Source organism: Sphaerodactylus townsendi, linkage group LG01 (genome assembly GCF_021028975.2).
Source record: "Sphaerodactylus townsendi isolate TG3544 linkage group LG01, MPM_Stown_v2.3, whole genome shotgun sequence".
Lineage (NCBI taxonomy): Eukaryota > Metazoa > Chordata > Lepidosauria > Squamata > Sphaerodactylidae > Sphaerodactylus > Sphaerodactylus townsendi.
The window spans coordinates 50,453,611-50,575,506 of NC_059425.1; the positions used below are offsets into that span (position 1 = coordinate 50,453,611).

General features: G+C 47.7%; 2 protein-coding genes across 5 annotated transcripts; one reads left to right on the plus strand and one right to left on the minus strand.

Annotated features, from left to right (window-relative positions):
• Window positions 1–2,319: 2,319 nt before the first annotated feature.
• Window positions 2,320–3,429, plus strand: LOC125424673 (basic proline-rich protein-like; the record flags this gene model as incomplete). Its single annotated transcript, XM_048482091.1, has 1 exon — window positions 2,320–3,429. A coding segment is annotated over one exon (1,110 nt), but the record flags the coding sequence as incomplete, so codon positions are not given.
• A 30,189-nt stretch (window positions 3,430–33,618) lies between these two features.
• On the minus strand, window positions 33,619–120,122 carry PPM1B (protein phosphatase, Mg2+/Mn2+ dependent 1B). 4 transcript variants are annotated; one of them, XM_048482985.1, is made up of 7 exons: window positions 119,438–119,640; window positions 74,580–74,698; window positions 61,681–62,549; window positions 59,347–59,464; window positions 43,923–44,034; window positions 42,231–42,288; window positions 33,619–35,474 (listed from the first exon to the last, which is right to left on the minus strand). In XM_048482985.1, exons 3-7 carry the CDS (start codon window positions 62,524–62,526, stop codon window positions 35,445–35,447), a joined length of 1,164 nt encoding a protein of 387 aa, XP_048338942.1. In that variant the 5' UTR covers window positions 62,527–62,549; window positions 74,580–74,698; window positions 119,438–119,640; the 3' UTR covers window positions 33,619–35,444. The 4 variants fall into 4 exon arrangements, with proteins under 4 accessions (XP_048338942.1, XP_048338937.1, XP_048338922.1 ...); XM_048482980.1 differs by lacking the exons at window positions 33,619–35,474; window positions 119,438–119,640 and adding exons at window positions 36,176–37,136; window positions 120,015–120,122; XM_048482965.1 differs by lacking the exon at window positions 33,619–35,474 and adding an exon at window positions 36,176–37,136 and having other exon boundaries at window positions 119,438–119,642.
• Between the last annotated feature and the right edge of the window lie 1,774 nt (window positions 120,123–121,896).

The following is a 121,896-nucleotide window of genomic DNA, read 5'->3' on the forward strand; positions in this document are numbered from 1 at the left end:
CGGGCCGGGTTGGTGGCGGTGGCATCAAGGGTCGGTGGCAGTGACTTCACTACTCGGCCGGGACCTGGGTTCCCGCTGATGCCTGGTAGGGAGTCGCATAGAAATGATGAACACTGGGCGCCAACCACGCCTCTAGATCCGCTGTGAAGTGAATACAAATGGGCAGGGGCCTCAAAATGGAATCCAGTTGTGTGTGGCCTTGGTTTGCTGCAAGTGCACTTTGTCTGTTACGACAGTGGGTGAGCGATTGCAGAGGACGTTGCAAACGAGCCCAGGGACCGGCCGGTTGCACGATGAGCGACTAGGACTGTTTTTCAGATTAGCTAGGTCATTGAGAGCTGGAAGTCTCCGGGTGCCTGGCAGCAATATTTTGCCTGGATATGAGGAGCCGTGCGAGCCTTATACCAGAGGACAATTTCCGGGCACAGAGCGACGCGATTTAGATCTGCCTGGGGTGGCTAGTGGCAGGAGTCCCCTGGGTGTTGCCCCGTTTGCCCGTGACTGTGCGGCCTGCACCTTTGGACTTCCTTTTGGCCTGGCAATTCGCCAGTTAACAACTGGTCCTGGTGGTGAGAGTCCTGTGCCTGCCGCCTATATACGAACCATCCTGTTTATCTACTGCAGACTTATAGATCTGTTGGTAGTAGTTTTACCCACTAACTGACACCCTCTTCTGGCTCACTAGTGAATTTCAGCTAATCAGTGAAATCTATCTGTCTGTTAACTGATTATTTTTGTTTATGACAGTTAGTTAAATGTTATAAAATTGTATTAAGCATTTTAACGATAAGATTAGTGGAGCTCAGTTGGTCTATTATTGGCTTAGGTATAGCTGGTTGCTGATAGCCCCCAGCCTGTATGAATAGTAATTAGTAGGTAGGTTAGTCTAGAATAGTTTTTGCTACCTAGTAATAGGATGGGGTCCGCTTATTGTGGAAGTGATTAGTGAGGCTACAGGGGTTTGGGAGGACAGTTGAGCAATGGGGGCACCTATATGGGGGCCAGGGATCCCAGTGTTGATGGGACAGGGTAGATATAGCGGTAGGCGGTGGCCATATGATAGAAGGCGAGTGAGATATGGTTATGCCAGCTCGCCTTCTGACCTCCGACCTATCCCTAGGGATGGCGGTGGCAGGGCTCAGGGTTACTCTGCTTCGTCTCTGGTGTTGATCAATGCCAGGTCCATTAATAATAAAACCGCTGTGCTCCGGGACTATCTCGGAGCCCAGCAGATGGACCTGTCCTGTGTCACCGAAACCTGGGTGCGCGAGGGTGAGACCGTCGCCTTAGGTGAGGTCACGCCACCAGGTTTCGCGTGCCTCCAGCAGTCATGAACACAGGGTCGGGGGGGGGGCGGTGTGGCAATGATCATCCAAGATTCCATTCCCTTCAGGGCTGCCCCCATTCCAGAGATCGCTGGCGTGGAATGTGTCGGCCTGGAGTGGTTGGCCTCGGAGAGGATGGCTGTCCTCTTGGTGTACCGGTCGCCTAGCGCACCGAGGGACAGTACCCCCCCCCCCCCCCACCCCCCCCCCCCCCCACCCCCCCCCCCCCCCACCCCCCCCCCCCCCCACCCCCCCCCCCCCCCACCCCCCCCCCCCCCCACCCCCCCCCCCCCCCACCCCCCCCCCCCCCCACCCCCCCCCCCCCCCACCCCCCCCCCCCCCCACCCCCCCCCCCCCCCACCCCCCCCCCCCCCCACCCCCCCCCCCCCCCACCCCCCCCCCCCCCCACCCCCCCCCCCCCCCACCCCCCCCCCCCCCCACCCCCCCCCCCCCCCACCCCCCCCCCCCCCCACCCCCCCCCCCCCCCACCCCCCCCCCCCCCCACCCCCCCCCCCCCCCACCCCCCCCCCCCCCCACCCCCCCCCCCCCCCACCCCCCCCCCCCCCCACCCCCCCCCCCCCCCACCCCCCCCCCCCCCCACCCCCCCCCCCCCCCACCCCCCCCCCCCCCCACCCCCCCCCCCCCCCACCCCCCCCCCCCCCCACCCCCCCCCCCCCCCACCCCCCCCCCCCCCCACCCCCCCCCCCCCCCACCCCCCCCCCCCCCCACCCCCCCCCCCCCCCACCCCCCCCCCCCCCCACCCCCCCCCCCCCCCACCCCCCCCCCCCCCCACCCCCCCCCCCCCCCACCCCCCCCCCCCCCCACCCCCCCCCCCCCCCACCCCCCCCCCCCCCCACCCCCCCCCCCCCCCACCCCCCCCCCCCCCCACCCCCCCCCCCCCCCACCCCCCCCCCCCCCCACCCCCCCCCCCCCCCACCCCCCCCCCCCCCCACCCCCCCCCCCCCCCACCCCCCCCCCCCCCCACCCCCCCCCCCCCCCACCCCCCCCCCCCCCCACCCCCCCCCCCCCCCACCCCCCCCCCCCCCCACCCCCCCCCCCCCCCACCCCCCCCCCCCCCCACCCCCCCCCCCCCCCACCCCCCCCCCCCCCCACCCCCCCCCCCCCCCACCCCCCCCCCCCCCCACCCCCCCCCCCCCCCACCCCCCCCCCCCCCCACCCCCCCCCCCCCCCACCCCCCCCCCCCCCCACCCCCCCCCCCCCCCACCCCCCCCCCCCCCCACCCCCCCCCCCCCCCACCCCCCCCCCCCCCCACCCCCCCCCCCCCCCACCCCCCCCCCCCCCCACCCCCCCCCCCCCCCACCCCCCCCCCCCCCCACCCCCCCCCCCCCCCACCCCCCCCCCCCCCCACCCCCCCCCCCCCCCACCCCCCCCCCCCCCCACCCCCCCCCCCCCCCACCCCCCCCCCCCCCCACCCCCCCCCCCCCCCACCCCCCCCCCCCCCCACCCCCCCCCCCCCCCACCCCCCCCCCCCCCCACCCCCCCCCCCCCCCACCCCCCCCCCCCCCCACCCCCCCCCCCCCCCACCCCCCCCCCCCCCCACCCCCCCCCCCCCCCACCCCCCCCCCCCCCCACCCCCCCCCCCCCCCACCCCCCCCCCCCCCCACCCCCCCCCCCCCCCACCCCCCCCCCCCCCCACCCCCCCCCCCCCCCACCCCCCCCCCCCCCCACCCCCCCCCCCCCCCACCCCCCCCCCCCCCCACCCCCCCCCCCCCCCACCCCCCCCCCCCCCCACCCCCCCCCCCCCCCACCCCCCCCCCCCCCCACCCCCCCCCCCCCCCACCCCCCCCCCCCCCCACCCCCCCCCCCCCCCACCCCCCCCCCCCCCCACCCCCCCCCCCCCCCACCCCCCCCCCCCCCCACCCCCCCCCCCCCCCACCCCCCCCCCCCCCCACCCCCCCCCCCCCCCACCCCCCCCCCCCCCCACCCCCCCCCCCCCCCACCCCCCCCCCCCCCCACCCCCCCCCCCCCCCACCCCCCCCCCCCCCCACCCCCCCCCCCCCCCACCCCCCCCCCCCCCCACCCCCCCCCCCCCCCACCCCCCCCCCCCCCCACCCCCCCCCCCCCCCACCCCCCCCCCCCCCCACCCCCCCCCCCCCCCACCCCCCCCCCCCCCCACCCCCCCCCCCCCCCACCCCCCCCCCCCCCCACCCCCCCCCCCCCCCACCCCCCCCCCCCCCCACCCCCCCCCCCCCCCACCCCCCCCCCCCCCCACCCCCCCCCCCCCCCACCCCCCCCCCCCCCCACCCCCCCCCCCCCCCACCCCCCCCCCCCCCCACCCCCCCCCCCCCCCACCCCCCCCCCCCCCCACCCCCCCCCCCCCCCACCCCCCCCCCCCCCCACCCCCCCCCCCCCCCACCCCCCCCCCCCCCCACCCCCCCCCCCCCCCACCCCCCCCCCCCCCCACCCCCCCCCCCCCCCACCCCCCCCCCCCCCCACCCCCCCCCCCCCCCACCCCCCCCCCCCCCCACCCCCCCCCCCCCCCACCCCCCCCCCCCCCCACCCCCCCCCCCCCCCACCCCCCCCCCCCCCCACCCCCCCCCCCCCCCACCCCCCCCCCCCCCCACCCCCCCCCCCCCCCACCCCCCCCCCCCCCCACCCCCCCCCCCCCCCACCCCCCCCCCCCCCCACCCCCCCCCCCCCCCACCCCCCCCCCCCCCCACCCCCCCCCCCCCCCACCCCCCCCCCCCCCCACCCCCCCCCCCCCCCACCCCCCCCCCCCCCCACCCCCCCCCCCCCCCACCCCCCCCCCCCCCCACCCCCCCCCCCCCCCACCCCCCCCCCCCCCCACCCCCCCCCCCCCCCACCCCCCCCCCCCCCCACCCCCCCCCCCCCCCACCCCCCCCCCCCCCCACCCCCCCCCCCCCCCACCCCCCCCCCCCCCCACCCCCCCCCCCCCCCACCCCCCCCCCCCCCCACCCCCCCCCCCCCCCACCCCCCCCCCCCCCCACCCCCCCCCCCCCCCACCCCCCCCCCCCCCCACCCCCCCCCCCCCCCACCCCCCCCCCCCCCCACCCCCCCCCCCCCCCACCCCCCCCCCCCCCCACCCCCCCCCCCCCCCACCCCCCCCCCCCCCCACCCCCCCCCCCCCCCACCCCCCCCCCCCCCCACCCCCCCCCCCCCCCACCCCCCCCCCCCCCCACCCCCCCCCCCCCCCACCCCCCCCCCCCCCCACCCCCCCCCCCCCCCACCCCCCCCCCCCCCCACCCCCCCCCCCCCCCACCCCCCCCCCCCCCCACCCCCCCCCCCCCCCACCCCCCCCCCCCCCCACCCCCCCCCCCCCCCACCCCCCCCCCCCCCCACCCCCCCCCCCCCCCACCCCCCCCCCCCCCCACCCCCCCCCCCCCCCACCCCCCCCCCCCCCCACCCCCCCCCCCCCCCACCCCCCCCCCCCCCCACCCCCCCCCCCCCCCACCCCCCCCCCCCCCCACCCCCCCCCCCCCCCACCCCCCCCCCCCCCCACCCCCCCCCCCCCCCACCCCCCCCCCCCCCCACCCCCCCCCCCCCCCACCCCCCCCCCCCCCCACCCCCCCCCCCCCCCACCCCCCCCCCCCCCCACCCCCCCCCCCCCCCACCCCCCCCCCCCCCCACCCCCCCCCCCCCCCACCCCCCCCCCCCCCCACCCCCCCCCCCCCCCACCCCCCCCCCCCCCCACCCCCCCCCCCCCCCACCCCCCCCCCCCCCCACCCCCCCCCCCCCCCACCCCCCCCCCCCCCCACCCCCCCCCCCCCCCACCCCCCCCCCCCCCCACCCCCCCCCCCCCCCACCCCCCCCCCCCCCCACCCCCCCCCCCCCCCACCCCCCCCCCCCCCCACCCCCCCCCCCCCCCACCCCCCCCCCCCCCCACCCCCCCCCCCCCCCACCCCCCCCCCCCCCCACCCCCCCCCCCCCCCACCCCCCCCCCCCCCCACCCCCCCCCCCCCCCACCCCCCCCCCCCCCCACCCCCCCCCCCCCCCACCCCCCCCCCCCCCCACCCCCCCCCCCCCCCACCCCCCCCCCCCCCCACCCCCCCCCCCCCCCACCCCCCCCCCCCCCCACCCCCCCCCCCCCCCACCCCCCCCCCCCCCCACCCCCCCCCCCCCCCACCCCCCCCCCCCCCCACCCCCCCCCCCCCCCACCCCCCCCCCCCCCCACCCCCCCCCCCCCCCACCCCCCCCCCCCCCCACCCCCCCCCCCCCCCACCCCCCCCCCCCCCCACCCCCCCCCCCCCCCACCCCCCCCCCCCCCCACCCCCCCCCCCCCCCACCCCCCCCCCCCCCCACCCCCCCCCCCCCCCACCCCCCCCCCCCCCCACCCCCCCCCCCCCCCACCCCCCCCCCCCCCCACCCCCCCCCCCCCCCACCCCCCCCCCCCCCCACCCCCCCCCCCCCCCACCCCCCCCCCCCCCCACCCCCCCCCCCCCCCACCCCCCCCCCCCCCCACCCCCCCCCCCCCCCACCCCCCCCCCCCCCCACCCCCCCCCCCCCCCACCCCCCCCCCCCCCCACCCCCCCCCCCCCCCACCCCCCCCCCCCCCCACCCCCCCCCCCCCCCACCCCCCCCCCCCCCCACCCCCCCCCCCCCCCACCCCCCCCCCCCCCCACCCCCCCCCCCCCCCACCCCCCCCCCCCCCCACCCCCCCCCCCCCCCACCCCCCCCCCCCCCCACCCCCCCCCCCCCCCACCCCCCCCCCCCCCCACCCCCCCCCCCCCCCACCCCCCCCCCCCCCCACCCCCCCCCCCCCCCACCCCCCCCCCCCCCCACCCCCCCCCCCCCCCACCCCCCCCCCCCCCCACCCCCCCCCCCCCCCACCCCCCCCCCCCCCCACCCCCCCCCCCCCCCACCCCCCCCCCCCCCCACCCCCCCCCCCCCCCACCCCCCCCCCCCCCCACCCCCCCCCCCCCCCACCCCCCCCCCCCCCCACCCCCCCCCCCCCCCACCCCCCCCCCCCCCCACCCCCCCCCCCCCCCACCCCCCCCCCCCCCCACCCCCCCCCCCCCCCACCCCCCCCCCCCCCCACCCCCCCCCCCCCCCACCCCCCCCCCCCCCCACCCCCCCCCCCCCCCACCCCCCCCCCCCCCCACCCCCCCCCCCCCCCACCCCCCCCCCCCCCCACCCCCCCCCCCCCCCACCCCCCCCCCCCCCCACCCCCCCCCCCCCCCACCCCCCCCCCCCCCCACCCCCCCCCCCCCCCACCCCCCCCCCCCCCCACCCCCCCCCCCCCCCACCCCCCCCCCCCCCCACCCCCCCCCCCCCCCACCCCCCCCCCCCCCCACCCCCCCCCCCCCCCACCCCCCCCCCCCCCCACCCCCCCCCCCCCCCACCCCCCCCCCCCCCCACCCCCCCCCCCCCCCACCCCCCCCCCCCCCCACCCCCCCCCCCCCCCACCCCCCCCCCCCCCCACCCCCCCCCCCCCCCACCCCCCCCCCCCCCCACCCCCCCCCCCCCCCACCCCCCCCCCCCCCCACCCCCCCCCCCCCCCACCCCCCCCCCCCCCCACCCCCCCCCCCCCCCACCCCCCCCCCCCCCCACCCCCCCCCCCCCCCACCCCCCCCCCCCCCCACCCCCCCCCCCCCCCACCCCCCCCCCCCCCCACCCCCCCCCCCCCCCACCCCCCCCCCCCCCCACCCCCCCCCCCCCCCACCCCCCCCCCCCCCCACCCCCCCCCCCCCCCACCCCCCCCCCCCCCCACCCCCCCCCCCCCCCACCCCCCCCCCCCCCCACCCCCCCCCCCCCCCACCCCCCCCCCCCCCCACCCCCCCCCCCCCCCACCCCCCCCCCCCCCCACCCCCCCCCCCCCCCACCCCCCCCCCCCCCCACCCCCCCCCCCCCCCACCCCCCCCCCCCCCCACCCCCCCCCCCCCCCACCCCCCCCCCCCCCCACCCCCCCCCCCCCCCACCCCCCCCCCCCCCCACCCCCCCCCCCCCCCACCCCCCCCCCCCCCCACCCCCCCCCCCCCCCACCCCCCCCCCCCCCCACCCCCCCCCCCCCCCACCCCCCCCCCCCCCCACCCCCCCCCCCCCCCACCCCCCCCCCCCCCCACCCCCCCCCCCCCCCACCCCCCCCCCCCCCCACCCCCCCCCCCCCCCACCCCCCCCCCCCCCCACCCCCCCCCCCCCCCACCCCCCCCCCCCCCCACCCCCCCCCCCCCCCACCCCCCCCCCCCCCCACCCCCCCCCCCCCCCACCCCCCCCCCCCCCCACCCCCCCCCCCCCCCACCCCCCCCCCCCCCCACCCCCCCCCCCCCCCACCCCCCCCCCCCCCCACCCCCCCCCCCCCCCACCCCCCCCCCCCCCCACCCCCCCCCCCCCCCACCCCCCCCCCCCCCCACCCCCCCCCCCCCCCACCCCCCCCCCCCCCCACCCCCCCCCCCCCCCACCCCCCCCCCCCCCCACCCCCCCCCCCCCCCACCCCCCCCCCCCCCCACCCCCCCCCCCCCCCACCCCCCCCCCCCCCCACCCCCCCCCCCCCCCACCCCCCCCCCCCCCCACCCCCCCCCCCCCCCACCCCCCCCCCCCCCCACCCCCCCCCCCCCCCACCCCCCCCCCCCCCCACCCCCCCCCCCCCCCACCCCCCCCCCCCCCCACCCCCCCCCCCCCCCACCCCCCCCCCCCCCCACCCCCCCCCCCCCCCACCCCCCCCCCCCCCCACCCCCCCCCCCCCCCACCCCCCCCCCCCCCCACCCCCCCCCCCCCCCACCCCCCCCCCCCCCCACCCCCCCCCCCCCCCACCCCCCCCCCCCCCCACCCCCCCCCCCCCCCACCCCCCCCCCCCCCCACCCCCCCCCCCCCCCACCCCCCCCCCCCCCCACCCCCCCCCCCCCCCACCCCCCCCCCCCCCCACCCCCCCCCCCCCCCACCCCCCCCCCCCCCCACCCCCCCCCCCCCCCACCCCCCCCCCCCCCCACCCCCCCCCCCCCCCACCCCCCCCCCCCCCCACCCCCCCCCCCCCCCACCCCCCCCCCCCCCCACCCCCCCCCCCCCCCACCCCCCCCCCCCCCCACCCCCCCCCCCCCCCACCCCCCCCCCCCCCCACCCCCCCCCCCCCCCACCCCCCCCCCCCCCCACCCCCCCCCCCCCCCACCCCCCCCCCCCCCCACCCCCCCCCCCCCCCACCCCCCCCCCCCCCCACCCCCCCCCCCCCCCACCCCCCCCCCCCCCCACCCCCCCCCCCCCCCACCCCCCCCCCCCCCCACCCCCCCCCCCCCCCACCCCCCCCCCCCCCCACCCCCCCCCCCCCCCACCCCCCCCCCCCCCCACCCCCCCCCCCCCCCACCCCCCCCCCCCCCCACCCCCCCCCCCCCCCACCCCCCCCCCCCCCCACCCCCCCCCCCCCCCACCCCCCCCCCCCCCCACCCCCCCCCCCCCCCACCCCCCCCCCCCCCCACCCCCCCCCCCCCCCACCCCCCCCCCCCCCCACCCCCCCCCCCCCCCACCCCCCCCCCCCCCCACCCCCCCCCCCCCCCACCCCCCCCCCCCCCCACCCCCCCCCCCCCCCACCCCCCCCCCCCCCCACCCCCCCCCCCCCCCACCCCCCCCCCCCCCCACCCCCCCCCCCCCCCACCCCCCCCCCCCCCCACCCCCCCCCCCCCCCACCCCCCCCCCCCCCCACCCCCCCCCCCCCCCACCCCCCCCCCCCCCCACCCCCCCCCCCCCCCACCCCCCCCCCCCCCCACCCCCCCCCCCCCCCACCCCCCCCCCCCCCCACCCCCCCCCCCCCCCACCCCCCCCCCCCCCCACCCCCCCCCCCCCCCACCCCCCCCCCCCCCCACCCCCCCCCCCCCCCACCCCCCCCCCCCCCCACCCCCCCCCCCCCCCACCCCCCCCCCCCCCCACCCCCCCCCCCCCCCACCCCCCCCCCCCCCCACCCCCCCCCCCCCCCACCCCCCCCCCCCCCCACCCCCCCCCCCCCCCACCCCCCCCCCCCCCCACCCCCCCCCCCCCCCACCCCCCCCCCCCCCCACCCCCCCCCCCCCCCACCCCCCCCCCCCCCCACCCCCCCCCCCCCCCACCCCCCCCCCCCCCCACCCCCCCCCCCCCCCACCCCCCCCCCCCCCCACCCCCCCCCCCCCCCACCCCCCCCCCCCCCCACCCCCCCCCCCCCCCACCCCCCCCCCCCCCCACCCCCCCCCCCCCCCACCCCCCCCCCCCCCCACCCCCCCCCCCCCCCACCCCCCCCCCCCCCCACCCCCCCCCCCCCCCACCCCCCCCCCCCCCCACCCCCCCCCCCCCCCACCCCCCCCCCCCCCCACCCCCCCCCCCCCCCACCCCCCCCCCCCCCCACCCCCCCCCCCCCCCACCCCCCCCCCCCCCCACCCCCCCCCCCCCCCACCCCCCCCCCCCCCCACCCCCCCCCCCCCCCACCCCCCCCCCCCCCCACCCCCCCCCCCCCCCACCCCCCCCCCCCCCCACCCCCCCCCCCCCCCACCCCCCCCCCCCCCCACCCCCCCCCCCCCCCACCCCCCCCCCCCCCCACCCCCCCCCCCCCCCACCCCCCCCCCCCCCCACCCCCCCCCCCCCCCACCCCCCCCCCCCCCCACCCCCCCCCCCCCCCACCCCCCCCCCCCCCCACCCCCCCCCCCCCCCACCCCCCCCCCCCCCCACCCCCCCCCCCCCCCACCCCCCCCCCCCCCCACCCCCCCCCCCCCCCACCCCCCCCCCCCCCCACCCCCCCCCCCCCCCACCCCCCCCCCCCCCCACCCCCCCCCCCCCCCACCCCCCCCCCCCCCCACCCCCCCCCCCCCCCACCCCCCCCCCCCCCCACCCCCCCCCCCCCCCACCCCCCCCCCCCCCCACCCCCCCCCCCCCCCACCCCCCCCCCCCCCCACCCCCCCCCCCCCCCACCCCCCCCCCCCCCCACCCCCCCCCCCCCCCACCCCCCCCCCCCCCCACCCCCCCCCCCCCCCACCCCCCCCCCCCCCCACCCCCCCCCCCCCCCACCCCCCCCCCCCCCCACCCCCCCCCCCCCCCACCCCCCCCCCCCCCCACCCCCCCCCCCCCCCACCCCCCCCCCCCCCCACCCCCCCCCCCCCCCACCCCCCCCCCCCCCCACCCCCCCCCCCCCCCACCCCCCCCCCCCCCCACCCCCCCCCCCCCCCACCCCCCCCCCCCCCCACCCCCCCCCCCCCCCACCCCCCCCCCCCCCCACCCCCCCCCCCCCCCACCCCCCCCCCCCCCCACCCCCCCCCCCCCCCACCCCCCCCCCCCCCCACCCCCCCCCCCCCCCACCCCCCCCCCCCCCCACCCCCCCCCCCCCCCACCCCCCCCCCCCCCCACCCCCCCCCCCCCCCACCCCCCCCCCCCCCCACCCCCCCCCCCCCCCACCCCCCCCCCCCCCCACCCCCCCCCCCCCCCACCCCCCCCCCCCCCCACCCCCCCCCCCCCCCACCCCCCCCCCCCCCCACCCCCCCCCCCCCCCACCCCCCCCCCCCCCCACCCCCCCCCCCCCCCACCCCCCCCCCCCCCCACCCCCCCCCCCCCCCACCCCCCCCCCCCCCCACCCCCCCCCCCCCCCACCCCCCCCCCCCCCCACCCCCCCCCCCCCCCACCCCCCCCCCCCCCCACCCCCCCCCCCCCCCACCCCCCCCCCCCCCCACCCCCCCCCCCCCCCACCCCCCCCCCCCCCCACCCCCCCCCCCCCCCACCCCCCCCCCCCCCCACCCCCCCCCCCCCCCACCCCCCCCCCCCCCCACCCCCCCCCCCCCCCACCCCCCCCCCCCCCCACCCCCCCCCCCCCCCACCCCCCCCCCCCCCCACCCCCCCCCCCCCCCACCCCCCCCCCCCCCCACCCCCCCCCCCCCCCACCCCCCCCCCCCCCCACCCCCCCCCCCCCCCACCCCCCCCCCCCCCCACCCCCCCCCCCCCCCACCCCCCCCCCCCCCCACCCCCCCCCCCCCCCACCCCCCCCCCCCCCCACCCCCCCCCCCCCCCACCCCCCCCCCCCCCCCCCCCCCCCCCCCCCCCCCCCCCCCCCCCCCCACCCACACCCCCCCCCCCCCCCCCCCCCCCACACCCCACACACCCCCCACCCCCCCACACCCCCCACACCCCCCCACACCCACCCCCCACACCCCCCCCACAACCCACACCCCCCCACACCCCCCCACCCCCCCCCCCACCCCCCCCCCCCACCCCCCCCCCCCCCCACCCCCCCCCCCCCCCACCCCCCCCCCCCTCCACCCCCCCCCCCCCCACATGCAGTGACAGCCTAAGAAAATGGGAGCATCTAAACATTTCACTCTCAGGATGAATATCCTTAATTAAAATGATGGTACTTCCAAAACTCTTATATTTATTTCAAAATATGCCCATAGTAACATCCCCAAAGGTTTTCACAACATGGCGTCAAGAGATCTCTAAATTTATATGGAAAAATAAAAAAACAAGAATTAAATATCTAACACTCATTGACGCCAAAGAAAGGGGAGGATGGGCCCTACCTGACTTGAGACTGTACCACAATGCAAGTGCATTTATGTGGTTGAGAGAATGGATTTTACTAGAGAATAAAGAGATTCTAGGACTAGAAGGAAGAGACAATAGATGGGGATGGCATGAATATCTTTGGCCAAAGAGCAAAAAGTCAATAGAGAATTTTAAAGACCACACAATGACCCCTTCCGCACACACAAAATAATGCATTTTCAAACCACTTTCACAACTGTTTGCAAGTGGATTTTGCCATTCCGCACAGCTTCAAAGAGCACTGAAAGCAGTTTGAAAGTGCATTATTCTGCATGTGCGGAAGGAGCCAATAAGGCGTTGATAAACATTTGGGAAAAATAGAAGTACAAGCTCTATCAAAGAGTACCCATTTGGATCTCTCGATTAGAATCGGTACAAAACATCCAATGCCAGAATGCCAATGTGTGGCCAAGCTACAAAGACACAATTATGTGGAATAATGGCCGACCGGTACTGAGACTGCGTGAACAAATGGACAATGGAGACTCCAAATACCATTGGTTCACTTATTTCCAGATAAGAGAAGCATTCGAAAAAGATATGCAGGAAAAAGGGATTGAACATTAAATAATTTTGATTTAATTATAAGAGACTCAAAGAAAAAAATAAGCAAAATTTACAAATTTCTCTTACAATTGGAACTGGAAAATGAAGTGATTGAAGATGCCATGATAAAATGGGCCCAAGATCTAGGTAAAAATATCTACTATGAGAAATGGGAGGAATCATGGAAGAGGCAACAAAAATTCACTTTGAGTATGGATCTAAGAGAAAATTGTCAAAAAGTATTCCACAGATGGTACCTGACACCGTTGAAGTTAGCCCAAATATCTTCATGTATCTGGTAACTTCCCTTTTTGTAAAATCCCATTCATTGTTGTCAGGAGTGGTTCCATGAATACATTTGCAAATACTTTGTAATAAGATGCTGGTAGTCCATCTGGTTCTGGAGATTTATTCAACTTTATTTGCTTTATAGCTCCTACTATTTTCAATGGTGAAATTGTGCTATTCATTATATCCTTTTGCACTTGAGACAACTGCGGCAAATTTTGTTTAAATACTCTTCTGTGTCTTTCTCCCTTGGTGTGTTGCTTTCAAACAATTTCAAATAGTACTTTAAAAAAGCATTCCTAATAATTTTCTCATCTGACATAATGTTACCTTTCCATTGTATTTTAGTAATGTAGCTGCTCTCTTTTGACTTTCTTAATTTTGCTGCTACCATTTTCCCTGGTTTGTTAGCCCATTCAAAGGTCTTTTGTTTAGAAAATTCAAATTGGATTCCATTTTTAATGTCAGCATTGATACTTGTTCTAAAATCTTAATACTGTGCAATTTCCTTTATATGTGGATATTTTCTTGTTTGTTTTTCAATGTCAGGTCCAATACATTTCGCATCTTCTGTTGTGCCAGTTTCTTATTTAATGTATTGTCATATTAAAAAATCACTCATAAATGCTTTGCTGGCATCTCCGTTACATTTAAATCTGTTTCTTTAGATTTAATTTATATAAATTCTGTAGCTTCTGATTTCCTTTTTTCACAATCTCTACTTTTTTCCGTAGGGTCTCATTTAGTCTTCGCCTAAATGCAGACTTTTTCCTTTTCCATGTGAATATTACCGAGTTATGGTCTGAAAAGGTTCTAGGGTAAACATTAATCTTTTGTATGTTTAGCCCTACTGGGTTTGTAGTCCAAACCATATCTATTCTTGAGTGGGATTTGTGTCTTTCAGAGTAAAAAGTATGTTCTTTTAGCATTACCATTTTAAAGCCCCCATAGAGCCTGCAAATGTCGGTTTTCCACCAAATTAAAAAAAAAAGCTTTCAGGCAGCTTCCCTTCTGAGGTTCTGGTAACATTTTCAGATTTTCTGTTCAGCTGTGTTGAAATCACTCTGCTAAAATCTCCCATTAATATAATGTTTTCACACCTAAGTTCTAATAATCTTTGTTCAATTTCTTTACAAAATGGTATTTTTTTAAATTTGGGACATACATGCTTACTAAGATTGTTTTATGTCCCAGAATTGTAATCTCCACCAACAACATGCCCATGTCATCTCTGATTGTCAATTTTGGGTCAAATTGTTTTTTTTTAATAAACCACTCCTCCTCCCCACCTCTTTCTCTCTCACTCTCTCTCAATATCAGCAGCAATAAATTTTTGGCCTCAAATGTGCTAATCAAGTATTTCCTGTTGTTTTTTTAAAAAATGTATCTCTCTTGTAGGCATTATTATATCTAGGGTTTTTTTTTTATTAAAAAATCTTTCTTCTTTTTACTGAGTTGTCTATTTACATTCCAAGACAAAATGTTGTAATCCAATATTTTTATTTTTCTTATGATATGTCAAGTACTTTTTATACTTACAAAGGAACTCCTCACCTTTTAAAACTTCCAAAATCCTGTGTCTTTTGCCCTTGCAAGCAAATGAAACCGTCTCAAGGTTTTTCCATCTATAGGTAATGCCACCTTTTTCAGTCAGTCAGAGGTCTGCAATCTCTCCTTTTCCTCAAGGATTGGGACAGTATCTCCTTTAATATTATGATCTATTTTTCTTCAATTTTCAAATTATTTGCAAAGTGGGCCTGTAGAACCTGGTCTCTTGTAGATCTAGAATTAAACTGGACAAGGCATTCTCCTATTAGTTTATTTTGTTTAGCATATAAGGAATTTATATGGGAAACCTTGTCTATCTCTCCCTCCATTATTTCTTCTTTTACTGCTATTAATTGGGCTAATTCTGTTATAAGTAGTTGTTTAATATCCTGACCCTAACTTGCAGGGATTCCTCTAAAATGCAGGGAATCATCTCTTTGTCTATACTCCAACTTAGGAAGCTGGTTTTGAAATTTCTCATTTTCTTCCTCAAGGTTTAACAACTCTTGGTCAACACAATTTAACTTATTCTACACATATCCCCTTCAATTCCTCTTCTAACCTTTTCATAATAGCATTAACAGCTTGAATTTTATTTGTTTTCTTATCCACTTCTTGTAATATTGCTGAATTTGCCTCTGTTTTTCACTCAAATATTCTAATGTGGTTTGAAGTTTACTAAGTATCTGCACCATACCTGCAACACTAGGTTTTTCAGGAATCTGCATCATCTCCTTTTGGGCATGATGTAACACAGTCTCTCCTCACTGCCTGTTCGGGATCTTTAGGTCTCATTGGATCCTGCTTACTAACCATGGTCTGAATCTTTAAATTACAATTAATAAATCTTCACCCCAGGCATAGACACATAGAACCACAATCCCAGAGCATTCGGCTCTCTATTTATCTTACCTGACTGTGTTTCTACTGCTATCAGCTGTTTTCCACAGAGGCTCTGATGTAAATAAACTTACAGATCCTTTTGTCTCTCAATTGCGTATTTCTTGTTTTCTCAGAGGATTTACATCACAAGGTCACAAACTATTGCCCTATTGTAATGTCGAAGGCTTTCATGGCCAGATTCAACTGGTTCTGGTGGGTTTTCTGGGCTATGTGGCCGTGGTCTGGTGGATCTTGTTCCTAATGTTTCGCCTGCATCTGTGGCTGGCATCTTCAGAAGTATATCACAGAGGGAAGTCTGTTACACACTGTGTCCAGAGAGAAGGAAATGTTTGGGGTATATATTGTCCATGTCCCAGGGTGGGGAACCAATCAGTAAGTGTTTGTGTGGAACTTGTTATGCAAAGATGTGGTTGATAATATTGTATTGCGGGTGGGGCTTATTAGTCCAGGGAGTGATTCACATTTTCATGCCCTGCAGCAGCAATAGTATTGGTGAATGCAAATCCTGTGCTTGGGTGGAGTCCATGCTAAGTTCATGAAGTTGGCTTGGCCAGTCTACCACAACCAAAGAGTTGTTTTGGAACAAGCTATAATTGTTTCTTTTGGTGGAGAGGCTGTTCAGCCCAGGGTGTTTTTTTTGCTTCTATTCACACATGAATTAGCTTCTTCAGTAGGACTATTTCCCTGCTATTAGGCTTGCTGGGAAGATCAGCTTCACAGAAGATTGACCCTTCTCATGGTAGATATTATGTGGGCAACTGGATTTGGGAAATAATTAAATGTTGAACAGTCAAATGGCATTGGGAGGGGGGCTGGCTGAAATTTCCTTAAAGTGTTTTTCATGGGACTGGAGCATGGCAGGGTACTGGTGTGTGTGTGTGTGCATATGCCTGGAGGTTTTGCTGTCATCAGGGAGCCAGGAGTTCAGCAAGTAGAGAACACCAGCCCTTCTACCCAGTGGTTTCAAGAATATGCCTTTGGCTAGATGGGATTGAGGATTCTTACCTCTAATCCCATAGGCAAGCCAGAACAGCTCAGTTCAGAAGAGCTCATTATCCTGCACATTCCTTAATGTAAGTTCTTGCCCAATTCAAAATCTTTACTTCAAGATGAAGCATATATTTTACTCAGCATGAGTAAAAACTGGCTATAGATCTTGTGTAAAGAAATTGTTTCTGGTCAAGTTTTGCTGAATAACTCATTAATGTATCTTTATTTAAAGCATTTCATAAAAACTTTGATAGTTTTAGTTGCTTTTTCAGTATTTTTCCTAAATATAGCAATAGATTTAAGTTCAGCATCACCTTAGAGACCATGTTTTAAGCAGCAAATAGAATATCTGCCCCATCACTACCCAATGAACCTATCTGGAATGACCATTTGACACTTACAGTGAAGGGTCCTTCTCCTCTGAGCAAAAGAGGACGTCTCCTGATTGTGGGTGTTTCCCATCAGCTTGCTGGAGAGGCAGGAAGTACACTTCAGCTTCCTGTTTCCCTTGGGAGACCCCTCCTCCTTCTTAGTTTTGGATACTTCTGAAGAGCAGTGCAGAAGAAATAGTACCCCCTCAGGGCACCCTCAGAAATCAAGTATGGAAAGAAATTAGAGGTTGAGGGGAAAGTAACGGATCCCCCACCAGGCCGTAACCTAACAGAAAACTAAACAAGGTAACTGTCCCTAGCCCAACATCTCCCCATAACTAATGACTAAGCCTCCTCTCTTTACCTTTCTTTGCAATGGGTGGGCAAGATGTCCTCCTTCGCTAAGAGGAGAAGGACACTTCGTGGTAAGTGTCCAATGGTCATTCTCCCCTGAGCAGGACGATAGCTCATTGTGGGACCTTCTAAAACACTGTCCCTTAAATGGGTGGGTCAGGTTGCAAACCAGCATGTGCTGCAAGACTCTGCAGTCGAAGACAGCATCTGCTGCACTGCATTTGTCCACCTTGTAATGTCTAGAGAAGGTAGATATCGAGGACTACGTGGCCCCCTGCATACGTCTTAACATATTACTAGTGAAGGCTGAGCTGATTGCCGCCACACACATCAAGTGGGCCATGCTGCCCCCTGGTGGAGTTAGCCCTGAAGCCCTGTATACCTCTACTATACAATCCCTCAGGCACCGTCCAATGGCCCAGCTGGATATCCCTTTCCCCTTGTTGGGAGGAATCAGGGAAATTAACATGATGTCTGTATATTTTATTGGCTCAGTGCACATGATGTAAGCTGTAAGGGCCCTCCTAACATCTAAAGTGTGCCAGAACCTCTCTTTAGGGTGCTGGAGGTTAGGGGAAAAGGTGGACAGGTAAATCTCCTCCCGCCTATGCAACCTAGAGTCTACCTTGGGGCGGAAAAGTGGATTTGTGTGAAGAATCACCTTATCCTTGTGGAAAATGCAGAGAGAGTCATCCACTGAGTGGGTTCCCAGCTAGGAACTGTGGCAGGCTGATGTGACTGCTACTAAGAAAATGGTCTTTTTCCCTGAGGTGTTTGAGAGAGCAATCTCTAATGGGCTCGAAGGGCGGCTTGATTAGGGCCATGAGGATCGTGTTCAGCTTCCAGGTGGGGAACCTCTGACACAGGCTTCGTGGTTGCTCCCTTGAGGAATCTGATGATATAAGGATGCTTGGAGGTGGGCCAATGACCATTGCCATTGCCGAGGAAATGACCATTGCCATTGCCGCGACCTGGCATCATAAGATGGAGGCAATTAGGTTTGTCTTTATGCCATCCTGGAGAAAATGTAGGAGGTTGGGGACTCCAGGCTTCTGTGAGTCGACCACCTTCCTGTGACATCACCTTTCATGGGGCATCATAAATTTTATTGGTTGACCCCCTATGGAAGGACAAGATAGTGACAACACTACAAGCAAAAGGGATCTGGGAGTCTTAGCAAAACACAAACTGAACATGAGTCAGCAGTGTGATGCGGCTGCAAAGAAAGTCAATGTGAATCTGGGATGTATCAATAGCAGTATAGTGTCTAGATTGGTGATGTAATTGTACCTCTGTATTCTGCATTGGTTTGACCTCACCTGGAATACTGTGTACAGTTCTGGGCACCGCAATCCAAAAAGGATATTTATTTATTTATTTATTCAATTTAATAGACCGCCCTACCCCCGAAGGGCTCAGGGTGGTTCACAAAACAATAGAACACAATACATCATATGATTTCAATTAAAACAATAAATAAATTAAAACATTAAAACATTAGCAGCAATAATCTTCTATAATTAAAATAAGTAGATGATGTCCGGCGTTAACCCCTGGGAGGGGACTGGCCGATAGTCAATCAGCAGATGACATATGGAGCGACAGAAACAGCAAAGAGGGGGCGGATTCAGCGGCCAGCCTTACCAAAGGCCCAGTGGAACAGCTCGGTTTTACAGGCCCTGCGGAACTCCTCAAGGTCCCGCAAGGCCCTAACAGATGGAGGAAGAGCGTTCCACCAGGCAGGGGCCAGGGCCGTAAAAGCCCTGGCCGGGGTGGAGGCTAGCTGAATCATGGAGGGACAAGGGACCACCAGTAAATTCGCCTCTGTCGAGCGGAGAGGTCGATTAGGGACATATGGGGTAAGGCGGTCTTGCAGGTATGAGGGCCCCAGGCCGTAAAGGGCAATATTGACAAGTTTGAATGGGTCCAGAGGGCAACCAAAATGGTAAAAGGTCTGGAATCCATGGCCTATGAAGAGAGACTAGGAAGCTGGATATGTTTAGTTTGGTGAAGAGAAGGTTAAGACGTGACATGATAGCCATGCTTAGATATTTGAAGGGATGTCATGTTGCTGAGGGAGCAAGCTTGTTTTCTGCTGTTCCAGAGACTACGACCAGGAGCAATAGCTACAAGGTGAAGGAAAAGAGATTCCACCTAAACTTCAGGGAAAACTTCCTGACAGTGGTGATGGAGTCTCCTTCTTTGGAGGTTTTTAAAGAGAGGCTGGATGACCATCTGTCAAGAATGCTTTGGTTCTGTGTTCCTGCATTGTAGGGGGTTGGACTTGATGGCCCTTGGGGTCTCTTCCAACTCTAAGATTCTATTATTCTAATGTCTGTATACCCTCCCCCATGGTATAAAATCCAATCCAATAATAAATAAAATAAATAAATTATAGAACATCCCCCAACTCACAAATCAGAACACAGCAATGGGCCATGCCACGTAGCAGAAATAATTTTTGGAAAACATTTTCAAAATGCTTTCAAAATGTTTTATTACTGCTATGAAAACATTTTATGGCGTTGTATCCAGTCCCGCCAATTGGGGGAAACAGCATCACTTTCAATGTTATTTAAACTGGGGACCCCAGATTCTCCCTTTAAGGTGGATTTAAAAGGAGAATCTGGGCTCCCTAGTTTAAACAAGTGATGCTGGAATCTACCCCCAAACAGCATCATTTTCAATGGCTTTTAAACTAGGGAGCTCAGATTCTCCTTTTAAATCCACCTTAAAGGAAGAATTTGGGGTCCCCGGTTTAAACAACATTGAAAGTGATGCTATTTTGGGATGGATTCTCCCCCACCCTGAAACAGCATCCCTTTCAATGTTAAAACTGGGGACCTCAGATTCTCAGTGCCGAAGGGGGTGGATTATAATAATAAGAACATAAGAACATAAGAACAAGCCAGCTGGATCAGACCAAAGTCCATCTAGTCCAGCTCTCTGCTACTCGCAGTGGCCCACCAGGTGCCTTTGGGAGCTCACATGTAGGATGTGAATGCAATGGCCTTCTGCGGCTGTTGCTCCCGATCACCTGGTCTGTTAAGGCATTTGCAATCTCAGATCAAGGAGGATTAAGATTGGTAGCCATAAATCGACTTCTCCTCCATAAATCTGTCCAAGCCCCTTTTAAAGCTATCCAGGTTAGTGGCCATCACCACCTCCTGTGGCAGCATATTCCAAACACCAATCACACGTTGCGTGAAGTGTTTCCTTTTATTAATCCTAATTTCCCCCCCCAGCATTTTCAATGAATGCCCCCTGGTTCTAGTATTGTGAGAAAGAGAGAAAAATTTCTCTCTGTCAACATTTTCTACCCCATGCATAATTTTGTAGACTTCAATCATATCCCCCCTCAGCCGCCTCCTCTCCAAACTAAAGAGTCCCAGCCTCTCCTCATAGGGAAGGTGCTCCAGTCCCTCAATCATCCTTGTTGCCCTTCTCTGCACTTTTTCTATCTCCTCAATATCCTTTTTGAGATGCGGCGACCAGAACTGGACACAGTACTCCAAGTGTGGTCGCACCACTGCTTTATATAAGGGCATGACAATCTTTGCAGTTTTATTATCAACTCCTTTTCTAATGATCCCCAGCATAGAGTTTGCCTTTTTCACAGCTGCCATGCATTGCGTTGACATTCCCATGGAACTATCAACTAAGACGCCTAAATCCCTTTCCTGGTCTGTGACTGATAGCACTGACCCCTGTAGCGTGTATGTGAAGTTTGGATTTTTTGCCCCTATGTGCATCACTTTACATTTTGCTACATTGAACTGCATAATAATAATAATAATAATAATAATAATAATAATAATAATAATAATAATAATAATAATAATAATAATAATAATAATAATACACCAGACATCACCGTGATCGAGGACAAGAAAGTGACCATCATCGACATAACAGTCCCCGGTGACAGCAGGGTCATTGAAAAAGAACACAAGAAGGTCAATAGATACCGCGATTGGAAAATCGAGCTTCAGCGTCTATGGCACAAACCAGCTGAGGTCATCCCAGTGGTAATCGACACGCTAGGCGCCATCCCCAAAACACTAGAGCAGCACTTGAAACATCTTCGAATTGACAAAATTAACATCTGTCAAATTCAGAAGGCAGCCCTGCTGGGATCTGCACGAATACTACGCCGATACATTACAACTTCCTAGGCTTCTGGGTGAGGCTCGAATTGTAATGAAGGCCAACAACCAGCTAAAGATCTGGCAGCTATGAAATATACAACAACAACAACAACAACAACAACAACAACAACAACAACAACAACAACAACAAGAAGCATTGGCGGGGAGTGGATTTAAAAAGAGAATCTGGGGAAATTTAGGGGGTGCCTGTTGTCAGGGGTGTAATTATTAAGATAGCAGCACCAAAATTTCAGAGTATTTTCGTGAGACCCTACTGATGATCCCACCCAGGTTTGGTGAAGTTCGGTTCAGAGGGTCCAAAGTTATGGACCCTTAAAGGTGTAGCCCCCATCTCCTATTAGCTCCCATTGGAAACAATGGGGGATGAGGGCACTCCCTTTGGGAGTCCATAACTTTGGACCCCCTAAACCAAACCTCACCAAAACTGGGTGGGATCATCAGTAGGGTCCCGTGAAGATACTCAGAAATTTTGGTGCTGCTAGCCCAGGGGTAGGGAACCTGCGGCTCTCCAGATGTTCAGGAACTACAATTCCCATCAGCCCCTGCCAGCATGCCCAATTGGCTAGCCTAAAATCTGCGCCCCCTGCAGGCCAAAAACAGAAAAAACACTGAAAATACAAAATCCCCCACAAACGAACCTGCAATTTTGTCGCCCACCACAAGGTGGTGCCCTGGGCAGCTGCCCACTTTGCCTAATGGGAGGAACGCCTCTGCTTAAAACTACAGGTCTATAAGTTTGCTCTCTGTTCCTGGGAAACTACATGTGAGTCACCTTCGTGAGAAACTTCTCAAATGTGCTGAGCCCCTTTTGGGTCCTGAACAAATCGACTTCATTAAAGGTCATTCAACTTATGACTACTGTGTGGTCTTAAGACATCTCACTGAGAAATATAGTGAAGTTCAGCTATACGTTGTCTTCCTCAATTTAAATAGCGCCTTCGATTCCATCTCTAGGAAGCTCTTATGGGACAAGTTGAAGAGGATGGGTATGGGCACACACCTTCTTTACGTAATAAAAAACTTTATTCTTCATCATCATGTAAAATCTATTGTACCTCCTCTAGTCTTTACTCCAATGAAATCATTTTGAATAAAGGTGTTAAGCAGGGCTGTGTCCTTGCTCTCCTTCTCTTAAATCTATTTCTGAGTGATCTCGTAAATTTTCTACTGGTCATGCAGGCTCACCTTCCCATATTAGGCAAAACACCTTCAGCAGCACTGTTATATGCTGATGATGCAGTCTTATTTTCTCATTCTGAAGTGGGACTGAAATATTTACTCCAAGCTTTTGCCCCGTACTGTGATCTCAACCATCTCACTTTCAACTATGAGAAAACCAAAATTATGGTCTTCTCCAAGTCGTGGAAGCCATCGTCCTGGATTATCAACAGGAACCATATGGAGCAAGTAAAAAACTTCAATTAACTAGGCATTTGCTACCAATTCAATCTGAAATGAACCACACACTATAAACATATCTTTTCCTCAGCTAAGTAGAGTGCAGCGGCAATTAAGACGCTTTTTCTATACAAAAGATTGACAATACGTTCCAGCAGCCAAAAAAGTCTTTGTTCTGCCCCCCAAGTGAATCTGTTTTTGGTGCCCTGTACTTGGCTAGGACAGAATGGGGGAGACACAAACCAGGCTCAACAGTTCAACAATAGGTTTATTACTTAGGAGAATCAAGACCCTAACTCCTCCCTCGGGTCTATCTAAATCAGAGTACTTGCTTGTCTTGAGCAGGTTTGAAGCTGTAGACTGTGTCTTCTCTTGGCTGCTTTCAAGAAAGTCCACTGTGTCTTGCTTCCTTTTAGTTATTTTAGTCTTTGTCTGGGTCTAATTGCTGTTAACCTTAACTTGTGCTCTATATATCACCATATATGTCATGAATATTCCAGTCTCCAACTACCCTTGGCACCTTGCTCTGACTGACTGGCTAGAGCTAAAACAGGGGATTGCTGGGTAAAGAGGGAAAGTACCTATTGGAAATGTCTTAAAGGGACAGGGGCTAACTAAAATACTCTCCCTTAGAAGACTTAACAATGAACTAAAACCATGCTGACTATGGGAAAACTAAGGCTTAATGGGGAAGTAACAAAAGCCTCTGTGGGGGCATGACAGTCTTCAAATCTAGACCAATGTCACAGGTTCAATATGGAGCACCCATCTGGCTAAATGGCTCACTAAAACCCCTTGAGAGAACCCAGTCATGTTTTCTCCATAATCTACTTGGTGTCTCCAATTGTGTATCTCATTATGCCCTATGCTCCAAAACTGGCTCGAGCTTGCTCAAGATTCAGATCTGGTTATGCTCACTAAGATACTGGCTACATTTTCGATCTAAGCCTGGCAGCCTAACCAATCTGATGTTATCCAATCCATCCGATAAATTCCCTGGGCTTCTCGGTGGACTTCTTTGCCAGTATGGAAGAATTGCACATTGTCAGTCTTCTGACACAAAGATTAATTGACATGGAAACTCAAAACTTATCACCTCACTACCTGAAAGTCATTCATCCTATGGGACTCATAACTCTTCCTCCCAATAGAACCCTGCCATCATACTTTTTAAATTTATCCTCACCCCAATTAAGAGTTTATGCTGGTTCGTTTGAATGCTCTTCCTTCTGCTTACCTGTGGGGCAGATTCCTATGGATTCCTCACCATAAAAAAACATGCCCCTTTTCCCTGAGGTCAATCAAGTCAGTTGAACATACTTTACTAGTCTGATAATATATACCTCACTTAGAAGACTCTTCATCAAACCTCACATCCAGAATTGCCACTTATTTTCTAATAAGGTGAAGATTTATTTTTTGCTGTGTGATCAGTGTCCACACAGGACTGTGGATGTGGCAAAATGTTTGGCATTGGCTCAGCAAACCCACTCCAGTTATATTGTTTAACTACCTTTTTATCGACTGCCTTGGTTTTATTTATCTTAATCTATTTTCTTTTTTTAATCTACCTATTTATACTTTTATTAACTTCTTTGTTCATGCCAATAAAGTTATTGAATTGAAGAATCTGGGAAATGGAAAACCTTTCTCTTTGGGGGTTACTTGGAAAAATAATTCTTGGTCCCCTGTATGAGTGCACAATAGGTCTGGGTCTTGCACCACTTGTGTCTCACTGGAAGAGGATTTCAAATTCAAGGCCGTGAGGGACTTGTTAAGCAAACATTGCAAATAATCAAGTTTTAAAAAATTGGAAATTGTTCTGCCACCTGGATTTCCTCCTCCACCTTGTCTTATGATAACAATTCTCCCTCTTCTCTGGAATCAGAGTCACTATCGGAGGGGGAGAAATCCAGCCTTAAAGTGTTAACCTTGGCCCTTTTCCTGGCTACCTTAGTTGCCCAGAGGACTTTTGCCTTATGCCTCACCCCCCCCCCCCCTTTGGCATGATGGCTGCGCATATCCAGAGGGCACCACCACTTTTTCTCTAACAGGGAGACTATATCATCCCTCATTTTGTCCCTGAAAACTTCCAACAGCTGGAGCACTGTTGGATCTATGCCTGAGAACCGGGGAGGGGGTTACCTTAGGTCTCGGCTTCGTACTTCCATTTGGGGCTGTTGTAGAGCCTGTGGCATAGACTCACGGCTAACCAGTGCTTCCGGAGCTGCCACCATTTTGTTTCTGTGCCCTTTAATGCCTTTTTCGCAGCTTTTGCTGTGGCGCATGAAATGGCTACCTCCAAGTGGTCAGTCAGGGCTGGAGCACCTTTCTCAGGGGACCTGCTCGTTCCCGTGGTTAGGTGTGGCTCCATGGGCAGCCCTGCAGCTCCAGGCTCCTCTTCTGAGAGGAAAGTCTCCTCAGAGCCACTGTGAGTCATCAGAATTCCCTCCCCCACATCCAGGAAAAGCCTGCCAGGCACGCTCCTTGGTTTGAAGCCAAGATTGAGCCATATCAAATTTTCCAGGAGGCTAAAAAGCAGCGGGCAGCTAGAGTCGGGGGGAGGGGGGGTTTGCTGGCTGCTAGCTAAACAGGAGAGAAGGGAGAAAGATAGAAAGAGAATTGAAAAGATTGCTTCTCCCTCAGAGGCAGGAAAGAAATTGAGGAGGGATCTTCCAAAGGAAGTAGGAAGCTGAGGTTTACTTCCTGCCTCTCCAGCAAGCTGATGGGAAACACCCACAATCAGGAGATGTCCTCCTGCTCAGGGGAGAAAACCCTTTTGGAAACTGAATAAACCAACCCAAATAATTTAGTATCTTGTGAAAAGTTGCTAACTGCTTGTTCATGCTAAATTCTAGAATGTCTAGGAACAAATCCAGGATGACAATCCACATTTTTCATCACAGTCATCTAAGAGGTAGGTTTCCATGGTAGTGAAGATTCAAAACTGAAGTATCCCAAATACAAAACATTTGCCCCTGTATCAAGAAGTTATGAAACAAGCTCGTAGACACCTTCACATGATGTCCAAGCAACTGCAGCCAGTTTCTTCAAATGGAAGCTAGACCACAGGTGCTTGATTACCAAAGATGTGAGAGGTTTTACAAACATAAGACATATTTCCTCTCAAGGAATAGAGCAAGCAATCTTTAAATGTTCTCAGTGGACTTATAATCACCATCTCATCTTACCCTGTTGGTCCAGCTTCTGGAGAAGTAGTTTAATAAACTCTTGTAAAATGTGGAAATAAGTGCACACTCCTTGAGAAACCAAAGTGTATGGATCTTCAGTATCACTCATAAGAGCTCTGCCATACTTGATTGTCCCAAGTGAATGGTAGGTGCTTGAGAAAAGTTCAAGCATTGTTAAATAAGGAATATTTCAACAGATGAAAAAAGTGCCAAGGCAGTAATAAATATAATATAAGATAAAACTCAGGATTTAAAACAATGCTAACATTGGACATCATAGATTTCAGCACCTTAATTATAAGGCTGAGAGTTCAGTTCAGATCTTATTGGCTGCTCACGCACACAGTGACATCATATATGTTACATAATGATGCTCAATGGATAAAAGATAATTTTATCTGCCCCTGAATGCAGGGCTAGCCAACTAGAGTGGCTGATAGAAACAAGCCCAGGGGACTGAGTAAAGTTTACAGGACAGGACATAATGTGGAAGGTCTTCCAATTCCAGGGCTCCACATATACACACTTCTTGAGAAACTGGGTGTAGACTGATTTACACAAACTGATGTACACTGATGTACACAACAGCCCACAAACAGGGCTGTTGTCAATGTTTGACGTCTGAGAGCTATAAAAGGTGTCTACATTTATGGAAATTGATGCTGGACAAATAAGAAGCTGTGGTGTTATTCCATTTTATACCAGTATAAACCATGAGAGAAATCTGGAGCCAATAATGATACCCCTATCTAAGTTGGCATCTATATTATGATCCCAGGTTTCAAACCCATCCAGAGGACAGCCCTGTGTTCAACAGGTATTGGGTAGTGGCAGAAGAGTCTGTGATAACTGGCAAACCCAAAGGTGTTTTTCTGGAGCTGGATAAACTACAGATTACACAGATGACCAGAGGGAGAATCCTTCAGCTTTCCCCTGTAACTAATTAAGGCAACGTGGACACAGGCCCTGGTAGAAGGCAAGCAAGTTTTGGCTTGCAGCAGGGAAGCTGGAATGTCCTTAGGCAAGATCAAAATTCTTAAAAAGGAAAATTGTATTATCTCCAGGCTTGATACCATGTTTCATCCCACATCCTATATAGCCACTGGGCAATGCCTTTATTCTGGAACAGTTTCAATCCAGGAAAAATCAAGAAGCCACCTTTGGAGTTATAGAACTTAAGGATAGCCCCTTAAGGATAGTTGATCTTACTACTGAGGACTCTGTTATCTCCACATGAGCTTTCCAAGGCTGTTTATTCATGGCCAAATTTCCCCTTAATAGATCCCGGATCTTATGTGCCATGGTGCTTTTTCCATTACTGATTCTGCACGGCTCTCCGGTTCTTCCAGGGAGTTGAGGCAGGGCCGGTGGATTATGCCCCAGCTGTTTCCGTATGAGCCCAGGGCTTTTCCATTTGCACCGCAAGCTCTTCCACAATCTCTTCCACTCATGCATGGACAACCTCTGTATCCTGCGTTCTCATTGGCTGATTCTCCCCCCCCCTTCCCTCACTCACTTTCACTATGCGGAAAAACCCACATAAATTGTGGAAAAGTGGGGTGTGCGGGTGCCAACGGCAGGGCGCCGATTCTCTCTCTCACACAAGCATCTCTGTCAGGAAAGTGGGATGTGCGGGCGCCGGGAACAACAGGGTACTGATTCTCTCACGCACACAAGGATCTCTGTCAGAAAAGCGGGGTGTGCAGCGCTGGGAACAGCAAGCCAATTCTCTATCACACAAGGATTTCAGTCAGAAAAGCAGGGTGTGCCTGTTGATTGGTGGAGCGGGCCAGAGTAGTGAGGCGGGAAAAATGGCCTCGGTTCTGCTGCCACAGTGTTTTCACAGCAGTGGAAGCACAGAGAGGCAAGTGGAGTCACACTGAAGAACCTCCAGTCTGGCAGTTTTTAAAAGCCACGGGGAAAAGGGAAAATGGCGGTGCAAATCAGGGGCAGATCCAATGCAGCTTCGAGGACCGTGAAGAATTCCAGGCTGCATGGGGATATTCCCCGTGCTAACTAAGGTACTATCTGGTTGTGAAAAAAATGGCACAAGAAAGATTTTCCAAGAATGTTACCCCAAGGTATTTGCAGGCAGCAATCTGAAGCTTGTCTACATGCCACCAAAACTTGCAGGTCTTTTTTTTAAAAACCGTCACCTTAGCCTCAGAGTGACTGATACATAAAGATTCTTCTGTACAGAAGTCATTAAGCCTGAGCATCCTCACAAGGTCAACTCAAGTAAGAGACAGTAGAACCATATCACCAGCATACAGTAGAATACTTTCTGTTGGTCAAGTGTGGGTGAAATAAACTCTGGGCCTGCCAAACTCGCCACTGTATCATTGAGATATAGATTGAAAAGCAGGGGAGCTAAAACACATTAATTTCACCCATACTTCGACAGGCAAAACAAAAATTCTTGAGACAAAGAATGTTCTTAAAATGTGTTCTGCAGATACTTCTGTAAGTTTAACACTAATTGGTCAACTACACATAACTATGCTTCTCCCTCACCCAAAGATGTATCCCTTGTCTCATTGCTCAACATGAACAGTCCCAATTGGTGGTTTTCTTGTTAATTCGTTAAGAAGTCTAGGAATAAACTGTTCACAGTTAGGAATACTACTACTTAATTATTCTTCTCATAAGATTTACAAGAGCAGGGGCTAGAACAGGGGTCGGGAACCTTTTAGACTCAAAGAGCCATTTGGGCCCATTTTCCCCGGAAAAGAAAATTCATGGAGCCGCAGGGGGGGGGGATTCCGCTTTCTTCTCTCCCCCCCCGCCTCTGTGGGGGGGCGGACGGAGGTGCGGAGGCCGCTTTCTTCTCGGGGGGGCGGGGCGGTGCAGAGGCCACCTTCGGGCAGGTTTCACTTTCACCGGCCGGACAGCTGTTGCGGCTGCTGCTTCTGCTCCCCCTCCTTCTCCTTGCTCCTTCCCCCTCCCTTCTTCGACCTTGGCGGTGTTCGACTTCTGATAAGCGAAACCCATCAAAAAATCCCCTGCGTTGCCAACTCCAGGGCTGAGCTGGGGGATTCTGGACTGTTTCGGGGATTTTTGGGCGAACGGGGCTTTTTTCTCTTCCACGGCCCCCCTGCAAGAGAAAAAAGCCAGCACCAGCCGTTCGCCCAAAATCCCGAAACAGTCCAGAATCCCCAGCTCAGCCCTGGAGTTGGCAACGCCAGGGGATTTTTTGATGAGTTTCGCTTTATCAGAAGTGTTCAAAACTGGAGCTTCGCCGGGCAGTGGTCGCGGAGGCCGCTTTTTCTCTTCCCCCAGCCGGCGGAGGCCTTTCTTCTCTCTGGGGGGGCAGCTTTCTTCTCTCGGTGGCAGCATGGAGGCTGCTTTTCTCTTAAGGCGGCGGAGCATCTTTCTTCTCTGGGGGGGGGTGGCCTTGTGTGGAGGGGGCTTTCTTCTCTGGGGGGGGGCGGCGGCGCGGAGCCGCTTTCTTCTCTGGGGGGGTGGTGGTGGTGGCGGCGGCGCGGAGGCCGCTTTCTTCTCTGGGGGGGGTGGCGGCGGCGGAGCGGAGCCGCTTTCTTCTCTGGGGGGGCGGCGGTGGCACGGATGCCGCTTTCTTCTGGGGGGGCGGCGGCGGCGCGGAGGCCGCTTTCTTCTCTCCCCCCGGTCGGGATGGCGGCACGGCGGCAGTCTCTGCGCGGGGGAAGGGGGCGGAATCCCACGCTGCCCAGGAAGGGGCGTGGAGCCGCACCACAGGCTCTAAAGAGCCGTTTGCGGCTCGCGAGCCGCAGGTTCCCGACCCCTGGGCTAGAACAAATGTTACACGTCTTATTTTACTTTTCAGGTTTGTGTGTCCTTAATATGAATTCCTGCTAGGATGTTTCGGAGACAGAATGGCATTTGATTCTCCAGTGTCATGACCAAAGTGGAAAAACAACAACACAGGAAGCATAATACTCCCCACATGTACTAGTTTACCTTAAAATTACATTTTGTGCAGAATTCAAGACTTGAAACCAGATTATCTCAGATAAAGTTATTCTGACCTGAAGCCTTTGATGCTAGCAACACAAGAGGGTGTTACAGCTTCAAATGAGTAAAATACAGGATTTGAGCCACTGGAAAAGAATGAGACCCAAGAATGCTGGGTTCAGGTGGTACTGATTGGCCACAAAGATAATATGGAAAACCAATTAAAACACCACATGATTGTTAAATTATGCTGGAACAGATACAATACCACTACGAACACTAGTTTCCCACAAGTGAAAGCTGCCTCTGCTGCAAGAATAGTACAGAGAAACTTTTTAAAGTCAATTTCTCATTGTTTTTCAGTCAATTACAAAATTTCAAGGCTAATAACCAAGTCAAAATATTTCTTGCAACTATGCTGATTTGTTCTTCCTGCACGATTCACTGCTGATATTTTAGCGGAACAGAGATCAAGCAGCGATCATCTGGAGTTAGCCAATACTTTAAGGAGAGACTTGACCCTAGTCAGCAGTACAGTGGCTACCTAAAGCTAAGTCACTTGCGAACCACTCCACCAGTGGAAACCAAGTGCGTGCTGCCATTCATTACATGAATTTAGCTATCAAACCACAGAAAACCTGTAGAGAAAGCTTTGCAGCAGTAAAGGTGGGGGAAACTTCCATTTACATCATATATGCCCTCATACTAACAGCTCAACACAAAGCAGCCTCCACAGAATTTCTATTTCAAGATTTCAGAATTTGTATTTCAAGTACTCAGCAGCCAATTGGGTCTTTCAATTCTAATGTTGATACTGGACACAGTGAAATTTATGAGACAACATACAGAGAGTTCAACTACATATCAACTTATTATTCTTGCTCTTGCACCAAATTATTGATAGTTTGAAACCAGAACACAGAAAGCAGAGGTAATAGAGTTTGCATAAAGGAGAGGATTGATTTGGGAGTAAGTCTTCAATTAAGATCATGTTTAATTTAAAATGCCACCAAAAACATATTGAATGCCACACTGCGGATACAAATAACCTTTCCCATATATGTAAAGCTCACCTTTGCTCTTCCATAAGCTGACTGTAGTGCCTTGGTTACATCTATATTAGATTCCGGCAAAACCCTCCATATGAAGTTGCCTTTGTAAACTGTGTAGAAACTTCAATTGGTGAAGAATGCTACAGTCAAGAGGTTGATTGGAGTAGTTCATAGGGACCATTTCGTTCCAGTCATATCACTGGTACTGGCTCGCAGTTATTGTTTCCAGGCACAACTCAAGGTGCTCTGTTGACCTTTAAAACCACATGGAGGCTGGAACCTGCATAACCAAAGGACCACCTACTCCCTCACAAACCTACCCAACTGCTGTTAACCCCTTGCAAAGCTCTGGGTTGGGTGTCTCTGCCATCTGATATTAGCTGGCAACCCAGAGGGCTTTCTCAGTCATGGTACCAAAACTCTGCAACTTTCTCCCCAGAGAGAATTGCCTGTCTGTTATTGTTTTCTGCAAAGTAGGTGAAGACTTGTTTTGCACAGCATTCCCTCAGTAATCCCTACTAACAGATCTGTTTTAATTAGGTTTGTTTGTGTGTGTTTTATTTCACTCCTAGTTTTAATGTAATATATATTAAAATATAAACTATATTTTTATTATTAGCTTTTTGTCTACCCAGATGAGGCAGAAAGGATGGCAATTTGTGTAGGGTCTCTCACCATCAAGCATCAAACCAGGATGCTTTTGGCATCCAGTAAAACAAATTCAACATGACTATAGGGGAACTTCCATTCTAAACCACAATGGAAATTGATTGTGAATACTTCTGTCAGTTAGCCCAACCAAAGGAGGGCATTTTCCAAACCACAGAAATACATGGGAAAAGAATCTGTGTTATCTTCAGAATCTTCATTTCTACCACAACAATCTGAATGTAAAATTGGTCTCACACTCTGGTACTGAATACCAGTACCGAGAGACAGCATCAAAGAAAGGCCTCTCAGGCCCCTATACCTTGTGACTGGACCTCCAAAGTAACTAGCTGGCCACTGTGTGACACAGGATGCTGGACTAAATGAATCACTGCTCTGATATTTTATTGGGGCAATTTGTACCAACTCTATTCAAGTTCTGGTGCTGTGTGGTTTCCGTGTTCTAGCAGTATTCTAGCAGTATGGCCATGTTCTAGCAGTATTCTCTCCTGATGTTTCGCCTGCACCTATGGCTGGCATCTTCAGAAGACCTTTGATCTTTCAAGCAACAGAACTGTGGCAAGTTTGGGAGAGAAAACTATTTTACTCAGAACCACAGGAAATGAAAAAAAAAAAACATTTCACAGCCGTTCTGTCATGTTTGGCTAATGGAACTAAGCTGCAGCATGTCATTATTTTTAAAAGAAAGACCTTTCCTAAAAAGTTCAAATTCCCACCACAAATTACAGTGCACGCACATATTAAAGGCTGGATGGCTGAAGATGGAACAAAAAAATGGCTGGAAGAAATTTGGAACGGATGACCAGGAGCAGCCTTAAAGAAAAAACCATCATTGCCAATTTGGGATATGTTCAGTGCCCACACATGTGCTGACATAAAAAAAATGACAGTCTTCTCAAGTTTACTTTGGCCGTTATTCCAGGTGGGCTTACATCTGTATTTCAGCCCCTAGATGTGTGTTTAAATAAACCGTTCAAAGACCGTGTGCGAAAGATGGCATGAATGGATGTCATCTGGTCAAGCCCGATTGACAAAAGTTGGAAATCTGATGAAGCCCAACATAGAATTGATAGCAAAGTGGGTTTGTGATGCATGGGAAGAGATTCCAGAGGGCATGGTGCAACGCGCCTTCAAGAAATGTAGCATTAGTAATGGCAGTGAAGACAGCGCCTTGTATGAGTATGACAGCAGTGATGGTGATGACTGCGAACTCAGTGATGATGACAATGTCTATGCTGATAACCTCACACCAGCTAAAGCTCTGTTTGGGCATATAGATGATGATGAGGAATCCAGTTTTGAAGGATTTTAACTCTTGTGTTTTAGCTTGGTTGCTGATTGAGCTAAGGTTTTTGTACTTTTAAAGTTACTGTTGATACCATATTGTTTTTGTTGACCCTCTTTTCCACTTACAAAGCTAGTTCACTGTTTTTCTTTGAAATAAATATTCAAAAACATTTAACCTACTGATGCCTCAATTAATGTAATTTTATTATCTATTTTATTTTTGAAATTTACCAGTAGCTGCTGCATTTCCCACCCTAGGCTTATACTCGAGTCAATAAGTTTTTTGTGGTAAAATTAGGTGCCTCGGCTTATATTCGGGTCGGCTTATACTCGAGTATATACGGTACTTTAGAACAATGGGAAAATCTGTGGCGGTCTGGCGTAAAATTTACTCAAAGCAATTATATCAAAGAGAACTTTAACAAACTTTGGTATAGATGGTACTTCACACCAATCGAACTTGCCAAGATAACACATAAATCTAATTTATGTTGGAAATGTAGGAAGGAACCAGGATCTTTTTTTCATCAGTGGTGGAATTATAAAAAAGTGAAATCTTTCGGGATACACATTCATAAAGAAATACAAACATTTATGAAATGGAAAATGAAATGTATGCCAGAGATGTACCTTTTAGGTTTTTGTAATATTAAAACAGATAATAATAAAATAATATTATTCCAATATCTTGCAACTGCAGCCAGAATTGTACTGGCCAAATGCTGGAAAAAAATCAAACATACCATCAAAAATTGATTGGCAACGGAAAGTTATGGAGCTTATCAATCTAGCAAATTAACTGATTATGAAAATTTAGAAAAGATAGATAAATTTAGAGAACAATGGAAACAATGGATTATATATCTGGAAGAGAGATGTAACAAGAACTACATAACTTTAGATGCTTTATGATATACTATTATATGGAAATATATGAATTCTTTAATCTTACCTTTGAGAGTATATATTTATGTACTGAAATTTGAAACTTGAAATGAAATGTGTCTTTCTTCCTTTTTTGTTTTATACTTTGTAACTGCTACTAAGTTTGTACATTCAGAAGTTATTATATTGTGTTCTATATGGTTGCAATAAAATGGTTAAAAAAACTAAATCCTTTCCCATAAAATAGCACCTTTCACTGTTTTAGCAATCCTTTATTGAAGATAACAAGTTGGTTATGTTCACTGTATTGTATGAAACATCACAATATCATACTGGGAAGGTACTATCAGTACAGGATTGGACCAGAGCAGACAGTCTGAACAATAAACCATTTTGCACTCTTCGTTCCCTAGCTTTAACAACCCAAAAAAAAACCCCAGTAGGGACAAATACCTGTTAACATCATCATTTAGAACACTTTAACTTACAAGGCTAAAATCTAATGAATAAATAAAATATATTGTGGCAATAATCCTCTTCAGACCCCCTCCCCCCACCCTCCCCTCCCCCAAATCAGATACACAATGAACCAAATGATTGGGGAAGATGCCTATAGGCACCAGGTTATAAAGAGTGTAACATGGATCTACACTCAAGTGTGTCTGTGTGGGAAGTTACAGAAAAATACCATGAATTTCATTTCACACAAAACCAGTTGATGACTGTCGTTAGCTTAAATTACACACAAGGGCAATTACATCCTGGTTGAAACACAGTTTAAACAAATAGGAAAATGTTTACAAGGCATCCACAGCATGTAAATCATGTACAGATGGATACATTCATTGTTTCCCCTCCCCAATAGCTTTTATTTATTTATTTTTTTAGATAAATACTTTACTCTTCTCCACTTTCAGCATTAACTGGACTCAATACATGCACAACTCAAAAGAATTAAGAAAAAAATAAGGTTATTGCAAAAATAGAATTAAACTAAGAATTTTCAAGTACCTTACATGACGGCCACTCTGTACCATGCCCATTGCTTATAAAATGAAAGGTCACTGAACCCATGAAAATATCTCTAATATTTTCTTAGATTTAAAATAGATAATTTTAGTTGTATTTATAGTAATCTCAAAGTGATAATTTGAACTTTGTAAATAATGCAAACAATTAAAAATTATACCCATATTACATAAGACCTCTCTTCTCTTAAGCAGATAGAAATAAAAGGAAAAAACCTATAGAAAACCACATTTAGAACAAAATCACAATTTACATTATAATAAAGGCAAATATTCAGCATTAAAAAAACTTGCATCAATGAGTGAGATGTCAAAGCAAATTACCACTAACCATAAATTAAGTTGTTTGGTTTAAAAAGATTTCTTCTAGCAAGAGTTTAAGGATGTGTTATACACATGCGTAAAATTCTTATTGGTTTTAGATGCCTAAAATCTCCTTATATTATTGCCAAATACAATTTTTCTTAAGCAAGCAGTAGGCAACATATCACTTTTTGGACATTGTAGGGAAAAACCTAACAGTCTGGTAATATAGGTAAAACTGGAAAACTTAAAAAAAATACACATCCTATAGCATATTGCCCAACTGAAATGACTTCCAAGCCCCAAGCTTCAAAAGCCTTCCATCTTGGTAATGTGAAGTAAGTAACTGTCTCATTACAATTATTTGCACTCTGTTGTGTTCATATTGTTAATCTGTTAAATCATAGTGTGTCTTCAGAGTACAACTACAATCCCATGGTACGTTATGTACATTTAGTGATGTGCTCCCAGAATTATCCTTCCTTGGTTTTTAAGGGCTCAGGCTTCATAAAAGATGTAACCAATACGCCCAAGGCCGGAAAAATACTGTAGTACAGGCAATGCTAAGAGTGGCAATATCAGAAAACACAAATGTGAACAAATGATGGAAAATCCTAATGATTTCTCTGCCCATTTCACAAAAGTGTTGGAAATCCACCAGAATTTCTCCCTTGTATTGAAGAAAACTGATTAAAAGTTTTTCCCCCATTTTTCATATTCAAAAGCATTTTAGTAGATCTGTAAGGCTACCATGGATCTTCTAGATCGCCAGCACCCTACAGGAAAAGAAGAGGGAAATTGTTAATAGTACTCAACTGACTTCAAAAACATAAAATCCACACTGACCTGAACCCTAATGTAAGGTATCTTGTACACAAGAACATTCTTGTTCACATATTCAAGCCAGGCTCTTACACGTTTCACCATCTGGTCTCTTTCCCACCACCACTCCAAGTATAATATCGCTGGGAATAAAATAATGCACTATCATGAATCCAAAAACCATCAAAAGACTTACCAAGTAAGTTTGCCTATCTTTTAGTCAGCTAAAACTTTAAGAGCACCAGACTGGAGCTGGTTCAAATAAGTACATTTGAGTGAGCATTCTGTGAGTGCAACACTGATCACATTTAAAGAGGCAAATATGGGCTTAAAACAACAAACGTGACAAAAGCTAACTACATTTTTATAGCTATCAACTCTTCTCACTGTAAACATACTGACCCACATATGCAATAGCATTCGCTAAATGAGACCCCAAAATTAAACAGCATTGTTAACTTCATTGGTGCTGATTACTTCCAATAGAAAATGATCAGTTAATGGAATTAAAAATTTAGTTAACATCAATTAAATCCCCATTTAAGTTGTGAAACTCAGTAAATTATGCCTAGATATTCCATCAATCTATCATTGCTCTGTTGGATGATAGTTTCTATTAGCAAAATTGCTTAAATGAAGTCAATATACATTCAAATTATTCCACACATTCTTTATTTAATCTGAAACATTAACTGTAACTAAACACTAATTACATTTAACCATTGGATACATAGTGCTATAAATTCACCCTGAATACAGTGTTAGAAAATTGCATACAGATTATATAGTTCAAATCACAGCCTGATATTACACCATTTATTTCAATTATTAGAGCAACATGCCTGAAAAATAGAATGACTAAGGTCAAATACAAACATGCAATATCTCCACCATCAAGGCAATCAAAGAATATAGAATATGCAAAGTAAAATTTCTGAATGGCAATTTTAGGCTCCACCAAACTGTAACTAAAATCTAAAAGTGATCTTTTACCAAAATGCGTTTACACTATGACATTCTTATGGGGAAAAAATTGCAGCCCAGTACCATGAAATGTAAATCCACACAACTCTTGACCTATTTCTACAAGCACAGGTGCTCTCTTTCCTCCTGTGTGGAGGACCTGCAGTGACAAATTACTCTATAAACTACGGTTCATGTTCATGATTCTCAGATAGAACATCCCTGCTCCACCCCCGCCAGTGTGACTTTTGTGTAGGTTTATATATAAAATAAAACGAGATTTCTAGGATGCATAACAAACACTGTGAGGGGATTAATGTAAGAATTAGTTAACAGTATGGAAAGTGAATATATCACATTTTTTCATCACACTGTTCATCATTCATCTCTGAATCTTCATTAGCATTCTGCATTTCAGGAAGGGGATGCTCACATCCTTCTCGAGAGTTACCGGATCCATCACCGTTATCTGAAGTTGATGCTGTAGCCAATTCGTCAGCGGTGCATTCTTCTCCCTGCATTTTAGCTAGCCTGTAACTAATCAGCATGTCTTCCAGAAGGTGGCGGTAGTTCCCCCTATGAGCAATTCTCATTTCTCTGAGAGCTTCCACCAACTTTCCCTGTGTTCCACCTTCAGCAGCTACGTCAGGGTCCTTATTTAAGATTCAAGACCCCAGAATCAGTAGAGAAACTAGGACATTTCAAAGTATTTCATACATTAGACAGGCTACAAAAATGTTTGATGCCCCAGGATCAAGCTTTCAAACAATCTCAAGGTATTGTGTCAAAGTTTCATTTACTGAAGTTATTTGAATGTCCCACTGGTTAGTTTCTAGCTTATGAAATTCATGGAAAAGACCTACTAGATCCAGGCCACAGACTTCAGAAAGCCAACCAGAACTACAGAGAATTAACAAATATTACTTTGTTTTATAGTGTCTAGTAATCTCTCAGCACAAACAGAATGCAACAACATACAAGGTATACATTAAGTTGAAACAAATAAGACGACAAATAAAACACATGCAAGGTGGAAGCAGGTAAGTCACAGGTAAGTAGATGGGAAATTCTGAATGTCACCCATTTTGCTGCAAATTGCTTCATCAGCAATATGTTTGTCTCAAGAGCTTGCCCATAAAAGGGATAATGGAATCAAGCCAATAGCGTTATAAACATGTGTGTGTAAGGATTATATGTTAATATATAATATTAATGCAATTAATATAATATATTGTGCAGATAGCGCTATTGATTTGATTCCATTATTCTTTTTATGAACAAACTCTTGAAACAAACATATTGGTGACCAAACAATTTGTAGAGAAAAAGCTGAGATCCGGAATTTCCCATCTACTTACCTGCTTCCACTTTGCATTATTTATCTGTGAGTTATCTGCTTGCACATGATGAAGCATGTTCTGAATTGAGACTACATATACCAGGACTTTGTTGCATTTTCCTATTTTAAGGACTTTCCTGTGCTTGTTGGTTGGGCTTGCCCAAGCGTATTTTATTTGTTGTTTCTGTTTAATGTAGCCTTTTATGTTGTTGCACTCTGCACGAGACACTATTAAAGCACTTTTTGTTAATACCAGTGTGTAGTTGGCTTTCTGTAGCCTGTAGTCCAGGTGTAGGTCTTTTCCGTGTATTTGCTTTCTGCTACATCCCCCCTTTTTTGTACTTTAGTTTCTAATTTGTGACATGGAAGGCTATAACAACATGAAAAACCACACTGTCATATTATACTCTTTGATGTACATGATGTTCGCTCAACTTCATAATAGACTGAAGGATACCATTTATCATTTAGATCTTTCAAAGTCACACTGCACTGATATTTTGAAACCAGCAAACAACAAATCTGTGAACAGCCTAACTAAAATTCTTTATCTGTTAGGGAAAAGGCAGCCTTGATCCAATATTTATCCCATGAACCTTTGTTTATCCAGATGAAATTGCGAATGGAACTTGATTCTTTCAGGGAGGCACAATGAACTACTTTTTGAATGAATTTTAAACTACATTTACTCAAGGACAGATCTTATCCTGAGACACACAACAGGGATTACTAAACAGTATTTTTGGTTTTACAAATTCTTCAGCAGACATCTTCAAAACTTAAACACCAGAAGGCTAAGAAAATCCTGCATTGAACTACTTTAAGCCTTCTTAAACATTGGGCTGAATTCAAAGCTTTTTCACACTGAAGCGTTCTTCTACCTATGGGGGGAGGGAGTGATTTTTTCCAATTATCCACCCACTTTTGACAGCCCTATCATGCCCAAAATTGTTCTTGGGAGTCCTCTGATCCCAAAAGGATGTCAGGGATGGGTTGTTCCACTTGTAATATCTTAAATCCAGCGAGAACCCAGAATAAAATATTACCCTATTTCAGCAATCCTAATGCTATGTTGGTCTTATCACCAGACTTTATTTTGAATAGGCTTATGCTGATTACACTGTGACTGTACCATAAATAAATATAAAACCAAGCAAGTTCATACAAAATGAGTGAGTGTTTACAAGACTAGCACTTGCTTTCATCAAGAAAATTGTGTTCCATGAATTAGTACTTGTTTTGGAAGTCCAAAATGCTCGATGCTGCATAAAGTAACAATTCAATGTTAAACTACAGATGCCCATTAGGGAATACAAATATTGTTAACCATTAGCAGCTTCTCACATCAATAACTGGAATTATCAATCTCATGGAACCAAAGCTTCTTCCAGAATTCTGGCAACTCAGAAAACCCTATTTTCTGCTTTCACTCATTTGCTACTTAGTGACTTTTAGTCATATTGCGCTAAGTAGGTAGATCTTAGGTTATAAAGTCTTAACTGAATGAAAAGTCTGAAAAAGATGAATACAGGAAGACACGGTGAAATAAGATGCCAAAACAGGAACTCCAGAGATTGGGGTTTAACACATCATTTTGGGAATAAGTATGGCAGTGGCGTTCTGAACCAGAATTCACTAGCAATCCTAGTGAACATACACAGACAAGTAACTGTGGCAAAAATACTCACAAAACACAATGCCTGTTAATATTAACTGATTCCATATTTCATTTTGCACACTGTCATAAGTTAAGGAAATGATTTACATCTGGAAAACGTTAGGGCAATTCTGCAAAATGAGTAAACATTTTAAACACTGGAAATCTAAACGTGCAAGCAAATTCAAATGGAAGAACACATTAAGATCAGAGTCATAGGCACTGCTTAGTGAGCAGCTTTTACTGAAGCAAGGGGGGGCATGAGGGACTGGGACTTCCTGCAGTTTCACCATATGTGGAGATCTCCTCCCTGACACCATATGTATTGTGACTTTTTTGTTCACTTTTAAGCACCTCATAAAAATTATTCTACTAAGCTTAATGATTATTCGGCTTAGTTATGTGTGTTTTCTTCTTCAATTAGTTACTTTCTTCACTGCAGAACTAATATTATATTTACATGCACCTTATAATTTTTATCTGTTGGGTTTTTCACTCAGAGAATTTTTTTATTCTGATTTTCCCCTCTGCTGTTATACAAAAGTTACATTTTTGTTGCTTTGGATTCAAAGTTATTCTGCTGCTAACATTGAGTTCTACTTAAAACTGACTGTGAAAAGGGTATACTAAAAGATTTAAATCTGTAAATGTTCTTGAAGAGATTATAAGTTGGACATGTATTCTTCTAACTGTGATTACATATTTAAGGTATCATTCCTAGCTTAAGTAGTTGGGATTTGCTGAATTAGAGAACATGTTAGCTCAGCGAAAATCCACATAACACACTAAATTTTAAAATCTTTATATACGAATGGAAAACTTCGACCCTCTCCAGGTTTCTATCAGATCTGTTGCATACACCTTGCCCCCTTCCTATCAAGTCTAGCAAATCAAAATTCAACTGTTTTCTAACATAATATTCAAAAACCATCAGGAGCTGCTAGACAAAGCCAACATGCACCTTACAGCTTGCATTAATAGAAAACAAATCTTGCAGTTTCTGAAAGTAACAGCTCTTGTTCCATTTGCTACGCTTTTATAATCTACAAGGGTAAAGAGAAGTAGCATCCAATATCTTCCACAATGGCTCTTAGGATTCTTAAGCTTCGCTTCACGTGTGATTCTTCACGACCAAGCCTAAGCATCTTGTGGTGCTCCCCCATCCTGGCTTAAAAGCAAACCAGAGCTCGCACCTTCACTGGGTTAAGAAAACCATGGCTTGTCCTCCAAGCCAAAACTCCAATCCATAGTTAAACTGCAGTTCTGTTCTGGAGGCCAACGGCAAGTCTTACATTGATGGTTCAGGGTAATGACCCTACAGGGGAAGAGGGCATTACAGTGTCTGATGGAAGAAGGCAGCGCAAGAACTTGAGTCTTGTTCATGCATTGACAAGCTAGTTTGCATTACATCCAGAACTATTTCTCAGTATTCAAGAATGCTTTCCATGGCAAAGGATAGATCACTTCTGCTGAGTGCAGAGTTTTATACTGGTGGAAACTATTACAAGGCTAAGGCTGAGACTGCCATTACATTCAATTGGAAATCAATTGAACCAAATCAGAGGTTGTTTTTCAGCCAACACTTTTAAAACCAAGATACAAGGGGAGGGGCAATTAAAAATTTAATTAAACATTGCTTGATTCATCAGATTAAAGAATATATTCAACACATTTTAATTAAGCTGTTCACACACCACAACACATTTTAACAAGCTGATAATTAAAAAATCATCTAAACAGTGCTTTTACTATGCAGTCTCATTTCAGGTCAGTTTATCTACTATTATTCTTTCCCCTAATATAGGCATTTACAATAAATCTGTACATAAAGGCTTTAATGGGAAAAAAACACACTGTCAATTAAAAATAGAACACAACACACCGAGTTGCCTTTGCTGGAGCCCTGAATTACTTATGGCACAGTATCAGCCCACTCTACACCACATGGTAGAAGTACTGTTTTCTGATAGCACAGCATCATATAATGTAGGTGGAGAAAGCTGAGCTTCAGAAATTAATGGACACAAATACTGAGACAGATCTGGACAAAAACTGAAGAAAGGTAGCCCAAAAAATTGCCCAAAACAAATGTTATGTAATTCAAAATAAAAATATAGATTGGGAGATGTTGCAAACTGCCGCAGACTACAATTAACTGTTCACTAGTGATATAGCAATTATAAAGTTCTGTCTTCGCTTTAAATAACAGTGATATTCCAATTATTTGCAAAGCAGGGTCATGTCCTGTTATGTCCTAGCATGTTTAGAGAAGGATGCTAGTAATGCTGTCAAAATCCAGGAGGGATGCTTTTAACATTTTCTTGCCTTCCTTTCTGCTGCAATGCAAAATGCTCCCCAAACTGCTGCTCCTTGGAATGCTCTGCCTCCTCAGGGGGCATTTTGGGTTGCAGCAGGAGGGAGGTGACAAATTCACACTCTGCAGTCAGAGATGATTCCAGCCACAGAATGACTCTGGTGGATGCCAACCCATAACAGGCAGGTTTTTTAACATGCTGCATGTTTCTGACTTCAGACACCACTGCAAGCAGTCTTCAGGGAATACTTAAATTGTTGACCCTTAAAGCAACAGCAGTCATTTACATTAAAAATATCTTCAGAACAAGATGCCCAGGGAAACCTATTAACCCTTTTAACCGTAGGTATTTCAAGAGGGACTGGAAAAGTTCAGCATACATATAATAGCCCCTTACATTGTTTGCATCAATGAAAGCCAGTAAAAGTGGAACTTACCCCATCATTTTCTCTGTGTGGATTCAGCCTGTTATAAACGGCTTCAATAATGTTTCGCCTGAATGAAGGTAAATATTTTAAAGTTACGTTTGAGGTCCTTTTTCATATACTAACACAAATGTTTCATATGTTAAACTTGCATCATGTACTACATTGGGGGAATCAGCTAAATCTGCAGTCAACTGAATGTGTCTTCTGCTGAAGAAAGCAAGGCTTGCAAGCAAATGTATTTTGAAAGTGCACAAGCTAAGGATTGATTTGATAACAGTGCCACTGAGAAGGTGAGTAACAGCTGAACATCAGAAGTCACTAATGGTTTAATTCAGCAGAAGTTTGTGACATAAATATACGTTTAAATGTATTTAAATACATGGGCAAGACAAGGAACACCTACTTGAAGGGTGGTATATAGCTATGAATTTCACGTTTGGTGGAAATCAATACATAGAAACATCACAGATTTTGAGAATTTTTAACGCTGCAGGATTCGTGCATGAAACCAATTACAAATGTGGTATAATTTTGTAGTATATAGGTTCTGAGAGTAGATTTTCCTTCCTGGTTATGATGAAGCAGACATTTTAGAAGTGTCATTCCCTTCTTTACCAAAGAGAAGGAAGAATTTCTCTTAGGTACAACATGCTACCCATCGTTTTTGTACAGATCTTTTTTTAAAAAAAAAAGAAAATCTGTTGTGCAGTTAAAGATATTTTGATCTAATGTAAGCAACCAAACTGTAGCCCTACAAATCACAATTTAATAAGCAAAATTAAGCAACCTGCAAAGTACAAGGCTATAAACTGTGCTAAAACCAGCCTATTGAATAGCCAAGCAAAGCACACTACACACATACACGCACCAAAAAAACCCCCTGGGTGACTCAAAGCAACCTTTTGCATCATGTCTCGTCTCAGAGTCACTCATGATTCACGAAATGCCCGTGAAATTAAAGTTCTGGATTTCATATCAGCTCTTTTATTCTTTGTTAGTTTCTCCCCAAACATTTTTACTCAGTAGATGCTGAACTTCATAATAACAGAGTACTGTATAACCAGATTTAGAAAATAAGCTGCTTTAAACCCCTTCAAAAACTATATGGCTAAATGTCCTCAAAAGAAAAGCAAGTGATGTCTGTAGCCAAACCTGGACCTCTTCCAACATGCTAGCCTTTTATATGCAGGAAACTAGTTAAATGATAGAGGGGATATTCAACCATGTTACCTTCCCCAACACTACCACTTTACTGAATGCCTTTTCTTGAACAAATAGATAGGCTTTCAGGTTCCGAAGTCAACATTAACCAAGTGCTTAGAATGGAAAGATAGTTAAACTAAAACTATCCCTGAAATTATCTCTGAAACTAAACTTGCTCCTGGTGGAAGGATAAGATAAAATGAACTGAAAATACATCATTGGCGCTGCAAGTAACACATTTAAAAGATTCAGAAATAAATATAAGCCCATATTACATTAATATACTACATGCAATACAAGGCTTGCATACATGACCATTTTTCTCCCTTTATGTATACACTGGAATCATAAACTTTTGCTGAAATGAAAAGCATGTTATCAGCCAAAAAGCTGAACAATATTTGTTTGCAAGTACTGTTCCAGCAAGGACTTTACCTAAAATTGAGACACATTTGTTTACAGTAATAATTCAAAGGTGAATTTACATTCAGCACTTACTTGCCAGCTAGACCACCTCCTGGTGGTAAATTTGGGATATTCTCTGCAGACAAAATGCGCATTACATGAGCAAGATCAGGCATTCCTTCCTCACCCGACTTCTCCATAATTTCTAGTTAAAAAAGAATCCTCAAATTATTAAAAATAAGAGGTAGACAAAAAAAATCCACATGTGTACCTGTAAGCATCCAGAACAAGTACATTTGCAAGTCAAAACAGAAAGTCATACTTCAGTTCCTCACACACAGAAAGAAGTGATAGTTTTGTAAAAGAAAAAGAGCACAAACACACAAAATCGCAGTGAGTTCTACTGCAGTTTTGCAGCTTGTGTAGAAACATTAATTTCTTTCAGAGAGGCAACCAATATCATAAAGGACATCTAAAATTCTTTTCTTGTACCAAATCACAGAAACTACTGAAAGGCATCAACCAATCATGCAAGATTATATGCAACCATTATTTGCTTTCAGGCACGAGCACCTGATAGAATGATGTGCAAAGACCAAAAAAACTCAAAACATTAAAAGATTCTCAGAAATGGAAACATGTTTTCATTATCAGACATTCTCTAGAATAATGCAAGCAATATCACGCTTGGGGCTTATAGGAAACTGAGTAACTATTGCACAGAAAAACAGATTTCAGTAAGAGACAAAAAAGAATACTCTGGTTTTAATACTAGTGCTCAGGTCAACAGCCTGAAAAAAGCTGAGACATAGGGACTGAATGATCCCAAGCTGACACTTAAGAGGGTTTTGTCAGTTTATGCTCCATCTGGAGAACGTGATTTTATAATACAATGTACTTGATTGTAATACAGCTATGTATCCCAATGCTTGACAGTGATTGTCAATGATTTTTTTTTAAATTCTGGACTATATTATCTATATTTTTGTTCAAACACCTGAACAGAAAGTGTATAGTGAAGTAAGAAAAGCCGTTCCAATCCATAATTACTGTTGTCTAATAGCATGAATGGGGAATGTGTGTTAATGTTGCTGAGTTACTGAATGGTTCCTCATGGAACTTTTACTTAAATGGAGGTTAGAATTACTACACACACTCAAACATGCATTGTTCAAGTATGGAATTCATAGCTTCTATTCTTCAGTAGTTCAGGAGCTAGCTCCAACAGATACCTTACTCCTGAGTTATATAAACGTCTGCATCTTTACATACTATATGTTGAGATTTTTCAAATGTTTCCAATGTGATATTTTATAACATCCTGAAAGCAGCCTTGCAATGGTTTCCCCCAGCTGCCACTGTATCCAATGACCATTTTTTTAACCATCAGGAGGATACTTCTGCTGAATGATGACAATTTCTGCTGATATCCCCCCCTCCTTCTATACCTTGACCAATGCAGTTTCAGGAGTCCCACTGTGCCCCAGGGTACACATTTTGGTGCCAATGGAAGACCACAAAAGGAAGGCATAGTTCCATATGGCTCTCTTCTTCCACCTTCTTTCAGAACTTAAAAAAATTAATGCCTCAAAATGCGTAACTCTTCTTTCCTACATTTATGTTATATATATGTGTGTACAACCACTGTTATATCACCATACTAGATCGTATTCCATCAACTGCCAGAATAGAACACTGCCAGATACAGATATTCCCTACATTTCCCTGTCCTTGCTGCCCTTTTTGATCCATCAAATGCTGATGCTAGAGAGTAAAATATTTACATGGACGAAGAGCCTGGCAAAATTGTCCTTTCCATCTTTTCACTCTACGTCCCACATCCTGGCCTTTTGGCTGTCAGCATTAGTGGGGGGGGGGGGGGGGGGATTGGAATGGGAATGTGGGAAAGCACCTTAAGATGCAACCCAGTATTTCTATACTATCCTTCTAAATATTATTATTCCCAAATATGTCAAACGCTTACCATTCAAAACTCTTAAAATTCTCACAAGGAGATATTGACTGTGCTCCTGCTTCACATGATCAGTAGTCTGAAGGAATAAACTTTCAGCAAAAGACTTTTTAGAATAAGTTTTCTGGCACCACCTTTTTTTCTGTATCATCTTTAATAGTCTCTGCATCACATGAGACTTCCTATGTAATACCTGTAGTCATTTTATTTGTAATCAGTCATTTAAGCCCAATGACATATGATGGAACAGCCTCAAACAAAAAACCAGGATTTGGGGGAGGGGGGCACAGCTACCGTAATGAAGTCAGACATGGCACAAATTTGTATGCTTGTGGGGATTATCTCTAGGACCACAATTCTAAATCTGGGAAAGCAACTATGATGCATGAATTGATATTTGTTTATTCAATAGGGAAAAATCAGAAATGAAACTGTAAATTAAAAGCAGGTCAGACCTGCTTTCATAAGAATTTATTTCCTCTACTGATTAAAATGTTTATGTTTGATGTCTACAATTTAAGAATGCCCCTTAGACTAAAACTAAGGCACACAATTCACACTACCTTCACCCCAAAAATATGCAAACTGTGGTATGAACAGTTAATGTATTCAAAGTGTTCATGCCTTTAAACACAAAATTGTTAATACCTATTCCTGACTGAACATGATAAGAGTCAGAATCTCAATGGAAACCAAAGGCCTAGACTGAATAAATAAAAATCAATGCTATTAAGTTCTATATTCTTCTCCAATGTGATACAAAACCTCTTTGTCCAAACATTTAACTGTTTAATTAAGGAAGTAACAGACATTTGCCAGCAGGCTACTGAGTTAACAGTATTTATTGAAAGAAAGGGGAAATTTGGAAGCAAAGAGTAATGGAAAATAAGTCTGTGCTCTTCTGTATTCTCTTCTGTTTTCTTTACATTCTTCAATAAAATGCCTTCAATACGCTAATGTTCATTCTCTGTCAAGTACATGTCACTTAAAGTTCTTATAATTCATCCAACGCACAGAACATTGAATGACTGGGGAAATTCCTGCAGAAAAAAAAATCAAAAGCGATACAAGTAGGACTGAAAAAAGATGGGCATCTTACTCTGCTGAACAGTTTGCCTTAACACTATAGATCAGCTGGTCTATTTAAAAAACTGAGCGTGGCCATTAGGTATCTGTACATATATTTTTTGAATCACGATCCCACAGTACATTTGATACTTCTGGGTAATCTTAAAGTCTTGTCAGTTGAGCAAAACCACTACAAATTTCCCAAGTTCACATGGTTACACCCACATGAACAAGCCTGTTGTTTGAACATGATCTGCAAAATAGGATTTTAAACTGTAGTTTAATTTACATATTAAATTTAAACCAAAACACTGCATCTAACAACTTGGCAGGATGTATTTAAGCTTACCTTTAGATATATTTCCAGATTTCTTCTTTGGTGTCTCCAAATCCACACAAATAATCTTCAAGTGTATATTTGTTTAATTGTGGCCAACATTAGTCATATTATGGTATGTTGTAGCCTGAGGACTGTCTGCTTAACTGTGTGTTATGTGCTGATCTGTTTTTAAAGACTGATTTTTAAAGCCCATATGGTTTACTGTATTTGTGAGCCACTTCAAGCAGCGCTCTGTAGAGCAGACATAATTTTTTTTTGTGTAAATAAAATACTACATTGGGCACAATACACTACTGGATTGTTCAATGGTTTCACTTTAACACACATGTGCTATTAGTCTATTATAACATATGAGAATATCTGTTAAAATTACACATTTTCTGTTCTTTGCCAGGAAATCTTTAACTTTCTTCCTATCTTTCAAGATATATGTTCTAAGGTACATGGGGTGAAGTCGTTCACAGCTGTGGCTCTCCTTCAGTATTGGTTTATTTACAAGTAAGTTTGTAGATAGTTGTATTCTTCTACATTTCATAAATATGCCATATAGTAAAATTTATATGCTAAAATTTATACGCATTTTATGTTGTTAAAATAGCAATATATGTTAAGGGATGATGTGGAAATACTGCATATATTTGAGTTTCCCCCCAAAAAACAGAACAGATGAATTCTTCCACTGGTTTCAAAACATCCACAGATTTTATAACCCCAAGGAGCTGTGGTCTACTGACATGAAGGAAACAGAAAGGAAAGAACTGTGTTTCAAAGAAACATATGGGATGCAAAATGTCACCCTGACTTGAACCAAGCAGTCTTGACTTCGGTTGTAGATCTCTAGAACTGTCCATTGGTCACTTACCGTGAAGGGGCCTTCTCTTGGTAGGCAGGAGGCCATCTTGGTGGTGGGTGATTTCCACCCCAACTCAGGGGCAGGAAAAAGAATCCGTCATTTCCTGTCTTAGTTTGGACTCCATTTTCCCCAATATACTCCTGACTGAGCAGTAGCAAAGAGGTGAAAAATATATAGCAGATTAAAAGAACATCAACAACAGTAACCTCCAGATGGATAGAAACAGCACGAACAGTAACGTTAAGTTTAACTGGAAGTGACATACATCACAACTATTGGATGGAGAAGTCCGCAGTCCACTCCGAACGCTAATGATGCCATGGGAGGGACAAGATGGCTTCCTGCCTACCAAGAGAAGACCCCTTCATGGTAAGTGACCAATGGACCATTCTCTTGGAGGTGGAGGCCATCTTGATGGAACCTCCCCAAGCAGTGTCCCCCAATTAGGGTGGGCTATTGTTGAGCATCCAGTATGTTCTCCAGCACCCTCTGTCCGATGACGGTCTCTGCAGCTCCACAAGACTGCAGCTTGTAGTGCCTCACAAAGGAGGCTGGACTGGACCATATGGCTGCCTTACAGATTTGCTTGACTGAGGATTGTGACGGAAGACTGCATTGGTGGCTATGCTGCAGATCAAGTGAGACATGATGCCTGCGGGAACTGGAAGGTTTTGCGCCTTGTGAGCTTCTACGATGCATGTTTTCTATGTTGCACTGATGGCTGCAGTGTTCATCTGTAGACCTAATTTCAGGGCAGATGTGTTGATGAGGGCCTTGAGGGCCGTACGGACGTCAGGATTGTGCCACATTCGTTCTCTGGGATGGGAATGTTGTGGGCAGAAGGTGGACAGTACAATGTCCTGATGCAAATGAAAACTGGAGTCGGCCTTAGGCTTGAAAGTTGGGTATGGTGAAAGCACGACTCTTGTAGAACACATAGGTTGGAGTTGTCAGACAAGGCCCTGAGTTCCGAAACCTTTCGCACAGATGTAATGGCGACATGAAATAGTGTCTTCATACGTAGCCAATGAAGGTGAATTGTTTGGACAGGCTCAAATGGTGATTTGGTCAGGACCGCCAGTACCTTATGAGGCCTCCATGAAAGAAATCTGTGATTCATTGGAGGTTGACGTTGTTGTACCCCTTTCAGAAATCTGACCACATCTGGATGTTGAGTGGCTGGGATGCCCTGGAAGGCACTCCAGACAGTGGTCAGAGCTGCAACCTGTCTCCTAAGAGTGGGGCTTCTAAACCCAGCATGAAAATCCCTCTTGTAGGAATTCTAGGACTGAGGGGAGAGAGGGGTTTTTTGGATCTACCTGCTTCCTTCTGGATCATCGGACAAAGGCCTTCTACATGGAATTGTATATCCTCACGGTCAGCCGGTTGCCTTGAGGTCAGGAGCCTTGAGGTCTAGCCTTTAGCCTTTGCCGTTCAACATCTAGGTTGGTCAGGCTGAGCCAGCCTGGGTTGGGGTGCCAAAGAGGACACTGGGAGAGAAGATACGCCGTCATCATTAGATGGAGCAGTAGCGTCACCACGAGTTCCTAGATGATGGCCAGTAAGAAGCGCCTAGGATCACTTGCACTCGTTCTGTTGAAATGCTTCTCAGCAAGTTGGGAATCACCAGAGTTGGCAAAAAGGCATATAGTAGAATGTTGGGCCAAGGGGAGATCAGGGTATCCACCGCTAGAGCCTTGGGATGGAGAAATCTGGAGAACAACGCTGGGACCTGCGCAATCTCTGCCGTGGCGAATAAGTCTACTGCTGGGTTCCCGAAGGTGGAAGCGATTAGGTTGAAAACTGGCTTGTTGAGGGACTGCTCTGTTGGTTATACCATCTGGCGACTTAGCCAGTCCGCGCTCAGGTTGTTTCCCTCTGATGTGCTTGGTCTGTAGGCTCAGAAGATGTCCTTCGGCCCAAGAAAGGATCTTGGCAGCTTTCCTATGCAGGCAAGAGGATCTGGAGCCGCCCTGCTGGTTTAAGTAGGTTTTGGTTGCAAAGATGTCTGTACAAATGAACACATGTTTGTGTTAAATGGAGGTGTGGAACCTTTGAAGGGTCATGAAGATTGCTCTGACTTCCAGAATATTTATGGGAGCTTGAACTGTTGCTCTGTCCACTTCCCCTAAGCAAACTCTTCTTCCAGGGTGGTGCCTCACCCATGGAGGCTTGTGTCGGTGAAGACCTGAACCCTATGACTGGCCAGGAACGACTTGCCTTGTACCATGTTGCGTCTGACCGTCCACCTGCGAAGATTGACCTTGAGGGACACTGGAATACTCAAGGATTGATCCTTCTTGTTGAACAGGTCCCACTGATATGGACGAAGAAACAGCTGGAGACTTTGGGAATGAAATCTGCCCCACTGGAGAAGATCTATGGTGGCGAGTAGTATACCGAGTAGTTTGTCTAGGAAGAGAAGTGAGGTAGTTCTGGCTTTGAGCACCACCACCACCATCTGTTGGACCTTCTGAATGTTGTCCTCTGGGATGTACAGAGTGTTCCTGGTGGTGTTGATCATGGCCTCCAGGTGAGTCAGTTGTTGAGAGGGAACAAGATTGCCCTTTTCCTTATTTATCAAGAATCTATGATTCTCGATGACCCACATCGTGAGGGCTAGATCTCGCTGAGCCGTCTCTCTGGACTTCGACCTGACAAGGATGTCATCCAGGTATGGGTAAATGTGCATGCTCTGCTGGTGCAGGAGCGTGACCGGTGCTAGAAGTAGTTTGGAAAACACACGGGAAGCGATTGCCAGACCGAAAGGTAGTGCCTTGAACTGATAATGATGTTCTCCCATCGTGAACCGTAGGAACCAACGGTGGGCCTCCCAGATTGGAACGTGCAAGTAGGCCTCGGTAAGATCTAAGGATGTAAAAAAATCTCCCGGGAGTAGGGCTTCTGTGATGGACCTCAGAGATTCCATTTTGAACTTGCACAGTTTGATGTATGAGTTCACTGTCCGCAGGTTCAGGATTGCACGGCACGACAGGATTGCACGGCACAAGGACTTCTCTTGTGCGGGAACTGGTTCAATGGCTTGAATGGATAACAGATGATGTATTGCAGACAGAGTTCGAGAAGCCTTCTCTAATCTGGAGCTGACTGGGGAGGGAAGAAAGTGGGAAGGTGGGAGACTGAGGAACTGTATTGCATATCCTAGTGACACCACCTCTTGGTACCAAGCGTCAACGTGGTCTCCCCTCCATTGATCCCGAAAATGGAGAAGGCGGGGCCCCACTGGAACATTTCCAGAGTCACAATCTAGGCCCTCCACCCTAGGCGCTTTATCGAATTTGGATTGGGGCCAAAAGCCACTGTGCTGGCAGAAAGAGCCTCTGGGTTGCCAGCTGGAGGTTCTGTTGTCTCTAGCGGCTCAAGGGCAAAATATCTGGGGACGAAAAGTTGGTCTAGACCAGGAGAGAGGTAAAGGATAAATGACAGAAAAGTCAGGCTGAGGAGTCCTAAAGAATCCGTGCACTCCCTGTCGAGGCAGGAAAAATACTGGGGAAAACGGAGTCCAAACCAAGACAGGAAGTAACGGATTCTTTTTCCTGCCTCCCTGAGATGGGATGGAAAGTACCCACCCCCAAGATGGCCTCCACCTTCAAAAGAATGACCCATTTTACTAGTTTAAATAGTTTTCTATTTAAGTTACATTATATTCCAAAGGTATTTATTCATCATGAAATAATGATTAATTCTTAATTATGTAGCATGAGACTGTATATTCATGCAATGTTTAATTTGTTGGGTAAATGAATTCCATTAATCCATTCACAATGCCCTTCCAGAGGTTTCTGCAAGATTATTTTGGGCAATTTTTCCATCTAGAAGGCATTACAGATGCTTGGTTTTGCAGTTCTCAAAACTGAATTTGTGTCTGAAGAGATAACATACCTCTTCATCACATGTGAAATGTTATAAACAGTTGCAAAAATGACCTTAATCCTATTGTTACTTTGCAAATCTATGTACTCAAAATCAACCCCTTACCTCTGAATTGCTAAGTTTCTTTTTTCATCATTTTTAATAATTGTTATAAATTTTGTAACTACACGAAACAACCTCAAAACTAACAAAAAGGTACACAAAAGTTTTCCAGTCAGTCTGCTAATTAAACATAGGTAAATACTACAAATAACTATTTTGATTTTCTGCCCATGAGTCACTGCAGAAGCTATCTGTCAGACCCACCATGAACCAACAATTGAAACATTTGTGATGAACAATGATTTCTTTATTGTAGATAAGAGGAATCCTGAACACAGTCCAAGATGTTACTGGCTTGGTCAGCCAGAACGGCTCGATCATAAGCACCCAGACAATACTCCCTCCACCCCCCATACAGTTTCCCAGCGGTATTACTAAGAACCAAACCGTTAGGCTGTCTGGCCTTGACTAGGAGCGAGAAGAGATAATCAGAGGCTGAGAGAAGAGGCCGAGAGTAGTGCCATCCTGACACTATCAATATTATAATAACTTTCCATTAATATCAAAAACCATAACGTTTCAAAATACTTTAACCCAAATTTCATTTCTAAGAACCACAAGACAAATACAAACATATCTAGTAACCTTATTTTCCTAACTTAATTGAAGAATTAAAAACATACACATAAAAATTCTTCATCTCTCTCCTAACAATGTAGATGGTTAAAACTGACATCTGACGCTTCTCTATCACAATAATATTTAACGTTTTCATCTATTTCATCTACTTTCACCAAATAATTTGATACTTCAACAGCTAGTTTTTAAATAAGATCCTTACTGTTCTTTAAAAAAATCCTCAACATTGTAGAGGTGATTCTCTGTCATTGACCTTTATACGTATAAAGAAGGCCCTTCCATCTAACCCAAGCAAATCTTATCTATTTCTTCTTTAGAGCATCAACTAAAAAGGTATATGGAACGTTGCTTACTTAATGACCTACAGATCAATTTGGACAAATTTTAAATCTTAGTTTTCACTCATAAATGGAAACCTACAAAATGGGTGATAACACATAACCACTTTGAACAGGTCCAATCAAATAAATATCTAGATCAGTGATGGCGAACCTTTTTGAGACCGAGTGCCCAAATTGAAACCCAAACCCCACTTATTTATCGCAAAGCGCCAACCCGGCAATTTAACCTGAATGCGGAGGTTTTAGTTTAGGGGGAAAAAAACGGTCGGTTCCCTCTTCCTCCGCCCCACCCGCTCAAGCAGGGGCCAGTCTGCTCTAGCCTCCAGCAAGTCTCACATGCACCGCTCTGTGCCTCTCTAGCATCTCTGCCTCCTCTGTGCCACCCCCCTCGAGCAGCAGCTACCTGGAGCACAGGCACCAGGCTCGCCAGCCGAGTCCTCCCTGCTCACTGTAGTGCGTGCGTGCCGTGCTCAGTGGCCCAGGCCAGCCTAGATGTGTGTGTGGGGGAGTGATTTTCCGCCTCCCATATGACAAACTCTGTGGGCGCGTGCCCACAGAGAGAGCTCCGAGTGCCACCTCTGGCACCCGTGCCGTAGGTTCACCATCACTGATCTAGATCTTACTTTCCACCACCAGGTCTCCTGAACTCTTCATAGGAATCGGGCTATCTCCACCAGTAAATTAAGTGCCTCAGCCATTGTATGCTTCCTTTATGGGAAAGGTTGGGAATACATTCCTGTGGCGTTGAGAGCATTTAACGCTAAGGTATGCCAGCAAATGCTCTATGGGGTTCCTATTTGGATTGGGGCATGGAATAGAGAGGTTGAACGAGTCTAGTCACATTTTCTTTATAAAATCCTTGGTATGCCTCACTCTATTCCCTACCCAGCCTTGTGCCTCAAAACTGGCCAACACTGGTTGGAAACACTGGCCTGGTGTTGTACATTCAAATGTTGGGCCACAATATGTTTCAATCGTGAAGAATCTAACCTTATGTTCCAGGCTCTCTCTACTCTCCATTCTGCCAAGTGGTGGTCCAGAATTGAAACCAAGCTCAATGACCTGGGGATTCTCATTGATGATTTGTCAATGTTAACAGAGTAAGAGGTCTTCAGCATCATTAAGAAAAGACTTTTCAACAAAGAATTCCAACAGATGTTGGAGGCAGCCAACAAATCCTGTTCCCCTGTGTTTCTGGAAATCCCCTTTATTAGATTAACAGTTGCCAGATATCTTTATCTATTGAGGCTCAGTGGCGTAGAGCACTTGCCAGGTATAATGTTCTATCTTCCTCCCTCCAACAAGGACGCTGTCTCGGGATCCCATATAAAGATAGGAAATGCCCATGTGACCTGGACTGTGTGGAATCTGTATCCCATATGTTGTTATACTGTCCCTTCTAGATAGGGAGAAGTATATAACCCCCCTCTTGAGTGAAAGGGAAGGGACAACTGACAAACGGAAGGTTATATTTCTCTTAAACAGTCATTGAAACGAGGTGCTGGAAGCTGTGGCCAAATTCTTAAACAGTGTAATTTTAAGTCATTCTAAACAGTGTTAACTGGAAGATTGTGATGTTATCTTTTTCCTTTCTATTTATATGCCATTAAAGGTATTTGATTTGATTAGAATGGTGATTTTCAATGAGTCACTAGGATTTGATCAGCAGTTTAGAAGAAGCCGACAGTATTTCTGCAAAGTCCCAGTGATTTTGGATTCTTTGAATTAACTCTGTATTTTTCAATTTTTGCCACCATCTTTTCTTCTTCCACCTTCAAAAAATCAGCCAAAACTGAGGGAACTGTCTCTTTAAGAATCTCTTTTGAAGGATACTGTTCTTCTATTACCCACCTTAGCCTTAAGGCTTTTTCCCTTGTCTGGCATTCGAGACTAAGTATGGCCTGGTAATGAAGCTTAAGCTCCATTTGTATAGAGTTAGTATTTTTTTTCAAATCTTTTAACCTCCTCCTTTGTTGTTTTATGTCTACTTCCAGCTGTACAACTTTTAAAAAATCAGTCTTGATCTCTGTAAACTCTTTTAATAATTCATCCATTGTAGCTGGTATATTTCTAAATTATTTGCTTGGAATATTTCCAATACTAGTTTAAAGGGAGTCTATTTCAGATATTGAAGTGTGTATCTACATTTCCAGATGGCCCAATTAACTCCACAGAAGCCGAACCTTTCTTGGTTGAGTCCACTGTGTCTCTAATGTGTTCTTATGACTCTTGTACCTCTTATGTCTCTAGTATCTCCCTGAACATTTATTGGCAGCAAAAATATCTTCAATATCTCTAGTTGCCACTAGATGTCACTGTGCAACAGTCACCTACAAACAGCAGTAAATTCTCTCTGGAACCACTCTTGCCTTCCTCTTCTATGGAATAATGTTTGTAAAAATGGCTTTTCTTATACCGTGTTATTCTGGCAATTAGCCACAGTTTTCTTACACAGCACCAAACAGCAATTTCTCTCCAACATCTCCAACATCTCCAATTCAGCAATTCTCTCTTTTGCATTTGTTTATATTTTATAGGTTTTAAGTTTTCAGCATCTTCCATACTTTTTTTAAAAAGGCATCAAATTCTTTCTGGCAATATCTGCAATGGGTTTGGAGCTTCTCTTTTTAAGAAGAAGAGTTTGGATTTATATCCCCCCTTTCTCTCCTGCAGGAGACCCAAAGGGGCTTACAATCTCCTTGCCCTTCCCCCCTCACAACAAACACCCTGTGAGGTGGGCGGGGCTGAGCTCCGAGAAGCTGTGACTGGCCCAAGGTCACCCAGCTGGCGTGTGTGGGAGTGTACAGGCTGATCTGAATTCCCCAGATAAGCCTCCACAGCTCAGGCGGCAGAGCTGGGAATCAAACCCGGTTCCTCCAGATTAGATACACGAGTTCTTAACCTCCTACGCCACTTTCTTTTTCACTTCATTAGAGAGCAGCTTGGATGTAATCCTCCCCAAATTGGGTGGAGCAGGCGGCTATAGCTGAGAATGGTGGCAATGCTGCTAGCTCTGACTTCTCTAGCTCTGTTGGACTTTGCCGTTTGAGTTTCAATGTAGTCTTGACTTTCCACCCATGCTGCGATCCTGCCTCCTTTAATTGGTGAGGCTGACAATTTGCCGGAGAAGAACGCCAATCAGGTGGAGCTAATTGTGGTTTGTGAGTTACAGTCCGGAACTTTTCCACCAGCTGCTCATGCAACATTGCAGAATCGCAGCGTGGGTGGAAAGTCAAGAATATGTTAACGGACTAAAAGACACTATAATTTAACTGATACCACAGCGATTACACTTCTATTCGCATTGGATGTTTATAACTTACCTGTAGGAGAAGTAGGAAAGCATAGATAGCAGGAAAGACTATGTCTATATCCTCAAAGATGCATGAACTTTTTAAACAAATATTCATTCACACTTAGTATAAGGATATTATTGTACATGCACCTGATGATGGGTAGATTGTATTGTGATTTATATGTATTTATGGTTTAGAAAAGTACAAATATACAGGCCAATTATGCAGCTCTAGTGTGCTACGTTTTGCTTTTTGTTTCGTCATATACCCTGAGGAGTTGTTAGTGGGGACAGTTGAGAGTTGAAGAATTGATGAAAACCATGGTCGTCTTGGCCACCATGATGCTACTAGAATAACCTCTCTACGTTCCAAAGCCACTTTCTTCAGAAACTTGGGAATGACCGGAATGGGCAGAAAGGCAATACAGCAGAGCCTTGGGCCAAGGTGCCACCAGAGCATCCGTCGCATATGCCTGTGGATGGTGGTACCTGGAAATGAATCTTGGTAGTTGATTATTGGCTTCTGACGTGAACAGATCCACTGTTGGCTTTCCGAACTCCTGAACGATTTGTTGGAAGATACTGGTGTTGAGCTTACATTCGGTTTCCGCTATCTGCTGTCTGCTGAGCCAATCCGCCTCTATGTTGAGGTGATTGCCAGGTACTGGAGGTGTTGTTCTGCCCAAGACAAGATTTTGATCGCTTCCCGGTGTAGTCTGTTTAGATAAGCCTTGGCTGTCACATTGTCCGTCCTGATCAGGACGTGTCGAAGAAGAAGCCTGGACTGAAAATGTTGAAGGGCCAGGTAGATAGCCTTGGTTTCCAGAATGTTGATGGGTAGGGTTGCCTGTTCGGACGACCACTGTCCCTGAGTGAAATTGTCTTGCAGAGACATACACACACACACCCCAACCACAGAGGCTGGCATCTGTAAACAGTTGGATTCTGTCCTGGTGGAGGTAGACCTTCCCTACCAAGAGACTGTCGTGGTGGGTCCACCAACGGAGGCTGTCGTTCAGAGTTATGGAGAGTGATCTGCCCTGTCCACTGAAGGATCCTTGCACCCCTCTCCATTTAAGGGGAAGCGCATCTGGTATGGCCAGGAATGCCATCAGTTAAAGTCCTCTGGAAACTATGAGCACTTGAAATAGTTACTTCAGCTGAAGGACAATTACAACTATTTACAGCCAAACATTTTTTGTGACCAGGAATCACCAGTAAGCTGCTATCTGCGGAGCATAAAGCTCTCTAGGGATGGGGGCATATTGAGAGGGGCAGTCCCACAGGCATGATGGTGCCAGGCAGTCTAGGGCTTTAAAAGTTAATACTAAAACCTTGATTCTAATTCATTACTCCACCTCAATGGGTCTCAATGCAGTTGACTTGAGTGTGAGCTCTTCAATGCATACCCGAAAGGATAGCTTTTTGTACCAGCTGAAGCTTGCAAGTCCATCTCAAGGGTAGCCCTGTGTAGAGCAAGTTATAGTAGTCTAGTCTGGAGGCAAGAATTGCATGGATCACTGTGGCTAGGTTGGGGCACAGTAGTGTGGGTTTTAATCTTCAGTTGTTGATTAAAAATTCTCTTGGTCTTCCTTTACAGCATTCTAAATTGTCAGCTTTACTTCTTGTCTACCTAGTTCTGCGACCTAAGTTTACTTGTATTTGACTTGTTTTTATGTCTAATGTTTGGAAGCTGTCTCCACAGCAAGAATTCAGAATTACTAGTGTAAATGTTTTCAATAAATAAAAAGTCAGATGGAGGCAATATAGAATCAAGTCATTTCTGCTTTCAGGGGCCTATATATTCTTACAGGTTTACCAAGATACAGCATTAAAAGGATAATTTTCTAAAACCCAACCCCTTCACTTCAGGACATCTCCCAAATCTTGTATTCAGAGTGAAGTCCAACATGACAGGAAGCCCAGCCAGCTTATAGGATGGCTTTATCACAACCCCTCCTATACTTAATAGAGATTCCTTTACACCCCAATTCGCGGGGGGGGGGGGGAGCTTCGTAGAGACTGGGTTGTAGTAGCCATACTGCCTCCAAACAGGAATGGAAAAGCGGGGGGGGGGGGGGGGAAGAAGAGACAGAAAACTCACATGTGGCCTGGAATTCATCTTTGTAAGTTAATGGCTATACCTGCATTTTTCCAAGCAAAGTCACTGGCAGCAAAAGAGGGCACTCCAGGGCCAAAAGCTGACTAAAGTCAGCTCCATCCCGCACTGGCGCCAGTGTGGACTCCTGTGGCAGACGGGTGCTGGTGAAGTGACAGCATTTGCACCTGGGCACCCCAGAACCGCAGCCTCCTGCCACAGGCATTCAGACCCTTCTTGGAAAAATAGGTGCCACTGAAGGCATCTGGAATAGCAATGATGCTGGGGGTGGGAAATGCTGGCTCCACAGCCCCCCACCCCACCCCCACCAGACTGCACTGGAAGAAACAGACTTGAATGGAGGACAAAAAAAGCAACCTTTTTAAAATGTTGATGTCATACACTACAAGAACAGCTAAGAAAACCAATTCAGTTTGTTCTCCTCACTTTCCATTTAAACTAAGGATTCATTTAAGGCATTAGATACACAGTATTCTCAGGGTTTAAAAGATATTACTAAGCATCAGCTTAAGTTCCAGAGTGCCTTCTACATGCACCAAAGTGACCAATCTGACCAAGGATGCCAACAATTATTGTTCAGTCTGTCTATTCACAGGGAGACAAAATGTGTAAGACATTAATCTTGCAGCTATTTCAGCTTATCTAGGCACATACTGCCTGTTTTTAATTATTCAACTTCTACTATTATTGATCAACAAGCAAGTGTGTCTGTCCATCAATAGGGCTTGCTTTACATCGTGAGATTACTTTCATCAAGAGGAGCAACCAAGCCTAGCTTTAAAAACCAGTTATGTGGCTCAGATGTACATCTGACTCTCAAACACTGCATCTTCAATTTGTATGAGGCCTGCACCATGGTCTAATTTTGCCTAAAACTTCTTCAATTGTTTGTTACATGTATGGATTTCACTAAAATGGTAATAAAAAGGTCTAATGCAGAATGTGATTGCTTACCTTCCACCCGTGATTCCAAGTGCTTATCCAACTCTGCATCTCTTTTTACTGCCTCATCTGAGACCTTAGGAGCATTTGAAAAGCAAACTAGTACAATACTCATATTATCACGACTTCCCTATATTTGGAAAGGGGAAAAAACAGTATATATTTGAAATATTTGCCTTATATTTTCCAACTTAAAAAAACATGCTTATTCACAGTTGACATTTTTGCAAGGAGAAATTTGAACTAAGAACATGAAAACATAGCAATAGCCTGCTGGATCATAGATGTGGTCAGCTAGTCAGTTGCACCAGAGGGCCAAACAAACAGGGCAAAGAAGCTGACAGCCTCCCCTGCTATTGCCTCCGAGGACTGGCATTCAAAGGTTTGCTCTCTTTGGATACGGAAGCTTCCTGCCAGTAACAGACCTCTCCTTCTATGAAACTGTGTAAGCCCTATCTTTGCTCATGGCCATCATTACCTCCACCGGCAGTGAATTTCACAGTTTAATTATCTGTTTAGCACTTCCTTTTTTCTGTCCTGAATCTATTTCTCAACAAACGCAATGGGTCCCCCACCCGCAATTCCAAAACTATGGATAAAGGAGAAAAAGGTCCCACAATCCACTTATCTGCCTCATGCATAATTTTATAAACATTTAACACATTTCTAGACTGAAGGCCTTGATTCTCCAGCCTTTCCTCATAGGGAGGATGCTCTAACCCCTCCCCCACCAAATCATATTTGTACTTAATAAAACTGCTTCAAGCAGGTTTTCTGGAACAGAAATGTTCTATCTCTATCAGGGTACATTTGAGCCAGGGGACACCTCTGGGATTCAAACACTAGATGAGTGGTGGCGAACCTATGGCACTCCAGATGCTCATGAACTACAAATCCCATAAGCCCCTGCCAGCATGATGGGAATTGTAGTCCATGAACATCTGGAGTGCCATAGGTTCGCCACCACGGCACTAAATGGTTGATGCAACCACAAAATTGCTGCCACAAAAGGGAGAGTCAACTACAAAATGGTTGCCAGAAGAGGTGGATCTAACCACAAAATCTTAGGGTCATGAATAACACTTCAACATTTCAGGCAAAAGTTTCAGTTTAAATGAGTTGCCTTTTAAAATGAAGATTTTTTTAAAAATTCTTGTATGCACACAGCTTATCATCAGTCCTTGTGAAGATCCTTGGGCCGTGGTGGCAGCTGCTGCAAAAGGAGTTTTGAAAAATCTGCCAGCCAATTAGATCTCCAATGGCTGATCAGAGGACGTGCTGGGCAGAAGCTCCACCCACTTTCAAAAATAACTGGTCATGCCTGGAAAGGTGTCCAAAGGCATCATGGCACCCATGGGCACCACGCTGGGAAAGCCCATTCTACATAAATAAAGAACCATGTCTTTCTGTATGACACAGACTCCCAGCCATCTAATGCATTACTTTTTCACTTCCTGACAGCTATTTTAATATAAATTTACATGTATAGTACTAAAAATACTTCTGTCATATCTCACATTAATCCACTAGAAGGTGAGCTCAAAAAATTCAATGAATTCGTAAAATTTTAAGAATCATATTATTCTCCATTTGAATTCTGAATACTGAAAGTTAATCAAAATAAGGCAACGGCACCATGAAAGTTGATTTTCCTTTAAAAGTCATTCAAATTCTGATTTCTGTCAATATTACCACAATGTTTCTGCATATACCTACCTCTCCTATACCTGTGAAATTTATGAGTTTGGGAATGAAGATAAAAGTGAACAATCTGTCCTCAATATTATGAACCACTATCCCACATCTAGAATTCCTGTTATCCTGAAAGCTATGCAGGTACACAAAATAACAATATCAGATTGAAACATGACTTAACAATTAATTCAGGAAATCTTTAGAAATTATGAATTAGAGGTTCTCTTTAACTACAAGCCCAAAGCAATACCCGGGACAGAGTGTTTGTCCTTTTATTTTAAAAAAAAGTCTGACCTTTTTGGACAGTTAAATATTCTGCTTAATCACAGAAAGAAAAAAGGTACTTTTCACTAATGACAAATTAGGGCTTGGATTTTTTAAAAAACAAATCAATTGAATATGGCATATAATACATTGAGAGTATAAATTCCTAACAAGTGTAAAATTGTGTAGGTTTATTCTCAGAATAATTCCTCGCTGAAACATCACAACATACCATCCACAAATGCAGAAGATTAATCAATTACTATTATTCTACTATGTTTTTGTTTTTTAAAACCATCAGCTGCAGTACATTTTGGCGCAGCACAGAACATCCAAGGACTCTATTGCATCTTTTGGAATAAAATCCATGACAAACAGGTTACATACCTTGTGTAAACAAGTATCCACCACCCAATTGCACACTTTTTCCAGATCATCTGAAACTTCAAGCCTAGACTTAACAAATTCACAGAGCTCCTCGTTGCTCATTACATCCCAGATTCCATCGCAAGCTAAGACAACAAACTCATCCTCTTCTGCTCTTACAATTTCATAAACCTCAGGTTCCGGAGAAACAAGTTGTTCCGTAGGTCCTTTGCCATCGACACATTTGTAGTCATAGTCCCCCAGAGCACGAGAAACTGCTAATGAGCCGTTAACACGTTGAATCATGACACTCCCTCCTGCATTCTGAATTCGCTCTTTCTCCCTTGGATTGCAAGGCTTGTGATCCTGTGTTGAAAAGCAGACTTGTCCATTCCTATAGAGAACAGCACGTGAATCTCCACAGTTGATAAAGTAAATGTGCTCAGGTGAAATCATAACTCCCACTGCTGTCGAGCCACTCCTGTCCATTCCATTTCTAAGGTCTGAAAAATTGCGCATATACTCATCGATTTTCAAAAAGCCAGTTCTGATTCCACTCTTTACATTTTCCACAGAAGGTTCAAGAGCAGAGCCGGGCTGTTCTGTTCCCCTGAAGTCTTCATTATTGGTGATGTGTTCTAATAAGTGGTTTGAGCAGTAATTTGCCACACGAGAACCTGCATGACCATCATAAACAGCAAAAAAGGACCAATCCTCTAAGCCCTGAGGAATGCCTACAACAGCTGTGTGTGCATCTTCCATTTCCACTCTCCATCCTTGCATACTGCTAAGCCCATAGCGTAGACCATTTCCAGTCCCATGAGCATTATGCTTCTCAGTTTTTGGCTTATCCAAAAATGCACCCATGTTTGCTTAATTTGCAAAGAAGTCTGCAAAACAAACCATGTAACCGTCAATACAAAACAATTATACTGCAAAAAACACCACCCCAAAATAGCACATTTTGCTTGGCTATTTAAGGCAAGGCAATAATGGTCTGTTCCAACAGTTATCTGACAGTCATCTGTTGGTGGCCAAGTTTCCTAGTTAAGGACTAAGGATTCAATCTGTATCTTCTGAAATACACATTGTGCAGCTCTCTAAAAACTGTGCAACCAGACTGTGTTGGAATTATATACAACTACTCATTCATTTAAAGACATCTTGAATATAAAAAAACAAGTCTGTGACTCTAATCCCAATATGATAGTTTCCTTTATGCAAAAATGGGGGCTCATGATGCTGTTTTAATACAGAAGGGCAGTCAAGTATATTTTTCCCACCCATCACAGCCTGACATTATACAAAACCTATGTTCCAGGAGAGACTTCTGAATCTGTAGATTGTCTCATGGCCTCCTCAATTCAAATACATGACTGTCTTATGACATGTTTAACTCTGGTTTAGGTACCATTTAAAGAATAAAAAATTGATCATGTAAACCTTGAACATGGTACCTTTTAATGTGACCACTGCAGCACAAATTTGAAAAATCTGAGCTAATACATAAAAAGCATTTTTGGTTCAGACACAACAGGTATAGAATGAATTACTACAATTATTTTAGATCATTGAGAGTAGAACCCACAGGCTTCATGAACCAATGATGCACTAGAGCATGGGTCTGCAACCTGCGGCTCTCCAGATGTTCATGAACTACAAATCCCATCAGCCCCTGCCAGAATGGGCTGATGGGAATTGTAGTCCATGAACATCTGGAGAGCCGCAGGTTGCAGACCCCTGCACTAGAGCAACAGGACATTCAAAAGGTCCTGCTTGGTATATCATTAAATTCTATATTTGGAGTCAGTGGCTTTTACCAAAGCCATTAGCAAGAATATCACTGATGAACAAAGAAGTACACAGAAACTTTTAGACCAATATGGCAATGAATATGAGCATTATGACTTGTATCTGTATAAATGTAGCGGAGTTACTTATGTGCAAAATTCTTCATACTATTCCTCATTCAACCTCATAACCTACTGTACAGTAGGCAGTTATGTCCACCCAGGATATTGGGCTAGAAACAGTAAGAACTGATGAGAAGATCTTACCAAATACTTTAAAAACTAAGATGAGTATCATACAGCTTTAAGAATCAAATTTTAATACTCAAAATGCTACTGATACAGTTAACAGCTACAGTTAAGAGTTCAGTCAGTCAGCACTAGCCAATTCTACCAAACTACAGTAGTCTGAATCTTATTAAGTGTGAGAACAGTTGTCATCAGTCCTTTTCTCCAGAAATGGAATAGGATAGCATGGAATTTTATTTATACTTCATTCTCCCTAGTTTCCCGAGCTCAAGGCAGCTTACATCATTATATAATACATAAAATCAAAATCACATTTAACATCAATGAAAATCATCTATGAATAATACACATTCCAATAATAATAGGCACCAAGATAATATAGATGTCCTCCTGGAGGATACTATAAACTGGCAAATGTAATTTAAAAGCTGATGCTGAAAGTTCCAGGTCCTGCATGGACAAAAAAAGCTACTCTGCCCAGGAAGCTGCAGTGAGAGCAGAGCGGTCCACTGGATACCTACCGTGAAGGGCCCTTCTCATGGATGGCTAGGAGGACATATTGCGTGGGTGTTCCTCTAACCATTTGCTAGGAGGCAGGAAAATTTTTGAGTCACTTCCTGTATGAGCCTGGGAAGCCATCTTCTCCCAGTAACCCAAACTGGCAAAGCAGTAGTTTTACTCCAATAAGAAACATTAACAGGAAGCAACAAAGTAAACAGTGAAATTCAGGTTCGCATCAAACACAGTGAAAGAAACAGTTAAACATAGAACGACAACAACTAACTAGTATCGGAGACTGATGGAGAACCAGGGAGGGCCAAGATGTCCTCCTAGCCATCCATGAGAAGGCCCTTTAGTATCCAATGGACCATTCTCATGGAGGTGGAGGACATCTTGTGTGGGACCTCCCCGAGCATTGTCCCGAATATGGGTGGGTCCTCATCAGTCCCCGATAATGTGTTCAAGGACTCTCCTGCCAAAGACAGTCTGGGCAGAAGAGAATGAGTGTATCCTGTAGAGCCTCATGAAAGAGGAAATTAGCAACCGGATATCATCCGGTACCGGGGTCGCAGAAGCCTTGTAGGCCTCTATTATGCAGGCCTTGAGGGAAAAGCTGATTGCAGCATTTGAAATCTGTCTTTCCAGGTGTGGTTGAGACACATTCATGAAGAGACTCATGGTTTTTCGTATATCTTCTGTTCTTATGATAAATTCTTTTAAGGAACGCCTCATGTCATAATTTTTCCTTGGGTTGGGAAGGATTTGGGCAGAAATTAGGGATGACTATGTCTTGTTGTGGGTGAAAGGGAGAGTTCACCTTGGGCAGAAATGTTGGGTCAGTACAGAGTACCACCCTGTCTTTGTGGAATGAGCAGAATTTTGAGTTGATTGAAAGCGCTCTTAATTCCAACATTCTTCTGGCTGATGTGATTGCCATTAGAAATAACACCTTCATCCTGAGCCACCTTAATGTGATGGTTTGGACTGACTGAAAGGGAGTCTTGGTCAGTGCCGACAGGTCTAAATGTAATCGCCATGAAGGAAACCTATCTATTACAGATGTTTGGGAGAGATGTACCCCTTTCAGAAAACTGACAATGTCTGGATGTCTGGAAAAAGTCATGCCCTTGATGATAGGACATACCGTAGACACGGCATCCACCTGTCATCAGAGAGTGTAGCTGCGGAGTCCCATGTCGAAGCCATGCTGCAGAAAGTCAAGGATATTATTTGTGGAAGGATGTTCCAGGTCCACGTTGTGATGTCTGCTCCACCTTACGAATGCTTTCCATGAAAAATTGTATATATTGATTGTAAACGCCTGTGGGAAGTTAGGATGGTGGAAGTCACTTTCTCTGAATATCCTCTCAAGAGTCAGGTGGTCAGCTTGAACCATCCTGGATTTGGGTGCCACAGAGGCGCCTGAGATAGCAGGTCTGGGATGATCAGGAGACTGAGAGGAGTGGTGATAGACATTTCTATAATTGTTGAGTACCATGGCTGTCTGGGCCACCATGGAGCGACGATGATGACTGTCGCTTTCTCTGAGGCTTTTTTCCATAGAGCCCGTGGATGACGCGGAAATGGTGGGAAGGTGTACAATAGGCACAGAGGCCATGGCGTCCATTGCGTCAACAGCTGGATGGGGATGACATGTCATGTACCGAGGAAGTTGAAAATTTCCTAGGGAAGCAAAAAAGGCCTATCTCTGGACTGCCTAGTTTGTGGCAGATCATCTGGAAGGTCCCTGGAGGCTGAGCTTCCATTCTCCTTCCAACACCTGTTGACGACTGAGCCAATCAGCTCTGGTGTTCAGCACTCCCTGAATGTACTCAGCTCCTAGGGACAGTAGATTTTTTCTGCCCACATCAGGATCGTGGAAGCCTCTTTGTGCAGTCTCGAAGACCTAGATCCCCCTTGACTGTAGGCATACATCTTTGTGGATGCATTGTTGGTCTTGATCCGGACATGCTGCTTCTGTAGGTGTTGACAGATTTTGACAATGTTGACAAAAGGCTTGGACAGATTTATGGAGGAGAAGTCTATGGCTACCAATCTTGATCCTCTTTGATCTGAGATTGCAAATGCCTTAGCAGACCAGGTGCTCAGGAGCAGCAGCAGGCCACTGCTTTCACATCCTGCATGTGAGCTCCCAAATGAACCTGGTAGGCCACTGCGAGTAGCAAAATGCTGGACTAGATGGGACTCTGGTCTGATCCAGCAGGCTCCTTCTTATGATGGAAATATTGGAGAGCTAGAAAGATCGCTCTGGTTTCCAGAATGTTAATTGGTAACTTGGATTCTTCTTTTGAACACTGCCCTAGCACAAATTGGTGTTGGAGGGTTGCTCCCTACTCCTGTAGGCTGGCATCCGTGAAGAGTTGTGGACGACTTTGGTGCAGATAGGTCTTTCCTTGACTCAGGTTGGATTGTAGAGTCCACCACTGTAGGCTGATCCAAAGAGGATTGGGAACAATCAGTGTTTTGTTCCATTTTTGTGATTGGTAGGGGCATAGGAATTGTTGCAGGGGCTGGGCATGGAACCTACGCCATTGAGTGAAGTCTATGACTGAGATCAACAATCCCATTGGGTTGGTCAGTTGCAGGAGCTGCATCGTCCTGGTGGAGATCACTGCTGCTACAGAGCACTGGATTTTCAGGATTTTGTCCCTGGGAATGAATAAGGTGTCTTGAGTGGTGTAACGTGGGACCTTGACCTGATGAGAAGGTTGTCGAGGTAGGGATGGATGTGAATCTTTTGTTCCCTCAGGAGGATGATAGGTGTAAGAAGAACCTTTGAGGACGTTCTGGGAGCGGTGGCTTGGCCAAACGGAAGTGCCCTGAATTGGAAGTGTTGATTCTCTATTGCGAATCTGAGGCATTTGTGAAGGGCCTGATTGATTGTTATATGTCAAATCCAGTGAGGTCATGAAGTCCTTGTGATGGAGGGACACCGTGTTGGACCGGAGTGTCTCCATCCAAAATTTTGTAAGTTTGACATAAGTGTTCAGTGTGCACAGGCTGAGAATCGCCCTCCAGTCGCCAGACCTTTTGGGGACTGTAAAGAAATGTGAGTACAGTCCTAAGGACTGTTCTGACTGCGAAACAAGTTCTATGGCTTTGATTGGAAGAAGGAGTAGGAGACAACCGCTGATGAGGACAGCTTGATTATTATTGGTTGGTGAGGCGATCGGGTCGGAAGGGCTTTCTGGGTTTGTTGGCTGGACGAAATTCCTTGAAAGGACCCCTGGAGTTGCCAGGAGGGACATTCCCCATCTCGAGGTGCTCCAGGTAGAGCTCTATGGGAACAAAAAGTGTTCCTAGTAGAACCTTGGAAGCAATGACAAATTTTGACAAGGCTTTCTTTTTATCTTTTGTTTCTATGAGAACCTGCTCTAACTCTTTGCCAAATAGGGTGTCCTCATGGTAAGGGTATCCAGCCACTACTGTCTTAGAATGGAAGTCCGCTTGTCACAAATGTAGCCAAAGCGTTGCAGTGAACTACAACACCTGCTGCCATGGAGCGCACCACTAGTGCCAGGGCGTCAAAGGTGGCATCCACTAGGAAGAAATTAGCCAGAAGGACTCGTTCTATTCCCTCCCTGGCTGCCTGCTCTTCAGGGGGCAAGATCTCAAGAATCCTCCTGAGCAAGATCGCGATGGCCCTGGCCACCGTCAATGATGGGGCCAGTGCCTTAATGGCGGACGCCAACCATTCATGAGATTTACGCAGGACTGAATCTGATATTTTGTCTAATTGATCTTTGATATTTCCTTCACCCTCCTTGGTGACCAGACCACCAGAGTGTAAGGCCCCTACAGGAGAATCTACTGGAGGGGCTTGGAGCAAGCCATGGATATATTGGGAGTACTATGAATAGTTTTTTTTAACATGGATGGAAGCCCCTTATTTGTGGCAGGGCTCAGCCATTCCCTCCTTAAACATTTTTCAAAAGCACTCTGGAATGGAGAAGAAGCCCTGTTCAGGGTTCTCCTGAGGGAAATATTCAGCATGCCCCTTGGGGCAGCCTTAATAGGTTTGGAGTGGGAATGTGAGGTAGAAGCAGAGGAGTCTTCTACGTCCTCTGAGTCTTGAAGCTGTAGGGCTGTTATGGTTTTCTAAATGAGGAATTATAAATCCTCTTGTTTGAAGAAACGCATAGAGTGATCGGAGGAGTCCAGGGGAAGGTCCTCAGAGTCTGAGAAATGATCACCATCCTCCTTTTCCTCAAGCACACTACTCTCTTTGTTCCCTGGAAATTGCAGAGGATCCTGTTGTTGTTGCTGGGTGCTAGAATGCCACCTATAGTGACTATAGGGCAGTGGTGGCGAACCTTTGGCACTCCAGATGTTACGGACTACAATTCCCATCAGACCCTGCCAGCATGGCCAATTGACCATGCTGGCAGGGGCTGATGGGAATTGTAGTCCATAACATCTGGAGTGCCAAAGGTTCGCCACCACGGCTATAGGGGGCTCTAGCCTTGGGCTCAGGGACATGAACTGGGGGTCCATGGGATTCCCTGGCCGAGTGGTATTTCTGGATTTCCTCCTGCATAACATGTCTAAACATGTTAACCAGGGTTTCTCGAGAAGCATTCTGCCAGGAGGTGGTGTTACTCGCGAGTAAGTGGTTAGCTGAAGAGGGACCTGCAATATCCTCTCCTCCCCTTAGGGACCCGAGATCTTGCCTGGTCTTAGGTGAGGAGTCTTTAGAGGAGTTCCACGTTGTATTGGTTGCCAGGCACTCGGTGGCTCTTGGGAAGCTGGAAGTGCCAGCAAGAGCGCTGCTGCTGTGGTCAGGTCCTGAGATGGCATTTGGCTTTGTTGGAAGGCAACACGGCTTTTTTTGTGCTCTGCCGCCACCGCCCCTTCTGTAGATCGGGCTGCCAGCTTCTTGGATGGCTGCAATCGTTTTTCCTGCTCGGGGAGAGGCTTGGGGCTTCCCAAACTGGATTGAGGCACCAAGGCTCGTACTCTAGCTGCCCTCGTCGCTTCTGCTGACGAACGGGCAAAAATCTCCCTCTTTGGGGGAAAAAAGCCGGTCACCATGTTGAGATGGGCTTAAGAAAAGTGGCAGGAAAAAACTAAGGAGGTCTGCGTGGCCTTGGGAGCCTATGCAGATTAGGTACGCTCCTGAGGGAGTTCTGCATGGCCTTGGGAGCCTGTGCTGATTAGATATGCTCCAGAGGGAGTTCTGTGTGACCTTGGGAGCCGTGCAAATTAAATTGTTGCTCTAATAGGAAGCTAAAAGTACAGGAAAAGGCCAAAGAGCCAAAAAGAGGTAAGCCACAAATAGAAGAAGACACACTCATGAACCTGACAGGAGAAGAAATTGAAATAATGGCCGCTCGACAGATATCTGCTACTGATGCCTGGTTTCTAAACGCTGCATTGGCTGCGTGTAGAGTGGGCCACTATCCCCTGTGGTATGGGCTGATTTGAAGCTTTGTATGCCTCGATGATGCATGCCTTGATGGTGCAACTAATTGCAGCTTTGGACATTTGATGGCCCAGATTGACCCAGACTGTTAATTTTGCGAATGGGCTCAGTTCTAATGAGAAAGGTTTTAAGGACCTACGAACGTCCAGGTTATGCCAGAGCCTCTCTTTAGGGTGTGATGGATTAGGACAAAAATTGGGTACCACAATGTCCTGATTGACGTGGAAGGAGGAACGGACTTTAGGGGTAAAGGAAGGATCTGGTATTAAAATTACCCTGTCCTTGTGAAAAATACAATTATCTTTGACCACAGATAAAATGCGTATTCTGAGTAGCTCTAGGGCAGCATACAGCAGATCATGATGGCAAGCAGAAGCAGGAATTTCATACGCAGCCACTTGAGGTGAATTGTTTGGACTGGTTCAAATGGAGATTTTGTGAGGGTCGATAGCACCAGGTGTAGTCGCCACATGGGAAAACGGTGAACCGTGGATGGTTGTAGCTGATTTACCCCTTTTAGGAAACATATGATGTCGGGTTGACGTGATAGAGGTACTCCTTGGACAGGATGGCACACAGTGGAAAGTGCCGCTACTTGCCTTCTAAGCGTGGAGCTACGCAGTCCTTGTTCAAAACCTTCCTGTAGAAAACTGAGAATTTGAGGTACATTAGGATGTTCCAGATCCACTGCTTTCCTTCTGCACCCCCTCGTGAATTTTTTGCATGAACAGTTATATATGTTGTTAGTCGACTTCCTGCATGAAGCTAGGAGGGTGTTGGTCACCTGGTTGGAATATCCCTTCTCCTTTAACAATCTCCGTTCAACAGCCAGGCGGTTAACTTGAACCATTGAGGATTCGGGTGGTAAATGGGTCCCTGGATCCAATGGCATGTCTACTTGGAGGTGGGTATCATCATCCCCATTGTGGTGGCGAGATCTAGAATGGAGGAAAGCCACGGATGACGTGGCCAGTAGGGTGCTACCAGGATTACATGGGCCTTTTCCGACAAGATCTTCCTGAGGACCTTAGGTAAGATTGGTGTGGGAGGAAAGGCATATAGAAGCGTCTTGGGCCAAGGGGTTGTCGGAGCGTCCACCCCGCTGGCCTGTGGATGATGAAACCTCGACATGAAGGCCGGGGTTTGTCGATTGGTCACTGATGCAAAAAGGTCCAATTGTGGGACTCTGAATTGTTGTGTAATTGACTGGAAAATGGATGGATTGCCACTCTGCCTCCTTTATGGTTTTGCAGCTTAGCCAGTCCAAGCATCTATGTGGTCACCCAGCCACTGGTTCTGAAATTCCTGAAGACGACCACCCACTGGGATTCTGTAGTCAGGATTTATTATTGTTGTTGGTATTTCTGTTGTTCCTAAAGCTCTTCCCTGGTCTTGTTTGATGACGAAAGGACTGGTTGAAGTTGCCCTGGTTGGTTCTCTTATGAAACCCTTGCTGGGGTTGCCAACGTCTGCCATCTCTAGATGCTCTGGGGAGGGTTCTATGAGAGCAGAAAGTAGAGTTAGTTTTGGAAGAGTTGAAGTCTGAGCGGAAGTACTTCGGCATGGCCTTCTTTTTGTCTTCTGTTTCCACCAGAATGCGTTCCAGTTCCTGGCCAAAGAGTGTGCCACCTTGAAAGGAGAAATTTCCTACCAGTTGTTTGGAATGGTGGTCTGCTTGCCAAGAACAACGGAGGCCAGGCAATATGCGACTGATGGAACTGATGCCATAGCGATAGCACGAAGCAATTCTAATGAGAGAAGGCGTCGAAGAAGTTAGAATCTGCCAGAAAGAAACTAAGTTAAGAATGTGATCCACTCCTTCCCCTGATGCCTTTGTTGTGAAGATTGGGATCATGTCAAATAGTTTGGCGGCTGAGAAGCCATAGCTATGCTCTAGCCATGGTGGCCCGCATGACTAGGGATTTTAAAAGCCATGGCTTCTGTACATTGTGTAATCTCCTGGAAACGACATCAGTGCGTTTGTCTAGGGGGTCCTTAATATTGCCATCACCATCTTTGGAGACGAGGCCTCCGGATTAGAGTGCTGCCACTGGGGCGTTTACCAGTGGGGTAGCAATCATGTTTTGAATGTATTCTGGTGAGGCATAAAGCTTTTTGAAGCTGGAAGAGAAGCCTTTGCTGGCAGATGGGTCATCCCATTCTTTCCTGGCACGTTTTTCAAAATATTCTGGGATTGGGAGGAAACCTCTTGCGGAAAGATCTTCTTGTTCCCCTTGGGGCAGCCTTTGATAGGTTTGGAAGAGGAAGGCAATGATGAAGCTGGATCTATAGCGTCCTCTGAATCTTTCAAATCCAGAGCTGCAATAGCCTTGGTGATTAGTAGGGAGATATCCTCAGGTTTAAAAAATCTAGGGGTCTGTTCTATCACCTCAGTGGGACCTTCCTCAGGGTTAGAGAAATGATCTGAATCTGGGCACTCCCCCTTGCTTACACCCTCTTCCCCCTGGGAAGGTTAATGAATCTCTGTTCTGGGTACTGGCTCTGGAGGATCTGGGTGGGGAGGGGGAAGAGGAATTGGAAGGAGATCTCCCCCGCCTGTGGAATCCTCTATGGTAAGATCGAATCTCTTCCCGCATAGACTTTTTGAAAAGGCTCACTAAATCTTGTGCAAAGGTTTGCTGCCATCCTCCTGGTAAGGAGTCTGTTGAACCTTGCCCTTCCCCCCCATCACGGTCTTGCCTTGCCTGATTTTCTGCTCTGTTGTTTGATGCTGGAATTTCCTCTGTCTCTGTGCTCTCTGCGGCCCTCTCTGGGTAGCTGGTGCCAATTTCAGAGTTAGCAGGGCTCTGAGATCTTCCTTCAGTCCTGCAGCGCTTGGGCTAAAAGGAGAACCCGTTTCAGACCTCCTGATGCAGCTGGAGACATCACGTTGTAGCCTCTTGACCAGCAGAGGTCGCTACGCTAGCGTTGTGTATTCCCGCCTTCCTGGTGGCTCTGCTGTTTGTGGGCTGTCCTTGGCGTGCTTTTTTGGCAGCCAGTTCCCAGGACTTCCCCACCGCTTTTTTCGGTGGCATTGGGGTGCTCGTCCCTTGAGTCTGGGACAGAGAATTGCAGGCTGCCCTGGTCCTCTATGCTGAGGACCAGGAAAAAAATCTCCCTTTCGGGGGGAAAATGGCTGGACACCATGGCGGCGTCCCAATCCAATGCGGGGGTGGAGGAAGGGGGGGAAAGGAGAAGGGCCGGTTTCCAGCTCCCGTCGGAGGGGGGTTCCTCATGCCTAAGGTTCCCAATAAGGATGGGGTAGACACAGACAAGACGAACAGTAGACTTACAGACCAACAGACAGAAGGGAAGAAGGAGTAGGGGACTGGGTGTTGAGCTCCAGGGACAGAGCTGCTCTCCTGCTGAGGATGGGAAAATACTGAACAGCTTGTGGGGATTTCACTGACCACAGGAAGTGACAACTTTCATAAGCCCTGCCTCCCTGAGATCCGTTGGGAAACACTCAGCAAGATGTCCCCCTCATCCAGTAGAACAGTAGACATCATGACCCACTTCTTCCCAAATCCTTACATTTACAAAGAAAGCTCTGTTGGCACAAGTACTTTCACCCAGACCATCTTTCTCAGTGCTGCATTCCAAGCACTGCAGCTTTTGGCCACACAGTGCCTGCAACCTCAATCATCAGCTTTTTGGCAGTCACAGAATGACTCAAGTAAGTTTTCCATGGAACTGTCAAAGCGAGCTCCACTAAGAACAATCTGAAGAATACATACATACTGCATAAACAAAGCAAGAAATATATCCCTTTTGAACTGTGGGGCAACCATCTGACTAAGGTTTGAAGGATCTCAGAGCTATTCCTGGCTATGACAAAATCCTTAAAGTAGTGCTGGCAACATCATTATACAGATATATATATGCGAACACAATGTATTACAGGCCAACTGACCGTGCTATTGCAACTCATTACAACAAAATGTACCATTATGACCTAGATCAGTGGTTCCCAAACGTTTGGGGCTGCCACAACTTTGGCTTACAGGGCACGTCCCTAGTGCCCCCAACCACATATGAATACACATCACTTTCAGGTCTAGGGCACATTCAAAACAGTGAAAAGACTGTTGCTGCTTTTCCATTTAAAAAAAATCTTGCCTTGCAAAGCAACAGCAATGGGGCTCTTTGCCTTGGCTTTCCTATCCCTACACACTGGGGAGAGTGCTGCTGCTTTTCCTTTTTTAAAAAAAAAAACACATCTTGACTCGCAAAACAGCCAACCAGCAAGCCTACTTTGATGCCACAGCCGCCCTCTGCTTGGCCGCCCTCTCCCTCAGCCACATACATGGACAAGCCCACGTGCACTATGCCCCACAGACAACACAATGAAGAGAGTGCTGCTGCTTTTCCTTTAAAACTCACCAGTCACCACATGACAAGGAAAAGGCCTTTTCCCTACCTTTTGGTCCAGGAATCCCTACCTCTCTACCACCCCAAAATTCTCTGCTACCCCCAACTCCCCCAAAATTCCTCATCACCCTCCTTGATGTTTCCACTGCCCCCAAAGGGGCAGCAGAAAACAAATAGCTTGGATTTATACCCCATCTTTCTTTCCTGTAAGGAGACTCAAGATGGCTTACAAGCTCCTTCCCCTTCCTCTCCCCACAACAGACACCTTGTGGGACTGAGAGAGTTCCGAAGAACTGTGACTAGCCTAAGCTCACCCACCAGATAAGCCTCTGCCACTCAAGTGTAGGAGTGGGGAATCAAACCTGGTTCTCCAGATTTGAATCCATCTGCTCTTAACCACTGCAGTGGCTCTCATGGGAATCCCTAACCTAGATTTATGAACGTGAACTTGAATGCTTTCTTCATACACAATGGAGCATATTAAACACTGTTATGTGCATGTATGCTTTCCTGGGTCAAGACAATTTCCACAACAGATACATTCCATTCCACAACAAATTATTTACCTGTCAACTGCTCCTCTGTTAATTTCTCCACAAATTTAAAATGTTAGGTTTACATTCCTTCAGCAAACAGGTACAGAGAGTAAAGTTCAGAAAGCACAGGATACAACATCTGGAATCTCCTAAAAGAAATGACAGTCATAATCAGTGCCTTAAATAAACAATGACCATATTCTTAAGAGTTTCTGATCCATTACAGAACTTTAAAATCATTGTAATAACCTTTTGAGTATCATAATTGATATGGAATTTTGGCTTTTTTTTGTGTAATATTATTATGTTAAATGTAGAGTTCTGTGCTGTCCCCCAAAGTTTAAATACCCAAGGACCCTGATTCTGAAAAACCCACATGGTCAAGCCTTCTCCCTTATACACGCACATCTCTCTCTCTATCTCACAAACTGAACAATGAATGAGGCTAACTACAATTGCCCCTCAGAGGCTCCCATTCTCTCATATCTTCAAAAAGAAAACACTCAACTGTGTTTTAACAAGTTTAAGAAAAAAATGTGTAAAGTGTCTACACTTGACTTGCAAAGTTAAATTCCAGATGGTAGTTGATTCTATAGGCCCATACAGATCAAATAAAGGGGACCTGAACACAGTGCTAAATGTTCAGGTAATCTCCCAATTGGTTTATCATAATGCACTCTATGTGGGGCTATTCTAGAAGATGATCAGGAGGAGCTGGTGCAGCATGCTGCAGCTAGGCTGCTTGCTGATACATCTGGTCAAACACACATCACATCAGTCCTGCACTGGCTCCCAATTCGCTTCCAGGACCAATTCAAGATGTTGACATTAACATATAAAGTTCTAAATGCCAATCTAAAGGAATACCGGCACCCATGTGTAACTGCCCAGGCACTAAAGTCACAGGGAAAGGTTCTCCTAGTGAACCCCACTCCGGTCGAGATATGGATTGCCCCCAGGCTTTGGAATAACTTCCCCTCAGAGGTTTGCCAGGGGTCTACCCTTTATCAGTTTAGGTTGCCTGGCAAAGACTTTCCTTTTCACCCAGCTTTTTGGTTAGCCTCCCTGGATTCCTCCTCTATGATGCTGCTGGTTGAGGGGACAGGTGAGGGTTAGGGCTGGGATTTTAACTTTGTATGCTGTAGAGCTTTTAAGGGATGATTTTATGTATGGGGATATTTTAATGTTGTAGACGGGTTTTGAGTTCTTTTGATAAGTCAGTCAGTGAGTGGTATTTCACGTTTATATATATATATATATATATATATATATATATATATATATATATATATATATATATATATATAGAGAGAGAGAGAGCAATGGTTTCTGGGACATTTTAATGGGGGCACTTTGAAGCTTTGCTCCATTAGATGCATCGACAGAGTTCCTGCTAATGCCCACCAAACAACAAAGCGATTCTGTCCAATGAATTAAGCCAACTGCATTCTAACACCGCCCTCCTCAGCATATGAATCCTGTTCCTTCTGCTGCAGAGCAGCTAAAGGGAGAGGGAATTAAACTCAGAAGCAATTTACACATTGCATTAGAAAAAGATAACTACAGGAAGATGTGGCAAAATATGCAAAAACCAACCCATCAGTCCACAGACAAGCTGTGAGGAAATATGCTGCATGTCACCCCACAATTCACAAACAGGCTGTAAAGAAGTATGCTGAATGTCACCCCAAAATTCATAGAGAGGCTGTGATGAAGTATATGTAGCGAAGCATGGGTATCCTGCTAGTTCTTCAATATTTAATGAATAGGAATTCATTTTAATAGTGGAATGAATTACATGACATAACATAGAAGAAGAGCTCTTCATTCTAATGCAACAGGAATTTCAATCACAATATTTCTCTACCTCTGCTCTAGCCAGTCAACACTACAACTAATTATTTACAGATAATGAACAATCCATTGGACTTGCAAAGTTGTATCAGAACCTAGAAACCTCTAGGATGTAGCCACACATATATTGCTATGTAAAAGCACCAATTGCTAGAAAACTATGTATTATCCACCTGCTAGCACAAGCGTATTAATGTCAAAGAAACAAATGAATGGAGCCTTCCATGGAAACACAGAATAATGCACATTCTATCCATTTTTACAATTGTTTGAAAGTGGATTTTGTTATTCCGCACAGTAAAATCCAGCTTCAAAGTGGATTGAAAGTGCATTATTTTGCATGTGTGGAAGGGGCCAAATTCTAGATATCTTCTAAGGCAACTAGAAGTAGAAAAAAATTCAATAGAGTGAAGGGAAAAATGAATAATCCAAGTATTTTCAGCTGAAAGTTTCTATATGGCTCACCAGCACTTCATATGCACTTCCTAAGATGCTCTGTGTCTTTTCTGAAAAGCACCAAGCCAAAGCAATTACTCCCACCTACTCCCAGCCTTCACCTTTCAAACCCATGAACTTAGGAAGCCTAGAAAAGAACCAAACTGATAAGTAGATGATAGTGGAAATAGCAGGCATGATTTTATGCCTGTAACCTAATCAAAGAGTGGTACTAGAAATAAAGAAGAATATGGTATTCACTATTAAGTGAAGTTACTGAACAGGGCTAAGCTATGGTCCTTCAAGATGCACTCCAAAAGGTAAAGATTACAAGTCAAGCCAACACTAAATTCCTCAAAACCTGTATTTTAAAAAAATTAACTCTGTGCCCTAGTCCTTGTCCTAACCAAAATAAAGGTCACGTAAATAGATTTTGACACGAGTCCCTAGTTAACACTGAAATTTAAATTGGGAGCTCCTCAAAACAGAGGCATTTTTTGCTCATGTTATTTACTTCATTGTATTTATAACCCACACTTTTCTGGCTTAAGCATGGCTCAGGGCAGCTTCTAGATCCACAATAAAAATATGAGATAAAAACTGAGCAAAAACATAAATATTCAATGTTAATATGTATTAAACATCCTATAAACCTAGCTAAAATTAAGACTAAGAGCTTGCTGCCTTGAGGGTTCTATGCCTGCCTTGAGGGTTCTATGCCTGCTATACTTTAAGCAGGGGAAAAGGCAGGATGCATACAAAATGCTGATTTTTATTTCTTCAGAAAACACCAAGCACTTTCAGAAACAAAATCATTAAATATTTTGTGTACTGTGGTCTTTCCAGACTTGTTAGTTGTAGAATAGAGCTGGATGAACTTTGAAATAGAACTCTGAAAATTTTCTGTGAGTATTCCCTCTGCTCAAAGGAAAGGAAGGCATCTTGAATTTGGAGTGTTCACCACTGGCTGCTCAGGGAGGCAGGACTAAAACTTCCACTTCCTGTCTCCCAGGCAGAAACTTGTGGCCCAGTTTATATACTTTGCAAGGTAGTAAGTAGGACAAGAAGAAAAAATGATGAACTTAGGATACTTACTGGAACAGGTTAAACAACACTGCCATAAGACGACAGGTATTAGAGCAACAGTAGCCAAAATAGTTGCTGAGAGAGAAGACAAACCCACACTTTTCTTTCCACACTTTCTAAACATGTTAGTGATGCTATCAAGGATTATTCTTGTCTTTCACCTCATTTTTACAGCTATGCAGTGTCTTATCACATCCACCACTATTTCTTCACTTTTCAGGTAGGCAAGAGGTCCTCCTAATCTCAGAGCAAAGGAACCCTCATGGTAAGTTCCATTTTCGCTCTAAGGAGGACAGCATCTTGTAGATAAGGACTTCCAAAAGCGAAGTACTTCAGATTTCAGGTGGGAATTACATACAATCCACCACATGTTGCAGAACTCAGTGCCTGTAGGTTGTATCAGCTGAAGAAAAGAACTTTATCTTGTAATGCCTGTTGAAGGTTGATATAGACCAGGGGTAGGGAACCTGCGGCTCTCCAGATGTTCAGGAACTACAATTCCCATCAGCCCCCTACCAGCATGTGAGTGGCCATGCTGACTGGAAACTGATAGAGGTAGTTCTGAACATCTGAGCTTACAGGACTATATTATTATTTATTTATTTTATTGTTTTATTAAACTTATAGGCCTTCTATCCCGAAGGAGACATTCGAGCTTCCAACATAGCTGTTACATAGACAGCAATCAACAATATAAAAAAATACTAAAATCATTAAAACCTAAGAACTAAGCAACCCAGTTTACTACAGAACTATAGGTTAAACAACCCAGTTCATAAATTAATTAAGACAAACCCTTGAGCCATTAAAAGAAAGAAAGGAGAGTAAGTAGGGCCTGGGATGGAATTTATAGTAAGACAGGCCCAGCTTTTAATAGAATGGAGGCAGCAGTCTCAGTTTGATTTCGAATTCCAGTGTCGATAGGGGGGCAGTAGATCCACGAGGCGATACTCCCCGAGAAAGCCGATTGGAAAAGCTCCGTCTTGCAGGCCCTCGCGAGACTCATTAAAGGTCCCGCAGAACCCTTTAACTTTCAGTGAGCATTCCACCAGAGACCAGAACGTAAAGGCTCACCAGCCGGGTTGGCCAACCGGTATCATTCAGGACCAGGGTCACCAGTAGATCTGCCGTTGCGAGCAGCGACCTGTAATGAGGACATAAGGGGTGATGCGGTCCACTTGGTATAATGGGCCCCATGCATTAAAGGCCTTAAAGGTTAAAACCAGCACCTTGAAAGCGATCCGAGGAACTCCACGGAAGCCAGTGCAAACTGACTACAACACAGAGGTGATATGATCTGAATAACCACCACCTGTTAGAAGCCGTGCCTTCATTTGTCTGGACCAACTTCAGCTTCGGATCAGTCGCATAAAGGAAGACCCGATAAGCTGATTACAATAATCAAACCTGAGGTGACCGTCGCATGGATCCCGCAGTGGCCAGATTAGGACTGGGAGAGATGATAGAGGAGCCAGCCGCCGTGCCTGGCGAAGGTGGGGAGAGCATAACCTAGGCATGGGCCACCTGGTTCTCCACGCGATAATAAGAGAAGTCCAGAAGCGGACCCCAGGCTGCAGTAGAGATGTTAGGAGCCAACATGACCCCTCTCCAAGATTTGGCGGCTGAAATTCCCTCGGTCTCTCCCCCCGGCCCAGCCAAAGGACCTCCGTCTTCGTTGGGTTAAGCTTTAACCTACTCTGTCTCAACCAACCAGCAACCGACTCCAGACAGTGCTGTAGAGCTGCAGGGGCGGAGGTCGCTCCCCCCTCCATCAACAGAATGAGCTGGGTGTCATCCGCATATTGTCATCCGCGTACCCCTGATATAGACTATAGAGGACCACGTATGGCCTCAACTGAGGCTTGATCAAAGTAAGCATTGGCGGCTGCTCTTGCACTGAAAGTTCCACTATAGATGAGAACTAGGATCTGAGAGGCATTCTGGAACCACAACTATAATGAGAGCCCATTTCTGGCATGCCTTCCACAGTGCCTCTGAGATAACCGGTAGAGCTGCAAATGCTTACAGCAGACCCTGTGACGACAAGGAAGTTAGGGCATCCACTTTCTCCACCTGTGGATGATGGTATCTGGAAATCAATCGTGGTTCACAATGACTGGAGGGCAAGAAAAAAAGTTCCACCCCCAGAACATCGAATCTGTTCATGATTAGTTGGAAAGTCTTTGTTTTGATAGACCACTTGTTCTCATTCATGGTTTGTCTGCTCAACCAACCTGCTTGAGTGCTGAGGGATCCCTGGATGTGCTCTGTGGAGATCAACTGCAGATACATTTCTGACAATAACAGAATACTCCTCACTTCCCATATAGGACAGACAACCTGGATCCCTCCTATTTGTTGATGTGGCATGTTATCAGTCCTGATGATAATGTACTGATGCAGGATTGAGAACAGGAAGTGTTGAAGTGCCATCCTTACAGCTCTGAATGGCAGGACACTGAAATTCACTATTTATTTTTGCTCTATCCAGAAGCTCTGTGCTTACAGAGAAGTTCCCTAACCAATCAGACTGGCATCTTGAAAATCAGTATTGAATTCTTTTGCATATAAGATTGTCCCTGAGTTGGATGACTGCTTTTGTCTGACCAAGACTGTTAATATCAGCGTCTTGTTCCTTTTCTGTGTGTTCACAAAATGAGGTTGAAGGAACCACTGAAGAAGTCTGGAGTGCAGACGAGCCCACAGGACTGAACTTATGCATGCAATCGTGAGTCCCTGTAATAGTCAGGGGCATTAACCTCTGACTTGGCTTTGGGGATCTTCTTGGCTAAATTCAATAACTTGTTTTTTCTTCCAAAGGAGAAAGCCAGCATATTATTTGGGATATTGTGATTATTGCTAGATGCTATAGCATTTGTGTCAGAAGAAAGTTATTTTTGTATCTGTTCAAGAGATAACTGTGATTTTCCAATATCTGTATAATCAGACTGGTGTCATTGAGAGATTTTTCCTTGGTTAATGACCAAATTAGGATATCATCCAGGCAAGAGCAAATCTGGAAACCCTGTCCTCAAGCAAGTGACACTAATGTCACCAGTACCCTGAAGAACAGTTGAGGAGCCAAGGCCAGTTCGAAGGGAAGCTCTGAACTGAAAATAGGAAAATCTGAGAAACCTGTGATGGTCCACACAGATTGGGATGTGTAGGTATGCTTCCATGAGATTGATGGAAGTAATAGATACTCCTGAAGTGAGAGCTTCAGTGACTGAACGTAAGGTCTTCATAGAGAACTGTTTTGGAGACCTGTTGATATATTTTAGATCTAGTATGGCTCACCAATACATGTTTTTCTTGAGAACCATGAAAATATGAAGTACATTCCTGATGGTCTCTTGCAGATAAGAACCGATTTTATGGCTCGTATTAACAGTTGTTTTATGATGGACAAGATTCTCATGTTCTTCTTCCTTGTTGAGAGATCCGATAGAGCCGTGGTGGCGAACCTATGGCACTCCAGATGTTCATGGACTACAATTCCAATCAGCCCCTACCAGCATGGCCAATTAGCCATGCTGGCAGGAGCTGATGGGAATTATAGTCCATGAACATCTGGAATGCCATAGGTTCGCCACCACTGTGATAGAGGTTAGAAATTGAGATAGGGAAGCATGATGCCATAACTGAATTGAATGAGCTGTTGAACTCAATAATCCAGCTGTGACTGCAGCCATTGACTTTGGAACAGCTGTAGTTTTTCCCATACTAGCACTGGCCTGGCATCACTATTTTTCATGACTGATCTTGTTGGATCAGTAGGACTAGAATGGGGGAGATCTGTTAAAGCGCAAACCTCTGCAAAAGCAGCCTCTGCTTATTAACCATAGTGTCCTCTTCTGGTTGCGAATGGATCGCAGAACAGACCATTGGTACTAACCCTGAAGGGGCCTTCTCTTGTAGGCAGGAGACCTTCTCGGTGGGTGATTTCCACCCCCTCTCAGGGAGGCAGGGATAAAAAACGTCACTTCCTGTTCAGGCTAGGACTCCTTGCTTTCCCAAAAAACTCCTGACTGAGCAGTGAAACAAAGAATATATGCATATCCATAGGAAAGAACAGGAAGGAAAAATATGAGAATAAGCAACAGTGCAACAGGAAAACAGAGTTCCTCCGCGGAGCGGAGAGGAGACCCTAACAGCATTTAACTAGGTAGTTAACTGGAGACCATTCTGAACGCTAGCGGCGCCATGGGAGGGACGAGAAGGTCTCCTGCCTACAAGAGAAGGCCCCTCCAGGGTGAGTACCAATGGTCCGTTCTCTTGGAGGCGGAGACCTTCTCGGTGGGACCTCCCCAAGCAGTGTCCCCCAAACAAGGGTGGAGCTTGCCTTCAAAGCGTCTAGTATGTTCTACCGAGCACTCTGCGGAGAGAAGACAGTCTCGGCCAGCCCCAGGTTTAGAGCTTGTAGTGTCACAGCGAAGGAGGGCAGGCCCCAACCCATATGGCTGCTCTACAGATTTGTTAGAACTGGAAGCTTTGTTGCGGAATGCTGCGTTTGTAGCCGCGCTTCTGGTAGAGTGGGCGGTGATTCCTCCAGGAACTGGTACGTGGAGGGCTTTGTGCGCTTCTACGATGCAGGACCTAATAGCTGAGCTAATGGCTGCCGTGGACATCTGATGCCCTAAGTTGGGAGAAGACACGTTGATAAAGAGAGATTGGGTCTGTCTGATGTCTGCCGTTCGTAGAATAAAGGCCTTGAGACCTCCTGACGTCTAGAGTGTGCCAGGTGCGTTCTCGGGGATGATTCGGCTTGGGGCAGAAATTAGGGAGAACGACGTCCTGTTGAAGATGGAGGCAGATGCCGCTTTAGGTTTGAAAGTGGGATCTGGTGAGAGGACTACTCTGTCCTGATGGAAAACACAGAGGTTGGGATTCACTGAAAGGGCCCTCAGCTCCGAGACTCTACGGGCAGAAGTGATGGCCACAAGAAAAATGGTCTTCATGTGTAGCCATCGTAGGTGGATGTCCTGCACCGGTTCGAAGGGAGAGGCTGTTAGGGCCGACAGAACGGTGTGGAGTCTCCAAGAAGGGAACCTGTGGTTGACGGGAGGCTGTTGTTGTTGGGCCCCCTTAAGAAACCGGAGAACATCAGGATGTTGAGATAGACTTTTTCCTCAAAATGAAGGGCACACCGTAGATAGTGCTGCGGCCTGACGCCGGAGAGTGTTGCTTCTCAGTCCTTTGGAGAATCCCTCCTGTAGGAATTCCAGTATACTGGGTACGGAAGGCTTTGAGGGGTCTCGTAGTCGAGCTCTGGACCAAAGAGCGAAGGATTTCCAGGTGGAATTGTAAAGTCTGACTGTAGAAGGTCGTCTGGAGGCCAGAATGGTGTTGATGACTTCCGTTGAGTAGCCCTTACAGCAGCATAGAGATGGCCGCTCAACCGCCAGGCGGTCAGGCAGAGCCAGCCGGGATCTGGGTGGCGAAGAGGTCCCTGCAGTAGGAGGTCTGGAAGCATGGAAAGAATGAAGAAACTGAGGGGATGCACTGCCATCTCCGATTGCTCCTTGCGGAGAACCAAGGTCTCCCTCGAAGCCAGAACAGAGGCTGACCAGGATGACTTACTTGCCATGCTCTATTGGCTCTGAAAGCGTCTCAGGAGCTTTGGGATCACTGGGGTTGGGGGGAAGGCGTAAAGGAGCCCTCGTGGCCATGGAGGGATCAATGCGTCCACCTCTTGGGCGAGGTGGTGGGCGAACCGGGAGAAGAAGTTCGGCAGCTGTGTGTTCTCCGCCGTGGCGAACAGGTCCACGCTCGGGACTCCGAGACGGAATGAGATCTGCCGGAACGTCTTTCTGTTGAGAGACCACTCGGCAGGGGAGACGGTTTGTCGGCTTAGCCAATCCACGCTCACATTGAGTTTCCCTTTGCTATGTTCCGCCTGCAGGCTCATGACATTCTTCTCCGCCCAGATGAGGATTTTGCTGGCTTCCTTGTGGAAGCGAGATGAGCGTGATCCCCCCTGATGGTTCAGGTAGGACTTGGCTGCTACATTGTCGGTTCTGATCAGTACATGGTGTCCGGTCAGCTTGGGGCTGAAATGCTGTAGGAGGGAGCCCAGGAGGGATGGCCCGTGGTTAGAGAACAGAATTGATGGGGAGAGGCGGCGGTGATGATCTCGAGGCCATTGACCCCTCTTGTGAGAATTCCCTGGAATCAGAGTGGTGCCCCAGCCCTGGAGGATGGCGTCTGTGAAGATCTGGATGAGTGGTTTGTCTGCATAAATTTTGCCCTGAGAGAGGTGGGTTCTGGAAGTCCACCATCGCAGGTCTGCCTTGAGAGACTGAGGAATGCTGAGTGTTCTGTCTCTCTTCTGGAGAATGTCCCATTGGAAGGGGCATAGGAAGAACTGTAGTGTCCTGGAGTGGAACCTGCCCCATTGAATCATATCGAAGGTGGCCGTCATCACACCTAGGAGTTTGGAGAGGAACAGAAGGGAAAGCTTCTTGGACCTGATAGTAGCCTACCATGCCAATGATCTTCTGAATTTTGTCTTCCGGGACAAAGAGCGAGTTCTGCATCGTGTCGATTCGGGCCCCGAGGTGGATCAACTGTTGTGTGGGACGTAGGTGACTCTTTTCCCTGTTGATCAGGAACCCGTGGGTTTGTAACACCTGCATGGTGATGTCCAGGTCTTGTAGGGCTGCCGACTCGGACTTGGACCTTATCAGTAAGTCGTCTAGATAGGGGTGGATGTGCACCCCTTGTCGGCGAACCAGAGTTATGGGCCCTAGGAGAAGTTTTGAGAAGACTCTCGGGTAGCCAGCCCGAACGGCAAGGCCCTGAATTAGAAGTGCTGGTCCCCTAGATTGAACCTGAGGAAGCTGCGGTGAGCGGGTCGGATGGGCACGTGCAGGTAGGCTTCCGTGAGGTCCAGGGAGGTGAGGAAGTCCCCTGGGCGAAGGGCTTCCGTGATGGACCTCAGGGATTCCATCTTGAATTTCCTTAGCACGATGTATTTGTTTACTGTGCGGAGATTGAGGATGGCTCGCCAGTCCCCGTTCTTCTTGGGGACTGTAAAGAAGTAATGTCCGGAGCCTCTCTGAAAGGTTGGTACTGGCTCTATGGCTTTTAAGGTTAGGAGGTGCTTGACTGCGGCATAAGTTCTGTTCGCCTTCTCTGGTCTGGAGCTGATTGGAGATGGTAGGAAGCAAGGTGGAGGTAGACATCGAAACTCTATGGTGTAGCCTAGAGACACCACCTCTTGAGACCAGACGTCGATGTGGTCCCCTCTCCACTGAGCCCCGAAGCTGAGAAGGCGAGCCCCCACCAGGAGATCGAGTGAGTCAGGATCTGGGTGTGGGGTCCGGTCTGGGAGTTTTGTCGAACTTGTTCTGTGTTCTGAAACCTCCCCTCCGACGAAAGGAGCCCCTATTCTGCCAGGAGGAATTGCGATTATCTCTGGGAGGGCGCTGAAAATATTTTTGCGGCCGATAGGTACTTCCGGGCCATGAGGGGTTCCCTCCTGGGCGAACTGACCTGGGCATGGTCTTCTTGTGGTCCTTGGATTCGACTAAGATGTCATCGAGTTCAAAGCCGAAAAGTCTACCACCTTGGAAGGGGTAGGCAGCCACAATTGACTTGGATTGGTTGTCGGCCTGCCAGGATCTGAGCCACGCGTTACGTCTGGCCACCACGTTGGCTGCCATGGAGGGGGACGAGAGGATCAGAGCGTCCAGGGTGGCGTCTGCAATGAAGGAAGCAGCAATCCTTACTCTCTCTAGACCATCTCTGACTCCCCGAGCTTCTGGGGGGAGGAGTTCCATGATGCGGCCGAGCCATACTAGGATGGCTCTGGAGACGGTGGATGCCGGGGCAATGGCTTTCATGGACAGCGCTAAGGATTCATGTGAGCGTCTGAGAGCCGCCTCTGACCTCTTATCCAGAGGGTCCTTGAGGTTGCCCTCCCCATCCTTGGATACCAGCCCTGAAGACTGAATGGCTGTAATGGGGGCATCTACTAGGGGGACCTTGAGGAGGTCCTCGACAAACTCCGGCACTGCATATAGCTTGCGTGCGTTGGAAAGGAGGTGCTTGTTGGAAGCTGGAGTCTCCCATTCTTTCTTAATTCTTTTAATGAAGTATTCTGGGAGGGGGAGGATGGACTTGGATGGCTCATCCTGGGGGAGGAATTTTTTGCTGCCCTTGGGACAACCCTTAAAGGCGGGAGGGGTGTCAGAGGTGGAAGGTTGATTAGCTTCCTTCTCATGGAGTTCCAGGGCAGCCACGGTTTTGGCGATCAGGAACTCCAAATCCTCAGGATTAAAACATTTAATGGACTGATCTGAGGGAGCCTCAATGGTTTCCTCATTGTCCGAAAAGCAGCTCCCATGGACCCCTGGGTCCGAGTGATGTTTCCCACTGGGGGGGAGTCCCGCATCTGCCTGACACAGGAGGAGGAGACTGAGCAGGCTAGCACAGGGAACCTACCGGATAGCCCTAGTATGCCCATGGCCCAAGTCAAGGGGCGCTGGTGCGTTAGAGGGAGGTGGAGTGCCAGTAGTCCTGGATCCCCTACCCTGCAGATATGACTCTATATGTTCCTCAAGAGCCCTTTGAAAGGCTGAGGGAAACTCACTGGGAGACCAGGTCTGCCCCTCTCTATTAGAGTCAGTGCGAGCCAACTGCAACTTTTCGCTGTTGGAGATCCCCCTCACGCCCAGACGGAGCAGCTCTTGCCTGCGTGAAGGAGCCGTGGATGACCGGGCGCCCACGCTGCCACTGCGATGGGATTCCGTCGGCTGCGGTCTGTTGGAGCCGCGAGAAGAGGCGTGGGAGGGCGCTTCCTCCGCCGTCGGTTTGCTCCGCTTCACTGGCACTTCAGAGGGATTGCCGCGGCTCGCCTGTTTGCCGCCTGAAGATGGCGCTGACTTTCCTTTCTTTGATGGCGGCCCTCTGGGGTCGCTGTTGCTAGCGCGTTTCCCGCCAGAAGCGGGCGCGCCGCGCCTGGCCGCCTCAGCCTTGGCCTCCGAGAGCATTGGCCCTGCCGCGAGAGAGGCGGCAATGGAGGAGGCATGGCTGTTGTCGGCGGCAAGGAGGGACCTTTTTGAAGCCCTGGTGGCTTCTGCCGCTCCTCCGTGGAAGTTCTCCCTGGGGGGAGAAAATTCTTGATCCGCCATTTGGGCGGGAAGGAGGAGATGGAAAAAGGCGGGAAAAGGGGGGGGGAGGAATGAGGGAATCAGAGGAGATCTCCAAGCCTCCTTCAGAGAGCAGTAAGGTAAGAATAGAAAAGAAACGCAAAAAGGTCACTAGGAAAGGACAGGGAAAGCTGAAAAAAGAGCTACGCTAAGGAGCCCCAAGGATCCGCTGCACTCCCTGTTCAGGCAGGAAATAGAACTGGGAAAGTAAGGAGTCCTAGCCTGAACAGGAAGTGACGTTTTTTATCCCTGCCTCCCTGAGAGGGGGTGGAAATCACCCACCGAGAAGGTCTCCGCCTCCAAGAGAAGTGTGAGATAGGAAAGAAATAAAGTTTGATAGAAAGGCTTCCTGTCATTCTCCCATAGACTTCTTGGCATGGCTTTTTTCTTGTATTTGGTCTCCACCTGTCATGGGCCATTCCCTTGAGAGTGATGACTTCTCAGAGGACGAACAGAACCAGTAAGCCCAGACCAAGTTGGGAACCAACAAGAACTTGGAGCAGCCAGGGCCCCTGCAAGCTCTACAAGGGGAACAACAGGCAGGTCAAGCCTCAGAGCCAGAAGTACCTGCAGAAGCAGGCCGTGCATCCAGCCCTGCTCCAGCTGCAGAGACTCATTCACCTAGCTCACCTGAGCCCACGTGACAACAAAGGAAAACGCAGGGAGCCGTTGCAAGTTAAACGGAGAAATATGTGCCTGCTAGCTCAAAGAAGGCACCTTCTTAAGCAGGGAGAAGCAGAGTCTTCACAGGATAAAGTCTAACATGCTGGAAGACCCTATATGAAGCAGGTTCACAGAGCGGACCAGAGTGGATGCAACAAAGCACATGACTGTTGCAACGCTTCCTCTTTGTTGATTCTGTGCATTCTGACCCTCAGACTGGATTTCTAAACACTGAAATTGCTTAACCGACTCCCAGACTAGACTGGTTCCCTGCTGTAACTTGATCCACTGAGAATCTGAGGCACCACCAGTATTTTGTCTAGTGTGCCCCCAAACAGTCTGCTGCCTTGGAGCGATTCACTACTTCACTACTGATTTGAATTGAAGGTTTGTTTGCCATACCTTTAGCCACATGGCAGATCTGGTGGTAGCCGCTGCAACCATGGAGTGGACTGTGAAGGTCATAGTGTTTATGGATACATCTGCCAGGAAGGAGATGGCCTTAAAGACACAATTTACTCCTGCAACTCTTCTATCACCACTAGGGATGAGCTGGCTCTGTTTCTGAGTCCAGACCTGGAAAAGCGGGCTGATGGGGCCGCTGATCTTATGGCTAGGGTTGCCGCTTCATGGTATTTCCAGGATGAAAAATCTGCCTGTCTACTGAGTTCTTTATGGACCCCATACTATCTTCTGAAAAGAGATCTGAAAATTGCAAGGTTGCAGTAGGACAAACCACCAATGGAACCTGTAAGCATTCCCATAGCATATGTGGCTAAGGAATATAGCTTAATTGTGATACTGATGAAACGGTGCCTGTTCGCCAGGGTTTCTTCCCATTCTGCCTTCACCAGCCTTTCAAAGTATTCTAGGGAGGACGGGCCAATAGGAAGGGTTTTCCTGGTTTGTTTGAGGGGCGAAAAGAACTTTTGCTACAAAAAGATTCCTGGGATTGCCATGAAGAACGCCCTCCATCTCTAGATGATCTGGGCAGGATCCTGTGGGACCTAAAGGTAGGTCCTTGTGGACTGTCTTGCCTGATTTTGGTATAGCCCTCTTTTTATCCCTGGTTTCCACCAGTAATTAATTCCCTGCCGAATTCCCTGCTGAAAAGCAACCTCTTGTGATAAAAATATCCCGAGACGACTGTCTTGAAGTGGGTGTCTGCTTGCCACGGGCAGAGCCAGGCGTTGCGGTGGGCCACTACATTGGAGGCAATGGAATTGGCCACTAAGGTCAGAGCATCAAACTCGGCGCCCACCAGGAAAGAATTAGCGAGAACCCTTTTAACTTTCAGCATTGAGCCAGAGATCAGGATTACTCGTGGGTAAGGTGGCTGCCGCCGAGGGACCCACAGTTTCCTCCCGCCCCCCCCATGCCCTTATTAGATGAGGTCTATGCTGTAAAACTGTGCTCCGATCAGTCTTATGATATGCAACCTAGCACTCTGTGGCTCTGGAGGAGCTGGAGGTACTGGTTATGGAGCCACTGGTCCAGACCACACCCTGGGAAGGCGCTAAGCTCCGCTGCTTTGAAGCGCGGTGTTTCTTCTTAGGAGCTGCTGCGCCATCTTCCTCTCGAGCCGTTGAGTTGTGTTTAGGCCGAGATTGCTTTTCCTGCTCAGGGGGAGGCTGGGGGCCATCCAAGCAGAAAGAAGAGGCCGGAGCTAATGACCTGGCTGCCCGCATCCCTTCAGCAGACAACTGGGCAAAAGTCTCCCTTGCCGGGGAGAGAGGGGGAGAGAGAGGCGGGGAGAGAGAGAGAGAGAGAAAAAGAGAGAGAGAGAGAGAGAGAGAGAGAGAGGGAGGGAGAGGGAGAGAGGAAGGGAGGGAGGGAGAGGGAGAGAGGGAGGGAGGGAGGGAGGGAGAGAGAGAGATGGCTGCCATTTTAAATTGCTGATAGGGCCAAAAAAAAAAGCGGGAAAGCTGCTGCCTTGCCTGGGACGCTGCTGCAGTGTTGGGCGTGTTCCCAGGCCCTCATTTGGAGAAAACTAAAAACAAACAAAAAGCACAGATGAAATAAGACACACAGGTAAGGCACAAACAAGACAGGAGTAGAAAAACAGTAGGAAAGTCAGATCCTTTAGGAGCCTATGGAAAACCATCCTCTCCCTGCTGAGGCAGGAAAATTACTGAGAAAATGGCTTCCCAGGCTACTACAGGAAGTGATGCAAAAGTTTTTCCTGTCTCTTAGCAAATGGGTAGACGAATACTCAGACAAAATGTCCTCCGCTTCCAGGAGAAGCATTTAATGCAAATTTAACTATCTTTATTATAGAGATATGGGTTTACAATCACTTGGTTCAATGCAGTAAACATGCAAACACCAAGTTCCAAAAATATAGATAGGTTGGAAAATAGATTTGGAAGAGAAAGGGGTATATGGGTAATAAAACCTGATCACAACATGAAGAAGATCCAGGGTTCAGAGCCAAATAGCCAGCATTTGGTTCCAGGGGGCAATATGTTGGGCACAGTGACAAAGACAGACAGGTGTCAATGGCACTGGGCAGTTGGCCCTTTGAAGGGTAGGATATTATAGGGTGAAGAACTACCTCTGGGTGTTAGGACAACCTTTTGGGAGGTGTCCAGATGGATTCAGAAACAACTGTAAGGTGCATTGTAAGGTGGTCAAAAGAAGTTAGTTACAGAAGGGAGTATCTGGGATAAGATAATCAGGGGAGGCAACGACATCAGGAGTCTTCTTATGACTTGAAATGAGTATCTGTTCAGCAAGGCTACTGTATTGTGCTGAGGACACATTCTTCCCTGGCTGTGGAGTTAAATGTGCTGATAATGGCAAACAAGCTATATGAGAACAGAAAAACAATTCCTGGAAGCTTCTTTTAGGTAGACCTGACTATTGCCAGAGAATGGACTCCGGCATCTCTGTAACGCCAGCATCATCCTTAAGGAAGGCAAGCAGGCAGGGATACTTGTGAATAAGCGCGCGCGCACACGCACACACACACTATGCCAGGGTGGTATGGTAACAGTACAATACTGTATCATCCCACCAGGAAAACTCTTTGCAATGAAATTGCCAGTATTGATGTATGCTTGGTGTCATCCCAGGCTTTAATTATAGAAACGGAAGAAGAACATTGTGTAATCAGTATACCACTGATCTCCAGAACAGCACCTGGAAATGCCTTGCTAATTGTCAATTTGTTACCCAGTGCCCACTTGCTTTTGAATCTTGGGAGACAAAATACAAACAATCTTGAATGAGAAAGAAAAAAATAGTGAGTTTCAGGTGGCTCTAGTGAGCTAAATGAGTAGCAGAGTGCCAAGACTATCCTAGGCACATGCAACAGCCATGGACCCTTGGCTAGGGCATAGACTTGGATCTGGAAAGTTTGTCTTGGGACTATTCAAGGAACAAACATTCCCTTTTGGGAAGAAACTGAAACCAAACACCATCAGTTCCCTGAAAGAGATACTGTTTTGATGGTCTCAGGGAACAACCATTTGGAAGCAGCTTCCTCCGTGGTCTAAGAACACTCACTTGGATTCGTCTGGGTAATGAAAGCTTAATTTAGAATAAAATCTTGTTAAAGGGCCACCAGACTGTTAATTTTTACTGCAGCAAACTAAATATGCCTACCCACCTGGAATTATATACCCATGCAATTTCCCAAATGCAGAAGAGTCCATTGGATACTTACCGTGAAGGGCTTTTCTACTGGAGGGAAGGGAAGACATCTTGATAGAGATATGCTCATTATTACTTGCAGGGAGGCAGGGACCAATCAAAACTCTTTGACATCACTTCCTGCTGGGGTCCTCAGGGGTGACTCCCCTCAGTATGCCGTCTGCCATCGTAGTAGAAATGAGGACCACAGGAACATCAACTCAACATATAACACCAAAACATTAACACAACGTTGAAAATGTACAACCTAAACAGAAGCTGTAATCTCAATCCAGCTCCATCCTAGCTACCTCAAAGCCCCTTTTACTTCATGGATTAACATCATCGGAGAAGAACAGAAACCAGGGAGGGGCCAAGATGTCTTCCCTTCCCTCCAGTAGAAAAGCCCTTCACGGTAAGTATCCAATGGACTCTTCTACTGGGTGGGGGGGAGAGATCTTGCTAGGGACCTCCCTGAGCAGTGTCCCCTAATTAGGGTGGGTTTCATCAGTCTCCGATGATGTTTTCCAGAACTCTTCTGCCAAAAGCCACTTCTGTAGCCGCAATGGAGTTGAGTTTATAGTGTCTGACAAATGATGAAATGGAGGATCATGTTGCCGCTTTGCATATCTCCTCTACCGAAGCATGATTTCTGAGCACTGCATTGGTAGCTGCACTCCTAATTGAGTGTGCTGTGACTCCTAAGGGCAGTGGAAAGCCCTTGTATGCTTCGATGATGGTTGCTTTTAGTGTTGAGCTCACAGGTGCCTTAGATATTGGAAGACCCACCTTCAGTGGTTGAATATTGATGAACAAGGTTTCTGATTTTCTCAGGTTTTCTGTTCTAATCAGAAAGGCTTTCAGCGCCCTTCTGACGTCCAGTGTATGCCACAAGTATTCCTTTGGATGTTTTGGATTCAGTATAAAGTTTGGTATTGTAGGTGTAGTTCTGCCCATTAAAGAATCTTGGCTGCTTCTTGATGTAGCCGCGGAGACCTTGAACCTCCTTGATTGTTTATGTACATCTTTGCTGTGATGTTGTCCATCCGCACAATCACATGCTGGTCTCTGAGTTGCGGCAGAAAGTGTTCCAGAGCTAGGAGGATTGCCCTCATTTCGAGGAGGTTTGTTGGTAGTTTGGTTTCCTGTGTCGACCAAGTTTTCTGAATGAAGTGGTGATCTAGAGTTGCACCCCAGCCCTTGAGGCTGGCATCTGTAAATAGTTGTGGTCTGCGATTGTGAAGGAACCTCTTTCCTTCTGTGAGGTTGCTTTGTTGTGTCCACCAGTGCAGGTTGTTCTTGACTGAGATGGGCAGAGCTACTTTTCTGTCCCTTTTCAAAATGATGTTTCTTTGATATCTGCTCAGGAATATTTGCAGAGGCCTTGAATGGAACCTCGCCCATTGGGATAGATCTATCATCGAGATGAACAACCACAGCAGGCTTGTGAGTTGAAGTAAGGAGTGTTGGCTCCAGGAATCTCTTTTCTGGTTGCTTGCTGGATTTTTACTATTTTTTTCTTTTGGAATAAAGAGGGCGTTGTTTTTGGTATCTATGGTGGCACCTAAGTGATTTAATCGTGATGCTGGAATAAGTGAGCTTTTTTCTCTGTTTATCAGGAATCCGTGTCTTGGAAGCACATTTTGTACCTTTTCTACATCTTCCACCCCCTGTGGGTAAGATCTGGATCAGATTAGTAGATCGTCTAAGTAGGGGTATATGTGTATCCCCTGCTCTCTGGGAAGGATTTTTGAGAATGTTCGTGGGGCCGTTGCCAACCCAAATGGGAGCGTTCTGTATTGTATGTGTTGTTCTCCCACTGCGAATCTGAGGAACTTTCTGTGCGTTGGATGAATTAGGATATGGAGGTAGGCTTCTCTCAGATCCACAGATATGAGGAAGTCCCCGTGGTTGAGCGCCAATGAGATGGATTTTAGTGTTTCCATCTTGAATTTTGGTAATTTGATGAATTTGTTGAGAAATCTCAGGTTCAGCACTGCCCTGCAGTCTCCCGATTTTTGGGGGACAGTAAAGAAGTGTAAATAAACGCCTGAGAATCTCTCCTGGATCGGGACTACCTCCACCGCCTGGATCATTATTAGGTGGTCTATGGCCTCTAAGGTTCGTTTTGCTTTCAGGGGGTCCTTGGACAGTGGGGACGGTACAAAGTGTTGTTTGGGTATTTTCAGGAGCTCTATATGTAGCCTTTTTGTACTACCTCCTGTACCCATCTGTCCACATGTTCACCCTGCCAGTGACGACAGAATTTGGCAAGGGGGATCCGCACTGTCATTGCTTGTTCCGGTCCGTTTTGCAATTCTTGCCTTGTTTGTTGAAGGGGCAGAAGTTTTGTTTATTTTGAAAGGAACTCTGGTTTTGACAATTTGGCGTGGACCTTCCCTGGGGAACCAAGTCGTTCTACTAAATCCCTGAGGTCTCTCTGGTTTTATGGCTTTTGGCATAGCTTTCTTTTTGCCTTTAGTTTCTACAAGTACCTGGTCCAGATCTTTCCCAAATAATGCTCCTCCATAGTAAGAGTAAGCTGCTAACACATGTTTTGACTGAGTGTCTGCCTGCCATGTTGGATGCCATTGTCCTGGCTGCTAGCGCAATAGCATCCATTGTGGCATCTGCTATGAAGGCATTGGCTATTAAAACTCTCTCTACACCCTCCCTTAGGGCTGATTCTTCAGATGGTAACCTCTCTAAGACCCTTTTAAGCCACACTGTGGAGGCTGGGGTCAGAGATTTGATTAATGCAGCTAACCAGTCGTGTGATCTGTGCAGGGTGGCTTCTGACCTGCAGTCTAGTGGGTCTTTAATGGACCCTTCTCCTTCCTTAGTAACCAGCCCCCCGGAGTGTAGGATCGCTACTGGTGAGTCCACTGGGGGGTTCTGCAGCATTGTGTGGAAAGGAGCAGGCATCAAATAAGTCATTTTAAAAGTTGGGGGAAGCCCCCTCTTGCCAGCTGGATTTAACCATTCCTTTTTAATGCGTTAAACAAAATACTCTGGAACTGGGAATAATTTTTCTCCGCCAGAGTCTTTTGGGAAGTAATCCTCTTTTCCTTTGGGAAATCCCTTGACTGTTTTGGATGAGGGATCCTCCCCCATTGAGGTTCCTGGTTCTTCCGCATCGGCTTTATCCTGCAGGTCTAGTGCTGATATAGTTTTAGCAATCAGCCTTTGCAGGTCCTCAGTTTTAAAACTATGACTGTTCAGAAACCTCCTCCAAGGTGTCTTCACCTTCTGAAAATCTATCGTTCCCCTCAGTGTCCCCATTGTCTGCCCCATCGTCTTCCTCCTCTGGAAAGGAGATGGAGTCCCTGGGGCTTTCCCTCCAATTTCCCCTGGGAGGATTTGGAAGGGTTTGGGTCTGTACGCGTTGGTCTTGCACTGTTTCCCTCTTTTGTGCGAGTTCCCCCTGGTGTTCTCTAGCCGTTAGGGCTTTTTCTATTTCAGCCCACAGTAGCTCTGCAAAGGCAGCAGGGGGAACTGATTGCCAGGCTGCGATGGCTGAATTGGCAGGAACCTCGTCTTCCCTCCCAGGGGACTCTGGGTTGGAGCTAGGTGAGGCTTCGTTTCCCGCCATCTGTTGCGACTCGTCCCCCCCTGTACTGAGACCGGGGCCCGGGACTTGCCTGTGGATCGTGTGTCACTGTACTCAGTGACCTCCTCCTGGCACACCGATCCTTCAGCCGAGCGCTCCACTTCCCACGAAGGGTTGGAAGGAGTTGGCTGGGAACTGACCAAATTCCTGGTTTTCCATCTTGGGGGGAGGGAAGGGAAAAAAGGCGGGAAGCAAGAGGAACGACAGGATTAAAAGAAAGCCCCAAGCCTCTTTACAAATGGACTGGGAGAAGTCCAGGGAAGAGAGAGAGACAGAAAATTGCAAGACAGGAAGAACTGGGAAAGTAAGGAGTTCTGCCCTGAAGAGGAAGTGATGTTTTTGATCCTGCCTCCCTGAGAGGGGGTGGAAATCACCCACCACCACCGAGAAGGTCTCCGCCTCCAAGAGAAGGCGCGCGGCTCCCTCGCAGCGTTTCCTTCTTCTTCTTCTTGGACGCGGGAGGTCCCTCCTCACGCCCTGCCATATTTTTGTTTCGCTGGTGCGTTGAGCTCTGCTCGGGAGAAAAACGCTCCGTTTGTTTCTTGCTTCCTTTTGTGCTTCTTGTGCTCTCCGCCATCGAGCGGGTGAATGTCTCCCTCGGGGGAGTGAACTCCCTCGAGAACATGTTGTCTGCCACTGTCCTTTTGTGCTGGCTCAACTTAAGTTACCCCAGACACACATGACAGAAATAAACTATACAACAAAGACACACAATTCACTAGACAGACAAATCAATCACGTATAGACTAATGAGGCGAATGGAGCTTAGCTAAAATGTTCCACACCCTGCAGAGGCAGGAACAATACTGAGAGGAGTCGCCCCTGAGGACCCCAGCAGGAAGTGACGTCAAAGAGTTTCATTGGTCCCTGCCTCCCTGCAAGTAATGATGAGCCTATCTCTAGCAAGATGTCTTCCCCCCAGTAGAAAAATTATTCAGCATTGTATACGCAGTTATATACCCAAGGCTACCTCCTAACTTCAAATGGCTAGAAGAGTCAGACAGAACCAGTTCACAACTCAAAAGTGATTGGCCGTTGTGACATCATCCAAAGTGCTGTTATCTATATGAAGTTATATGAATAGTAATGATTCAAATCACTACATGTGAATAAATCGAATATTCCGAATCTAAACACTCCTATGAGATTTTACATACATCAATATAAAGCTATACATGACTTCAAGAAGAATATAGGGGTGTGTGTATAAGTTATATCAATATGACTAAACACATCAATTACTAGCTCAGGTAAACTAAAAATGATCGTTTTACTACCTCAAACCTACCAGACATTCAACAGTTTACACATGCCTGACTAGAAATACATCTGTCCCCATTTTCTTCTCCCTGGGAAAGGAAACTTAAACTTGGGATGGGTATTCTGTTCTTCATTTCACTCACCAAAAGGAGCCAAACTTTTTCTATGCTCTCTGCAAATGATGCTCCCAGACTAAACAACTGCCTTTTTATTCTCCCCAACAGCTTCTAGAATCTGCATCCTAGGTATCCTTGGTAACAGCATCCAGCCAGCATAATATCCCATGACATCTGCCAACTCAACTGTGCAATAAAATGCACGGTAGGATCTTTTCCCTCAAGCTGCTCCTCAAATGACAGAGGCAGGAACTGGAACTTGCAATCCCAGAAGTGAATGAAACTAAGGAAAACAATGAAGCCACAGAGAGAGAGAGAGAGAGAGGAGAGAGAGAGATCACTCACAAACACATGTAAGTAATGTTATAGAGAATACATAATGGGAACTCTACAAGAAAATAATCATTTTCTGTTATAAAAAGAATACTGAATATGAACACAATGGTCAACTTAATAATTTAAATTAACTTATTTATGTTCAAAGTTCAAAATTAAATGAGATAAAAAACAGATGTTTTACATCTAAAAATAAAAAATTACATTCATGAAAACTTTCCAGTTGTATGAAAAAGGAAAATGTATATCTTTTCTATAAAGCCCAGATTGGAACGTAACAGAAAATCAAAGTGGAAGGAAAAAAAGCCCAAACTACAGTTTATATATACTGCCTCCCAACTAAAAATCAATAAAAAACTGTATCATGTGAACACAGGATTTTGAGTAATATCAAATGAGGCAAAATTGAATAAAATCAATCTGGTAGATAAAACCAAAGAACAGATTAAGTTTATACATATTGCAACTTCAATACAAAATGAAAAAATTACTGAGGAATGAATAAATTCATTTTTAAAATTGATAGAAATAGGAAATACAATGGTATAGAAATAATATTCAAAATTAAAAGTATAGCCAGGGCGTAAAACAATGAGGGGAAACCTCGATGACGATCCTCAGACAGAAGGTACAATCAGACCTTAAGGTGTGTCTTCAGATCTAATAAGACATAGTTAAACAAAGTATTATTTACTGTAATGAATAAGGAAAAGGGATATGCAAAATGGTTGCTGTGAAACTTTTCTTATCAAACGTTTTAGCAAAATGAATAGCTGCAGACATTTGTACTGTTCTTTGCCATACCACATGGATCTTTGGGAATTTCATTTAAAAATGGTATTCTGCAAATCAAGAACGTAATGTAATACACAAACCTAGTTCATTCACATACTGGAGCTTTATCATTAGCTGATTTGCTGAAAACACAATTTGAGACTTCAAAGAGTAAATGTGAGTTTATTGTGCAAAGCTACCGTCAAAACAGATAAGTCCACCTAGTTTAGTAGTGTCTTCTCCGACATGTCTAAGAGACAGTCAAGACATCATCCCTTCCAGATCCATCTACAACAAGATAATGTGCATCTGCCAGGTCTATGGAGAGCGGAGGCTAGCTGTCAACCATTCAGTTGCTAGAATTATGGAGAATTACTGACCCAGCCATGGCATTCCTGCCTACATCCACCAGTGTGGTACTGAGAGTGCTAGGGGAATGTTTCCACATCCCACAAAAACCAAAAAGAACAAGATCCCAAAAGAGAAAGACACTGGGGGGAGGGGGGCACGACCATGAAAGCTACGAGTAATGAGCAATTCAAGGAACAGCTCTGGTCTGGAGCTACAGAAGTGGCTCATGATGCTGGCTTCCTAGCTGCTTCTAGGTCTCATCCCCTGAGAGGGGCCAAAGATTATAACCACTTCCTACACTTGAACATAGTTCAACAAAGAAATAAAACATTTCAGTATTTCTGCAATCTCCATCTATTTCATTATGGAGGGACATAGTTATGACATACCTTTGCCACCTGGGGACATCACAAAATGGCTATCTCACAGAGAACTATCTCACAGAGAAAAATCTTCCCAGGACCTATTATCAGAGGTTTTTCAACTGAAGAATACACTAAAGACTCAACTAGGATCTTCTGTTTGCCAAGTCTGCTTTATTACTGAGTTTCAGATTGTGGAAAGACCAAGAGGACACACTAAGGGGCTGTACTATTGCCTTTTTCTGAATTCAAACTAATTTCTCTGTTTCAAGAGCTAACTCAGGGGTAGGGAACCTGCGGCTCTCCAGATGTTCAGGAACTACAATTCCCATCAGCCCCTACCAGCATGGCCAATTGGCCATGCTGACCCAGAAAACTTCGATAGGAATTGTAGTTCCCTAAAGTTCTGAACATCTGGAGAGCCGCAGGTTCCCTACCCCTGAGCTAACTGAAAGAGCAAATGGTATATCTAATCCCTCCAAAGTTAGTGATATTGTCAGAATCTAACACAGTTTGATGTTCAGGACAGAAGTGGGTAACTTATCAGAACAATAAAACTGGTATTGATTTGGATCATGCGCTAAACAACTTGCTGCATTTTGTGGGTGCTAGACAACAACTGTTAAGTCATTTGTACAAATCTACTAACAAACTAGAAAGGTAAGGTATGTCTTCCAGTTGACTTCCACATTACAAACCTTTACCTCCAATATATTTGTATAACTAAGAAAAGCCACTGTTTTTAGTAAGCATGAACTAAAATAGTTGAAATGTCTTTTCACTGCTTTTTACTTCCATTTTCCCAAAAGTATCAAGCTGCACTTGGAAATATTTTATTTCACTGTTGTTGGAAGATTATTTTGGCAGCAATAGGGAAGACTACAGATGAGCACATACACTGGTTACTGCAGTTAGTCCTATGTTATTTTAGCACTTTCATTTGAGGTCAATCTAATTTAGAAGATTTAAAAAGATCTATTACAACAGTTGTTTTGCTGTTGCTGACCTAATAGAAAGGTTTCCTTGTTTACTTTGAAGTTCTCTCTGTACTCTGTAAGTAGATAGTTAATTAAAAACATTAATGTTTTATTTTTATGATGATCAGCTGGGACTCGCCATTTTGTGAACAGACACAAGAAGTACTCTTATATGGCTAGTTTGATTGTAAAACAAAAACTGTAACAATGAACACAACTTGATGCATCGCCTAGAACAGGGGTAGGGAACCTGCGGAACCGAGAGCATGTCGCGGCTCTTCTGCCCCTTGGCCTCAATGGCTCCACGAGCCGAGCCGCCAGCCGCATCCTTGCCCGCCCTACAGGCAGCAGGCTGAGAGCGCACCAACTGTGCTGCAGTCGGCTGGGCCACCTGCAGCTGTGAGCTTCCCCTCCTTCGCCCGCCCGGTTGGAGGCCCGGGGTGGGGAGCTTTCCCGGCTGACCAGCAAGGGCTGAAGCCACCAGCTTCATCCTTGCCCACCCTGCAGGCAGCAGAGCGAGGCGCTCCTCACTTCTCAGAATGGCTGAGGGTAAAAGGTGAAAAAAAACCTATATATATAGTGTTATCTTTATTTTAAATGTCAAAAGTTATCTGCGGCTCCAAGTGTTTTCTTTTCCCGTGGAAAACGGGTCCAAATGGCTCTTTGAGTGTTAAAGGTTCCCTACCCCTGGCCTATAATTATGATGAAATTTTAAGAGCTAACATATGAAATAAGGGAATCCATTCATGAGTTTTTATTTCCTTGGAATGATCCACACAGGATTTGTGTGGTTACATCTAACTATTTCAACATCTGTTGGCATGTACACTGCTTCTCTCTCTCCTTCCCATGCACCACCCACCCTACCATTATCTAACCCCCTGCCTTCAGCTTTCCATTCTCTAGCAGCCTCTACCTGCTGAAACTGTGGTCCAGGTGTGTGGTGCCAGTCCCAGGCAACTCACATAGTGAGGAACACGTAAGATTACAGGGACATCTCATTTTCCTCTCACCCCTTTCCCCACAATATTTCCTCTTTCCTCTTCCAGGCAACCCTCATACTCTCACCTCCCACTTCCTTCCCACCTTTCACCCACAATCCATCTTCAACTATATGTATCTATTTCATTTACACCCCCTCTTTTCAACCATCATCCAAATTCTTAGAGCTCTTATTTATTTATTAAACTTCTATACCGCCTTCTCCCTAGGGCTCAGTTTTCACCTGTCACAAACTTGTTCTAGGGGTGAACTTAGATACACAGAACAAGAAAATTCTTCTGCGTTGCTTCTGGTTTCAGCTCAGAAAATGGACATGCAGTTTCTGCTTCCACAACCTCTGCAGCTCTACTATCTATTTTCTCCCCTTCTCACTTAAACTGTCTCTGCTGACACTATAGCTTTCTCTCTACCTTATTCCAACTGGTGAAGCTGGAGGGAAAAGGAATGAGCCCTTTGTAGGCAGACGTTCATATTGCTAACACTGGCTGGAGCAAGTATGTATCTCGGATACCACAGTCATGCTGATTTTGTGATTATCAACAAATAACAGTAAATGTTCTCCATCTTGCCTCACTTGACTTTTGAATGTATGAGGGTTGGGAATGCTCTTCTGAAACAACTGACTAAAATATGAGCGGCCCTGCTGCTGTGCAACAGGCTAGAGTATTATATAAAGAGGCAACTTCGATATTTTCATGAGGCCATAGGCTCAAAACAGACTGTGGGGTGGACCTGTACATCACTTTGAGTATCTTATTAGGAAAGTGACTCATAAGAGTTATAAATAATTTGGTCAGGCTCTGTGGTAAATTAAGTACGATCCGGCACTGAAGTAATTCAGTTACAGATAGCTTAGAAGTATAGGGTGGGTTTTTTGGTACAGTGGAATCTTGAACATTGCACCACATTTAATGGGAATACACAACAATGCACTCACAACTTGTCTGTGTTTCTGTTTAATTCAGAACTCAGATTTCAGAGACTGCTAGTAGCTGTCATGATATTCACTTCCATATCTTCAAAAACAGATACATTTTGTTCAGCAGCTTTCGCAGAAAGAGTCAGATCCACATGGCATGCATTAGATACCTGTGCATGCAAAGATGTCTGGAAAGCAGTACAGAGAAATTAACTTGGGGAGTACATATTAGAGACTGTCAGGCAAACAGTAAAATACAGACACGTTGGTGGGTTTGTCCCTTTACCAAGCACTAAGAGCAAATCCAACCTGCTACATAGCCTAGTCATATTTCTACATTTCTTAGAAAATGCATTTGGCCATAAACACAGGATTTGATTTCAAGGAGTACTGTCATGGCCAGTCCTCTGTCCTCACCTCTACCCCCTTGCCCGAGTTTGAGGGGACATTTTACAGGCTTGAAAGCTAAAGCAGCTAGCCGCACCCCGCTCTCAATCTTTCCACCAGCAGCAAAGGAACATTCCTTGGCTTTGAGAATGACCGCAGCTGCAGTTTGGATAAGGAGGAAGAGTCAGCTGTCAGCAAAGCAACATCATATCACCCAGATCCGCCAATAGAAGAGCAGAGAGCAACGCAAGCACATATCACCCAGATCCACCAATAGAAGAGCAGAGAGCAACGCAAGCACAACAACTCAACCCAGAAGTACCACTTATGGCCATGGCCAGTGCCAGGACCCGGTAATAGCGGCTCTCTTGCTTAACTAGGACTGAACAATGACCATTGCTTTTGTCTGGTGTTTTGGGGACTATTTTGCCTGTTAAATAAAGACTGTGGATATTCGCTAACTTCAGCCCACCTCCTTGGCTTTTCTGGTATACCGCATATACTCACATATAAGTCGAATTTTTCAGCACATTTTTGTGCTGAAAGCATCGACTTATCATTGAGGTGAATTAATGTTACAAAAAAAATATTTTAGGATTTTTACTTTGTCGGCCGCCAGGGGGCGCAATTTTTAGACTAGTGACACCAACATTTCAGGATATCATCAGGTGACAATCCTGATGATACCAGCCAGGTGTGGTGATGTTTAGTTCAGGGGGTCCAAAGTTATGGACCCCCAAAGGTGGTGCCCCATCCCCCATTGATTCCAATGAGACCTGATAGTAGATGGGGCTACATTTTGAGGGTCCATAACTTTGTACCTCTTGAACTAAACTTCACTAAACCTGGCTGGTATCATCAGGATAATCTCTTGCTAATACCAGCTAAATTTGATGATGTTTGGTTCAGGGGTCCAAAGTTATGGATCTAGAAGTGGGTGCTCCCCATCCCCATTGTTTCCAATGGAAGCTAATAGTAGATGGGACTACCCTTTTGAGGGTCCCATAGCTTTGGATCCCCTAACTTCATAAACTTCTGAGCAGTACTGATCAGAAAGGGTCTCTAAAATTTTCCCGGAAATGTTGGTACATACTAACATAAACATTCGCTCCCTGACAGGCACCCTCAAATTTCCTCAGATTCTCCCTTTAAATCACCCCAGTGGATTTAAAGGGAGAATCCAGAGCTGAAACTAGTTTACTGTTTTTCTTTGAAATAAATATTTACAAACATTTAACCTACTGATGCCTCAATTAATGTAATTTTATTGGTATCTATTTTTATTTTTGAAATTTACCAATAGCTGCTGCATTTCCCACCTCGACTTATATGCAAGTCAATAAGTTTTCCCAGTTTTTTGTGGTAAAATTAGATGCCTCGACTTATATGGAATTAGAGCTTATACTGGTATATCACAGTATTATTGTCCTGGATCTTCCACAGCGCCACTGTAACGAGTTGTGAGGCATGGGACTCCTTGCATGTCAAATGACAGACTGGGTTTCCTGTGTGATCAACCAGTGCACTGTCTTTAAACCTGGTATGCCTGATGATGAAACAAAATACAACAATATAGTCTACAGAAACAATGATCTCCACTGGGAACAGATGCCAGGAAATAGTGAAGATGAGTTGAAGCCAAGCAGCTCCAATGTTGACAATGAACTGCAGAAGTATCTACTTTGGTCCAGAGACTTGACATAGCAAGTACAAATTTACTTAATGGCTCACAGCTACAGAGCACATTGAACATAAGACATGCAAAGATGTAAAATGAACTAAGACAGATTAAAAATCAGCTATTTGTAACACTTTCTTTTCTCCATAAGATGTTTATGCCATTCTGGCAAGGGCAAGCAGCTTCTTATAATCATGAATGCACTTAACCTAAGAGCAGTCCTGCTAAATCAGACCCACCTAGTCTAGTACCCATTCCTCCAAGAACCAACCATATGACTGGGAAGAGAACAAGCAGGGATAAGGTAACAGCAGCCCTCTCCTAGCGTCACCCAACAGCAACTGATAGTTGTATCTTTACTGCCTTTGAAAACTGAGGTATTGTGTAGCCAATATGGCTCATTATCTGTGACAGTCCACCCCCTGTGAAGTTGTCTATTTAAAGCAGTGGTTCTCAACCTTCTTAATGCCATGACCCTTTAATACAGTTCCTCATGTTGTGGTGACCCCCAACCCTAACATTTATCCATTTTACAGATGGAGAACACTGATGCAGAGAGTCTTAGGCGACCCCTACAAAAAAGTCGTTCGACCCCCAAAGGGGTCACGACCCACAGGTTGAGAACCGCTGATTTAAAGTATCATAGCTAGTGGCCTTCAATAGATCTTACTAGCAACAAAATTCATTATTTACAGCAGGGGTCTTCAAACTATGGCCCTCCAGATGTTCATAGACTACAATTCCCATGAGCCCTACTACTTGGCCATGCTGGCAGGGGCTGATGGGAATTGTAGTCCATGAACATCTGGAGGGCCACAGTTTGAAGACCCCTGATTTACAGTGACACTCAGAATCAGTGCTTTATCATGACTTCACGCTACCATGTTCATGACATGATCCTTATCAGCAAGGATCAAACGTGGATTTTAAAAAACCGGTATCAAGTAGATCACCATGAGATGGTTTTAAAACTTGATGACATCACCAAAAAAATTAAGGATTTAATCCAACAGTCCCAACACAAGATTGTATCCTCGCCCAATAAATCTCCGTGCAGGCTGGAATTCTGCTCTAGGAGTATGGCCATAAAACACTCACTGTGGGAAATTTACAAAAACTGTAAAAGCAAAAAATGGGATGGCCTGCCCACATCTTACTTTGCATTAAAAACCCGATTAGCATTGCAACTACGGACTAATCAACAAGAAGCAATTGATCGTTATTGGAATTCCTTGGTTCAATCAGTACAGGACAATGACTCTAGAAGATTCTGGAAAATAGTCACTGGTGGGCTTAGAGATAGCAGCATCCTTTCTTCTAGTATCTCAAGAACGCAATGGTATGAGGGTTTTTTTGGAAACAATGGGGGAGTGCCAGAATTCTCATTCCACCCTGATTCATGTTCTACCTTCTGACAACCCCTGGCCTCCCGTGTCCTCTCTTGAGATTGGGAAACTTATAAGCCAACTTAAACGAGGTAAAGCTGCTGGTCCTGATACTCTTCTTCCATAGTTGTTTATAGTATTTAGGGAATGGTGGTCCCTTATATTGGCACAATTGTTTAACATGGTTAACTAAACAAGCATAATTCCCACTGTGTGGAGCTACTCAATTATCATCCCTATCTATAAGAAGGGTGACCCTGCCAGTCCTTCTAATTATAGACCAATCAGTCTTCTCTCGGTCTTGGGAAAACTTTATGCCAAATACCTCCTTGGGAAATTAACTGATTGGATTGTTGATAAAAATGTCATAGGGAAGGAACAAATTGGATTCCAAAGGGGTAAGTCAACCCTCGACCACTGCCTGGTGTTAAGTTGCTTGATAACCAAATATAAGAGGAAAAAGAGCCCCTTGTATGCAGCCTTTATCGATCTCTGGGGCACATTTGATTCTGTTAATAGAGAGATTCTCTGGAAGAAACTCAGCAGCCAAGGTGTAGAGCCAAGGTTGCTTGAATTAATTAAGATCCTGCACACAAAAACCTATTGCCACATGAGATGTAACATAGAGGGATTGTTAACCCCAAAAATTCAAGTTACTAAAGGGGTGAAACAAGGTTGTGTATTGGCTCCTACACTCTTTAAGCTCTTTATTAACGATCTAGCTTCCACACTAAGTGAGGCCCAAGTACATAGTCCAACTCTGGGCTCAACTTCCAAACCCCTGCTTCTGTTTGCTGATGACGCAGTTGTACTTTCGCGCTCACGAGTAGGACTAAGGAGAGCTTTAGAGTGTTGTATAGAATACTGCACATTCAACGGTTTGCAACGTAACTTAGATAAATCCAAAATTATGGTATTTACCCATAAATGGAAAGCCACCAATTGGCGGATAGGCCACAGTAGTTTCGAGCAGGTGCAGTCAAACCTAGGGCTTACCTATCATCATAGGGCCTCCTGGACACTACATAGGAATCGGGCCATCTCTGCCGCTAAATTAAGTACCTCAGCCATTATACGCTTCCTCTATGGGAAAGGCCGAGGATACATCCCTGCAGCGTTGAGAGCATTTAATGCCAAAGTGAGTCAACAAATCCTTTATGGGATCCCCATCTGGATAGGGGCATGGAGCAGAGAGGTTGAAAGGATCCAGTCATACTTTCTGTATAAAATCCTTGGCTTGCCCCATTCTATTCCCTATGCGGCCCTGTGCTTAGAAACAGGCCAGCATCGGCTGGAAACTCTGGCCTGATGCCGTACATTCAAGTTTTGGGCCAGGATTTGTTTTAATCGAGATGAACTGGATTATACATCCCAGGGATGCTCCATCCTCCACACAACCCAGTGGTGGGTTAAAATCGAAGCCAAACTTAATGAGTTGGGCATTTCCTTGGAGGACCTGCTAATGTTAACAGAGCAGGAGGTCTATGGGGCTATCAAGAAAAGACTTTTTGATAGAGAGTTTGAACAAATGCTAGAGGAAGCTAATAAAACCTGTTCCCCGATCTCTCTGGGAATACCTGTAGATAGATTAATTGTAGCCCGGTACCTTTATCTCCTGGTTGAGGCCCGGTGGCGTAGAGCAATCACCTTAGCTAGGTGTAATGCCCTGCCTTCTTCCTTTAGCCTTGGACGCCGCCTTGGAATTCCACATAAAGAAAGGAATGCCCATGTGGCATGGGTTCTGTGGAAACAGTATCTCATATGCTGTTGAACTGTCCTTTTTTATGAGATAGGAAGAAGCACATAATCCCCTTCCTGCATGGAAGTGAAGGCATTACAGATAAACAGAAGGTTATATATCTTTTAAACAGCCACAACTATGAGCTGTTGGAAGCGGTGGCTAAATTTTTAAATGGTGTTATTTTAACTCGTCAGAAGTTGTAAAGGCTGTTATTATCTTGCAATGTTAATGTTAAACTATTTATATGCCATTAAAGGTATTCGAAATCGAAGTAGATCACCAGAGAAGTGTGGTGACCCCCTGAACCAAAGTGTTTGGTAACAAAGCTCTAAATGTAACAAAAATGTAACGAGGCTCTAAAATTCAAGACCTCCTGCAAGATTCTGAAATTCTCTCTACAACCTGAATCAAACGAACTTTTTGAATTTAGGCTTAAATTTAGGTTATTAGGAACCAAGCACAATACCACCGTAAGTCAGATCTGGCCAACAGGCTATATACTCTTTTCTACCAAAAGATTAAAATAGAGCGGTATATTAATCCACCACATTCCATTACAAATGGAATAAAATACTCAATACATTCTTGGGTCTCCAATGGTAAATTTTGTAAAAAACATTTTCTAGGTTTCCTGGTATCAACCCACAATTAAAGGTGACTTAGATAGTTTCCAATCAGCTGCTGTACAGCTTTGCTGCTCTAACTAAATTAAGAATCATCTCCAAGTCATCACAGCTTAAGCATAATCTTTCCTTCAAATACATAATTCATACTAATAATTTCTTAAATCCCAAAGACATTGCATTGAAGAAAGTATAGTGTGTTCTTCAACTGTACATGTCTGGTATTGCCATTTCTTTCAAGATTACCTGATCATTTCTAAATTACATAAGTGCTCAAACAACTGGCCAAAGTCAGAATATACATGGACTCTCATCTTATACTCATAGCCAAGCAGCCAATACTACACATTAAAGCTACTCAAGAAGCCCACAGCCAATTCACAATGTTTTAAATGATTCAGTGATATGATTCACTTGGTTATTATAATTATCAAAATGACTGATAAATTGGCCCAAATCGGTCAGCTATTACTGAACAAGAATATGTAAGATAAAAATTTAAAGGGAAATGTAACATGACTATAACCCATCCTTGGCTTTTAAAATTATGGTGCATGCAAATGTCAAAACATAAGAACAGCCAAGCTGCATCAGACCAAGGCCCATCAAGTCCAGCAGTCTGGTCACACAGTGGCAACTTTAAGCCTAGCAATCTAGAACTTGCTATTGCTGCCTTTATTCTACACTACCATGCATTAAAGTCTTGACTCGAAACTTCCAGTATTGGCAAAGTCTCCACATTTCAAAATGTACTTAAAGGCAAATTACTGTGGAAATAATTACAACTGTAATCTGTATAAATGTTTACTTATCCTGTATGTAGTAACATAGAATTTATGGATTATCCCAATATAGGTATTTCATCAAGGAAGTTTGAGCTGTATTTGGGGCTTCAAAACCATACTATTTTGGCCTTACTAGTTCCCAGAATGGTTAAATTTATTTACTTTTAATCACACATAATCCCTCCGTTTTCACCACTTCTTATTACAAACTACTTTTAACCACTGTACCTAATTAGCTGGCCCTATGTCAATAGCCACACATGGACAAGGAAGAGTCTTTATTTATTGGAGTCTCCAAGGATGAAAAGGATAAAACCAGTTCAATAAAGACTGAAAATGCCACGGAAAGGATAGAATGCCACAAGCAGCAAAAAGCTGTAGAGTAAATAATGGGGGAGAAGATTAGCTGCTCAAGTCCCTAACATCTTCCAAGAATCCTAGGAGATTTTCCCCCAATTGTTCCCCCTTCCTAGTTCATCTTTACTGTAATATATAGTAGAAACGCTGGGCCTCACACATTATTTCGGGTTTCAATTAATTAGCTACAATCACACTACAATCTTTTTTTGAAGAAAACATGTACATATATTTTTTCCTGCACACTCAAAATTTCTACTAATTGGGTATCTCTTTTCTGGAATCCTTCATAATGCATAAAGGCCAGGACAAAAGATCAGCACCTTGCTGGAAGCACAAGTCAAAGGGCAAGAGCACAAGGGCTCTCGTCCTTTGGCTCTAAGCCTGGGATGCATACCCCGGGGCCAACCATTTGATACAAAGACAGAAGAACATGTGCCACTACTGGAAAGAAAGAGCCACTACAGTTACTTCCTGAAAACCAACACCAGTACAGACATAGATACCACCTGTCTACACCCTACAGTTGTAGTCCTGGACTACTGTACGGCTCCTCTGTAGACATCAGCATGATGCATGTATAGGATTTATATTAGTGGCGATGGGAGCTATCATTTTACAATACCAAATCAATGGGACACATAACTGCTAGGTTCTTCTGGATATTGCAAAAGGAGAAAATGGACCTGACTTGCATAACTGAGTCAGTTGGAAGAAAATGATGTGGCATGTCTGTCTCAACCAACTCTTGTTATGCAGTTTTCCATCAATCCCAGTCCTGTGGTCAGGGAGGAGGGGTAGGTATTATCTTTTGTAAGTCCTATTTCTGCAGACTCCCAGTACAAACTAAATGACATTGACTATATGCCACTTACGTTTGGAACCAAAAACAGATGGGTATTCTGCTTATTTTTCCAGCCTTTTTCCCTAGTGGCCACCCTCTGTGAGGTGGCAGAGGTGCTCCTGGATGTGGTTCTGGAGACGTCCAGACTGACTGTTCTAGGTGGCTTCAACATTCATGTTGAGGGTTCCTCATCAGGGCTGGACTAGGATTTCACAGCTTCTTTGGCTGCCCTAGGCCTCTCTCAAATTGTGCTGGGCCCAACACATGAAGTATGTTCAATCTAATCTTTTGGACAGAGCCTCAGAGGGAAGATCTTGTTTTGGGGTTGGAGATTCAGTACTCATGAACTGGATCCTTGCCAGTCCTGGTTGTTAAAACCATGTTGTTAACCACGTTAATGAACACTTGATATCCATCATGAATCAGTCACTTACTCATGGCACCTCCCCACATTCAAGGAGGCAGTTATCTGTTCAAAACCCATCTCCCTACAGAAAAAAATGTGGTCAATTATCATACCCCCTAATCTGCTCTTCCTGAGAAAAGTGACGGAGAGCAATTGCAGGTTCGCTCTAAGCCGTTTTGGATAATTCATGTGTTTTGGACCCTTTTCAGTCTGATTTCAGGACAATCTATGGACAGATATGGCCCTGGTTGCTTTAGCTGATCATCTCTAGTTGAATGTAAACAAAGGTCATGCATCTTGGTTGCTTTCATTGGATTTATCTGCAGACCCTTGTTACAGTAGATCTACCATCCAGTTGAGGTGTTTGGGGCAGAAGTCAGTATGAGGGGATGTGCCTTAAATTGATTCTTGCAGATCGGACTCAAAGAGCTGCCGTTCAAGACAGGTTCAAGATCTTGCTGATGACACCCAGTATTGTATCTGTCTATCTAAGGCCGATTCCCCAAGTTGAAAATATACCTTGTTTGGCTCTGTTCCATAAAGTCCTGTATCTTTTTATCCCAGTCTCTTCCTCCTCTCCAGAGCCCATGTATGTGGAGGGCTCAAATTAATACCGGGATCAAAACCTCCACGTCCCTTTCCATGAGCCCGTGATCTGCCCTGCTGCTCTTTTCTTCCTCATTCAGATTGGCTGTTGTTTTGGAGCAGGAACGTGAACAAGCATTCTTTAAAAAAAATAAAAACACACACACTGTTACGGCTGTGTAGCTATGTAGCCACAAAGCCTCTGAGGAGGTGCCTTTTTTTTCTTTGCACGATTGTGGCTTTGTGGCCATGCAGATCACACACACACAAGGCGCTTCTCAGCCTGCCCAGAGTCTGCAGTTCTGAGCATGTCCAGTCCACTGTGTTCTGATTGACTGTTGTGTTTGGAGTGGCAGCTTTAATGAACTGTTGGGCAAGCGGGGCAGGAAAAATAAACCTGATTGGTATCCCCATGAAACTGGCCTTGGCCCAAGATTATCAAAAAGATTGACTTTCCTGGCGATTTTTGAAAATCCTGCAATGAGAAAGATAGCGCAGCACAGGGTTGGAACACAGCCGATTTTGGCCCGAGAGCTGTGGGGAGTCTTCGCAGGATATTTTCCCCATGGGGATTTGGTCCATATCCTCTGATGATGCAGGAGGTCTTGAACCAATGCCTGCCTTCTGTGATTAAATGTCTGACAGCAAACAAACTGCAGACAGAAATAATGCTGGTAGGAAAGGTGGAGATCTTGAAGGACATTGTGCTTCCCATTGCTGATGGGGTTTAACTAGCCCATTCTGACTTATTTAAGAACCAAGAGGTTATAGGGCATCCAGCATTGCTACTGGAGAAACAAGGTAATGCAGCTGCAAAAAAACATTTTCTTCCAACTCAGTGTGGTGTACAAATGGTCCCCTACCTTGATATCAATGGTCTGGCCAACTGGATCTGTCCCATGACCATACTGACACTGGACTACGGTGTCACACTCTACACAGGTTTCCCCTTGAAGTCAACTTGGAGACTCCAGCTGATGCAGAAAACTGCAGCTGGGTTATCATCAGAAGTTAGGCTAAGTATGCTCATCATTCCCATTCTGCAGTCACTTCGCTAGCTGCCCATCAGTTCACAAGTTCAATTCAAGCTATTGGCTATTACATAAAAAGTCTTTTATAGTGATGGTCCCTCACATCTGCAGAATAGCCTTCCCTCTTATGATCTGCCATGAAAGCTTCACTCATCAGCACAAGGCCTCCCACGCCTGCAATCATGCAAATGGGCAAAATCAACAACTGCCCATATATATGCATTCTGCTGTGGCCCCCAGCTTACGGAATGGCCTGCCAGAGGAGGTCAAGAAGACTCACCCCGCCTGACGTTCCATAAACTTTGCAAGAATGAATTATTCAGGAGGCTTAAAAAAACAGTACTGGCCTAATTACTTGTTTAACAAAACGTTGCACAAATATGCTGTAGAAAAATACAGGGAGTACAAAGTATGTCATTGTGTATACTGCATACTGTCTGTTATTTTAAATATAATCCCACCATGTAATTTTTTATTACTTACCATTTCATGTTAATGCCTAAGCCAGCGGTGGCGATCCTATGGCACAGGTGCCAGAGCTGGCACTCGGAGCCAACATGTGAAGGGGTGGAAAATCACACCCCCCCCCCCCACACACACACACGTCTAGGCTGGTCTAGGCATGATCATTTACCTGGGAGCAAGCTCAGTTGCTGGCAATTGGGCTTTCTTCTGAGTAAGTGATTCACCCATTTGAAGTGTTGCGCGGTTGCTTCACCAAGCTTACTCCCGAGTAATGCGTTTCTAAACTAAAACCTCTGTATTCAGATCAAACCTCTGTATTCAGATCAAATTATTGTGTTGGCACTTTGTGATAAATAAGTGGGTTTTGGGTTGCAATTTGGGCACTCGGTCTCAAAAATGTTCGTCATCACTGGCCTAGCCTTTATTCAATTACATTTTTAGATTTCTGCAATCCAAGTCATATTGTTTTGTCCCACCATGTTGATTATATTTAACTTACATTATGTAATCCGTCTCAGGTCTTAATGAGAAAGATGAGCTATAAACTGAATAAAATAACAAATCCAGACTGAATTTCTAGTGGCCAATCTGTATCAAAATGAAAAACATATGTTAAAGTCACAGTCACAATGCAAGTCTGCATGAACCTGTACAGTTTGCAGCTTTGCTTTCCAGCCAACAAACTAAACAAACTACAGTAACTGAGTCAATAAACCTGACAACTAAAACTTGTGGTTACTGCTTCAATGAAAAAACATTTTTGCTCAAAGAATTAAGAGGACCTCAGACACAGCATAGAGTCCCACTGTTTCCAAGTACCTCTGAAATTCAGAGCCCTCTTGTCCTTCTTCTAAGATCCAGGTTCAGGAAAAGATGTTGCCACTGCTGCCATGCTAAATTTTTACTGCACTTAGAAGCAGCAAGACTTCTTGGAGTCCAAGTGCCTCCAAAAACTAGTATGGAGATTAGAGACAAGTCCCTGCCAATTTCCCTGTGCTGGAACAAATATTCTTTAAACTGAAAGTTAGGGCTGTTACTGACGATGACAGATCCTGTTAATTGTGTTTCTATATAAGCTGCCCCAGTAAATTTAGTCAAATTCCTCACGGTGTACTCCAAGTATACATGACCATTCAAACACTACTTCAGTATTAACTTAATCTGATTTTGAAGCTAAATCATGGATTATTTCGGAAGATCTGTAAACACATGGCTGGGTTGTTGCCTATATTTGGGTATATGAGTTACTAGTCTTCTCTGTTCCACTACAAACAGGAGATTTTGAGCATAACTGAAACAATTACCCAGCATGGTCCAAGTGAAAATGAACACAGGAGACAGACAGTACAAAAATCAGCAACAAGCTAGAAGATGCGAATATGCATGTGAGTCAGAAGAAAAACTGGTCAATTAACTAGTTTCGTTACAGCTTTCCTATTACCAGAACACTCTCAAAACAACCTGAATATTCAGAGATGAACCCCAATCTTAGCAAAGAACAAAAGTGCACACACCATAATTTGAAAGTTTGCAACATTTTATAGCAACTAATTCCATGTATCAGCTATTCAAATTTAGGAGAAGGCACATGTTAAATATTGCTCAGCTTCCCATGAATGAACATAACCCATTAAAATTAGTCCTATCATCTCACTGTCATTCAGCCTGACCAACATACTGTAGATCTTTAGGAGAGCCAGCATGGTATTGTGGTTAAGAGCAGGTGGACTCTAATCTAGGGACTGGGGTTGTTTCTTCACTTCTACACATGAAGCCTGCTGGGTGACCTTGGGCTAGTCACAGTTCTCTCAACCCAGCCTACTTCACAAGGTGTCTGTTGGGGGTAGAGGAAGGGAAAGGAGTTTGTAAGCCACTCTGAGGCACCTTACAGCAGAGAAAAGTGAAATATAAATCCAAACTCTTCTTGATCATCACCACCAAGCCAAGCCCAATTATTATTGAACTCTGACAAGGCAGGTGGTTGATGAAGAGACAACTGTTAAAGCCTCTTGTAGTTCTACCTAAATGTTCATAAGCCTTTCTGATATATAATCTGAGCCTTTCTATATTTATGAAAGATAAAGAGTAAGACTTCTCATATTTAATTATTTAGCTAAATACAAACCTCTACCACACATTCTATTCTGCAACCTATGTTCTCACTGCTACATAAATTGACTGTATTACTGTTTGCTGTGGGATGGTCAATTCCACAAGAACTGTATAATATCTGCAGAAAGCACAAAGAAAGCACTGGACCAAACTAGGTGAGCATTAAGGCATAAGGAGGGAATTGAAAGGCTATGGCAAAAATGAATATAGTAAAATGGATCCTTAGTTGCACCAGTTTTCAGTATCTGTTAATCAGGTTTGAATATATGTCACTTGTATATTTCAATAACATTGAAAATTCATTAAAAACATAAAACTAAAAACAGCTTTCCCTTAACCCTGGACACTAAATAATGAAAATGTGTTGTGAAGAATAGCGTTGACTAAAAATTTAGTGGGTGAGAAAGAACCAGGCTACTCCCCTTTAAAGTTTATGAAACTTTTCTTTGAATGTAGAAGGAAAATTAAACTATGTTACAGTTATCAGACAACAGTCAAAATGGGAAGAATGTCTGTTCGTAAAACAAGCTATCACCACTGCACTATTACTATGGTCAAGCCCATTGGATACTTCATTAGGCACTGCTTAGAATTCTTACTGAACTACTATTTATAAGGCTGTCCAAAAAGTGTAAGGATTAGAATTTCTGTTTTCCTACACTTAATTTAGACTTCCATTTGCCTGAAAGTCAGTTTCTATTCCCCTCTCCAAATGTTTCAGGTTATGGCAGGGAGGTGTTGGGGGATTACCTAGCCTGAAGAACATGTACCTAAGCCTACAAGTGAAATGTTTCTACTTTCTTGCATAACATGCAATTATCCTAGGGATAATGTTAGTACTTGCACTGTTCTTTCCTTCATCAAGAACTACTACCTATTCTTGTTCTTTCTCAGCTGAGAAATGAACCACAAGTAGTCTGAGAGCACTTTTCCACTCTAAAATTTATGAAGATAACCAAGACGATCTTACAAACTTTTCCTAACCTTAAAAAATACCGTAACTTTGACGGCATGCAGTGGCCCTCCTAACCCTTTAAGTCTACAAGCCCACAGTACTGCTGACAGAACACTGAATAAGGGAGAGAAGGCAACTGGCAGGAAGGGAAAGGATTAGGGAGCTTGGCAAATAATTCTGCCTAAGCCCATTATCCTTACCCAATTTCAATTGATGGAAGGTTAATAGTGGAAAAGCAGGAACAGTTTTATCCACCAATATACTATATGAACTACTTCTATCAGCCCTCACCACAGAAAGCAAAAAAGGCTGCTCTTGATGAAACTGAAGGTTTTAACTCATAGACACATTTTTAAAAATTCTATTGAGTACATAAGGCTGAAAAAATTCACACATCACAGGTGAAGCAGGATTTGAAGCTGTGTCTCAAAAGCCCAATATTCTACTACACTGGCTGTAGGAACTGCTTTAACAAGCATGTAAAATAGCATGAAGTCAGAAAAAAAACTCAAGTGCATCTGAAACCTTGCACTTTTATTTATTTATATTATTTATTTCTACTTTTTCATGACTGTTATATAATAAAATACTCAACCTTTCCGAAACATTTATTGTAACCAATAAACAGAACGGGGGTCTGTAATGTAGCACTCATGTGATCAATTACGTTCCCAGCATGGTGCCTATGGACACTATAGCACCTGCCAGCACCTTTCCTGGCGCCCAACTAGCATTTTTAGAAAGCAGACAGAGCTGCAGGTGAGCCTTTTGCCTAAAAAGCTGCTTGGCTGGGCACTGGATGTTTGATTGTCTATGCAGATTTTTAAAACTGATTTGGAAGCAGCTGCCACCGCAGCACAAGAGTCTTCACTGTGCGACTAAAGCCAAGCAATGGAAGCCATTTTGTGGATGTACCACAAATTCTGTACTATGTCAGAATATGGAAGGTGCCCACAGGCTCAAAAAAGTTGGGGATCACTGAACTATAATAGCAGTTGCTACACCAAAGCAGCCAGGCACTTTCCTGATCACATGCAACACTGAGCAAGTTCATATACTATGTTAAACCCAGACTGCACCCTCCACAATGCTGCCTTGCTATATACAGTATTATGTAGGCCATAAATAGAGTTCAACATGGCAATGTGGACCATGTCTTCTGGTCTGACAGCAAATACTGCTCACCATACTTTAAGTACTAAGCAACAAGACTGCTTTTCCATGTACTAGCAGCTGCAGACAAAATGTTCCAGCCTTAATTTTTAAAGAGCCAAAAGAACTGGGATCAGCAATTAGAGGCCCCAGGGCCAGATCTGTCCCTTCAAATGTTACCACATGGCAATCCAGGTGACAACTCAGACATCAGTAAATGTATACTTCATTGATGATACTCCGTCTTTTTCCCCTCATGGGCTTTGGATGCCTCGTTCAGTATTTGTTTAGTAGTCCACCTTGCAGGCAAGGCAGCCTGCTCGACTAAAGGGCAGAAAAGAGCCTGATTACAGGGCATGCAGGCTCAAGAGAAGACCTGGGTAGATAATAAGCTATATATAGAATGAGTCCCTTTAAACACAACTACTATTAACCAGGCCCATGAAGTGGGAAGATGGAAATCTGAAAAAAAGACTAATTGATTCAACCTACTACAGATTCAAACTGATTCTAATGTTAACTATTAGTTCCATGCCTGAAGTGCACATTCGTCTCCAAACACCACACTACAATTTGAGAAGTCTCTCAACTCCTTATATAAGCATTAACAGTGCAATCCTAAACAGCATTACAATGCCACCCTAAGTAGTGTTTCTACCAAATTGCTTTCTTCTCACAATACTATGGCTGTAAGAGTTTTCTGCTATACACATACCTATACAAGAATAATGAAAATTCTCTACCCCAAATATAATGGCCCAAAGGTTCAACTGATCAATTTTCAGTAACAATTTTAACAGCTAAAACAGCAGCTTGACAGGCAATACAACTCACAGTTCAGTAGGAATTTAAACTAACTTTTAAACCCAGTACACTAGCAATTCATCCCTGTCATAAATGTCAAGTTCAAAGATCCTGCCTTTCATTTGATCAAGGTTCAAGGCAGGCAGTAAAAAAGCAAAGTAGACCAACAAATCACCCTTCTCGAAATATACTTGTACATATAGCATGCTTTCACTTTTTGCACCTTAACATTTTGCATACTTTCACATCTAAATCATAACTGCTGGACAAGACACCAAACCCCAAAGCCAAGCCAAGATTTGTGTTCCAGTTGATCACTGTACCCTGCCCTCAACCAAAAATCTCCAATCCCTACGCAGGACATCATCGAAACCATACCCAATGAGAGATTGCATGGACATTAGTAACAACACATCTCCTCTAAAGAAAGGAGTTGGGGTCTCTTCTGCCTAGAGCACATGTGTCATGGGCCAATTCGTTCTGCCAGGGAACCGAATTTGCATGCAAACTTTGCAATCCTTTGTAAGTAATGCTCACCCCTCTCCAAAGTTGCAGACCCAAAAGGAGAAGGAAAATAATCTCCTCTCCTTGCAAAAGAGCTGACCCATTGCAAACACACACCCCCAGCCCTGTAATCCATGCAGAAAAGGGGGCCATGAGTTACAGAACTCCAAGCCAAAAGAAGGGCAAGCCCTCTTTCACTCCACCCACACTTGCAAACTCCCCGCCTCCAAGTCCCATGGCATCTCCTTGTGGGCAGAAGTTGGTGTGTGTGTTCTTTGCCTGGTGCTTTGCATGCGTTTTTTGCAAGAGCCGCCCCATCTCTGGGTCATGCTTGGTTGGGTAAGGAGGCCGAGTGGAAGGGGCGGATGGGAGGTCCAGTGAACAGAAGCTGCTGCTCTCCGTAGGGCAGAGGGGGTTTGCATGCCTAGTGCTGCTGGCAGCACCAGTCAGGCTGCTGCCGCCGTCCCCTCTCTGCCCAACGGAGCAGGCGGCTGCCTTTTCTGTGGGGCAGAGAGGGTTTGAATGCCCGGTGCAACCGGCTCACGCAGCACAAGAGCCGGCAGCACTGAAGGCTGCTGCCGCCGCTCCCTCTCTGCCCAATGAAGCAAGCAGCTGCCTTCTCCATGGGGAAGAGAGGGTTTGCAAGCTCGGTATTGCCGGCTCATGCGACGCAGCAGCAGCAGGCAGGCAGGCCACTGCTGCTGTCCCCTCTCTGCCCAATGGAGCAGGCGGCTCAGCTGCCTTCTTCATGGGGCAGAGAGGGTTTGCATGCCCGGTGTTCCCGGCTTGCGCGGCGCAACAGCAGCAGGCATGCAAGTCCCCTCTCTGCCCAATGGAGCAGGGAGCGGCCTTTTCCGTGGGGCAGAGAGGGTTTGCAAGCATGGTGTCGCCAGCTTGCACGGTGCGAGAGCAGCAGCACCAGGCAGGCCGCCGCCGCCCCCTCTGCTCAACAGAACAGGCGGCTGCCTTCCCCATGTGGCAGAGGGGGTTTGCATACCTGGTGCTGCCGTCTGTAATGGGCGCCCCCAGGCCCAACGGAGCAGGTGGAACAGACCCCTCTCTCTGGGGCAGAGGGTTTGCATGCCTGGCACCGCCGCCCCCTCTGCCCAATGGAGCAGGCAGCTGCCTTCTCCGTTAGGCAAAGGGGTTTTGCATGGTTGGTGTTCCCGGCTCGCACGGCGCAAGAGCAGCAGCAGGCAGGCAAGTCCCCTCTCTGCCCAATAGAGCAGGAAGCGGCCTTTTCCGTGGGGCAGAGAGGGTTTGCAAGCATGGTGTCGCCAGCTTGCGCGGCACGAGAGCAGCATCACCAGGCAGGCCGCCGCCCCCTCTATTCAACAGAATAGGCGGCTGCCTTCCCCATGTGGCAGAGGGGGTTTGCATACCTGGTGCTGCAGTCCCCTCTGCCCAACGGAGCAGGTGGAACAGCTGCCCTCTCTGTGGGGCAGAGGGTTTGCATGCCTGGCACCGCCGCCCCCTCTGCCCAATGGAGCAGGCAGCTGCCTTCTCCGTTAGGCAAAGGGGTTTTGCATGGTCAGTGTTCCCGGCTCGTGCGGCGCAAGAGCAGCAGCAGCAGGCAGGCAAGTCCCCTCTCTGCCCAATGGAGCAGGAAGCGGCCTTTTCCATGGGGCAGAGAGGGTTTGCAAGCATGGTGTCGCCAGCTTGTGCGACGCGAGAGCGGCAGCACCAGGCAGGCCGCCGCCGCCATCCCCTCTGCCCAACAGAGCAGGTGGCTGCCTTCTCCATGGGCAGAGGGGGTTTGCATGCCTGGCAATAAATGATTATCCTGTCGGCCCCCAACCTAAAGTGTGCTTTGAGTTTTGGCCCCCTGTGCAATTGAATTTGACACCCCTGGCGTAGAGCATCCATGCTATACTGTGCAGTCAGGACAGAGGACGAGAACCCGCCCATTCTAAGGCCTGGATAAAGTCCTCAGTTTCCAGGTGTGCGGAGATTAAAAAGGTATATTTTCTTTTTGTTACAGCAGGGGGAGGAACGCAGGGTAAACGAGCCAAAATAACAAGCCGCTATGAATCTTATCCGAGAACTATATAACGCGGCCCTGTTTGGGGAGGGGGGGGGAGCTTCGCCCCCCTCCTTCCTCCTGTATAACCGATTCTAGACAATGGCGAGATCTCCAACATCGATCACCCCTCCCGGCAGCCCACTTGGCGCCCACCGAGGCCCGGGGGAACCGCTCCCTCCATTCCCACGCAGTGCGACCGACTAGGCCTCTGCCGCCAGCCTGCCCCCTTTCCTCCCACATCCCTGACCCATAACCGGCGAATCGCACCCTTCCCCCCTTCCCACATATTACCCTGCAGCCGCCACCCCTCCTCCCCTTCCCGCTCCCGACTACGCACTACGCAGAAGCCCCCAACGCCCGCAATGCCAGTGCAGGCCCAGACCCGGGCCTAGGCCGTCACCTTCCCCTCGTATCTCCTCATGGCGCCCCCAGGCCCTAGCCTGACCGCCAAGGACTTCTCCACGGCCCGCTTTCTCTCCCCTACGCCAATTCACCCAAGGGGAACCGGCCCGGGCCTGTACCTGGCGCCGAAGTCTCCTCACTCCCCGAAGCGGCCCCGACTCTCTGGGGGCCCTCGAGCCACCTCCTTCCCCACCGCCTCACGGAGCGGCCTCTCTCTTGGCCGCCCACCGCTCTCGCTGTCCGAACGCAGTCAGCAGCACGGACATGTTGGGAGCCCCCGTCCCAGCGGCCGCGACTGGGCCCTCCCTCCCCGCTACGCAACGTCAGAATACTCCGGGCGGGGGAAGGAGGAGTAGAGAACGCCCTCGCCTCAGAAGAGTCAGCATCGCTGCCTCCATATCCTTCATACGATTGGCCACTACAGCTATCATTCAAATTCGGCTCAGGACTCATATTCCTAGTGGATATCACCTCTATCAAGGCCTCCTTTCTTCAGTGTCAATTGGATAGAAGGCTTGTCATTTATGTGCCAATTTAAGCTTGTTGGGTGCATGCCTCCTCCACAAGTGGATGTCTATTGGTCGATGCCGTCGTCAATCAAGACTACCCTATTATCTTCCCTATGCGCAATATTTTTTTAAAAAAAATTATGCAGTCTGAAATCTTATTGGTCAAAATCGGTGCCGATTAACTTACCTTCTATCCTCTCTCCTTTTTTTGCAGCAAACACAATCTAACATGCCTCCTACCCCTTCTGTCTTATCATTGGCTGCGGAGGTTGCCCGTCTTAGTTAGCTTCCGCGTCCTTCATAACAGCTTCTCAAATAGCCAAGGACGCTTTGATTGGGGGTGGGGAAACAGTGAAAAAGAGGGTGGTGTTTGAAAAAACAACAGAGATGGTTGCCCCGCCCTCCCTCTGTAAGGCCGCAAAAGATTCTGCTCCCCTTGATTGGCTAAGACCGTCTCTCAAGCGTTTAACAGGAACGGCAGGGGGAAAATGCCCGTATGTACTGACATATAACGTCATCGTTAACCAATGGGAGAGCTCAGAATGGCTGGTTTTTTCTTTAGGCAAGAGAATGTTCTTACTTTGTAGCAGAGGGAGTAGATGTTTTGTTAAGGGGAGGTGAGGCTATGTCTGGTTATTTTGAAGTAATCCTACAGAATTTATGAGTCTTTCTTCCAAAGTAAGAACGTATAGTGTTTCAGCTCTGGGTGTCAGGCAAATGGCATTTATATGGGAAAGAGTATGAAGAAAGGCCTCTGTCCCAACACATGAATGTAGCAGAGAGAGGCGAAGGAAATTAGAAGAATTTGATTCCATAGCCTCCGTGGTCAGCTTTAGCTAAATAAATAAAAGGGTCACATCTTAAAGGCCATTAGTACCCATTTCTTCAGATACAACATAGTGGTGCAGGTAGATCTTTTATGTAGAGGAGTGGAAAGTTAAGAACTTATGAAAATAACTATGTGAAATTCAAATTTAATCAAGTAAACAAAATGTAGTTCTGCTAAATTAGTGAACACCTGTAACAGGTAAGGAGTCCCAGGAAGAACAGGGGTTTACTTCATTGACAGACTTGTGATGCACTGCATAACTCTAGCATGTGTTTCTTTAACACAGTGATTTTCAACTGGGGTTCTGTGAGCATTCTCCAAGGGTAGCGCGGGAAACGCTACCGCCCCCCCACCCATGACGAACTACCAGTAATTTTGCTAATGAAATGAGAAAGCATCTCAACCCCACCCTTTACCCGAAACCAGCTTAAGGGAAGCCACTTCACCTCGCAGGAAACGACATGCTGTGGTGCCCAACGCGCATGGCTCCTGAGAAAACGCAGGCGCCAACTGAGAGGGAGGGAAATCCTATCAGCCACCATATTGCCAACCTCTCAGCGAAAACGACGCTGGTGTCCTGGTGTGTATGACATTAAAAAGGTAAAAAGACCCCCAGTGGTGGCTGTTGTTGCCACAATCGCTGCTCTCGAGCTTGCTCCAGCCAAGTGGAAGGGAGGCTCGCGCGCCCACTGCCCTCCACAGCCGGCCAGGAGGCGCTGAGGGCGGCCAGCGGGCAAGTCTCCCTTCCACTTGGCCGGAGCAAACTTGAGAGCAACAGCGGCAACAGCCAGGATCGCCGCTCTTGAGTTTGCTCCAGCTGAGAGAAAGGGAGGCGCTGAAGGCAGCCAGCGGGAAAGCCTCCCTTGCACTCAGCCAGAGCAAACTCGAGAGCAATGGCGGCAACAGCCAAGATCGCCGCTCTTGAGTTTGCTCCGGCCGAGTGGAAGGGAGGCGCTGAGGGTGGACAGCGGGCAAGCTTCCCTTCCACTCGGCCGGAGCAAACTCGAGAACAACGGCGGCAACAGCCAGGATCACCGTTCTTGAGTTTGCTCTGGCCAAGTGGAAGGGAGGCTTGCCCGCTGGCCGCCCTCAACCTGCAGAGCCTGCGGGGAAAGAAAAAGATGACTGAGTAAGTGAGGGGCGGTGGCGGAGGGGTAGTGGGGCTGTGGACAGCAGCCTGCTGAGCACCCCAAAGGCGTGCGCCTGGCATCATGTGCTCTGTCCTGCCCCCGCCTGCTCT

Coding starts and splice junctions, on each gene's coding strand:
- PPM1B (XM_048482980.1), bottom strand. CDS start 62,526: ATGGGTGCATTTTTGGATAAGCCAAAAACTGAGAAGCATAATGCTCAT. Junction 59,465..61,680: donor TGGATACTTGTTTACACAAG/GTATGTAACCTG, acceptor TTCCAAATATAG/GGAAGTCGTGATAATATGAG. Junction 42,289..43,922: donor GGAGGTGGTCTAGCTGGCAA/GTAAGTGCTGAA, acceptor ACCTTCATTCAG/GCGAAACATTATTGAAGCCG.